Source organism: Dipodomys merriami, unplaced genomic scaffold (assembly GCF_024711535.1).
Source record: "Dipodomys merriami isolate MVZ:Mamm:240054 unplaced genomic scaffold, mDipMer1.0.p SCAF_4, whole genome shotgun sequence".
Classification (NCBI taxonomy): domain Eukaryota; kingdom Metazoa; phylum Chordata; class Mammalia; order Rodentia; family Heteromyidae; genus Dipodomys; species Dipodomys merriami.
The window spans coordinates 30298492-30409703 of NW_027205603.1; the positions used below are offsets into that span (position 1 = coordinate 30298492).

The 111212-nt window shown below is 38.1% G+C and overlaps 2 protein-coding genes across 9 annotated transcripts; one reads left to right on the plus strand and one right to left on the minus strand.

Annotated features, from left to right (window-relative positions):
- Window positions 1-15950: 15950 nt before the first annotated feature.
- Window positions 15951-58270, minus strand: Tmem68 (transmembrane protein 68). 8 transcript variants are annotated; one of them, XM_069990742.1, is made up of 9 exons: window positions 58101-58227; window positions 49806-49950; window positions 48444-48486; window positions 46880-47273; window positions 38323-38487; window positions 35139-35332; window positions 29132-29192; window positions 26991-27130; window positions 15951-17522 (listed from the first exon to the last, which is right to left on the minus strand). In XM_069990742.1, the coding sequence occupies exons 4-9, from the start codon at window positions 47202-47204 to the stop codon at window positions 17418-17420; spliced, it is 990 nt and encodes a 329-aa protein (XP_069846843.1). In that variant the 5' UTR covers window positions 47205-47273; window positions 48444-48486; window positions 49806-49950; window positions 58101-58227; the 3' UTR covers window positions 15951-17417. The 8 variants fall into 8 exon arrangements, with proteins under 8 accessions (XP_069846843.1, XP_069846848.1, XP_069846842.1 ...); XM_069990743.1 differs by lacking the exon at window positions 49806-49950 and adding an exon at window positions 19273-19391 and having other exon boundaries at window positions 17438-17522; window positions 58101-58270; XM_069990744.1 differs by lacking the exon at window positions 49806-49950 and adding an exon at window positions 26304-26383 and having other exon boundaries at window positions 17441-17522; window positions 58101-58270.
- Window positions 58271-58306: 36 nt separating this feature from the next.
- Window positions 58307-92738, plus strand: Tgs1 (trimethylguanosine synthase 1). The gene is made up of 13 exons (XM_069990740.1): window positions 58307-58500; window positions 61694-61758; window positions 63019-63191; window positions 63503-64301; window positions 67571-67688; window positions 69046-69132; window positions 72529-72703; window positions 74330-74636; window positions 76784-76939; window positions 79612-79755; window positions 83537-83753; window positions 84449-84527; window positions 91294-92738. Exons 1-13 carry the CDS (start codon window positions 58397-58399, stop codon window positions 91414-91416), a joined length of 2547 nt encoding a protein of 848 aa, XP_069846841.1. The 5' UTR covers window positions 58307-58396; the 3' UTR covers window positions 91417-92738.
- Window positions 92739-111212: the final 18474 nt, after the last annotated feature.

Sequence of the window (111212 nt, forward strand, 5' to 3'; positions counted from 1 at the left end):
TCAGTCTTCCTGTGGGTGTAAGCAAAAGGTTCATTAAAATGTAACAAGTGCTAGTTTGTTTCAAATGTTAGCTTCACCATTGTTAGCTAGGCACTGGTGGCTTTCATCTATAATCCTAGCTACTTGAGAGGCAAGGAACAGAAGGATCATGGTTAAAGGTTGCAGTGCTTATGAGATCCCATAAAAATCCATGGCTGGGTGCAGTGATGCAAGCAATGTGGGAGACCTGCAGACTCACAGTGGTAGGTATTTTCACTGAAGGAAGCTAGATGTGCTGGTATACACCTGTGATCCCAGGGATGACAATCTTTAAAAGTGTATGGGTTGGTGGATTGCAGTCCATGTGGTCCCTCAGGCAGGAAGAGAAACTTTTCCAAAAAAAAAAAAAAAAAAGACACTGTTGTGATAGCATGTGTGTGTTGTTAGTGGAACAGAAGAATAAAAAGCCATGCAAAGGCAATAGCTCCAGGATAAAGAATAAAAGAACACATTTAAAAACTACTATTCATGTAATCTATAATCTATAACTACCTAACAAGCCATGACACGTTGCTCTTTGTCATTGATAGCCTATAGCTGTGCTGGGGCTGCAGGCAAGTCAGTTTCTGCTAATGATATCCGTTCATAACTGTTTCCCTTTGGTTCAGTGAGTGCCATATTCATCAGTAGCTAGAACATACCATAGAATGCTAAGCCCCTTCCCAAGGCCTGGGGAATCTTCATTAGGAGCCTCACCATGTGATAAGGCACCATGATTAAACATTAAATAATAACAGGCTATTCTTATTGAGTATATATCATGTGTCAAATGTTGTTTCAAAGCTTTAAAAATCAAGTCTTACAATTTTCTTAGTCTCTTCTCAGCTACTATAATAGAGTGAGTAATTGATCAAAAACAGAGCATTATCTGACCCACAGTTCTGGAAGCTGAAAAGCTGAAGGGCAAGTCACCAACATCTAGAGAGAGACTTTGCATCCCTTCATTCTGTGGTGGAACATGGAAGGGCAATCACACATGCACATGGGAAAGAGACCCACCCAAAGTCTCTAGAGAGAGACTTTGCATCCCTTCATTCTGTGGTGGAACATGGAAGGGCAATCACACATGCACATGGGAAAGAGACCCACCCAATAATCATCCCTTCATAAGGAGCCTGCCTCTGTGACAAGAATACTCACCACTCACTCATGACCTAATCAGCACCTATATGTCCCACATCTTAATACCATCACAAAGGAATTCAATTTCAACATGAGTTGGGGAATGGATATGCAAGCCACGTGACAACTCTAGAAAGCAGTCATCAAGCATTGTGTGCCTAAACGTTGCTATATGCTTTGGTGTACAGGAAGAAAGTATAGTCACGACTGTAAAGAGATTCTTTTCTTTTTCCTTTTTTATTTATAGTAATCTCACCACTCTGGCCTTGAGAAAGTATTACCCTTTAATCCTTACCTCAGGCTCTGTCTGCATTCTAGAAGATTTGGATGAAGACAAATTCTGATATACTGCTTTACATACAGTGGGTTTTATTTTTTTGTTAACTTTTTTTTATTGTGAAAATACTGTACAGAGGGGTTGCAATTACATGGGCAAGATAGTGAGTACATTTCTTATCAATCATTGTAGCCTCCTCCTTTCTTTACCCTTCCCATCCCTTCCCAGCCTCCTCCCCCCACCCCCTCCCCCTACCCACTCCCCCCACCACCACCACCAAAGTTGTAAAGTTCGTTTTTGACATGACAACTTGTACTTCTCATTGTTGCAATGGGTCCACCTGTATCCTTATTTAAACGACTTGTTTTTCCCCATCTCCTCCACAAATTATACTGACATCAAATACAGTGAAAGCAGGGGTTATACTGTGGGGGAGGGACATACAAAGCAACAAAGAAATAATCTTATAAATGCGTTAGAAACAAATGCATGAAAGAAAAAAAAAACATTTAAATACATATCTTAGTGTTCATTTCCCTAACATCACCTTATCTGACCTTTTCTGCTTGACTCATACTTTAATGGGCAAATGCATACACATTCATTTTCTGAATGAATCTTCTCAAATATCTTAAAATCTGGACTATTGTATAAAACTAAGATCAAAATATCTTTAAAATCTGAGACTACATCAAGATATTATAAAATCTGGACTACTTTAGAAAGCTAAGATCAATATAAGAAAGCAAAGATAGCGGGGCACATTAACACAAGATTTAATAAAATTATGTGACGTGGCTATAAGGGCAAGAGGGCTTTAGAGAAGTGGAAGCTCTGAAAGAATTAGAATTGTCTTCATTTTGTAAAAATGGATAAATCTTCCATTTGAAATGTTGATGGAGTTAAACAATTTCCCCAGATATCCGTTACTGCTCAATGAATGCTTCTGTTTAGCTATTTAAGCAAGAATATCTGGAACAATGAAATAATTAAGAATGTCTAAACACTGTACAGATGACTCAAGATACCTCTCATTAGCCTGTGTAAATCTGCTTTAATTTTCTAGGAAGAACATAATGATGGCTGAACAGCTCAATCTTTCTATGCTTCCTAGATGCTAGAATGCTCCATTGGTCCTTTTGCCTCTATTCCCTATTCTAACCAGTTATTCCTTTCTTGATACTCGTGTGTGTGTGTGTGTGTGTGTGTGTGTGTGTGTGTGTGTGTGTGTGTTTGTGTGTGTGTGTGTATGTGTGTGTGTGTGTGTGTGTGTATACATGAGTGCATATGTGTGCTGGTTCTAGACCTTGAAATCGGGGCTTGGGTACTGTCCCTGAGCTTTTTTGCTCAAGATTAGATTTATACCACTTGAGCCACAGCTCCGCTTCCAGCTTTGGGGTAGTTAATTGGAGATAAGAGTCTCACAGACTTTCCTGCTGACTTCAAACCATGATTATCAGATTTTCAGCCTCCTGAGTAACAAGGACTGCAGTTGAGAGACACCAGTTCCCAACTCTTTAATACTTTTTAAAATTTTTTCTTATTTTTTATTAAATATATTTTTATTGTAAAGATACTGTACAGAGGGGTTACAGTTACATGAGCAAGGTCGAGCATTGTTACCACTCCTTTGTTTTTATCCTATCATCCCTTTCCTCCCCTCCCCCTGCAAGGCTGTAAAGTTCATTTTCAACATAGTGTATTGTACATCTCATTTTTGCAATGGGTCATCCTGTATCGTTATTTCAGCATATTGTTCTCTTTGATACTTTTAATATGACTGAAATGCAAATTTTCTCCCTGCCTCTGAACTTAGTTCCAGAGACATTGCTTTACAAATCATTGCTGCATAGGTTCAAAACCATGTATACTAGAAGGTTGGATTTATTTGAAGTATCTGCTAAGAGTTTGAGACTAGTGGATTTCCAGAAGGAGATAGATATGAAAGTGAGTCTTCATTAAATCAATGGAGTAGGAGTTGACCATAGTAAGTTCACTGGGAGTTGGAGGCTTAAACTTCATCTCATCTACATATTATTTATGAAGACAAGTGCTAACAATGATCATATGAGTTCATTTTTGGACAAGTTATTTTCTTCACTACTTTAAAATGAGATCATGATCTCTTCTAACAAAGAAAATGTCCAGAATTTTGAGATATTTGGGGAGATACGTTCAGAAAATTAATGGCCATGAATTTATTTGCCATTTAAAAAATAAAATCCACTGTATGTTAAGCAGTATATCAGAATTTGTCTTCATCTAGATCCTCTAGAATGCAGAGCTTGAGTAAGAATTAAAGGGCAATACTTTCTCAGGCCCAGAGTGGTGAGATTGCTGTGAAAAAAGAAACAAGTGAAGATGTAATGCAATTAAATGGGATGGATTATGGGGCTGGGAAGGTGGCTCAGTGGTAGAGCGCTTGCCTTGCATGCATGAGGCCCTGAGTTTGATTCCTCAGCACCACATACAAAAAAACAAAAAAGCCGGAAGTGGCACTGTGGCTCAAGTGGTAGAGCACTAGCCTTGAGCTGAAGAGCTGAGGGACAGCGCCCAGGTCCAGAGTTCAGGCCCCACAACCGTACCCCCCCCCAAAAAAATGGGATGGATTAGCTGTATTTCAGAAGCTACTATTTTTCATCATGTGACAAAGAAAAATAAACAAGTTTCTCATAGTATATTTACTCATCATGTGAAATTCTGCTAGGATTGCAAAGAGGAACTGCATCTTCAAAGAGCCTTATGGTTATGAGTCCAGCTTCTATTCACCTCTCCTTTTCCTATTGTCAACATATATCTCAAGGGGACTTAGGTACCTATTGTGACAATACAGCATCATCTTGTCTACTGACAGCCATTCTGAATGGGAAATACCTCATCTTTCCACATAAAGTTTTGACAAGGTCAAAAGTGGAAATCCAATGGGGCAACCAAACTATGATCCTTTGAATCTCACCCTCCTGCGTAGCTATAATTATGGACGTGAGCCACCAGTACCCAGCCATAGTAATTTTTAAGAGCTCGGAAGTGACACACTAGATAATAAAAGAAATCTCACACAACAGGAAATTTGCAGTAAAGCATAAGAAGAGAGGGGAAAAAGCAACCCTCCCCAAATGAACAGGAAGGGGCCCATGAAATATAAACACTACAAAGAAAGAACAACAAAATACATAGTAAACAAATCATTGTGTACCTTGAAGTCAATTATATCCTGCAGTCAGGAGGGAAAGAATAGGAAGTATTGTATTCTAACTCAGTTGTGATGAAGCCCTGAGCAGAAAGCTGAGCAAGGGGACACTGAGCAAAAATACTCTTGACCTTAGAGAAAAGTAGACACAGTTCTGTATCTGGAGCTCTACAAAAGAAAATGGCTTAAAAGGAATGACTTACTTACAAAATAAGTCCTCACAATATCAACCAAAGAGTATGAAGGAATGAGTCAGATATCAGTGGTTCATACCTGTGATCCTGGTTACTTAGAAGGCTGAGAATGGGAGGATCACTGTTTGAGGCCACCTCTGACAGAGAAGTTCATGAGACCCCTCTAGCTGGATACAGTGGTACACTCCTGTCACTCTAAGCTACAAGGAAGGCCGAGATTGGGAGGATTATGGGTGCCAGGACAGCCTAGGAAAGAAGTCCACAAAATGTGGAAGGGAATCTAAATGCAGTAGCACTCACTAGTAATCTTGGATATAATAAGAAGCCTAAAGGTAGGTGGATAATGGCTCAGGTGTACACCTAGATGGGATTATCTAAAGATAACCAATCAGTGAAAAATAGGGCCCTGGCTCAGGGTCATTATGCCAGCAGTCATGCAAGCAAAGCAGCAAACCAAGGCCTGGAGTCAGAGTTCAAACAGCTAGTGCTGACAACAACAAAAAATGTATGAAGAAATGGACAAACATACAACTGAATCTACATAGTCACAAATTGCTCTCTGATAAAGTTTATTAAGTCAAAGAGAACACATGAAGCTCCAGGGCAAAGCATCAAACAAAACAATGATGCAAAGGAAGATGTGATCATGTGATCATGAGGGTTCTACAGAGAGGCAGAACTGAGAGAAGGTGTGGGTGTGAAGACACGTGGAGAGATAAAACTAGGTAGATATAAAGACCTTTATAATGGGCTATCATGCTATTAAGAGGACTGAAAAGTCTTGTCATCAGCTGTCAGTAAGCTGAATGACACACAGAAGTAGTTTCACTCCAAGCCCACATGAGAACCAGGAGAGCCAAAAGTAAGTTCTAGTTAGAATGCAAGAGAAAGCTGATGTCTTAACTTGACAGCAGTCAGGAAAAGCAAATTCTCCCATTCCTCACCTTTTCCTCTATCTAGGCTTCCAAGAATTGAATGGTTCTCACCCACATAGGAGAAATCAGTCTGCTTTCCTCAGTCTACCAACCCGATGTTGGTCTCATCCAGAAATGCATCCTTAGAGATACCTAGAACTGGTTGGACCCCATAGTCCAACCAATTCGCAGTATAGAATGAAACATATACAATGAGAGTGTCCTGGAGGGCAAGGCCTCCTGCTTTCAGTCAGCTTTTTTGGCTCATGGCTTTATCATTTGAGTTGTGTCTCCAGTCCAACCTTTTTGCTGATTAATTGAGCATGGAGTCTTGCAGACTTTCTGCCCTGATGAAGTTTAAATGGCATTCCTCCAGATTTCAGCCCTTTGAGTAGCTAGGAGTATAGGTATGAGCCACTGGTGCATGGCTGGAAGGGTCTCTTAAACAGCCAGAGAGGAGAGGATAGACCCGTTGTTAGGCTGGTGCATCACCCATGAACAGTGTATGGCAGTACAGTGGAAGCAAGCCCTAAGCAGAAAGAGAAAACTGGACTGGACTCATTTTTCTCTTCTTGACTGATGACATGACCCCGGGAAGTTCCCCTAGGAGCCTAAATCTTTGCTTCTTTACAGAAACATGGCCATATTGTATATTCTGTGTGAGATAATCATTTCCACCTGATAGAATTATTGAAATTAAGCCACGTCTATGAAGATCTTAGCATATGAAGTAAGTATGTGAATGATAAATAACAGAGTACTAAAGAACAAATTTTTAAAACATAATAGCAAAGCTGAACACTAAAGAACAGGGCAAAACTACTTACTTTTAACTTAAATTTTATCTTTTTCGCTAGAAAATGTGCTAAAAATTTGAGAGTGGTTAGGCAGGATGGCACATGCCTATAATCCCAGCACTGAGGAGGGTAGAGGCAGGATGATAGTGAATTGGAGACCAGCTTGCATTGCACAGTGTGTTCACAACAGCCTGGAATACACAACAAGACCCTGTTTCAAGACAAAGATTCAGGAAATGTTCAATTTGGATGTATTGGCCAAAGGCCTTATGGGAGGTCTGGAAAAAAGTAACCCTCCTCTCCAAGGACATCGGAATCAAGGCAGAAGCCAAGCTTCTCTTCTGCCCCCTAGAGGCCAGTAGTTGGACTTGCATTGCGTCCCTGGAAAGCTACCCCTAGGTCAGAACCATAAATAGAGATCTGCCCAGCTCAGAGCCTGGAGTAGATAGGGAAAGAAGGTCCATCTCCCTGACACTGGCTCTGCACAGTACCCTGGAGCATCCAGGAGTATCCTCACATCCCTTCCCAGACCCCTAGCATGACTGGAATCAGAGAAAGCGCTAGGAGTGAAGGAGGCATCGTTGACTTGTGCAGAGAGATGAGCTCTTTGCTAACAAGTTATTTAACTTCTGTGTGCTTCAAGTTCCTCTGTGTTTACACAATATATTGGGGAAAGGATTAAAAGCCATAAAACATAATGCATCTAGCACTAAGCCTAATAGATAGATAGTGAATATAATAGATAGTGAATAAATATTAGTTTTCTTGTATCTTTCTGTGTATTCCCTCAGGAAGGGCCTATGGTGGAAATTGAGTGACTTGTACAATGAGGGGAAGTAGGGTATGGGACTTGAAAGCAGGTGGGAACAAAACAGCACCCAGAGGTAGATTCCTGAGCCAACAATGTGCATTACTAACCAATTAGATTAAGCTCAAGAGATTTGTATACCTAATCTATAGATAATCAAAGTTTGCAGAATGATCATGTAGCCCAAACAGTTACATAAATACGTAAGTAAAATTATATTGACCAAAAAAGAAAACATCAGCTTGTTGGATAAGACTAAGAGATCATTTACACACACAACCAGAAAAGTTAATAATGGTGGGCAAAATTTACTGTGCGCGCTGTTAATGAGTCTCAGATGCAGAAAGTTTTAAACCCTTTACAAGGATGACTTCATTAATCTCCTCCGCAAGCCGATGAGATTTTCTACCTTTGCTTTTCTGAGAGGTGATTGATGGCTTGGAGGGAAAGGAATTCTGCCCGAGGCCACACAGCTGGGGGCAGCTGGAGCCAAGATACCCGAATCTGAGAACTTTGAAATGGGAAGCTATGGATACTACCTTCTCCTATGAAGAGAGGAAACTAATAGAACAAATATATGCGGTATAATTTGATCTCTAGATCTGTCCTCACTTAGGTATATTGCAAATAATAAAAAGTAATTTGGACAGATTTCTGAGAGGGATTTAATTGGCATGTGCAAGTCCAGTCATAGAATGGTGTTGAAGGTTGGCTGGATGAATCTAGTAGCCTGGTCTCCAGGTCTCTATTTCTCTGCAAGTCTCTCCCTTAGCCTCTCCTGACACAGGTTTCACCTGCCTGGGAATGACATGCCCACAGCTGTTTCAAGGCTCACATGCATTGGCAATAAGTCAAGCCAAAGGATTGTTTCCAGGACGTGTCCCTAGGAACATGAAGAAAAACTTTCCCAAAAGGCACAGTCCTTCTTCCATCTCCTGGCCAAATACTCACTAATGAGACAAGGTCATAAGATTGTCCTCAGACTCATAATGAGGCCAACCCTGGAACCAGCAATGGGGTAGTGGGAATGAAGTAAGGAGGTCAGGTCAGGCCGGCGCCATATTGGTCACATGGTGGATTGAAGGGTCTGACACCTTGAGTTCATGCTGGGGGAAGGAAACGCCCCCGCGGCTCACCCTGCCCGGAACTCTGGAGGCAGGGGCCCCCACTTGGCTAATAGGTTACTGACTCTGTCACTCCAATGCTTGGGACTCGGAATTTCCTGTGGACCCACCCCTTGCTCAGACCCTATTTAGGCCCGGACCAGCCTAGACGCCATTAGGCAATGCCGCATGTATGTCCATGATCGTGTTGTTTCCTGTCTCATCTCTGGTTATCATGGCCCCAATTTAGTTCTCCCCTGGAGTTGAATTGGCCTGTTGGTATTGTTTTTGTTCTTTCTCTCTCTCTAGTCTGTTTCCTAGCTGTTATGTGTATTTGGGGGCTGCAGGCCTTCCTGCTGACTGCATAACAAAGACTCCAATCTTCCAATCTTCCAAAATGTGTTTTCTGGGTTGATTCACCCTACAACAGATGAGCATTGCTGGAGACACCTGGCTTCTTGAAGGAGGAGTGGGTAAGTAAACTGAAATAGGATTCATCAGGGAGAGGAAAAGAGGGATAAGAATTGCTATAATCTTCAGCAAAATTTTTAGGGGAGTGAATTTTCATTATTCTTCTGTAGATGACCGGGATCTTTAAGCCAGTTCTTGTGATTTAACTTGACTCCATATGAACTCCACAGGATGCCCTGAGTTTGTTAAGAGAGGTTGGCAATAGAAGGCATAGTATAGTATTCTATGCCAGGCTATGCCAGTCCTATATCAGGATCAGGTTGTCCACTCCAGATGTGAACGTTAGGAGGAATATTAACCAGAAGCTATTGAAAATGTAGAAATAATGCAAAGTCAGTGTGGAGACTTAACAGATTCCAGTCCCAAGTGGGTTTCTTCTCTCTCTTCACCAATTTGTATAGGAGCCAAGCTTCTGCTTCTGGAGTTCAGCTCAATGGTGCAGTGTGCAGTGTGCTTAGCATGTGCAAAACTCTGGGTTCGGTCCTCAGCACCCCATCCCAACGTGACAAGAAGATCTATGGCATGTACTTAAAGCTTAAAGAGAAATTTACAGTTCTTATATGAGTCCATATAAGAAAAGAAATGCTGCCCAGCATTGGTGGCTCTCCTCTGTAATCCTAGCTATACAGAAGGCTGAGATCTGAGGATCACCACTGCCAGCCCAGGCAGGAAAGTCTATGAGACTCTCATCTCCAGTGAATCACCTAAAACCAGAAGTGGAGCTGTGGCTCCACTAGCCTTGAGCACAAAAGCTCAGGGACAGTGCCCAGGCTTCAAGCCTTCTCATCAACCAAAAACAAAAACAAAAAGTCTAAGCCATCAACAATCCAAGTATGCAACTCTTATTGGAAGATAATAACTTAAAACAAAAAGAAAAACTGGGAAAAGGAAATAAACACAAGAAACTGTCCAAGACAAAACTAAATAAAAAAGGAGAACAGTAGAGGAGGAAAAGACCAATGACACTGAATTTTTATCTAGAAGGGATGAACAAACTATAACTCATAGGCCAAATTTAACCTATCAGCTGTTATGAACATCCATTATTCTATGGAAGAATAAATGAAAATAATCACAAGAACAATGTTTTGCAACATAAATCTAAATTTCAGTCCATATTGAAATAGACACAGTCATTTACTTACATGTTGTCTATGGCTGTTTTCACAATACAGCCAGAAGAACTGGATGGCTTGCAAAGTCTAAAATACATTCTATTTGATTCTTTCTTGCTTTTGTGTGTGTGTGTGGGGGGGGGGGAGTACTAAGGTTTGAACTCAACTATGTACTTGCTAGTTGGGCAATCTACCACTTGAGCCACACCTCAGCACTTTTTGCTTTTTGCTACCTTTTAAATAGAAAAGCAAGACTATTTTGCTTTGCCCAGCCTGAACAACAATCCTAGTTAAGTTTCCCACATAGCTAGGATGATAGCACGTGCCACTATGCCCAACTTTTTTCCAATTGACATATAATCTCACAAATTTTCTGCCCAGGAGATTGGCCTCTAGCTTAGATCTTCCAGCCTCAGCCTCTTGTATAACTAACAGGCTTGATGGCTTATGCATCTAGCCTGGCTACTTTTTATCTACCTCTTTATAGAAGTTTTTAATCCTTCACATATCACAGTGTTTGCACACACAATATACAATTTAAATGTATTTTAATGTTTTCGTTTCTTTCATGCATGTGTTTCTAACGCATGTATAAGATTATTTCTTTGTTGCTTTGTATGTCCCTCCCCCACAGTGTAACCCCCGCTTTCACTATATTTGATGTCAGTATAACATGTGGAGGAGATGGGGACAAAAAGTCGTTTAAGGATTCAGGTGGACCTGTTGCAACAATGAGAAGTACAAAATGTCATGTCAAAACCAGCTTTACAATGTCGGTGTGGGGGGGGGGGGAGGGGGGTATAATTGGGTGGGGGGAGGGGGGTAAAATTGGGTGGGGGGAGGGGGGAGGCGGGGAAGGGAAGTGAAGGGTAAACAAAGGAGGAGGCTGCAATGCTTGGTAAGAAATGTATGCATTATCCTGCCCATGTAATTGTAGCCCCCCTGTACAGTATGTTCTCAAATAAAATAAAATACAATTAAAAAAAAACAATATACAATTTAAAATTACTGCCTAATTAAAAATCTGAAAAATGATGGGGCTGGGAAGGTGGCTCAGTGGTAGAGCACTTGCATTGCATGCCTGAGGCCCTGGGTTCGATTCCTCAGCACCACATAAGCAAAAAGAAAAAAGCCGAAAGTGGCGCTGTGGCTCAAGTGGTAGAGCACTAGCATTGAGCTGAAGAGCTGAGGGACAGTGCCCAGGCCCAGAGTTCAGGCCCCACTACCGGACCAAAAAAAAAAAAATCTGAAAAATGAGTAAACAACCATTCTATTCATAGACTTTGAAATTTATGACATCTGCTAGGATTAGCTTCAAGTCCACAACATCTAAACAGTCACTAGGCAGGGCCACACCCACAGAACCTTGAGAACACCTGTCCTGTGGTATCAAGGCAGAGAGAAGAGAGTCAGACAATGAGACAGAAGGAAAAGCCACAAATAACTAGTAACAACTACAAAGGGAAAATCCTACAATATATTATGAGTAACTGAACAGTAATATATTTGAAATTTTAGGGGAATTGACATATTTCTATACAAACATCAAACTTTATCAGGAAGAAATAGTAACTCACATCTGTAATCCTAGTACTCAGTAGGAGACTGATGCCTGGAGGAAGATTACCAGTCAAAGCCAGCCTTGGCAGAAAAGTATGTGAGAGTCCATTTCTAATTAATCAGCAAAAATCAGGGCTGGAAGTATGGCTCAACTAGTAAAGTACCAGGTGAAGGAGAAAGCCAAGTCAGTGTAAAGCCCTGAGTTCAAGCTCCAGTATCTACTTGAGAAAAATTTTAGGTAGAGTACCTACCAAGAAAAAACAAGCCCCAAGTTCAATCCCTAATTCTGCCACCAAAAAACAAAAAAAAAAAAAAAAAAAGAAAGAAAGAAAAGCAGAAAATCTTACCAAGAAGAGAAACTGAATCTGTTAGAGAAAACAAACTTGTAAGTAAAAACCTTTCACAAAGAAAACTCTAATATCAGATAGCCCTATTTTCACATTTTATTAAAGGAAGAAATAATAATATAGAAACTGTTCCAAAGTAGAGAAAAATTCATTTTATGAGTTTTAGGAAGCCAAAATAACCTTGAGGTTAAAACCTGACAAAAATGTTATAAGAAAAAAATTAAAGCCAAATGTATATGTGCATAATAGTCATTTTTAGATGAATTATATCCCATAATTTAAAATCTGTATTTAAGACTAAAAACAAACCAGAAAGAAATTCACTTAGCAATAAATATCCAGGTCTAATGAATCCTTGAAAGACCCAACTCATCACAGAATGCCTATAGGGCAAGTGAACAACTGCTACAGAGATGACCAAGACTAGAGAAATGTTCCACCAATGTTGAGTTATAATCTAAAATAATGCCATTAAGACACCCAGGATGCCAAAATGATTCCAATGTCACAAGCCAGCATGATGCATACAAGTGAATTCACAGAAGAGACTTTATGGGATCCTATTGTGTCACTCTGATATCTAAGAGAGACTCTCCCAAATATAACATTAATTTAGAAGTAGAAGAAAATTACAATGGGAATATATATCATCATAAACTATTAGTTTATTTCAAGGAAGTAAAGGCAAGGGGAACTTTTTAAGTATAAAAAATGATGATATTTATATTAGATATTTTGAATCATCTTTGGCTAAAAAATTAACAAGGGTAGTGAAAGTAAAAGGGTGAACAGATAAGATGGGCGGATACCTTGTATGTGGAGCGGGGGTAGAGAAAGATGGCACTAGAACTTAGCTTTTACACTCAAGGCTGGTGCTTTACCATTTGAGCCCCAGCTCCACTTCTTGTTTTTGGTGATTAATTGGAGATGAGTCTCACAGACAGAATTGGAGAATTAGTGTTGTAATGATGTTCTTGGTATCAGAAAAGCATTAATAATAAGAAAAATAAAACAAATAATAAGTAAATGAATAAATAAGTGAGCTGTATATGATAAACCTACAGCCACCATTATACTTAATGATAAAAAATTAAAGCTATTTCCTTTAAAATCAGGAATGAGAAAAGGATGTCCACTCCTCCTCAATATAGTACTGGAATTCCTAGCCAGAGCAATAAGGCAAAAAACAAACATAAAGGGGACCTAAATACGGAAAGAAGCAAAACTCTCCCTCTTTGCAGATGACATGATCTTATATTTAATGAACCCCATAGACTCCTCTCCCAAGCTACTTGAACTGATCCAAAACTTTGACAAAGTAGCAGGGTATCAAATTAATCCACAGAAATCAGTAGCTTTCTGTATGCCAAAAACGAGAAGAGTGATGCTGAAATCCTAAAAGTAAATACTTTTGTAATAGCCTCAAAAAAATTAAAATACCTAGAAAGGAACTTAACCAAAGAGATGAAGGACCTCTATGATGAAAACTTTAAAAACCTGAAAAAGGACATTAAAGCAGAACTAAGGAAGTGGGAAAATCTCCCATGCTCCTGTATTGAGGATTAACATCATGAAAATGGCAATACTGCCCAAAGCTATCTACAAATTCAATGCAATATCCATCAATATCCCAACAACAATCTTTAATGAAATAGAACAAGTAACCCAAAAATTCATATGGAATAACAGAAGACCTCAAATAGCAAAAACCAATCCTTAGCAGGACAGAGTGCTGGAGGAATATCAATACCAAACTTCAAACCCTATTGTACAGCCATAGTTATAAAAACAGCTTGGTACTGGCACATGAATAGGCCCAAGGACAAATGGAATAGAATCGAAGATCCAGAAATGATCCCATAGACCTATGGCCACCTGATCTTTGATAAGGAAGCCAAAATCAGCAGATGAAAGACAGCTTCAACAAATGGTGCTGCAGAATTGGCAGTACACTTGTAGAGAAGTGGACCCTTATGTATCACCCTGCACCAGAATCAAAGAACTTGAGGTAAGAGCACATTTACCCTGAAAATATTACTGGAAGGGATAGGGTATACAGTAGGGCTCTTTGGCACAGGTTGAAAATTCCTAAAGACCCAAAAACACAACAAATCAAAGAAAGTCTGGATATACAGGATTGCATTAAACTGCAGAGCTTCTGCATGGCAAAGGACATAGCCAGCAAGATAAACAGAAAGCCTACAGATTGGGAAATCTTCACTAGCTATATATCTAAAATATACTCAAGAGCTCAAAAATTAAACTCCCCAAAAACAAATCCTCAAAGAAACACCACCAAGGGGGAGAAATAATTAAATAATCATTTATAATTAATAATTAAAAAGAGACTTCTCTGAAGAGGAAATAAGAATGGACAATCAACACATTGTTCAACATCTCTGGACATAAAAGTCAATGCAAGTCAAAACTACATGAGATTCCACTTCACTCCAGTTAGAATGGTCATTATCAAGAAAACAAACAATAACATGCTGGCAGGGATGTGAACAAAAGGGAATGCTACTGCACTGTTGAAGGGAATGTAAATTGGTTCAACCACTCTGGAAAGCAGTATGGAATTTCCTTAAAAAGACTTAAACATAGAGCTTCCCTATAATCCAGCAGTTCCACTCCTGAGCATATTCCCAAATGATCACAAACAAGGCTACACTAAAGCTATCAACACAACTATATTCACTGTAGCATTTTTACCATAGCTAAGATATGGAACCAACCCAGATGCTTCTCAGTAGATTAACAGATCAAAAAAATGTAATATGTATACACAATGGAATTCTGCTTCCATCACAAAGAATAACATTGCCCATAAGGAAATGGAAAGACTTGGGGGGGGGGAGGGAGGTGAGGGAATCGAAGTGAAGTAAGCCAGACCCAAAGAAATATAGGCTCCATGGTTTCCCTTATTTTTAATAGAATATAATGATGTTAATCGAAATGAACCCCAAGATATGGAAACAAGAGGGGCTTTTTGTTTTTGTTTTTAATGTACTATGTGAAGTTATTTCTCCCCCCCCCCTTTGGTTTATCCCATTGTCACTGTTTCTGATTTGGTACCCTGTGTCTTATATATACACGTTTATCTGATTTGGGGGAGGGAAGGAGAATCACAAAATGGTGTGACAAAGGACAAAGGATGAACCAATGCAACAGCAATACTCAGAGGACAATATGTTGGAAATGAACTCTACACTTGGGGGAGAGGGGGAGGAAAAACAGGAAAAAATGAGGGAGAGGTAATACTGCTCAAAAAGAAATGAACTAATTACCTTACTTACATAACTGTAACCCCTGTGTACATTACCTTTACAACAGAATTTTTAAAAAGTAAACAGCTAGATACAGAAGAACAGAAAATAAATAATAATAATAGCTTTTCCTATTTTACCAGCAAATAAGGTGTTTTATTTTTCTCTTGAGTCTTTAAAAACCCAACTGTTCCCAAAAGGCAGTATTTTTCTTCTTCCTTTTTTTTTTTTCTTTTCTTTTTTTGGTGCCAGTACTGGGTCCTGCACTTAAGAGCCTTGGTACCATTCCTTAGTTTTTTCGCTCAAAGCTGGCACTCTACCACTTGAGACACAACTCAACTTTCAACTTTTTGCTTGTTACTTAGAATCTCACAGACCTTTCTGCCAGGACTGGCTTCAAATCACAATCCTCAAATCTCAGCCTCCTGAGTAGCTAGGATTACAGGCATGAGCTATTGGACCTGGCTAAGAACAGTAGCTTTTTGATGTTCTCTATGATAGTAAATATTCACTCTGTAAACATCTGTCAGCATTAATCCCAACAATGTTCACTACTGCAGGGCTTAACCCCAAATGCTGTAAACTCACTCATTGAGATGGAGAATCAAATGCATTTGATATGAAATGTATTTATTACATTAGAATATCAGGTTTATTTATAATTATTGTTGATGAGAAAAAAACAGAGTAAAACAAAAATATCAATTTAAAGTAAGAAAATGTCACACAGGCAATTTCACAAGAAAATGTTCAGATATGCTTTTTATTTTTACATTGTTTTAACTTTATATACATATACATATCATAAATATACGCTTGTAATACAAAAATCTATATAAAACCCAAACACTTAACACCTAGAAAAGGGAGAGGAAGATGCTGCATTTGATTTCAGATACTTTTCTGTTTAAATACTTATTAAAATCAGTTTTCAAGAAGGCAACAAATCAAAAGCCATTCATTATCGGAGCACTCTGTGTTCACGTAAATTCATCATTCAAGTACATTTTTACTGCAATAATACACCATCAAACAAGCTGCAAAGTCAAACTAAATAAGCCTTAACAGTGAGCACAGCAGAGCTCTCCTCGGTTTGCTCTCCAGAGCCTAGAATGAGCCTCTAACATAAACCACAATTTCCAAGTTACACTATTAAATGTCATGTTATAGAGCTGACAGTGCATTCTAGACTGTTTTACAGACTCTTGTTAAAATATAATAAATACCAAGCCAGGTGTCGGTAGCTCACATCTATAATCCTTGCTACTTAGTAGGCTGAGATCTAAGGATATCAATTCAAAGCCAGCCCATGCAGGAAAGTCCATGAGAGTCTCATCTCCAATTAACCACAAAAAAGCCAGAAATGGAAGCACCAGCTTTGAGCATAAAAGCTAAGGATAAGGGACAGCACCCAGGCCCTGACTTCAAGCCCCAGTACTGGCACACACACACAAAAAAAGGAAAAAATAATAAGTGGAAGTTATGCTATTCTTAATTTCTTTTTTACTTTACAGAATAAACACAGTACACCTTTTCATTGTGCTTGGCAACCAGACATATTTGAAAATGGACAAATATATGTACCAACTCCTGAAGAGTTTGATATTGTTTAACCAAATCAGTTATAATTTTGGTTCAACAGTTATCCATCACAGTCAAGATATACAACTTAAAATAATGCTTCTTACCATGTTATTATCATGTTTTAAAAATTAAATTCTTGAGGCACAAAAGCTTCGCATGATTTGCTCAAAATTACAAAAGGACTGAAGCACAAATAAAAGCATTTCTTATTTAACCTAATCAAGCAACTAGTGAAACGTTAACATATACCCTCTCTCCAAATTAGTCAGTCTAACAAACACAGAAATTAAATGCATTATTCAGTAATACTGCTTAGCTAAACTGTTACACCTAAACTGCTTTTATTAAAAACGTTTAACTTCAAAAACCTGTATTTTTATCATTCATCACTAAGAATTTACAAATAAAATATGATCATTTTCTGAATTATTATGTATGTAATGAGTTGCTAATTAAATTTAACATAATTGATTACAAAAACACAATTGACAATATAAATTTAAATAAACAAGATCTAAGAAAGATGCTTATTAATATGATCTTTTAAAAGTACCAAGTGTAGGACTTATAAAATGTAGAAGACAGTACTATAGTTGCAAACATATTAATATAGATGTATTAAATTATCTTCTAGTCGACCTTCTGTTTCTTGTGAAAACGTTCTAACAATGCACGCATAATATTTCCTGGTATTCTTTGGTGCTCATCAATCAAAGCTTGAACAGCATTCTTGGTCTATGAAGAAAACAGAAGAAAAGCCATTATCTCTTTGGAGCCCAGTATAGATTGGACATCTTGTAAAGGCTGCAGTATTCTACTACTTTCAACAAATCTCCTCTCAGGATGAATTGTTTCCCTCTCAGTATACCACAGCATATTTTTTTTATTAAAGTTGTATTTTATTTTATTACAGTTGTCTACTTGGTTATGTCTACACTGAGCGTTGTTAGATACATCTTAGTATTTTACCACCAGTGAGCACAACACTGTCTTGCAGACCATAAACATTAAAATGAACTGTAGGGGGTAAAAAAAACTCAGAAAAAAAGTAGAAAATGTTGTAGCAGTTGATTGAAAAGATTCAATCCTTCCTGGCAGTTCATAGACTATAGAGCATGTTCTCCATTATCGTCTTCACTCTGCAGTTACATCAAGTAAGACAACAGGAAGAAGTAAGGAGACAAGAATGAGCTGGCACACTTCAGTCACCACCTCGATTTCCACACAGCTCAACAGGAAAGGTAAAAATTCATACCAAAGGAAAAGTCATACAGGATACATCAAGTAATAGGGGCCCCCTCCTTTATCTCTTTAAGACAAAGAATTGCTATGTAGACCAGCTTCAAAAGGGCTAGGATTACAGGTATATGCCATCTCTCTTCACTAAGAAATTTTGTTTTGTTTCCCACTATGTTAATGTCAAAATTCAGCAATATTTTTTACTTTCAGATCACTTTATAGTTTTCAAAATTGTTTTATATGTGTGCATAAGACATGTATACACATATACATTTAATTTATAAAATTTAATCTTTGAGTAAATAAAGCCTAGCCCAAACATGTTTTTTAAAATATGCCCCTCCAAACCAGCTTTCTTATCTGTAAAATGAGAAGTGCTTCATACAGTTACTAGAAGGATTAAATGAACTTGAAATGACATCTTCGGTGTTTAGCACAGTGATTGATATACAGCTTGCATTTTGTGAAGCGTATTTCTAAAATTTCATTCATTTATTCTATGCTATAAAAGCTATCGTGAGTAAAACAAATTTGTCATCTCAAGGCACTCACAGGAACAATTAAGTACAAAATATTTGCAGTCTGAGATCATTTGTGATAGATATGTGACATCTCAAAGAAATTCAGACTTGAGAGTGCACTGGGTGGGTGGCCATTGTACTGTTTGGTCAGGGTCTTGAAGGACAAGTGAGATTTTAATAGTGACACAAAAAGAGTATGAAGAACAAAGACCACAGAGAAACAAATGGGTAAGGAAGGGGAAATTAGTCTTTTGGGCTGGACTTTCAAGTCTGATTTCAAAAGGTAGATGATATAAGGCTTTAAAATAAAGCTTCAGTAGATGATATAAGGCTTTAAAATAAAGCTTCAGGAGCTGGGAAGGTGGTTCAGTGGTAGAGTGCTTGCCTCCTATGCATAAGACCCTGGGTTCGCTTCCTCGGCACCACATGAGCAGAAAAAGCCGGAAGTGGCACTGTGGCTCTAGTAGGGCACTAGCCTTGAGCTGAAGAGCTGAGGGACAGTGCCCAGGCCCAGAGTTCAGACCCCACGACCAACAACAACAACAACAAAAGCTTCAATTAAATATCCAGCATGACATAGATGATTTAGTATAAATTGAGGAATGAAAGAAGGATTCATGGGTAAAGTACCAGGGTTATGTATTAAGAAAATGCAGTTTACGAAAATATCACCAGTGACTCCTGTCACTAAATTAAAAAAACCAGGCTTCCAGGTTTTGCCTTACCAGTCCTCTCAAGTCACCACTGGTTACCCCTTTCTTGTAATGCTATTCGCTTCTGGACCCTGGTGTTCTCTTGATTTTCTGGTGGCTCTCAGGCTATTTTCCTTCCAAGGACCCATTCTCTAAAAAGCATGCATGGAGTTACTCCCCAAAGACTCAGGAATCTCATCCATTGTCACAGCTTCAATCACCATTCATTTGCTGAAGATCTCCAATTTTTCATCTTCAGTGCCCTCAAGCCTCACAAGTATGTTAAATATGATTTCCCTTGGATATTTTTTTATTGTGAAAATACTGTACAGAGGGGTTATAATTACATGGGCAAGATAATGAGTACATTTCTTATCAAGCATTGTAGCCTCCACCTTTGTTTCCCCTTCCCATCCCTTCCCATCCTCCCCCTGCACCCCCCCAATCTTCCCCGCTCCCCCCCGCCACCAAAGTTGTAAAGGTCGTTTTTGACATAACGACTTGTACATCTCATTGGTGCAATGGGTCCACCTGTATCCCTATTTAAACGATTTGTTTTTCCCCTTCCCCTCCACAAATTATACTGACATCAAATACAGTGAAAGCAGGGGTTATACTGTGGGGGAGGGACATACAAAACAACAAAGAAATTATCTTATAAATGTGTTAGAAACAATCACATGAAAGAAAAAAAACATTTGAATACATATCTTAGGGTTCATTTCCCTAACATCACCTTATCAGACCTTTTCTGCTGAACTCAAACATATACTAGATATTGCAAATAAGGGAAACCATGGGACCTATGTTTCTTTGGGTCTGGCTTACTTCACTTAATATAGTTTTTTCCAAGTCTTTCCATTTCCTAACAAATGGGGCAATGTCATTCTTTCTGATGGAGGCACAGAATTCCATTGTGTATATATACCACGTTTTCTTGATCTATTCATCTACCGAGGGTCATCTGGGTTGGTTCCATATCTGAGCTATAGTAAATAATGCTGCAATAAACATAGTTGTGCTGGTAGCTTTAGTGTGGTCTTGTTTGCAAACATTTGGATAAATGTCCAAAAATGGGATTGCTGGGTCACAGAGGAGCTCTATGTGGAGTCTTTTGAGGAACCTCCATACTACTTTCCAAAGTGGTTGAACAAGTTTACACTCCCACCAACAATGCAGTAAGGTTCCCTTCTGTCCACATCCCCTCCAGCATCTGTTATTAGAGTTCTTGATTTTAGCCATTCTAACTGGGTGAGGTGGTATCTCAATGATGTTTTGATTTGCATCTTTTATGGCTAGGGAGGTTGAGCATTTCTTCATGTGTCTATTGGCCATCCTTCTTTCCTCTTCAGAGAAGTTTCTCTTTAAGTCTTTAGCCCACTTATTTATTGGGCAGTTGCTTCTTTGAGGATTTGTTATTGGGGGATTTAATTTTTTGAGTTCCAAGTATATTTTAGATATGAGACCCTTGTCCATTGTATGGCTAGTGAAGATCTTCTCCCAATCCGTAGGCTTTCTATTGATCTTGCTAGCAATGTCCTTTGCCATGCAGAAGCTCTGCAACTTCATGCAATCCCATTTGTCCAACCTTTCTTTGATTTGTTGTGTTTCTGGGTCTCTATTAAGAAAATTTCGGCCTGTGCCAAGGAGACCTAGGGATTCTCCTATTCCATCCTGTAATGTTTTCAGAGTGTCAGCTTTGACTCCAGGGTCTTTGATCCATTTGGAGTTGATTCTAGTGCAGGGTGATATAGAAGGATCTAGCTTTAGTTTTCTACAAGTAGTTAACCAATTTTGTCAGCACCATTTACTGAAGAGGCTGTCTTTCTTCCATTCTATGTTTTTAGCTCCCTTATCGAAGATTAGATAGCTATAGGTCTGTAGGTTCATTTCTGGGTTTTCAATTCTATTCCATTGGTCCTGAGGTCTGCTTTTGTGCCGGTACCAAGCTGTTTTGATTACTGTGGTTTTATAGTAGAGTTTGAAATTTGGTATTGATATTCCTCCAGCAGTGTTCTTTCTGTTGAGGATTGTTTTTGCTATTTGGGGTCTTTCATTGTTCCATATGAATTCCCTCAATATGCTTCATTTAAGACTAAGTTAACATTCACCTTCTCCTGAGTTCCCCCTCTGTCTTCATATGGTCCTCTCATGAATCTTATAAGTCAAAGCCTGACATTTTCTGTCTCTTGCTCATACCAGTCTATCACTGGCAGTACTCTTAGCTCTCCAATCTTTCCCTTTCTTTCCATCCTCTCTCCACCTTAACAATACAGGCATAAACAAATCATCTATCTTGCATGTAGGTGAGAATACGGATGAAAACACAGAAAGAGACAAAGAGAAAGAAAGATAAAGAAAACATGAGAGCAGAACAGAGTCTGAGAGATCTTCAAAGAAAATCCTGTCATCTTTCCCTTACTACAGCATAGTTGAATTTACATTAGGTGTTTAGAAAATGACTTTTTTCCACAATCAGATACTTGAACTACCTATGACCCACTTTTACTTAAGTTTTAATTTCTATATTTAAATATTAATTTGCATGATAATGTGTTTGGATTCGTGATAATCCAGGGATCATTATGCTATGGTTTATGCTCCTGTTATTAATAAGGAAGATTAGCAAATTATGAAAATGCATTCAGAAAAGGAGAATTTCAAGTACTCTTGATTTTAAGCATACTTTACTGCAATAATATCAACTTAGACATTCATTTATCCAGAGTGACACTCCTAACTAGTGGCAGAGCAGGATTGTGGCCACATCCATAAGCTTCTAGGCCATGGTTGCTTTGGAGTTTTTCCCTCCATTACTTAAAAAAATAAGACAATATCTGAAAAAAAAAGTTCCGAACTGGTTCTGACCTACTTAAATCTTAATAGGTACACAGGGAAAAAAAACTAGTAGAAAAAAATAGAATTCAACTAAACATGGATTTTTTAGGAAGCAGATACTAAAAATGATAGGAGCACAGGTAACATGAAAGTGTTAGTGCCAGGTCTCAGCTATGTTGTATCTCAGTGCACGAAGCTCTCAGTAAAGAATCTGGCCCTAAAAAGCCACTGTCAAGGGTTTTACTCCCAGCACACAGGACAGAAATAATGTGTGAACCATCAGAATAATTGGACAAAAGAAGTAATATATCATGTCATCAACATTGCCTTTTGAAAGTTCTTCCATGTCACCTTCTTTACATGAACAGTCTCCTTCAACAACGTGTTAGAAATGCTGAATGTTGGGCTGGGAAGGTGGCTCAGTGATGGAGTGCTTGCCTTGCATGCATGAGGCTCTGGGTTCAATTCCTCAGCACCACATAAACAGAAAATGCTGGAAGTGGTACTGTGGCTCAAGAGGTAGAGTGCTAGCCTTGAGCTGAAGACCTCAGGGATAGTGCCCAGGCCCAGAGTTCAAGCACCATGACTGACCAAAGAAAAAAAAAGAAGAAAGAAATGCTGAATTTTTTTCTTTTATTTTTTAAATTTGTGCTACTATGGGGCCTTGAATTCAGGGTCACCCACTGTCACTAAGCTTTTTTTTTTTGGGGGGGGGTCTGGTTGTGGACCCTGAACTGTGGGCCTGGGCGCTGTCCCTCAGCTCTTCAGCTCAAGGCTAGCGCTCTACCACTTGAGCCACAGTACCACTTCTGGCTTTTTTCTTTTTGCTTATGTGGTGCTGAGGAATCAAACCCAGGGCCTCATGCATGCAAGGCAAGCGCTCTACCATTGAGCCACCTTCCCAGCCCATGTCACTAAGCTTTCTTGCTCATGGATAGGGCTCTACTACTTGAGCCACACCTCCAGTCTGGCATTTTACTAGTTAATTGGAGATGTAGTCTGGCAGACTTTTCTGTATGGGCCAGCTTCAAACTGCAATCGGCAGGTCTCAGCCTCCTGAGAGAGGATTACAGTGCCCAGTTTGCATATTCTACATATATAATATATATATATATATATTATATATATATATATATATCTTAAGTAGTTGTACAGAGGTTTTAACATATCAGCTTATGAGTACAATGCATCTTGCATATACTCTTCTAAGATACTGTACTTGCTAAGCCATGGTATGGCAGGATGTTTCACTCTTTCATTCCCCTACTAGGCTATCTCCATGGGAGGATTTCAGATCCTACCTTAAAGTAGTCTAGTGTGGCCATATTGACTGCTTTGACCAATAAAACACCACTGGGCCTAAGTGGGCCACTTCAAATAGAAGCTTCAAGAGCCACTCTATGGCTGTATCCCTGACCAGCAACATGCCATATGGTATTATCTTTACAGCCTGAGTCTCAAAGCAATGAAGGCATGGGGGGACAAAGCTGCAGCGGAGTTTCAAGGAAACATAACATGACAAAGTTTACTGTCAAAAGCCTCTGAGATATTGTTGTTTATTACTACAGTATAATCTAGTAATGCTGACTGAATACTTAGTTTTTTCTTGTGTAAACTAGTAAGGTCTACACTATAGGGATGATAGAGGATAAAGCCAGATAATGGAAAGAAAAGAAATAAGATTATCTTCTATGGAAAAAAAATCCTAGCTGACACAAGTGATGCTACTATGATCCCTAATTTCATGTCTTGGAGTTCATTTCCCTTAGCATCATCTTTATGGTCATATGTACATAGCTATTGAACTAGTCTGCTCATCTGCTAAAATTACCCTAGACATATACTAATTCTTACAAATAAGGGAAACCATGGGACCTATGTTTCTTTGGGTCTGGCTTACTTCACTTAATATGATTTTTTCCAAGTCTCCAATTCCTTACAAATGTAGTAATGTATTTCCATTTCTGATGGAAGCATAGAATTTCATTATATTTTACATTTTCTTGATCCATTCATCTACTGAGGGGTATCTGGGTTGGTTTGTTGTTGTCGATTTTTCATGTGCTATGTGATTTTTTTTGTTTCTTTTGTATGTTCTTCCCCCTATGGTATATCCTCTGTTGTTATTGTATTTGATTTTGGTACCCTGGTGTTGTATATACATTTATTGGAATTAGGAAAGGGAAGGGGAACAACAGAATGGTGAGACAAAGGACAAGGGGGGAACCAATGCAACAGCGATATACATAAGACAATGTGTTGGAAACAATCTGTACAACTTGGGGAGGGGTTGGAAGGAAAGAAAATAGGAGAAAATTGAAGGAAGAGGTAGCAAAGTTGACTAGAAATGTACTCCTTACCTTACTTATACAACTGAAACCCCTTGTACATCACCTTGACAATAAAAAATGGAAAAAAAACTAATTTCAAATATTAAAGCTACAATAATCAAAACAGTTCTATCTGGGGACAAAGACAAATAAATGAAAGGAATACAGCTCAGAGATAAACCTTCATGTCATATGGCTAAATGATCTTCAATATGAGTTCTATCCATGATCACAGAATGGGAAAAGTACAAGCTCTTTGGCAATGGCACTGGGAAAACTCAATAGATAGCAAAAGAATTTGGACATTACATGGCATGCAAAAATTAAAACATATCAAAGAGGTAAATATAAGAATCTAAAACCACAAAACATTAAGGTCTAAAACCACTAAAGATAGAAACAAACAGAAAAGATAGAGGGAAAGTATCATCATCTGGAATTTGGTAATGAGTTTTTAGGTAGCACTTCCTCAAACTCAAGACTTCTGAGCAGCATAGAAAACGATCAGAAAAGTGAAAAGGAGCCTACAGAATGAAACATATATTTAACAGAAGGTTAACATATGGAATAAAATTCTGTAACTCAACAACTGACTGACAACTAGGCAAACCAAGTTATGGAAACAGCCCAGATGTCCTACAACAGACAAATGGTTAAAAAAAAATTGTCTCATACACACTCACACATATACTCTCAATGAGGTTTTATTCAGCCACTAAGAGGAATGAAATTATGTCATTTGCAAGGAAATAGATGGATTTGGAAAAAAAAAGTTCTACAGAGTGAAGTTAAGCCAGACCCCAAAAGATAAAAGTGCATGTTTTCTCTCATACATGGATCTTAGACCCAAAATACAACCTCTTGTGTAAACACACACAGGAACATATGTCTATATATACAATCAAGTTGACTAATGTACAGTTCATGCAGGAGTGAAAACCAATGTAGTAAATACTTTGAACAATTAAGAGAGCATAACAAAATGAGGATCAGGAAGCTGAAATTGGTAGGAAGGGCTGGATGAATAAAAAAGAAAATGAGAGACAAATATAGTCACAGTACTCAATGTACATGTATGAAAAAGTGAGAAATGACAGGCCTCAAAGGAGGGCAGTGTAGAGAGGATGAAGAATGATGAAAGGGTGATTCAGAGCAAGATGCATTGGACTCATACATGTGACCCCCACTGGAAGATTAAATTTAAAAAATAAAACTTTCAAATAACTTGAAATGTGAATCAAAACCACAATAAGATTTCATCTCACTTTTTAGAAGTGTTGAGAAAAGTGTTGGGTCTAAGGATACATTCTCCATACTGTGAGAACATAAAGACAAGTCACCATGGAAAACAAAATGGAGGTTCCTGAAATAGTCACATGGGATCACCATAAAACCAACAATCCTGTTCTGCACATCCATCCAAATAGGATCTCCAAGAGCCATTTGCACTCCTATTCTTTGTGGTATTCTGTACGATCTAGCCAAGTAGAAACAACCAAGGTGTCCATCAGCCAATGTGAATGGGTACTGAAAATGTGATAAACACAGGGAATAGTATTCAGCCTTAGAGAAGAATGAAATCCTGTCACATGCTACAAGATAGATGAAATCTGAGGACATTGTGATATATGAGAAAGGCTAATTATAAAGAGATAAAATCTGTATGATTTTACTCTGAATTATCTAAAGTACTAAGAAACAGAGTATAAAAAGGAATGCCCAGGGCTTGGAGGAGGGAAAAATGTATGTAGTATCTTTCTTGGTTTAATTGTTTTTCCAGTAGAGTCTCATATTTTTGTCTAGGGCTAGCCTCACACAATGAGCCTCCTAACTCCTAGCCTCACACTATGATTCTCCCTCCCAGCTGGGATTACAGACATGCACCACCACACCCACCTTATTAAGGTATGGTCTTGCTAACTTTTTGTTTGGCTGGTCTTCAACTGGGGTCTTTCCAATCGCTGCCTTCTGATCACCTGGGATTACAGATATAAACCATTGTGCCTGGTTTCTGCATGACATTTTTAAAATTTTCATTTTCTTTGATCTCTTTGCAAGAACTCTATTACTGATCACCCCACCTGAAAAAATCTCCACACTGACTTCTGTCACACAAATTTACTTGCTGTCTTACTTTAGCAAATATCCTTCTTTCACCTCCTGCAGTCTGTCCTTGGTCCTTCTTTCTGTCTTTCTAAACTGCCTGGGAAAGCAGGCTTCAGCAGTCACTGCAGAGCAAATGACTTATAGATCCTCAGCAGCAATCAGACTTCTCTCCCTAATTTAAGTTCCTATTTCCAGACATTTCAGAACAGTATGTCCCTCCATGTCCCAAGAGACTATCAACTCCATCACTGATCTCCAGCCACTAAAGGTCTATGGCACCAGAGTCCTCCAACTCCTTTCATCACAACAAAAAAATGTCACAACCCAAGACCTTCTGTAGGACAAAAACCCCAGTAGTGGAGAAGCCCGACACAGAACACACTTGTAGGACACACAGATGAGTAATGCCATTTTATATCTGGTAATCTCAAGAGAAAAATCTATCCTAAGACTAAGAAAGAAAAAAAAATGGTTTACCTTTTCGGCTAATTCTTCTGCTGTGACCTTTGGATCATATGGAATGGGATCCCCTAAATAGGTCCGTAACTTCACTGGAAAACCCCCATACATTGGTGCAAATGGATAGCGGAATTTTTCATAAAGCCACCTAAATAATCCTGTTTTAAGGTAAGCATAATCATTTTTGTTGATCAAATACTCTAAACATGTAATTTAAACTTTCTTTGCAATTAATATAATTTTTTCAAAAAAGATCAACTTTTCATCCATTGTAACACTGAGATCACACACAGGCCCCTACTATCAATTGAGGACCTGAAGAAGATTGAGGGGTGTATGTCACAACTCCCTGTGTACTTCATACTCTATTTTTGTAGTAAATCTAAAAATGAAAAAAAACTAAGTCTACTAACAGGAAAAGAAAATTTGAAAAAAAAAAAATTTGAAAAGACTAACCAGTTACAAGTGCTGCAGATCAAAGATTAAAGCCTGCAACCAAGAGCAGGCAGCTCAAGTATAGACAGGAAATAGGTGACTCATGGGTACAAAAAACCCAAGAGAGCGGAAAACAGACTTGTGTACACATGAGACTACAGGGCATTTACAGATTGTATGCAGACTACAAACTACTACTGTAAATTAGGAAAAACAACCAACATATCAAAGCAAAGAATTACTAAAGCTAAAGATCAAGTTTGAAACATAGCAGGATTGAAAAAGTGGTAAAAATATAAAATAAGCAGATGGGCTAAGTTTAAAACACAAAAACAGCATCAAATGAACCCCAAAAGGCCATCTCCATAGGCTACACAGCTTTGTATGGTGTTCAAAATTGAATACCTCATATACGGAAACAAAAACTACACCGAAGTAATACTCCTGAAATTAAATAAAAAGAAATCCCTACATACTATCTTTGAGATTCTGAGCTTTAAAGTAAAAAAATTAATACATTAATTAATTAAAGAAATATATTTTCTGGAACAATTTTTGGTTTGCCAATATGAACAAACAGATTTGGAAAAAATGAGAAACAATTCTTAAATATAACTAAATATTACATCATAAATATAAATAAAAAATATAACATATATAACATATAAATATATATAAATAAACTAGAAAGGCAACTTGCCTTTCTAGTTTACATCTGGGAAAAAGCAGAAAAATTAAAATTTAAAACAATAGGAGGCCAGGCACCAGTGGCTCACACCTGTAATTCTAGCTACTCAGGAGGCTGAGATCTGAGGATCCTGGTTCAAAGCCAGCCCAGGCAGGAAAGTCCATGATTCTTATCTCCAATAAATCACTCAGAAAACCAGAAGTGGTGCTGTGGCTCAAGTAGGTAGAGTGCTTGCCTTGAGCTGAAGAGCTGAGGGATAGCACCCAGCCCAGAGTTAAAGCCTCATGACCAGAAAAAGAAAAAAAAAAAAAAAGGAATTTCAAGCTCTTTAAAAAAGGGCCTTATATTTGGATACAAATCCTAGCAATGCAGTGGTAAGGATATAAAATATAACTGACTGAATACAATGCAAAAACAATGGGGTACAACAAATAAGCTAAACTCTTAAAATAAGAAAACAGATGTGGCAAAGAAAAATCACATCCAAGTGTTGTCAATCTAATAACTGGATTACAAGTTTAATCTGCAATAAAGTTAAATGTAAAGAACTTTTCCAAGTAAATATATTACAGTTCAAAACACTGAAGGAAAACAAAAGATGTAACAGAAATAAACCTAAGTGAACAAACAATATCTCCTGAGATTGTTAACCTTAGTTCAATATGTAGGTCATCTATTTTTCAGAGCTGAGTTAAAAGGATAGTGTGCACATCTTTTTCTAACCCTCATCAAAATAGCCTGATACTATAAATTAAATCATTTTTATAAACATAATGAAGTTTTGTACTTTTGTAATTACATTTTTAAGTTCATTACAAGTAAGTTTCCATATGCATGATATTCTTAATGAAAATACAACATTCAAGAACTGCCATTGCTTACAACTAGTTATCATTTAAATTTGATAAAAAATAACATCTAAATAATATGTCTATTATCTAAAGTTATTAACTAAAAAGCTTTCTTTATAAGGCTCAAAATTTCAAACACTTTAAATACTACACAGTAGTTAAAAACCATATGAATCAGAACTTACTTGTTCCTCCAAGTGATCTAAATCCTTCTCGAATATTTTGTGTAAACATAGGAATAATGGGCTAAAGAAAAGAATTTGAGTTAAAAAGTAAATAAATAACTCCAAATAAAATCTCCATGAGTCACTAAAGCAAACTTTTGAGGGCATTGATTGAAATTATAAGAATAATATTTTTAATAAAGGCATTCTTAAAATAGTATAATTTGTCATATTAAATTTAAGTGGATTATTTATAAAAATGTGATTCTTTAGGAAATACTACCCTCCAGTGGCAATATATAATATTTCATTTACCAGTTTTCTTAGTATTCCATATAAAACCTTGAAATTCAATAAGAGATAATCATTAATTTATTTTTAAAATGAATGTGGTAAATTGGCTTTAGTGGGCTCCTGTTTAGTAGATTACTGAATAAAAGTTAGATGGTAAAACTTTTTAAGACGGTAAAACTTCTAAGGGGAAATTTATATAAATTTAAATGATAGGTTTGGGCAAGATGTCATTTTTGTGAGCCCATTGAAACTAAAATGGTCAACATCAACAAAAAGTATAAGATTCATATTTTTAAAAGGGGAAAGGAAAAGTACATGTACTAAGGAATTCTTTGTATCACAAGTTCATGATTTTTTATTTTTCCATGAATATCAATGATTGTGATTTTAATAATTAAAAGCATTATATACAATAATGTAATATAACAAGGTATAAGTAGATTATACCACTGAATGCTGAAGCAAATTTTAAAGTTGGGTAAATATTTTACTATATTAACAAATATACTGAATTAAATGTTTTAAAATAGATTAAATTGCATATGTGTATATGTTTGTGTGACTTGTTAATATATGCCTAATATAAAACTACCTGCCTAAACAAGCAAGGTTTAAGCTATTTAAGTAAGCTGGTATTTTTAAAGTGCTTCTTGTTCAGCCTTGGACAATACTGTAGACTAAAATGAAGAAAACAGAGCATAGCTTTTTGTTTTGACAGTTATGAGACGTGAACTCAGGGCCTGGGCACTGTCCCTGAGCTTTTTTGCTCAAGGCTAGTGCTCCACCACTTTGAGCCACAGCTCCACTTCCAGTTTTTAGGTGGTTAATTGGAGATAAAAGTCTCTTGGGGACTTTTCTGCACTGGCTGGCTTTGAACCGCAATCCTTAGATCTCAGCCTCCTGAGTAGCTAGGATTACAGGCATGAGCCACAAGTGCCCAGCTAGGCATGGCTTTTTCCATACAAGTAACTAATCTCTCATCCTATGTCTCCTCTCCACAGCAAGACATATATGTGGCAAGGACATTGGCTTAGTGTGGTAATCCTAATAAGTAGGGCAGTACCTGGAACAGAGGAAGGGTAATGGAAGCTTTTGGATTAATTAAAGAGCGGGACAATGCTTCCCATGGGTTTATATTTTCTGAGTACAGAGGTCCAAAATTGACAATAGCAGTTTCATAACTAGTTTAAAAGAAAAGTCAGTTAATCTAAGATGCTAGAAAAAGAATTCAAAGTTTAATTTATTTGTAAAGCTAACACATAAAAGATAAAGCACACTGAATACTTCTGTTTAAAAAAAAACTCAAGTCTAGGAAATGGTCACTAATTTTGTAAAATAAAATGATATCCAACATCCTAATGTTTTAAATTGTTAGAAAATGTCTTCAGAGAGCTGGGAAGGTGGCTCAGTGACACAGTGCTTGCCTTGCATGTATGAGGCCCTGGGTTCGATTCCTCAGCACCACAGAAAAAGCAGAAAAAGCTAGAAGTAGCACTTGTGGCTCAAGTGGTAGAGTGCAAACCTTGAGCTGAAGAGCTGAGGCACAGTGTCTAGGCACAGAGTTCAGGTCCACAACCAGAAAAGAAAAAGAAAAGAAAAGAAAATGTCTTCAGATTGAGGACTTAGAATAATGTCCAAGAAGAAACACAAACCTTTCAGTTCACAGATGCATCATTCTACTCCTGACCAGTACTGCTGGACGATGTCACTATGGCATGATCCCAGAAGTCTGTATAGGAGCATGTACCTTTCTAGAGCCCACTAAATAGGAGAAGGCTTATGCTAGCTGGTTCAGTATTCCATGCCATACTCTTGGGCCTAAGGTTTCTAAATTTGCATTCAAGCTGGTATCCAAAAAGCCACCAGCACTACCATGTTATAAATTTAAATAATTACATTTAACCTTGTTTATACTGTGCATATGAGGTTGTTGCATTAGTAACTCTAGAATTCAACTGTTTAAAAATATACATATTCAAGCCCCACTATCAACAAAAAATAAATAAAATGTGTATTTCTGCATGCATACATGTGCACAGGACATTTTAAAAACTGTTCTGGGGAACTGGGTGTGTTGGTACATGCCTGTGATACTAGTATTTGGGAAGCTCAGGCAGGATAATGACAAGTTCTAGGCCAGCCTGGGCTATATAGTAAGTCTTGATTTCAAATAAGACTAATAATAATTGTCAGAGAATGGGGTTAGCATAGTCCTAAAATCTTATTAATGTTATTGAAAACGTGGGAACCACAGGACAGCTGCTTATCTCATCTTGACAACATGTTCTCACACACACAAAAGGATAATTAACAATAATTACTTCTAGTCCAAAGGTTTTTCATGGATCAAGTGAGATTTTACTAATAATTTTATTTAAGATGTCATTTTAAATATTTTATTCATTCAATGTTATTTTCCTTTATAAGTTGTTTTATTTTTCAATTAAATGGGCTAATTTTCCTCAACCTATTTAGATATGAAGTTACCTCAAAACTCTTATCATAGTCTCAACTCTCAATATTTCTCAACACAGTATCAACTCTCTACTCTCAGGAATTCACAAGGGTCATTTATGTTATATCAGAGAATCTGTCCCTTTTAAATGAACAGTTTTCTACCACTATTTTGTAAACTGCATTAATAATCTCAATTTCTCCCTCTTGCTTTCTTGTATGTCACAATTTGGATGTTATTATTTGCTTATTTATTTGCAATGCTGGGGGTGGACTCCAGGGCCTATCCCATGCTACAAAAGTACTCTGGCTGGGTTACATTCTCAGACCAGTAGTAATCATTTAAATGTAGTTAACTTTTTTATTTATAGCTTATGATAAATGTGTTAGGCTTATGATGAGATTTTCCAGGTGATGCGTACTTTTCTGGGGACATGTGTGTCATATATTACTGAAAGATTTCCTTCACATATCTCGAAGTCCACTCAACCTCAGATGTCAGCAGACTCACTATGGAAGGTAGTCAGAGCTGGCAACAGCACCACTGCCTTGAGTCCTGTACTATGCTGTCTGTGGCTGCCTTGTGTGTGACCAAATCCCTTCCATCCTTCCTGCTCTATGCCTCACTCTCCTCATCTGTAACATTTCAATATAACATATATCACCTGTGGGAAAGTCTTCAGAACTGCTACAAAATGTTGGGCTGACAACAGATATCTAACTTATGTCATTTTGTAAATCTACAGCATTAAAGGCTTTTGTTTGTTATAAGCTTATAAAAAGCCAATTTTCTGAAATTTTATATAAAAACCTTCATGAAATTATCTAAACTGTCTTAAAGGATTAAAAAAAGTATTCTTTATGTCATTTCTTTCAGTCTTCTAAGCAATGCTGCTTAAAACTACTGTTTAAAAAAGATGAGTTAGAATGATAAATTTATTTGATTTTAAATCTATTTTGTCTTTTTTCCTGAAATTTATGAGGAAATAATCTTCAAAATATAAAGACACCTTTAGATTTTAGTTTAATTGTTTTTAATTTTTATTATTGCTTTTGTATATATTATTATTACCACTTATTTTTATAAAACTGCATATAACCTTTTCTAGTCCACATTATTTGTACAGTCTAAGTTTTTGCTTTCTAAATCAGTTTATGATTTTTGGAAAAATAAGTAAAATACATTGTATCTCAGCTGTCTGTATAACATTAATAATATAAAATTAATTTTCCACTAGTGTTAATATTCTGTGTCTAAAAATTTCAAATGAACAAATACCTAAAGCCTAGTCAAAGGTAGTCACTGTACTAAAGATTTAAATATAAGATCCTTGTCCGCAAGGACTTTATAATCTACTGTAGGACACTACTATTTAAATATTTATGTTATTTAGGCAGACAAGTATCTTCACTTGTACTAGAATTACATTATAAAAACCACTAGAGCAACAAATGATTTCTAGGAGTTATATTTACACAGAACAGAGCACTATGTATTTTACTTTATTATAAATTTTGCAATTAAGACATAAAATCATCCATCCTCCAGGTATTATTATTCAGTTAGAAGTCATCACTAATCTTTCTTTTTGAATCACAAGTCCTCATTTGCAAGACAGGCAGTCAAGTTAAGGGTGCAGATTGGTCTTTATGGAGCAGCAATGGAGACATAAAACACCTGTTTTCACTATATTTGATGTTGGTATAATTTGGGGAGGAGAAGGGAAAAAAACAAATTGTTTAAATAGGGATACAGGTGGACCCATTGCAACAATGAGACGTACAAGACGTCATGTCGAAAATTAACTTTATAATTTTGGTGCCGGGAGGGGGAGGGGAGGGTAGATGGGAAGGGATGGGAAGGGGAAACAAAGGAGGAGGCAACAATGCTTGATAAGAAATGTACTCATTACCTTGCTCATGTAATTGTAACCCCTCTGTACGGTATTTTCACAATTAAAAAAAAAAAAACCACCTGAAAGATGAAGGTTACTGGCAGTAGTCTTTATCAGGCTTGGAAAAGCAACTATATATCATGGAAAAACTACAATTTATTTTCCTAACACTCTAAAATGAAATTTAACAGCAACAAGGAGAAAATTTTCCTAAGGAGAAGATAAGTACTTCTTAGAATAAAGTATAATACAGGGACCAAAAAGCTAAGAATTTTTTTTTTCCAAAGGCAAAGGAACAAAATGACATTCAAATTATTCAGTCTACTAAAGTAAAACAATTACAGGAGTTACCAGGGACACATTTAGTTTTATTGACAAATTCATTTGGGAAATGTTTTTAACTATCTAAATTGTACCAGTCTTTCTTATCTTTATACTAGAAGATTAGCTGATGAAAAAAATGATACAAATCAATACTACTTCTGGCTTCTTTAAAACAAAGACTGGTCACAGACAAAAGAACTATTAAGAAACACAACAGGGGAAGGGAAGGGATAGTAGGGAAAAAAAGGAGAGAGTAACAATGTTCGACAAGAAATGTACTCATTACCTTAACTCATGTAACTGTAACCACTCTGTACAGCATCTTTACAATAAAATAAAACAAAGAAAGAAACACAACACGCAGCCAATCATGAATTCCAGCACTCAGGAGGTGGGAGCAGAAGGATCATGAATTTGAGGCCAGTCTGAGCTCCACAGCAAGACCATGTCTCAAAACTGGAGGGAGGGGAGGGGGGAGGAAAAAGAAACCAATATCCACCATGGATATATACAAATTTGTTCAAATATAAAATTTAAGTATATAAAACTAGAATAATTATGCTTTCACTTGTATAAAATTATAAACCTGGTTGAAAGAAGCAGGAATTTGAATTATAAACCATGATTCTCCAATTTCCACATTAACTTTTTCAGATTTAGCTGAGTGCTGGTGGCTCACACCTGTAATCCTAGCTACTTAAGAGGTTAAGATCTGGAAGGTCTCAGTTCAAAACCAGGCTGGGCAGAAAAGTCCATGAGATTCCATCTCCCATTAACCAGAAAAACAATGGAGGGGGAGGTACAGCTCAAGTAATAAAGTATCAGCCAAGCAAGCAAGAATCAAACACCAGTACTACCAAAAAAAAAAATCAAACTAAGATTGCTTATCATGCATTAAGAATATTTTCTTTTACAATGCCTTATTGTATCACATAATAATCTTTAAAGTCTTATAACAAAATTACCTAAGCTCTTATAGTACCTTGGCTCACTATACAATATAAGCATTTATTTTAAATCTAGCTCAGCTTTACTTGAGCAACTTCTGTGACACAACTTACCACTTGTGCATCAATTGCAACCTGAGCAAAGCCTTTCCGGCTGCCCCATATGATGTTGTAGGTTTCATCACTAAGGAGGGCCTCCCGAACTCCACCTGGTGAGATAGCTAACAAGTGACCACTTCTCAGAATTTCAACACATTTTTCTCTTGGTCCATGTAGAGCACAAAATACATCAAGTAATAAACTAAACCCTGTAAGAAACATGAGCACAAAGATAGACCTAAATACTCCTTGTCCAATCCTGTAAGAGCAAAAGTCTTTACAACCTGTATGATTTACTCTCTGTACTTATCCAGTAGACTTTGAGTTCATAAAATCAACAACTCAGAGGATTAACATAAGATTAATATTGCTTACAAAGAAATATCTTCATTGTACTGACCTGTTACTATTAATTTACTCCTTGCTGATCAACTACAACCCTTGCTATTGTACATACTTGAACTCTTTAATCAAAGATCACAACAATCATAGAAAACAGAATCCATTTTATGGATGAGGAACTCAAGTTCAGCAATTAGGTAACAGGTTCAACGTCACACAGCTAAAAGTGTGTAGGCAGAAATTCCCAGTTAGTTATGTCCAGTCCAAAGCTCCTTCTACTGCATCTCATGCCAAATTCATTCTAAAGTGGTTTTTTAGGATAACAGCAAGCCTACCTTACATTAACCCTAAAAGAAAAAAAAAATCACTTGAGACAATAAGAATCCATGTTTTGTCCTACAAAAACTGGAAAGACTATAATCAAATATATTAAAATTGAAAGTTATGATGCTAATGCCACATTAATTTTTAAATTAGTAACAGTAGCAAACATCATTAAGAGTTTTTAATAAAGTGAGGATATTTAAATTCAAGATCAGCTCATTCTAACTCTAAACATCAAACAGCTTTTCAAATTACAACTACTTATGAATAAAAGACATAATCCTGTCAGTAATTACTTTAATAAAAGCTGACACTAGAAAATTAGATACACATTACTCCCTCAGTTTGAGAAATATAGGAATAGGAGCTAAAACTCTTAGGACTAACCACGCTTCTCATTTATTTAAAGACATAAAGTTAGATGATTAAAATTAGGATTTAAATAACATTTACCTTGTATTATACTAAAAGTTCACAGATTTAACTAGATGAACAAAAATCAACACTTTATAAGTCATAAGAAAAAATATAAAATCTTCCATTCTGAACTAAGATTTATGATTTCTACCTTTAGAAAGCAATGCCAGTATTATAAGGATCATAAAAGAGAACTTTTTTAAACAAGACAAAAATATAGACATTTTTGTTAGTAATGAAAAGTAGAAAAATGGGAGCAACCTAATGTTCCATAAGAGAAAAATAGTTAAGTAAACCTTTTACTTATACCTTAAAACTTGTTCCAGGCTGGCAATATACCTCAGTGGTAGAACATTTTGCTAACAGAAGCAAGGCCCTAGGTTCAAACCCTACCATTATTTAAAAAAAAAAAAAAAAAAAAAAAAAAGGCTTTCCCATGTAAAACATAGTAAGATGCTAATGCTTATATTAAATCTTTTTAAATTGTTTGCAAAATATGTGGAGGGATGCAATTTAAAAATAAGTGAAATAGGGGCTTGGAAGTGGCTCAGTGGTAGAGTGCTTGCCTTGCATGCATGAGCCCCTGGGTTCGATTCTTCAACACCACATAAGCAGAAAAGGCCAGAAGTGGCCCTGTGGCTCAAGTGGTAGAGCGCTAGCCTTGAGCTGAAGAGCTGAGGGACAGTGCCCCGGCCCAGAGTTCAGGCCCCACGACCAAAAAAAAGAAAAAGAAATAAAAATAATATTAGGATGGTAAATAAAACATGTTCTGATGTTCTTCTGTTGTTTCATTTCTAAATCCATTATAAAGTGATCATGATAATTTTTAAAGGAAAATCTTACAGCCAATTTAATGTATAATGAAGAACAAATGGGAGTTTCATAGAACAACAATATCCAAAGCACTAACCATGATTATGCAAAGCACTGATGTAGGTCATAACTTAATTCACTGCTTGGTTTGAGTCTGTCTGGTTGATGGGTCAGCTTTGCTTTTATTATTCCACGGAACATACTACCAACTTTCTTGACTTGTTTCTAGTAATTTGGTGACAGAAAAAAAATAAGATTTAATCTCAAGGAGTTTCATTCAAGGACTAAAAAAAACTTCATTCTGTCTGAAACCATTTTGCTAATTAATCTTTTTTAAAGGTACAAAATCGGAATGACAGATTTACAAAAAAAGTTAAGGCCTACAAGGCAAGTTATATATGCTAGGAAACAAAGTATATATTATCTTACGTATAGTATGTTAAAATATAACCTTACTATCCCTTTCTCTAATTTTGTTTTATTGAACTCTTGCAACAGTAAAATTAAACTTTAAAACTCAGTATCTCAGAAAAAAATTATTACACAAAATAATTTAATGACCTTCCATACCAAAATATACATTGTTGTACAAAAATTGTAACTTATTTTTAAAGTTAGAGATATGGGTGGAGAATGTTTTCCATTAGTAGAGGACTTGCCTAGCAAGAGAAAAAAACTGGGTTTTAATCCTAAACAGGAGAAAAAGCAAGGAAAGTTCAAGATTTACATGAGCTGTGATGGCAATCCTAGCTATTTGGAAGACTGAGGCTAGGAGTCCTCTTGAAACCGGAAGTTGGAGCCAGCCTGGGCAACACGGACAGACCTTGTCTCAAAAACAGTTTTCTTTGGGCCATTTTCCCCCTAGTTAGATATACCGCATAAATAGGATTATTAGATATCCTCAAGTTAGAATTCTAACTTTGTACCTTAAAAAGGCAAACTGCTTTTCCAAATGATACTAAAGTGCTCCAAGACAGACTACCATGTAACTTGGCCCAAATAACATTTTTACATCACCATCTATAGTGAAGTTTACCTGTGTGTGTGTTTATTTTTGTTTTGTTTTTGTTTTTGTCAGCTGTGGGGCTTAAACTTTGGGCCTGGATGCTGACCCTGAGCTCTTCAGCTCAAGGTGAGCATGCTACCACTTGAGCCACAGTGCCACTTCCGGTTTTCTAGTGGTTAATTGGAAATAAGAGTCTGACAGACTTTCCTGCCCAGGCTGGCTTTAAACTGTGATCCTCAGATCTCAGCCTCCTGAGTAGCTAAGATTACAGGTGTGAGCAACTGGCAGCCAGCTTACCTGGAATTTTAAAGACAAAGTGATCAGCTACTACTCGGCACGTTCTGCCTTTATGGATAAAGATTTTAGCCATGAAGTAGTAAAAATCTATGGGAATTGCTCCATGATAAAAAATTATAAGTGCTGGTCCTTCTGGTATTTTTTCCATCCCATGAACTTCATAACCTGCTCAAAAGACAAAAATGCAGACACTTAGGACTTTTTTTTATCTATACTAAAAGATAGTAACTCAAAAGCTGTCTTTTCTCACAAAGAACATAAACCTTCCTAATATCCATTCCCTTTCCCTTTTCCTTCCCTCTCCTTTCCTTGAATGAGTCAGTACTTTAACCATAAAGATGACAGGGTGAAGAAGCCATTTGGATGGAGAGGTGGCTCAGAGTAAATGCTGTAAAACTGAACACCTGAAGCAACTCAGAATGGGGAGTCCAAGGTAGACATCCACAGAGGAAAGAACCCTAAAGCACAGGGTTGTGGAATCAGTAGGAAAAAGAAGGCACTCAAGAGTGGGCCAGGCATGGGGATCAGAGACTGAGTAAACAAGGAGGACATTGACACAACAGTGGTCTGGCAAAGAGGAGAGCCTAATGATGTTAACAGATGTCTGTGTGAGGCTGGTGGTCTATTTTAAGGCCTTGCAGCCTGAGCAGATGAGGATACCATGCAAGGCAATGGCCTGGTCTGGGATGGTAGACCCCAAGCAGGGTAAGAGAGTGCCCATGAGTGCTAAGGGACAGAGGCAAGGAATGGAAACTGATTGCATAGAGAGGATTGATTACTATGAGCCTAGAGTTTCCCAAAGACCCAGTAATTCCACTCCAATAGACCACAAACCAGGCCACACTAAAGCTATGTACCAGCACAACCATGTTCACTGCAGCAATCTTTACCGTAGCCAAGATAGGGAATCAGCCCAGATGCCCTCAGACAAACGGATCAAGAAAATGTGATATATATACACACATCAGAAACTATGATATTGTCCCATTCGTAAGGAAATAGAAAGACTTGAAAAAATTATAGTAAGTGAAGTAAGCCATACCTAAAGAAACATAAGTTGCATGGTTTCCCTCATCTGCAGTCATTAGAATATATCTGTAAATCTACAAGTAAACACGATGGATAGTAAAGACAACAAAAATATACTCGGACATGATAAATTAAACAGGACTCTAAACACTCACAGTTTCTAATGACAAAAGGAGAATATTCTTAGGAGAGGATCACAATACCTCAATAGCTATGTGCATATGATCATATAAAATGCTTATCGAAATGAACTCCAAGAAATGAAAACAAGGAGTTTTTTATTGTACTTTTATGGGGTTTTCGGTTTTTTTTGGGGGGGGGGTCTGGTCATGGAGCCTGAACTCTGGGCTTGGGTGCTGTCCCTCAGCTCTTCAGCTCAAGGCTAGCACGCTACCAGTTGAGCCACAGCGCCACTTCCAGCTTTTTTCTTTTTGCTTATATGGTGCTGAGGAATCAAACCCAGGCCCTCATGCATGCAAGGCAAGCGCTCTACCACTGAGCCGCCTTCCCAGCCCTTTTTATTATTATTATTTTTTGTTTTTCCCCTTTTTGTCACTGTTTTTTATTTCTGTTCCTATTGTAGGTAAGTTTATATGATTTGGGGAGAAGAAGGGGAAGCACAGAAATGGTGGAACAAAGGGTGAACTAATGCAGCAGTGATACTCATTAGACACTATGTTGAAAATGAACTATACAAGTTGGGGAGAAGGGAAGAGAGAGGGAAAAACTGGGAGTAACCGAGAGAAGTGGTGATATAGTTTATAAACAAATGTACTCATTACCTGACTTACATAACTGTAACCCTGCTATATATCACCTTAACAATCAAATTTTTTTAAAGGGTAACTTGAGCTAAGTTCTCACTGTTGGAGGAGGGGTTGCAAACACAGACAAGGAGAGAACTAGGTTTAACTCTAGCCACAAGAAAATATCATTTCATCTGAGAAAGGGCCAGACAGTTTATAAATGCATAACTCTCTTAAGCAGATCAGAGAGCCAAAGATGCTAGTGGTTTGCAGAAAGTTCATCTGATGGTTCACAGTTGTGTGGGTCCTTGGGTAGTGATTAACAATTAAGATTGTGTTAAGCTCTAATATCACTTAATATAACTTATTAAAACTTTTAGATTTTATGATTTTTGATCTTACATGATTTTTTTCACAGAGCAGTATGATTGTCTTTTTGTTAGTTTTGAGACTATGTAATCTGGGCTGGCCTTGAATTTAAGATCCTCCTCTTTGGGGCTGAGAAGGTGGCTCAATGGTAGAGTGCTGATTCGATTCTTCAGCACCACATAAGCAGAAAAAGCCGGAAGTGGGACTGAGGCTCAAGTGCTAGAGCGATAGTCGACAGCTGAAGAGCTGATGGACAGTGCCCAGGCCCAGAGTTCAGGCCCCATGACCAGGGAGGGGGTGGGGGAGGTGGGAATCCTCCTCTTTTAGCCTTCTAAGTACTGGGATTACAGATGTGCAAAACCATACCTGACTTAAATGTTGTTTTTATTTGTACATTATTTTCCAGACAGGCATAATGGCTCACACCTGTAATTCAGTTATTCAGGAAGCAAAGATCAGGAGATAAAGGCCAATCTGGGGGGGGAAAAATTAGGAAAACCTCATCTCAATCAATAAGCTGTATGCCCTGGGAAGCCTTAAGTAGTAAGATTTTGATCTAAAGCCAGCCCTGGGCAAAAAAATTAAAATAACTAAAGCAATAAAAAGGCTGGTGTGGCTTGAGTTAATACAAGTCCCTGAATTCAAACCCTAGTAATGCAAAAAAAAAAAAAAAAAAGTTTAAACATACTATTTTTCAAATATTATGAGGATCAATTTTCTTCCCAATTACTTAATTCTAATTCAAGCAACTAAATTTAAGTACACAGAATAATCACTGAAATTGTATGTGGTTACCAAACAGATCAATTGTTCCACTGGATAAATTTTCTAAAAACTATTCCTTTAAATGATATTATACACAGAATATTCCTAAAGGTTACTCTGGTATACAAAATGCTTTTTTAAGTTATGAAATCCTTAAATTGTTTACATAACTATCTTCCAAATCCCCAGTTGAAAACTGGAAAAGGAGAAACTAAGAACTAAAAAATAATAATAGTAATAATAGTTTGACATGATTTCACTAAGGATAAAGCCTAGGAGTATTTAATTGTCAGTCTAGAAATGTAGATTATATCACACCTCATGAAACCCAGAAAGTCTGAATAGATTTCCCTACTCCAACATTCTCAAGACCTTTCCGGTCCCAAGTACCTATCAAGTGATACTGATTACTTCCTATCAAATAAATGTACTTTCCCACTTTTGAGCTTCTGCTCATGTGGTTACCTTTAATTGAGGCATTTTCTTTTTTTTTTTTTTTTGGGTCCCGTCGTGGGGCCTGAACTCTGGGCCTGGGCGCTGTCCCTCAGCTCTTCAGCTCAAGGCTAGCGCTCTACCACTTGAGCCACAGCGCCACTTCCGGCTTTTTTCTTTTTTTTGCTTATATGGTGCTGAGGAATCGAACCCAGGGCCTCAGGCTTACAAGGCAAGCGCTCTACCACTGAGCCACCTTCCCAGCCCTAATTGAGGCATTTTCTGTACTCATGTTTCCCTAATAGTAGAAACTGTCTTACTTAAGTCCACTTTCAGACTCTACATTCCATCACTATTGCATTTTGCTTCAAAACCTCCCAATCTACCACCCTTTTGCCTGTGTAATTACAGTTTCAAAGTGCAGCTTGATGAGCAATGGAAACTCAAGAGGAAAGCACAACCTACAGGCAATTATTGTCACTGTCTATCTAACCACTCTGCAGGGAAAGGGCATCCCAGCTTGCAGTTTGAGTTGTCTGAGCCCCATTAATAAAAACAGGCCTTTTCTGTAGTAAATAAATGACACTTTTATTTGATGTCATTAAATACAGATTTTTTATTCTGCTCCGATTCATGTTCATTAAGCACCAGACTGAGCCTCTTGGAGCTTAGCCTCAAGGGAGAGGATCTGGAGATCAGATACATGAAACTCCATTAAGTCCCTTTGTGGCAAAGAATTATCATGCAGACGAATGTCCCCATCTGGTAGTGGAAACTGTACTAAACTGCTCCTCTGTCAGACTCTGCACTCAGTCACAATAGTTCATGTCACATGAATGCACTTCTAGCTTTGAATACCAGTATCCTGAATTCAGGTAATGACAATTTGAATACTAGATAGATCCCTTTTAAATTTGTCATCAAAATTCTATTTTTAAAACCTATACACCTACACATTATGGTAAATTACCTAACAACATCATCATTTTAGATTGTCCTCAGAAAAACAACTAAAATTAACCTACAAAATAAAGAACACTCAAGATGCTCCATAACCTGGCTTCCATTCTGTTTCTTCATCCCTCAACATATTTCTCACCCACAAATGATTAAACACACCATACAAGGCACCTGCTGTTATGTTTAACATAAATGACATCCTACTATTAGTAGAGTTATTAATCTTTTATGTTCAGCAGTGTATTTTGGGGATTAATCCAAGGTACTTAAACTGATCTTATTGTTTTTAGTGCTATGAAGTATCCCTTAATAAACCCATATAGGTTCATTTTGACATTCCAAGATTCAGAGAGAACTAGATTGTTTCCAAGTTTTCACAAATATTGCTACAATGAGCATATACAATACATCTTTGTAAACTGAACATGTGACTATATTACTAGAAGAGATAATAAGAAGGGCAACTGTTGGTCAGAGGAAATTTCCATCTTAAAGCATAATAGAAACTAGAAATAAATTGTCCTTCTGAACTGGTTCTACATTACTTCCCAACTAGCACTAAATGGGGGATTCTAGTTCTCTACATTCTTGTTCTCTGATGTTATTAGTTTATGACAATCTTCGGGTTAAAAAAAAAAAACAAAAAACAGGGCTGGGAAGGTGGCTCAGTGGTAGAGTGCTTGCCTTGCATGCCTGAGGCCCTGGGTTCCATTCCTCAGCACCACATAAGCAAAAAGAAAAAAGCCGGAAGTGGCGCTGTGGCTCAGGTGGTAGAGCGCTAGCCTTGAGCTGAAGAGCTGAGGGACAGCACCCAAGCCCAGAGTTCAGGCCCCATGACAGGACCCAAAAAACAACAACAACAACAACAACAACAACAACAAATCTCACTAGCATTTTAATTTGCATTTTCCTAATTTTCTAAAGAGTAGTCTGTGTACTTGTAATAATTATTGGCCATTACATTGCCTTGCCATTTTCCTGTGGTTTTCTTGCTATATTTTTTTCTCAGATACATTATAAATAAGTTATAATGACTTGTCCTATCATTTTTTTTTTTTCTTTTTTGGCCAGTCTTGGGGCTTGAACTCAGGATCTGGGCACTGTCTCTTAGCTTCTTTTGCTCCAGGCTAGCATTCTACCACTTGAGCCACCCACCACCACTTCTGGCTTTTTCTGTCTATGTGTCTGAGGAATCAAACCCAGGTCTGCATGCATGCAAGGCAAGTACTCTACCACTAAGCCATATCTCCAGCACATGTTATATTTTTTTAAGTAGCTTTTGCTTTTCTGTCTTAAGACCATCTCTACTTGAAGATCCTCAATTAATTGTTCCCTGCTTAGGTCAGTGACAATTTTACACTTATTGAATTCATGTGTTTTTGTACACCAGTCTTTTTAATCTACATGTGACAATTCTCATCTTGTCCCAAGGCCACAATTTTAGTCCATATAATGTTAATAAAATGTTTTTGAGATAATACTGGAAATAACTTATTTTTTTCAAATTGTTTTTTATTGTTATTGACTCTCCAATATAAATTTTTGAAGTTTCATGAAAAATCAGTTGGCACTGCACTGAATTAATGAAATAACTTGGAGAATAAACTATAGTAGTAACAGTATATTTGTACATTCTTCATTATTGGAGTTGCCTTCATATTTCCTAGCTCTATTATATTATGTCCACTCAAGATTTCTGGTATATTACTCTCAAAAGTTAAAGAAGTAATATCTGAAGTTCAATTAATAGATTGCCTTGGGGTGCACTGACCACGACACCTTATCCTTACATACTGATCTGTTAAAATGAAGTCCCTTTGTATAACTATTTAAGGATAATAAAAAATTATTTGACAGGGAATTAAGTAAATTACTTGCAGGATTTATAGTATTCTATATACTCACTAAGTCTTAAGTCATTGGAAGGGTTAATAGCATGACAAACATTACTCAGCACACATACAGGAATAATAAACATTACCAAAACTTTAAGAGAACTCATTTGGATGGTAAATTTTAGGTAGCTATTTTTTAGTGATTTTTTTTTTTCAGTACTAGGTTTGAACTCAGGGTCTCCTGCTTCCCAGGTAGGAGCTCTACCTCTTCCAGCCCCTTTGTGCCTTGTTTATTTTGAGGTAGGGCCTTCCTTTATGTCGAAGAAAGCCTAGGCTTCAATATTCCAGCTTCAATATTCCATGATACTGGGGATAACAAGCATGTGCCACTGTGCCCAGCCATTATGTAGCTGGGATAACAGGCACATACCGGTGCACACTGGATGAGATGAAGTTGCCAGGAGTTCTTTTTACCTATAATGGCTTCAAATTGTGATCCTCTGAACTCTGCCTCTGAAGAAGCTAGGATTACATGTTCACACCACAAAACCTGGCTATCCCATTTTTCAGTGAACATTTTTACTACTAAAAAACTTTGCTGAACATTCTTGAAAAAGTACACATTAAAACTTATTATCTTAAGAAAACAGACTAAAAAAGTAAGTATTCTATTTCCTATGAGCTCTAAGTACATAAAAGTTTTAGTGTTTTAATTTACCTGAACTGAATTATGTCTCCTGAAATATAAACACATTCAAATGCCCTAACATATATTACCTTGAAATACAGAAGGTGCATGTATAGAAGGGGGACATAAATTCCCAAGAAGTATTATGCCACTGAATTTCTATTCAAGGGCTTAAAGACAATGAATAGTAGTCTATATACATACAGTATTTCCACACGTGCAAAGTGGAACACTGAAATATCATCTTGCTGCATGCAAAACAATATAGGGCCATAAGACATATCACCTGACAGGACCTTTAATAGTTGTCAGTACATATTAAGATTTAAACCATCAAAGGCATATGACTTCTGTTTGTGAGCATGTAATACCATGTTGAGTACCACAGCTCTAAGTCCTGAGTAGCAACCATGGGGCAGATTTACTATCAGTACAGAGCACAGAGCCAGAAGTGCTGTATTCAAAGTCTTATGAAATCATTTCAATATTCAACAACATAATACAGAAAGCCATATCTTTTTCACATGTTGCTATGGTCTGAATGCAGTTTGGTACCCACCAAAATACATGATGAGGTTTCTCAATTTCTCAGTGCTAGCAAGAGGGCCTAATGGAAGATGCCTGGGTGATAAGGAGAGAGTCCTTATGAGCAGCTTAATGTCATCTTCAGTTTTCATGCTTCAGGAACTATGCAAGTTACTTGAAGAACACAATGTTTGATATTTTAGATAGGACCAGGAAAGCATGGACAACAAAAGTAAAAATAGACCAATGGGACCACATCAAACTAAGAATCGCTCCACAACAAAGGAACAATCAACAGGACTGAGAGAAAACTCTGAAAGTAAAAATATGTGCAAATGGTACATCTGAAAAGGGCCCGAAATTTAGTATAAGGAATTTTTTTAAATGAACAGCAGAAAAACAAGCAACCTAATTTGAAAATGACCTAAATTACTAAACAGATACTTTTCAAAGCACATCTTTAAAACAACCAATAAAAACATGAAAAAAATGCTCAATTTCACTGATCAGAGAAACACAAATCAAAGCCATGATGAAATACCATCTCACCCTGGGGAGACTAGCCTTCATCAAAAAGACAAGAAAAATCAAATGCTGATAAGGATGTGGAGAGAGGGAGACTTTTTGCACACTTCTGGTGGGAATATAAATTAGTGAAGCCCTTAGACCCTCCAGCAGAAAATATTTACACAATGGAATACTACTTGCCATAAAAGAAAAAAGTTTGTTGCCTTTTTTAAAAGCAATATGGATACAACTAGAGAACATGACACTGAGTGACCCAACGACACAGAGAGACAAAAACTACATGCTCTTACTCATTTAAGGAAACTAACAAGTCAACCCTAGAAAAGTAGGAAATGGAATGTGGTCACTACAGATAGGGGAGAGGAAATAGAAAAATTAAGAGGGACTTTCAGAGATTTTTAGAGACCAGGAGAGGACCAAGAGCAGAAGAGTGGGAGGACGTGATTAATACACAATCTGTGCACACATGGAAATACCACAGTGAATCTCAATTTGCACAATGAACACGTGGTAATTATATGTTGTAAGGGGGGAGAAACCACCTTAGACATACACTAGATAAGGAGAAGCTGTATCGCTTCTGGTGTGCCTTTCATTAACTTTTTGACAGGTGTACAGTACAGCTGACGCGGCTTTAGAGCTCCCCACCAGAGGGCGACAGAACTCCCACCCTCGCTCACCATGCCAAACGGCGGCGTGTCCATCCCACAGGGTGGCCACCGTGTTCCTGGCACCGTCCCATAAATTATGAGAGTAGGCTTCTTTTAACATATTCTTCCTCTTATAAATGTGCAGGAAAATAATAGTAAGGTAGAGAAGAAAGATGGTAAAGTACGGAAGTATTAAAAGTAGGAGCGGGGTAAAAACCCACAAGAGATGGTTTGCAAAATTCACGTAGTCCTCCAACTGCTCCACGCCAAGCCATGCTTCAAGGATGTGAATCAGACAAGTCATATAAGGCAGGGAATCTTGTCCTGCAATACAGGTTTGATTTTTGTCTATCATTTTTCTTCAGGTGAAAATAGCAAAGTCAGTCTCTTTCTTCATTGCCATATCAAGTCTTTAATTTAGATCCTAAAAGGTAAAAAAGTCATCCAGAGTTATTCTCTTCATATTTACAAACTTAAACATTTCAGTTTACATGAATCCTACATATGATCTTCTTTTTTTAAATTAAGTAGCTGCACAAGTTACAATTCCCTAAGTCAGATTATGAGCACAATGCTTTCGGTCAATGTTACCCCTTCCATCATTCTCCTTCAATTTTCTCTCCCTCATCCCTAGCCTCAAGTCACAAGTTCCTTTTTCACATAGTACACACTGGCTTTAATGGCTCCCTCCATTCTCCTGCCCCTCATGCTCCCAGCCCTCCAAATAACACGTTTCCACTCCCTAGCATTGATTCTGGTAAACAGTTATTTCTTCAGAGGAGTCAGTCATACCACTGAACTCAGCTATCATTTCTTAATACAGAAATAAGTTGTTTTTAATGTTTTACTTTGTTGCAGAATCAAAGGCTACAATAATAAGGTTTAATTTATGCTTGCATGAAATGTGTTGGGCTTAGCTTTTGAAATAATTTGCAGGCTGGTGCTGAGAGGAAAAATCTTAAAAGGAAAGAAAAGTTCAAACTCATCTTAATATTTTGATTCCTCTTCAGTGGAAGATGTCGAACATTTGGATCTAAACCTAGGCCAAGTTGAGACTGTGTTGTTTACAGAAGAAAAAATCATTATCTGACTCAATAAAAGTAACCAAATCTTTTAGAAAATGATGGTGCATAGATTTGGACATTATCATTTATAGAGAAGGAGGTTTACAAAAAGTCTATTTATTCTTTTGTTATTAAAAAATTATAGGCTGGGCGCTGGTGGCTCACACCTGTCATCCTAGCTACTCAGGAGGCTGAGATCTGAGGATCGTAGTTCAAAGCCAGCCCAGGCAGGAAAAGTCCACGAGATTCTGATCTCTAATAAACCATCGAAAACTGGAAGTGGCCCAGTAGCTCAAGTGGTAGAGCACTTGCATTGAGCTGAAAACCTGAGGGACAGCACCCAGGCCCAGAGATCAAGCCCCATGGCCAACAACAACAACAACAACAACAAATATATATATATTTATATATATAATAAAAAATTATCAGGATGTCTATCCTATAATTACCCAAATTTCCTTTAAAACATAAATGGCTGAAAATACAGTTGTTACTTTATAAATTTACTTTCTAAAAGTGACTTGACTTACCAGAAATTGGGTAAGTTTTGTCTCAAGCTTCAGTGTATATATTCTGAAAAGCACAATAAATAAATGCAATATATGGTTAAAGAAGAAAAGATCATCATTAATAACTAGATTTAAAATTTCCATAAAATCAATTGCAACAGACATTCACAAATATTTGACAAATGTAATTACAGCATCTGGCTGTATCAAAATTAAAAGTTATACTCAAGCTACAACTGCTTTACCAAGGACAACTGTTCAGTACCTCCATGTAAAGCCCCACCCAGAAGTTTGTTTTAGAGGGATTATAAGAAGCCTTGATTCCTTTTTTTGCGGGAGTGGGGGAGTGGGAGGAAGGGTGGCACGCAGTTTAGATTTGCAATTGATTATGTCTCTTTTTACTAACTTTTCCAGATATGTTGATAGTCACATGTGATACTTAATGATCCTATTATATTATCCCTATGATCATAATTTTTATGTAAAATTTCCTTCTCATATTTCCACTGATTCTCAGTCTTTCCTTAGAGAAACTTTATAAAAACTAAATGCAATCATCTCAAATGAGGAGAATCATCTCAATTCTTTGTGACTGAGTCAGAAAAGAAAAAGAGAAAAATAAAGTCAAATATGTAAGAGCATACATACTATCTTTATGCCAGGATTATCTTTCTTTTTTGTTTGTTTGCTTCGTTGTTTTTAAATGAAGCATGCATTTTGACTTCTCACAGAGAAAGGATTTAGTTTAATTTCCTCATAACCAACAGCATATACTTACGAGAAATAGGGACCTATTCTAGTAACTAAAAATAAACATCACACATTAAGCATCTTAGAATGGGCTTTATTTATATCCTGTTCTTGCCACTGCATATGAAGAGCTACAGCTGAAATGTACCGTGTTTGATCATCTAAAATCCAATACTACAAAATTTAAAACTTTTAAAATTGAGAGCTTATTGTAGTAGGGTAGTCATATTGTTAAAAAAATAGAAAGAAAAAAATAATAACAAGTATTGATAATAAAGTAGATGGGCTGGGAAGGTGGCTCAGTGGCAGAGTGCTTGCCTTGCATGCATGAGGCCCTGGGTTCGATTCCTGAACACCACATAAGCAAAAAGAAAAAAGCCGGAAATGGCGCTGTGGCTCAAGTGGTAGAGTACTAGCCTTGAGCTGAAGAGCTGAGGGACAGTGCCCAGGCCCAGATTCAGGCCCCATGACCGGACCCGAAAGAAAGAAAGAAAGAAAGAGAGAGAGAGAGAGAGAGAGAGAGAGAGAGAGAGAAAGAGAGAGAGAGAGAGAGAAAGAAGAGGAATTAGAATCTTTAAACATAGTTGATAGGGCTGGGTAGTTAATAGGTGGCTCAAATGGTAGATTGCTTGCCTCATGCATGAGGCCCTGGGTTCGATTCCTCAACACCACATATGCAGAAAAGCCGGAAGTGGCACTGTGGCTCAAATGGTAGAGTGCTGGCCTTGAGCTGAAGAGCTGAGGGACAGCACCCAGGCCCAGAGTTCAGGCCCCACGACTGGAAAACAAACAAACAAACAAACAAACATAGTTGGTAGGAAAGTAGTTGTGGCCACTATGCTAAAAATAAATAAATAAATAAACATGGTGTTATTCCCTTGAATCAACAATTCCAGTCCTAGGTAAATGCCCAAGAAGACTGAAAATGTATTCACACATAAGTCTATATACAAACATTCCCAGAAGCATTATTCATAATAGCTAAATCATAGAAACAGTTCAAATTCCATCAACTGATGAGCAGATAAATAAGATATTGTATAGTCATAACAGAGTATCACTCAGCTAAAAACAAAAAAAAAAAAAAAAAAAAGAATGAAGTACCTATAGTTCATAAAATGGGAAAACCATGGAAATAGTATATGGTAAGTGAAAAAAGCCAGACTTAAATTGCCACATACTGTACAATTCTACTTCTATGACATACACAAACTAATCCATACAGACATAAAGGTTAATGGTTTCCATGTGCTGAGAGAAGAAATGGAGAAATTACTGCTAATGAAAAGACAAAATACTTCTAGAACTTCTAGAACAAGCTTCTAAAGCTGATAAATTTCCAAAAATAACCAACATTATAAGATGATGAATTCTTGTGATGAATTTTATCGTAAATTTTAAGTGTGTAAACATTTTTAATTAAGTTATATCCTCTCAAAACAGTTTATCATGAACTCTTCCTAGGCCCAATCCATACTTCAATTATGTACTCTCTCTGTTTAATACAATTATGTAGCCCACAATTATTTAGCCTTGAGTCTAGTTTTTAATAGGACTGCAAAATACTAAGGATAGAGCCAAGCTCTAGTTAGAACATCTCTTACCCAAAACTCAAAATGCCACCAAATGAGGAACTTTTTGAGTATTACCAAGTTGGGTGTTTCCCCACATGACCTCATGTCATGGGACATAGTGAAATTGCAAGAAATATCATACACAACTATCTTTAGGCTACATGAATAATGTGAAACTTACGTAAAAAAAGAAGAAAACTTAGGCATAAATTTAACGTAATCATTACAATAAAAACTAAAAGTTATAAAAGAAATTGAAAGAATGCTAAAAATGGAAAGACTAGAAAAATTAAAACTATTAAAATATTCATTCTGCTCAAAATAATCTATATATTCAAAGTAATTCCAATCAAAATATCAATGGCATTCTTCAGAATGAGAAAAAATATTTCTAAAGAACTACTCGTCAAAGTAAATATACACAAATATTTTTCACAGTAATCTTCTAAAAAATATTCTTCAAATAAAAAAAAAGAAAAAGAAAAACCCTTATATGGAACCTCAGAAAAACTCTTGCTAACACAATCTTGAACAAAAGGAACAGAGCTGAAAGCATTATAAGACTTAACTTGAAAGTGTACTACACAAGGTATAAAATTAACCCTCAAAAAATCAATGGGAAGAGCACTGCTGAAATCAGGAAAGCAACTCCTTTTGTAATAACCCCCCCCAAAATAAAATACTAGGAGTTAACTAAAGAAGTGAAGGACCTCTACAATGAAAACTTTAAAAACCTAAAAAAGGAAATCAAAGCAGAACTTAGGAAGTGAAAAAAACTCCCATCCTCCTGGATTGGGAGGATTAACATCATGAAAATGGCAGTATTTCTAAAAGCTATCTAAAAATTCACGCAATACCTATCAATATCCCAAACATATTCTTCAATGAAATAGAAGAAGCAATCCAAAAATTCATATGGAACAATAAAAGACCCCAAATAGCAAAAACGATCCTTAGCAGAAAGGACAGTACTGGAAGAATATCAATACCAAATCTCTAACTCTACTACAAAGCCATAGTAATCAAAACAGCTTGGTACTGGCACAAGAACAGACCTCAGGAACAATGGAATAGAATTGAAAACCCAGAAATGAACCTACAGACCTACAGCCATATAATATTCGATAAGGGAGCTAAAAAAAAATAGAATGGAAGAAAGACAGCCTCTTCAGTAAATGGTGCTGGCAAAATTGGTTAACTACTTGTAGAAAACTAAAGCTAGATCCTTATATATTACCCTGCACCAGAATCAACTCCAAATGGATCAAAGACCTCAGAGTCAAAGCAGACACTCTCAAAACATTACAGGATGGAATAGGAGAATCCCTAGGTCTCCTTGGCACAGGCCGAAATTTTCTTAATAGAGACCCAGAAACACAACAAATCAAAGAAAAGTTGGACAAATGGGATTGCATGAAACTGCAGTTTCTGCATGACAAAGGACATAGCTAGCAAGATCAAGAGAAGCCCACAGATTGGGAGAAGATCTTCACTAGCCATACAATGGACAAGGGTCTTATAGCTAAAATATACTTAGAACTCAAAAAACTAAATCCCCCTACAACAAATCCTCAAATAAACAACTGCCCATTAAATAAGTGGGCTAAAGTTAGAAAGGCTAAAATCAAGAACTCTAATAACAACAGATGCTGGAGGGGATGTGCATTGCTGGTGGGAGTGTAAACTTGTTCAACCACTTTGGAAAGCAGTATGGAGGTTCCTCAAAAGACTCCACATAGAGCTCCCCTATGACCCAGAAATCCCACTTTTGGGCATTTACCCAAATGTTTACAAACAAGACCACACTAAAGCTACCAGCACAACTATGTTTATTGCAGCATTATTGCTATAGCTAAGATATGGAACCAACCCAGATGCCCCTCAGTAGATGAATGGATCAAGAAAATGTGGTATATATACACAATGGAATTCTATGCCTCCATCAGAAAGAATGGCATTGCCACATTTGTTAGGAAATGGAAAGGCTTGGAAAAAACTATATTAAGTGAAGTAAGCCAGGCCCAAAGAAACATAGGTCCCATGGTTTCCCTTATTTGCAATATCTAGTGTACGTCTGAGTCAAGCAGAAAAGGTCAGATAAGATGATGTTAGGGAAATGAACCCTAAGATATGTATTCAAATGTTTTTTTTTCTTTCATGCGATTGTTTCTAACACATTTATAAGATTATTTCTTTGTTGCTTTGTATGTCCCTCCCCCACAGTATAACCCCTGCTTTCACTGTATTTGATGTCGGTATAATTTGTGGAGGGGAAGGGGAAAAACATCGTTTAAATAGGGATACAAGTGGACCCACTGCACCAATGAGATGTACAAGTTGTTATGTCGAAAACGAACTTTACAACTTTGGTTGGGGGGGGGGGGATTGGGTGCCTTTCATTTAGTTTTGGGATACTTTTAGAAGGAAACTTTCTGTTTGCAATAATCTTTGAAGAAATTGAAAATAAAATTTCTGCTTAATTCATTTAAAAAAAAACAATGAAAAAGAAAACTGGATGTTAATATGAAGAAAGAAACTAGACCTGACTCTCTTGACTAATATCAACTAAAAGTACAGAAAAGGTCTGTAAGACTATTACAAAAGAAGAGGGAAAAAGGTAGAATTTATTCACAAAAGCAGGAGTTTCCTGAATAGAACTCTAGTAGCTCAGCAAATAGGAATAAGTACTCACAAATGGAATTGCATCAAGCTAAAAAACTTCTGCAGTCACTAGCTGAAAAGACTGCATACAGAATGGGAGAGCGTTGAGTGATATACATCTGACAAGCGACTGACAACCTAAACATACTGGGTGTTAAAAAAAAACTCTCAAAGATGCAATAACCCAACAAATAAATGGACAAATAAATTGTACACTTCAAAAAATACTAAAAATGGCAAATAAATACATAAAGAAATACTCAACATCCTTGGCCATAAAGAAAATGCAAATCAAAACAACACTGAAATTCCATCTCACCCAAGTTAAAATGACCATCATCAAGACTACAACTAACTGATGTGGGGAAAAAATAACCCTAATACACTCTTGGTGGGAATGTAAATTTATGCAGCCACTGCAAAAAGCAGTTCGGAGATTTATCAATTAAAAAAAACACCGAACAAAACTATGATCCAGTGATACCACTGTTGGCCATTTGTCCCAAAGATTACAAGTCAGGATAAAATAAAGCACAATCATGTTCTTTGCTGTACTATTCACCATAACCAAGTTATAAAAGCAGCCCAGATGCCCTTCAATGGACAAACAGATCAAGAAATGAGATAACACACACACACACACACACACACACACACACACACACACACACACACACACACACACACACACACACACACACACACACACACACACACAGAATGGAATTTTACTCATCCATTAGGAAGAATATTATATCATTTGTAGAAAAATGAATAGACCTGAAAAAAATTATGTTAGTGAAATAAGTTAAGACCTGGAGAGATAAAGGACATGTGTTTTCTCTCATGTGGAAATTAGATTTCATTTATAAATACAATGTATGTATATGTATGTAAACATATGCAGGCCCTATATATGTTTACATAGATGCATAGATACACAAATGTATTAGCTAAAGTATGGTACATGCCAGGGAGAATTCAAATAGTGTAACTCCTTTGAACAACTAACCTACATTCTAAGAAAATGAACTTGAGGAATGGAGGGGGGATAGTGAGGGGCTAAGATCAAGAGGAGAGGAGTAGACAAATGAAGAGAAGAAAGATAAAAGAATGCAATCATAAAATTCAGTGTATATACATGAAAACATAACTAAGAAGACTGAGAGTATGAAGTGGGAGACATGGGGACGAATTGATAAAAGGGACAACATAGATCACCTTCACACAACCACTCAAAAGATCCGAAAGCAAATTAAACTAGAGGTGTGACTCAACGACCAAGGCCTTTAGTTCAAACCCCAGTACAAGGGGAAAAAGGTCAAAAGAAAACAAGCCAGACAAGGAGATGTATGTCTGTGATCCCATTTCCTTGGAAGAATAGGCAAATGATCACAAGTTTGAGGCCAACCTGCCAGTTAATAAATAATTGAGTCCAGGCAAACTTACCTACCTCAAAAACAAAATAAAGACAAAAAGCTAGGGGCATAGCACAAGTGGCAGAATGCTCGCTTAGCAAGAACAAGGACCTGGATATAATCTCCAGAAATGGGAAGAGGGAGAAAGAAGAAGAGAAAGGGAGAGGGAGAAAGAGGAGAGAAAGGGAGAGAGAGGGAGAAAAAGGAGAGAAAGGGAGAGAGAGGGAGAAAGAGGAGAGAAAGGGAGAGAGAGGGAGAAAGAGGAGAAAGGATTAATTGAAAAGCCACCTCCACACCAATGTTTACTATAGCACTTAGGATAATAAGGCATAATATGGAATCCACTAAAGTGTCCACTGAGGGATGAACAGGAAGACTGGTATTATTTACACACTACGGAATACTATTCAGCCACAAAAAGAATGCAATTCTCTGAAGCAATATGAAAGAAACTGGAAGGCATTGAACTAAGTGATATCTCAGTATAGGAAGACAAATACAGCATGTTCTCACTTACATGTGGAAGTTAAAGTTTATAAAAAAAAAAAAAAAAGAAAGAAATCGGGCTGGGAAGTTGGCTCAGTGGTAGAGTGTTTGCTTTGCATGCATGAATGAGGCCCTGGGTTCGATTCCTCAGCACCACATAAGAAAAAAAGCTGGAAGTGGCGCTGTGTCTCAAGTGGTAGGGTGCTAGCCTTAAGCTGAAGATCTGAAGGACAGAGTACAGGCCCAGAGTTCAGGCCCCATGCCCGGAAAAAAAATGAAAGAAAGGAAGAACGAAGGAAGGAAGGAAGGAAGGAAGGAAGGGAGGAAGGGAGGGAGGGAGGGAGGGAGGGAGGGAGGGAGGGAGAGAAAGAAAAGAAAGAAAGAAAGAAAGAAAGAAAGAAAGAAAGAAAGAAAGAAAGAAAGAAAGAAAGAAAGGAAGGAAGGAAGGAAGGAAGGAAGGAAGGAAGGAAGAAAGCAATCAAATAGTGGTTATTAGATCTTGGGAAGGGTGTAGGGAAGGAAGGGATGGAAAGAGCATGGTAATGGGTACAAGGATGCTGAAAAGGAGGAATAATTTCCAATGTTCTAAAGTACAATAGGGTAACTATGGCTGACTGCAAGTGAGTTTTTCAAATTAGCCAGTAGAGATGACTTTGAATGTTCTCAACACAAAGAAATGATACATATGTCAATTATCCTGACTTGATCATTATATCACACTGTATATGCATTTGTATATATGCATTAAAATGCCCCACTGTACCTTCTGAATATGTAAAATTACTGTATCAATTTAAAATATAAATAAAAAATGGACATGCTGGCACATGCCTTTAATTCCAACACTCAAGAAGGTAAGGTAAGAAGATTGTGAGTTTGAGGTTCAGCCTCCATTACATAGTCAATCTTTTCTCAAAAAGGCAAAACAAATTTTAGATAGAAAAGTTTAAAACCATTTGAATTCCAAGCTTCAAACTCAAGGTTCCGATATGAATAATCTTTCGATATTAAACAAAGAAAAAAGAGGAAGAAATCCTGGAATATCCTTCAACGCTTTGCTAACACATTCCTCTCTCTTTGATGCTTCGGTTGTGTCCTTAATGTAGCCACCCATCCCTATGATGTTACACTGCATATCTAACATGGTGCATGTGGAACTGTACAGTACTTGTGCCTTCTTAAACCCCTAAGGTCAGCCTATCTCTGACTTCAAAATAAAGCAGAAAGGATATGGGGTTAAATAACTTCTTTTAAAACTTAGTATTTCTATCCACTCATAAATGTGGCTTGAATACTAACAATCCCTCTAGGTTTTAACTCACTTCTCTCTTTATTTCTTTTGTTTTTTGAAAGACAGATCATTATGTGGCCCAGAACTGGCCCTGAAATTCTCCCATGTGCTAGACTCACAGATACCGGGCTTAACTCAGTCTTTACCTCGTCCTAGAGAAATAGAAATACTAATGCAATTTCAGCATGAATAACACAAACCAACTCCTCAACTCCAACAACTTTCAGGTCTCAACTTGCTTCTGGGAGGGAAGCTGTCTGGCCAGTCTCAGGGAAAATCACACAACAAATTCTCACAGCGGTGCTGTGACAGTTCTCTCCATCTCACTGGGACATATGCATATTTCTTATTAGATATTTAACAGCTTGAAGGCAGAGACCTGTTTTACAGGTTGTACACTTCATCCAAAGATAGGGTGCCTTACCAGGTGCGTAACTATTAATAGCACAAATGAAAGGTTTGATACACATCCTTCTATTTAATCCTTTCAGCAGCCCCGACAGGTACTGTTGTTGCTACTGTAACAACCTCAGTAGTTATATAAAAGCCAATTTTAAAAAGATGCTTTTGTGGGGCCCAGAAAATTAACTTTGGATCTGTGCCCTTTGATCCGAACTATTATTCTCCACTGCAGTCCCTTTGCAATCATGACTTCTTTCCAGGAGAAAAGATTCAGGTACCCATCTTGTGTGGAATGCACACTGCCCCTCAAACAAGCCATGCCTTCTTATATTTATCTTAAAACAGACAAAACCTCAGAAAACCACTTTGTTCCTGTTCTGTCTCCGTAATAAAGTAATAACTTCTCCAGGGCTGTTCCAGACAAAGACTAAGCTAATGGTCAGCCAGGCCATCCCTTCAACTTGGGACTGTTTAAAGTACGCCTATCTTTCTCATCCCTTACCCTCAATTCTATGTAACCTGAAGCCAATGTCTGTACCTACCCCCGGCCCCCCAGAAGACTGCCGAAGATGTTAAGTTGGTATGTGATTGATCTTTGCCTGCCCTTCACCATGTCTGTTTATTTGGCATATGGGGCGAGTGCTCCCACCTATAAACCCAATTTCGATTACAGATGATGCGCGAGGGATGAAGCCGAGAAAGCTTCGGTCGCCTGCCGGGCCCCACAGGTAGCAAGCAGCCCGGGGGTGGGGGTGGGGGATGGAGGGTCCACGCCCGTCCGTCCGCGGGCGGTGCCGCCGGCCCTGCCCACAGGCTGGGCGCTGCGTCGAGCGGGCTCCGGGTCGTCACCGGGCCAGCCAAGGCCTCGGGGAGCCCGCGGCTGAGTTCCAACGAAGCGTGCCGAGAACCGGCCAGCCCCTGTGAACTAGGCGCGACCTCCTTCCGTCCCAGCCGAACTCCGAAGCCGGACCCCCGCGGGGAGCGCAGCCCACCAGCCCGCCCGCGTGGGGGACTCCGGAGGCCGGAGGGAGACCGGCCGGGTCAGACCGACACGACGCCCACCCAGCGACGGGAAATCACGGCGGGATCGACGTACCTCGGACAGAAAGGAGCGGAGATGCTCGGCTCCACCCCGGTGGCGGGAGATGCGGAATGACTTGTGGGGCGCCCCGTGAGGAAGAAGCCCGGGCTGCCTAGAGTGTGACACCGCGCGTCGCCCCGCCCCTTCCTGTAGTCACCCGGAACCACTTCCTGTGGCGGCTTCCCCGGCCGGCTCCTGGCTCGAGCGGCCCCGGGCCCATTCCTGAGCTTCTCCGTGCCAGGCCCACCGCGGACGGCTCTTGTCTGTCTCCAGTGCCGAGCAGAGGCTTGGCTTGGGCCGCTGTGGTTGAAATGTGCTGTGAGAATTGGAGCCGCGTGGCCGAGATGCTTCTGTTCATTGAAGGCCGGGAAGAGGACTGTCGGGTCCTCTGCCTGTGCTCCAGGGCGTTCGTGAAGTGAGTAGGCCGCGTTTCCCCTCCTCGCGCGTTCGAGGCCGGCCGGAACGCCGGTGTGCTCGACGTCGTGGAGGTGTAGCCCGAGTGCCTGGGGGCTGCGGAGCGGGGTAATGCCTCTAACGCCCGACCCCTCGGGGGTCCCGGAATGGCCGCCCCCCTCTGCTGCTATTGCTATTAGGGAGAGACTACGATTTTGAAGGGGTTTTGTGATGCGAAAACGTGGCAATTCATAGATATCATTTAGTGTTTACAATGAGGGCATTGAAAAATGGAGGGAGGGTGGATGAAAGGTATGATGTCTTATAGATGTGACATCATAAGGTCAAAGTTTTGAACTTTGTAAAACATCCGTTCAAGACTTTTTCCGGACCTTACATCCCTTTTCAAACCAAATCTACTCAAGCCCAAATACACACTATTACGACTTAAAATTATTTGAGATAAAAGGCCTAATGATTTTTTTATTTCCATTTTTTAGATCTGTATTTTAAGAAAACTTTTTTGGTAAAAAATTATCTGGCATAGATAATAAATAATGGGGGTGGGGGAGAGTTGGAATTTAGATTTTTTTTTTAAATCGGGTAAATCAGCCACTTAACTCATTCCTTACCCTCTAAATCGTGTGATTTAATCTCACATGCTTCACATTCATATCTTTGTGGAAGTGAATTGTATGTAATAAACTTTAAGTGTAGCTTAATGTGGTACAATTTTAAATTTGAAGGACTCTTTTCATTACATGTTTTTGTGGAGTAATCTGAAAATCCAAAAAGAAATAAAATACTGTAAAGTTTAATGTAAAAAGAAATTGTCTCAGCCAAGGGCAGTGACATAGGCCTACATTCACAGCCATTGGGGATGCCAAGCAAAAAGATCCTGAGTTCTAGCCTATCTTCCCTCCAAAGCTAAGAGAAAACATCTCCAAGCAAAATGCAAAGGGATGGGCTGGAAGCTAAAGTGATGTGAGATCCTGGTTCAATCCCCAGTATGCATTAAATCTTCAGTCTTAAATAAGTATTCATTTAATCTGTGGGTGCTTTTCATGCTCCTGTGTCTCAGGTATGCTTGTAAGGCCCTGGGATAATGCAGAGATTCTGTCCCTAAATGTGTTGTGTTTATTATCTAGCTCTAGAAATAGATCGCTCATTAAAATATCTGGTTAGGGAATTACAGTGGTTAATCACAGTTGTCATAGTTATGAAGGAGAATAACGTGATGCTTCGAGTAACCTGAGCTTTCTCCAAGCATCACAGATGTCTTCAGAAAGTAGCCTTTGGAACGGGGCCAAAGGAAATAAACTGAGGTACATTTGAGTAGATGCAAGCATTCCACAGGCTAGATACTGTAAAATAGCTTTAAAGAGCAAAGGAGGCCTGTGAAATGAAACAGTGCCTAGGAAGAAAAAAATCAGAGACAAGATTGGTAAGTAATCATAACATGTAAAACTTGCAAGATATTGTAAGAAGACTACATGCATCCCAGATTATTTTGAGGTTCAATGTTAATGATGATATGAAAGTCATATATATTGGATAGATATACAGCACCTAGCTGTTGTAAGATTGGATTGTGATAGATGGGCAGTAGAAGCAGAAAAGGTGGAAAAAGAGATTTAGGGGTTGTGAATTGACTTGCAGTTGGGGGAGTAAAGGAAAGGCAAAGCATAGTTATGAAGGAGATTAGGTGAAAAGTAACTCCTTGGTTAAGTTTTATTTTTAGAACAGTGGTGAGGATCATAGGATTAATTTTTTTTTACATTTTGATTTTGAGAGTCAATGAATTATATTAAGAATAGATGGTACAAGTAGTTGGTTGTATTGCTTTGGAGCTTTAGAGAAATTTAAGCTGATCTTTGAAACTTGAGTCATTCACATGTCGATAGTAATTGAAACCATTAATTAGAAAGGCAAGTGTCCATCTTTGAGGAATTATGTAGGAAGACTGAGTTTGAGGCTAGCCTAGGCGACAGAGCAAGAACTTTTAAAAATAATAAAAACAAAAAATAACCCAACATTAAGTGTTCTACATTTTTACTGACAAGTGATAGCATCACCAAATTTTAAAGGCTCTTTTGATCCCACTTTGAATTTAGGTCTCATTTTCAGCTTTCCTGGTCCAGTTTTTGCAATAATCCTCATAAGAATTGCTGCTGAAGCCAGGCACTGGTGGCTCATGCCTGTAATCTTAGCTACTTAGGAGGCTGAGGTCTGAAGATCGCAGTTCAAAGCCAGCCCAGGCAGGAAAGTCTGTGAGATTCTTTAACTCCAGTTAGCCACCAGAAAACCAGAAGTAGAGCTGTGGCTTGAAGTGTTAGAACTATAGTCTTGATGGCCTGAGTTCAAGCCCCACAGCCAACCAAAAAGAATTTGAAGAGGAAAAAGGGGGAGAATACAGTCAGGAATTCATTATATAACCTACAGAGAAAAGTGAGGGAATGAAAGGGATTTGAGGGATGGGTGAGAATATTGAAAGGGATGACATTGATCAAGATGCGTTATAGTCAGAAACTGCTTTGTTTAATGGCATCTCCTTTGTACACTACTTCAAGATAATAATAATTGGCCTGGCGCCAGTGGCTCACGCCTGTAATCCTACTTACTCAGGAGGCTGAGATCTGAGGATTGCAGTTCAAAGCCAGCCCGGGCAGTAAAGACCATGAGACTCTTATCTCCAATAAACCACTCAGAAAACCGGAAGTGGTACTATGGCTCAAGGGGTAGAGTGCTAGCCTTAAGCTGAAGAGCTGAGGAACAGTGCCCAGGCCCAGAGTTCAAGCCCTACGACCAACAAAAAAAAAAAAAAAAAAAAAAAAGATAATAGGGATAGTTCAGTCTGCAAATAAAACTAGTCTTACATGTAAGCTAAATCTTTACGTTATGTTACACTCAACTCAATAGGAAAATTTTACATATCATAAAGCAAAATGTTTATATGTCATAAAGAAGATCAGATTCTTTCCTCAGTAGTACCTATAATTGTAAATGCTACTCTGTATCAGAAAATGTTACTGTTTTACATATACTATCAGTTTTTGACTCCATGGGAAATACATTACATCTGTGTTATATGGGAGGAAAATGTATTGGCAAATTATTTTTCTATTCCTTAACTTTTTTATTTGTTAAATGTGTTGCCTTCAACTTCTTTCTCAGTTTTCACTTACTTCAATATGGCTCTTTAATTTTCTTCACAGGGATCGAAAATTGTGCAAATTGGGATTAAAAGGCTACTATGTCAAAGGCAATGACAATAATACAGGTAATATAACACTATATAGGTAGAAAGCACTGTTAATTTATGTATAGCTTATCACAATGTTATATTAACTAGCATAAAATATGATAAGTAGCAAGTAATCTTGTAATCATAGACACTCCTTTGTATTCTATATGAACATAAATATGTATAAACATGTTTCTAAAATCTCATCCAATCTCATGTTTTATTTCTACATAGCTACTATATGGACTTGATGTAGAGTCTCTTGTCCTGTGTAGCATCCATCCTGAGTTGTCAAATCAGTAAAAAATAATAATATAAAATAAAAAAAATCCCATCAGTTCTCAAGATGGAGCATATCACTAATGCTTCAGTCACACATTGGATGAAACATTCGGTTGGATTTGTGCACTGCCACAAGTAAGGTTTCTGTAAACACTGGGCTTCTGAGCAAAGGAAAATAGGTGTATGCCAAACTTAACTCCTGCTCTTCTGAGCTACATGTAGTTCATTGAATGATGAGTGGAATCACCTTTGTTTATAGATAGTGCAGGTTCCCCTCTTTGCCAGTCTTTCACTTTGCTGTGTAAGATTCCCTTCCTGTTGTGTGAGATCATGAACCTAAAGGGCATCTCAGCTTAGAGTGTACAAAGTGTGTGAAGTGATTTTTATTACCTCACAGTTTAGATAGTTAATAGAGCACTTAAATGGTGTTTTTCTAGATAGTTGTATGATATATTTAGTTTAAGACAAGATAAATTTTATTTATAACGATTGCTTTTCTATAAGGTCTAGAATTAAGGAGCTTCAACAGATTACAGTTTTGTAGATTTCAAACTTTTAATAGCAGGACCTTTCATTAATCAACTCTTCCACAGAATGTAGGGACCTAAATTCCTGTTGTGTTGAAGGATCTGTGAAGGGCTTGAGGGGGTACCTCTCATCTCTCTGGTTAACAGGTTCTAACATAATTCCACCAGTCATGATTTACAATCCCCTGATCTTGTCGGTGGTGTTCTGTATAGGCCTGGAACATATAAATACTCCCCTGTTAAATTGCCTCCCTAAGTAAGAGATCCTCTCTGAGTAAGACATTGACATTTGTAGACAATGACAGACAAAATGTTGTTGGCTGGTTTTTAATGTTTGTTCATATCACATTTCCTAAAAAAAAAACTTTCACATGTCTTTGTCAGGTCATGTAATCATTCTAGATCTCAGGTTGTTTGTTATAATGGGGATGAGAAAACTTGTCACTAAAATATTCACTATAATGAAACTAATGAGTGTTGGATGTAGGAGACCAAACTACAGAAGAGGAGGAAGATGATCATTCCCATGACACTATGAAATCATGCAACAATGAAGACATAGGTCCAGATGAAAGTGAACTTGATTCTGAGGCCGAACTCATGAGAAGTATGGGATTGCCACTTCAGTTTGGTGGAGTATCTGCACATAAGAATTTTGAGGTAAATATTAATGTACTTATTTCTATTTCTTGGTTTCCTTCCTAAAGTATTATAAGGAATGATTTATCCAAAAAGTAAATACATTCACTTTGCTATTTTCAAGTGTACAGATTTATAAGTTAACTAAGATTAAAAGCTGAGATATATCTCATTTTGACTTTTCCTCCTTAGAGGAAGGATCATATTTTTATGTAATAAAAAGCCCAGGTCGGAGGTTGGGTTTAGTTTAATACCAAACTAGACTTAGATTCTACTTTCTTTTCTAGCTTATGAAGTAAATTTTACATTCACTTCTCATTTGTCTGATGTAGGTGTCTATGAATAGTAGAAATAAGGTTAAAGTAAAAAAGAAAAAGCGAAAACATCAAAAGAGGTACTTGGATCAAATTATGCAAGAATCTTGGAGAGAAAACTGTGAAAGTGATCTTTTAGTCTCAGATGATCCATCTTCAGTTGAACAGTTTGAGGACACCATAGCATGTGAATCTCAAAGCGAAAAAGACATTGCACCTGAAAATCTTGTTGAAAAGACATCTCCAAAGCTAGAGGTTACAGAAAAATGGGAAAAGTATTGGAATGAATATGGAGGAGGACTGTTATGGCAAGGCTGGCAAGAAAAACATCCAGATCAGACACTCACTTCTGAACCTTGGAACTTTCCTGACACAAAGGAGGAATGGGAGCAACATTACAGTCAGCTTTATTGGTATTATTTGGAACAATTTCAATATTGGGAAGCTCAGGGCTGGACTTTTGATGCCTCACCAAGCTATGATACAGATACTTGTGTGTCTCAAACAGAAGTAGGAAAGAATGATGAAAATCACATGAAAATGGACTTGATAACTTCATCTTCACCTAACATGATTGATAAAGAAAGCTCAAGTGATAAAGATCACAATGAAATACTTGATGGCATAAGTAATATAACTTTGAGTTCAGAAGCTATAGACCAGAGGCAGTTAGGAACCTCTGTAAGGTGTGGGGGACAGCTGAATGAAGTTAGCAGCAGGAGAGAATGCCCTGCTTCTGGCCAGAGTGAACCATGTAATGGAGCAAGCAAGGAAAGCAGCTCATCTGGGAATAGCAGCCCAGACCAACCAGTTCCAGGTAAGATTAGCAAGGTTTATTCTGCCAAGTTATAGTTCGCACAGTGAATTTACTTAGCACAATAATTTCTACTTATCCTTTCGGGTAGAGTTAAATACCAACTATGCTTCATAGTATAGTAATGAAAGTTTTGGATCTTGTTTTTATATTTATATTTTGTATTAGTATAAATACCTACATACGGTCCTCAAAATGTTATTCCTTACTCTGTGTCTAGGTGGCCAGTGAGGAAAAATTCTTAAGAAATCTAATTTAAAATGAACTTAGACCTTGCAGTTTTCCAGATCAAATGAGTTAGAGAGTGGTTAAGAGCAAGCATTTGACATTAGGCAAATGTGAGTCATATTTGGAATTCATTTAGGATCAGTGAAGTCTTACTTTCTAGAGAATATCAATAGGATATCATTCAAGCTTGTAACAAAAGATTGATTTCAGAATTCTTATCAATAAAATAATACTGAATTTGAGACTTTTGAATAAGATTTAAAAATAAAATCCTTATTGTACAAACTGCTACCATTGTCTGTGAAAACTAAAACTAAAGAAAGCTAATGAAAGACATTCAGAGTAGGGTGAAGATACTCTTTTTTAAAAAAAAAAAATTTAAAAAGCTAATGAGTACATATCTTATCAAGCATTTTTGCCTCCTCCTTTGTTTCCCCTTCTCATCTCCCCTCCCCTCCTGCTGCCCCCCCCCCCAAGATACTGTTAACAAAAAGAAGTCTCTAAACATCACATCAGAAAATTGGAGAGGAGGAAATAGTTTTTAGTTGTATTATTCTTACTGTTTGGTGCTAGAGAAATCTGGTAAAGACTGATTTTGTTCTCAGCCTTATTCCAGTGTGAACCAAATCTTTTTTTAAGTGGTTATACAAAGGAGTTTTAATTTAGCATGTCAGTTTGTGAATATAGCACATCTTGATCAAAGTCACCGTTTATCATTCTCCTCCATTTCTCCAAACTCCAACTCAATTTTTCTAGTTCCATTTTTTACATATATAAAATTAAATATTGTGACTTATTCTTTCACTCTTCCACTCTTCATTAATCTACCACCCTCCCTTTGACATCACTTCACCTCAAGTTCTATCTTCCTGGAATTTATTTTGTTAGGACTACAGGTTAATTATTCAAAGGAGTTACACCACTAGAATTCTTCCCCGCATATACCATACTTAATACATTTGTGGATATGCATGTCACCTGTATATGTTTAGATATATACAAATTTGGGCTGGGAAGGTGGTTCAGTGATAGAGTGCTTGCCTTGCAGGCATGAGGCCCTGGGTTCGATTCCTCAGCACCACATAAGCAGAAAAAGCCAGAAATGGTGCCATAGTTCAAGTGGTAGAGCAGTAGCCTTGAGCTGAAGAGCTGAGGGACAGCGCCCAGACCCAGAGTTCAGGCCTCACAACCAAAAAATAAAAATTAGATCTAACTACTACATATGAGAGAAAACATAATTTTTTCCAGGTTCATCCATTTCTCTCCAAATGATGTAATAACATTCTTCCTAATGGATGAGGAAAACTACATATAAATACATATACATATATATACACACATACATGTATATATGTATATGTACACTCAGATAGATAGCATGTACATAGAGAGAGACACTTTTCTCTTTTTTTTTTTCTGCCAGTCCTGTGGCTTGAACTCTGTACCTGGGCACTGTTCATGAGCTTCTTTTGTTCAAGGCTAGCATTCTACCACTTCAGCCACAATACCAGTTCCAGCTTTTTCTGTGTATGTGATACTGAGAAATGGAACCCAGTACATGCAAGCAAAGCACTCTACCACTAAGCCACATTCCCAGCCCTACATAGACATTTTTCTTTTTGCCCACTAAAGGGCATTTCCATTTGCCCATTAAAGGACATCTGGGCTGTTTTCTTAACGTGGCTATGGTGAGAAAATAGTGCAGCAATGAGTATGGTTGTGCAAGTAGTTATCCTGACTTGTAATCTTTTGGATAAATACCCAAGAATGGTATCACTTGATCACAAGGTAGTTCTGTGTTCAGTTTTTTGAAGATTCTTTAAACTGTGAAGAAATGTTTTGACCTTTCACTTAACATATGGATTTACCCTGCTCATCTTAGGTTGCTGATCTTTCTAGCTGAAAGTTTTCGAGCTCTGTCATCTTCTCTTTTTGCTGAACTGTTAAAAAGAACCTTGCATTATGTAGCATTTTCATTGTTTTCTGTCAGTGTTTTCATCCATCTAGTGATTTTATTTTAGTCTTCTGATACTCTTCTTTGCACTCCCTATATATTCCTTATTTAATTTTGGCACTAAAGTTACAATGGACATACTGGAAGAGAATCAGAAATTAACATGAAGTAGTAACACAGGGGCCAGTATATTGGCCATTATGTTCATTGTCATGCTCAAAACTAAAGGTAGCAAATGCCCTGGCTGTTTCCATAAGAACTGTATTAAAGACATACTGGCTTTGTAATGGAGAGAAGTTATTTGTAATCATATGTCTTTATTATAATCATATGTCTTTAGAATTACATAGATTAAAGTTCCTTAAGAATATGATTACATGGGATTGGAGGCTTATGGCTCAGTTGGTAGAGTGTTAGCCAATGAATGAAAGCATCAAGTACCAAGTGTAAGTTCCACTCTTGGACTTGAAAGAAAAGAAAGTGATTACAAGAATGGAGAGAGGAAGTGTGAGCAAGTGCAGTCATTATACTCAATTTATGTAACCTAGAGTAGAAATGGAAGGGGGGAAATGGGAGAGAATGATGGAAGGGGTGACTCTGACCAAGAAGCATTGTACTCATGGAATTGTAACCTCCTCATACAACTACTTAATAAATAAGAATATGATTACCTACAGCTATCACACACATAAGTTGGTAGGTTAATTTTTATAGCTCTATACAGCTAATAAGTACTTTCTGTTTGCTTTTATAAAATGATAGCGGTATGTTCTGAGAAGTTCATCATTAGGCAAATTTTATTGCTTTGCAAATATCAAGAATACTTAAAGCAGATGAGGTAGTATATATCTATAATCTCAGCACTCAGGCTGAGGCAAGAGGATTGTTCAAGACCATATAGATAGAGCTACAGTTCTTACGTTATACTCAGACTGCAACTAGACATACAAGTAGCTAGAACATGATATTTTCTGGTGTACTACATAGTTCATCGCAGGAAAGGCACAGAAATATTTTGATTGCCTTTGCAATTGGCAGAAAAGTTGTCAAACCAAGGAGGAAATCCACTGTACTACCTTTGCCCCTTCAGAGCCACAGGAGTCTTTGGGGGCAAATACATGCAAAGACAGACCACACACCAATGGGACTGATGGAGATGAGAGTGAGGAAGATCCACCTGAGCATAAGCCCAGCAAACTTAAGAGGAGGTAAGTTGCTGGTTTCCTCTATATTCGAAATAAATGAGTGTGAGCATTGTGTCCATGAGTGAAGGACCATTCCTTACTTGATACTCATTCAACATATAACAATAACGGGATATCAGATATCTGGTAACACTGAACTTTTGGACTTGAGTCATTTCCCAACTCTGATGCTCACACGCTCTAACTATTTTTCTTAATTTCTCATCTGTAATATTGGACTGATCATTTGGTGGACTTAAGTTGGCATGTGATATATGTCAGGTGCTATGAGTGGATGATAACTTATAACTAATAAGTATCCCATCTCTCCCTCCAGTTCTTTTTTTTTTTTCTCAAAATCTGGGTATATGTTATTCCAGATTTTTAGTACTGACATAGCACTGATTCTAATGCTTTCATTGAATGGATAGGAATACTGATACAAGTTAAACTGTAACAGTGGGTAACCTAAAACTAGAGAGCAATCTAACTCTACTATAACCAGTGTTCCATTTATCACCTATAGGTATAATTAGACAACAGAATAATGAAGTTATAATGTAAAGTAGGATATAGTCAGCTGCTGATACTGTAGATAACAAAGATTGGATCATTGCAGAATTTCAACATTAGAGAAATTTCATTAGTAGGATGGGAGGTGCTCCATGTCTTTACTCTCTATGTAGCCACTAGAAAAACAAACAGTAAGCCCTGAAGGCTTTAGTTAGTTAGTACGGAGAAGCATGCCTCTTCAATATTATTCCTTCTTTGTGGTAGACCCATTTCATTTCTGCAAGTTCCTAGAGAGAGTTCATGAACTTAACATTTCTGGAACCAAGAAGATACTGAAAACATTTAGTGACCTTAACTGAATTGGAAAAACTAACTTTGTGAAAAATATTTTTTTCCATGTTTGTTTACTTGATGCCATCCAGGTAGACAGGATTTGTAAAATGTATCTATTAGTTGGACTCCCCTGGTCTACCTATTTGTATTACAACTTATTTTTCTTAACATTTTTTTTAATTTTTTTGATCAACTGTTAAATGTTTCTTTGTTTTCCAGAGAACCCCTAGAGAAATCACTCTAGGAGATTAATTTTAGGCTACAGCTTTTACTGGTTTTTCCAAAGTAAAATGGAAAAATCAGTATTGGTATCATGTTCAGAAGAAGGTAATTAACTGAAGTGTGTTGAACATCAGAGTGCTTATTACTATGTTCCAAACTCTTCTGAGTACTTTAAGTCATTTGGGAAAATCCTGATTGAAGTAATATTTCTCCTGGCTTCCGGGATCTGCTAGCTGTTGTTGACTATTGATACTTGATTGAATGAGTAGACTGGAGGTAATGGCTTATTGTTGTTTACCCTTTCTTTGTTTAGCCATGAACTGGACATCGATGAAAACCCAGCTTCAGACCTTGATGACAGTGGTTCCCTCCTAGGATTCAAACATGGCTCAGGACAAAAGTAATTATCGATAAAAGTTATTATCCACTAAAAAGCCTAATGACTTAAGTTGGGCTTTCTGAGTTTAAAGCTGTCCTTAAACTCACTGGTATTTGTGTAGATAATAAATAATTCTTTTTTTGAAAGTGTTTGATACATTACAATTAAATAAGTGCAAACTTGTTAGTAAGCATTATTATAGAGATATCAAATAAATTTCATGTATCACTGTATTACTAACTTGCACTTCTAGCAGTTCGGTGTTACTCTGTTTCACAGATAAAGCAATTGCATCTCACAGAGGTTTTCACTTAATGGAAATTATATCATTCCTTAGGAAGGAGATTTAAGCCCAGCCATAAACATAGTTTTCACCTAGCATGTAACCTATTTACTCCTGTGTACAAATATAGAACATGAAAGATACACCATGAACTGTTCAAATGTGCAATAACCGTTTTGCTTTTTTCATTACAAAAATAATAAAACTGAAACACTGAAGAAGTAGAAAGTGAAAATCTTGTTCTTAAATCACTCTTAAAGGTAGACCGTGTTTAAAGAGTTTGGCATATATCCTTCCAGATTTACTTGTCTGTTTTAAAACCTAGTACTGAAAGAAAAAAATGGGGTCATATTATGCATATTCTAGCTTTTTGTTCATGTGTTGCTAGTGTTTGAAGGGCCTTGATCTTAAGCTGGTTTGCTAGACAGGTGCTCTGCCACTTGAGCCACACCTACAACCTTGCTTTTTTGCTATATTTTTTGGAGATGACTTCTGCCTTGGCTGGCTTTGACCTGCTGTTCTTATCTCAGCCTCCTGATGAGCTAGTATTAAAGGCATGAGCCATCAGTGCCTAGCTTATAGCTGTAGCAATATATCCTGAATACCTTGTATATACATTTATGTAATCCTTTTATGGGGGCTTTATGTTTAATTGACTATCCTAACAACATTATTACCTAACAGCTAAGTATATTGCCCTCCAGCTTACTGTTTATCATTCATTGTGTGAATGCATCAAAACGTGTTCACAAAAGGCACTTTGCTATTGCAAATAAAGCCATTCTGAAATTTGAGTATACAAATCTAAGTGTTCTCTGGGATTAAGTGACCAGACCCTGGTTATAAGAAGGAAAGTATGAATAAGTAGATGATTGCACAAGAATAATGGGAAATTTCTTCTATGAAAGGAAGACTAAACTAAGTAGATAAGTCATATTAAATAAAGTACTATTTATGTAACCTTTCATTCTTTTAGTTTTATGTTTCTAGATATTGAGACTTCATGTCCAACTTTACCTATTTTAGGAATTTTCAATATATACCTATACATTCTGAAGTCAGAAAGAAAAGACCATGAAGAATTTCTCAAAAATTGACATCAAAATTGATACCATGTTGGTTTAAAAGATATGCTGATAGTTTTATACCATGAAAGTTTCTGAAGTTAATTCCTGATACTTCCAGAGAGTCCTCATTTGCATAATTGTTTAAAGCTAAATACCATACAGGTAGTGCCAAAGATTTTAAAATCTCTGGCATGGTCAGGTACAGTTGCTTGAGCCTATAAATCCTAGCTATTCAGGAGGCTAAAATCTGAGGATCATGGAACAAAGCCAACCCAGGCAGGAAAGTTCATAAAACTCTTTGGTGGTTTATCTCTAATTAACCACCAAAAAAAGCCAGAAGCCAGCTGTGGCTCAAGTGGTAGAACTAGCCTTGAACAAATAACCTCAGGGACAGTGTCCAGGTCTTCAGTTCAAGCCTCCATACCATCACACACACAAAATTCCTGGCAGTATTTATTGCTATGCACTTAGGATAGCATTTGACAAACTATTGTATAGTTCTTCATAGTATGCATTTGTAGAAATCTATTTTGTTACTTGGAATTTACTTTAAAAGAGAAGGATAAACCTGGCACCGGTGGCTCACGCCTGTAATCCTAGCTATTAAGGAGGCTGAGATCTGAGGATCACAGTTTAAAGCCAGCCCGGGCAAGAAAGCCCATGAGACTCTTATCTCCAATTAATCACCAGAAAACCAGAAGTGGCACTGTGGCCCAAGTGGTAGTGCACTCACCTTGAGCTAAAAAGCTGAGGAGCAGCACCCAGGCCCAGAGTTCAAGCTCCACAACCAACAAAATAGAGAGAGAAGGATAAGACTGATTTTCAATATAAAGAACTTCCTGAGCAATACATCTTTTTTAGAGTTGGAAAAATTCCAATAGTTAACATCAAATACCCTGTAATTATTTTGGTAGTAGAAGTTTTTGGGGGGTTGTGTTTTGTTTTTGGTCAGTCCTGGGGCTTGAACTCAGGGCCTGGGCACTGTCCCTGAGCTTCTTGCTCAAGGCTAGCACTCTACCACTTGAGCTACAGCACCACTTCTGGGTTTTTTTGTTTGTTTTACAAACTCAGATTGCTCTAGTTTAAGAATTTAATGACTACTTGGAGTGTAATTTGAATACGTTCAAGTACGTGTTAAGAACTTTGTCATCACCCCGCTTTTGGGATAATTTTCCCTAACAAAGGAATATAGTTTTTTGCTATTGTGATGTGCCGTATGTACTCAAATTCCTGTTGTACATACATTAGGAATGTCGTATACTGGGCATAGTATTGCCTATCTGTAGTTCCAACAATGGGGAGGCTAAGTCAATAGGATCAAGAATTAGAGGCAAGAGGGGCTAGGAAGATGGCTCAGTGGTAGAGTGCTTGCCTTATATGCATGAGGCCTTGGGTTTGATTCCTCAGTACCACATAAGCAGAAAAAAAGTGGCGCTGTGGCTCAAGTGGTAGAGCACTAGTCTTGAGCTGTAGAGCTGAGAGACAGCACCCAGGCCCAGAATTTGGCCCCATGACCAACAACAACAAAATAAAAAAAGAATTAGAGACAAGACTCAGCTATAGTGAGACCCTACATCAACAAAGGAAAATTTAAAAAAAAAAATTGCCTATCTTTGACAGTTCACATTTGTTTTAAGAACACTTCTGTAATTTATACTTGATTTCATTTTCCTTTTTTTTTTCTTTTTTTGTCAGTCATGGTGCTTGAACTCTGGGCCTGGATATTGTCCCTGAGCCCTTCAGCTCAAGGCTAGCACTCTACCATCTACCACCTGAGCCACAGCACCTCTTCTGGTTTTCTGGTAGTTAATTGGAGATAAGAGTCTCATGGACTTTCCTGCCCAGGCTGGCTTTGAACCCCAGTCCTCAGATCTCAGCCTCCTCCTGAATAGCTAGGATTACAGGTGTGAGCCACTGGCTCCCAGCAATTTCTTCATTTTCATAATTCAATAAAATTGAAGTAGGGGATACTAATAACAAACTAGTGGAAATTGTTCATTTTTCTCTTTTCCTTTAAAGAAGCATTCTCCTTAAAGTGTTAGGTCCTTTCTTTTGATCTGTTCACAGATACGGTGAAATTCCTAACTTCAGTCATCGGCGGGTCAGGTATCTAGAGAAGAATATGAAACACACATCAAAGTACCTGGACATGCGCAAACAAATAAAGATGAAAAACAAACACATCTTCTTTACTGAAGAATCAGAAAAACCATTTTTTAAGAAAAGCAAAACTCTGAGTAAGGTATGTATACGTTTTGTTTTATACTTAGAAGGAATTGCATTTTGTGAACTTTACTCCTTAAAATCATTGTATTCAAATGGCCAGCCTGTTTCTGTATGGAGGGTCCTAAAATTCTTCCCAGCCTACTTCCTCAATTTGTATGTGTGTAAACTAGACCTGACAGAAAGGAAGTGACATGATACAGAAAGGGTGTGATAGAAAGCTAGCATGTGGTAGTGTTTAAGAAGATAAATAAGTCAAATGGTGCTGTCTGTGCCATAACAGACAAGGTCAAGGGGAATTTCTGATCTGTTTCACATAAGTCATGCAGTCCATATTCTGATATAGCATATGCCATCAGCCTTAATTCTGAGCTCCTCCACAGGTAGTTAGTGGATTACACTTTGAAATAACAAGCTTACCTCTATAGTGTGAAATATAAACCCAGTTTTGTGATTCACATTGTAATTTGAGAAAGTCACATATCCTGTTTTCCATTTTGTTATACCTGCCATTCAAGCACCTGGGAAGCAAACATAGAGGATTGCTTGGTTTGATGAGCTGTCTTTTACCTTCTAAGAAACAGGCTTTGTGCCATTGCCTGAAGCTGGTTACAGTACAACCTAATCTCAAACTCTCCAGCTTACCCTCAGGTTTCAGTATCTTTCCTAACTCCAGCATATTTGGAAAGCATGCTACAAGTTTATAGCTGATATTTCAGATTGATTGGATGTTGGTGATATTTAATGAATGTTTTAGTGGCCCTGGCTGTATCTGAAGTGGGCTCACTAGTGTTAGTCCTGTAGGACTTTTCTGAGTCAGTAGTAAGTAGAAAGGTTCTAAGTGTTAATTTACTGACTTATGACAAGGTTGTAAAGACTTGCTATGAAGAATTTTCGTACTACAGAGGATTTAAGTATATTTCCTGACCTGGGCCTTGATACCATTTCAACAAATAAACCTACTTCATTGGGACTTAATCTTACTGGCACTGCTGTGTCATTAAAAGGCAGAGCTCATTCTTTCCAAAGTAGTACCACTTAGTTAAAAAAACAACTAAGCACTCTCTTTTAAAAAGAGTTCACCTTTGATGCCAGGAGACATTTAACATACTATAAGTTGACCATAACAGGAATAACATGAGAAACTAAAATGAATAACAAATAAGGACATTGGTCATAGTAAATCATAGCCCAGCTCTTTGTGCCAGCATTTATGTAAAGCTACTGAGATTTATGGCGGGAAATATTTAATCTTTTTTTTTTCTTTTTGTCAGTCATGGGGCCTGAACTCTCGGCCTGGGTGCTGTCCCTCAGCCCTTCAGCTCAAGGCTAGTGCTCTACTACTTGAGCCACAGCACCACTTCCAACTTTTTCTGCTTATGTGGTGCTGAGGAATCAAACCCAGGGCCTCATGCATACAAGGCAAGCACTCTACCACTGAGCCACCTTCCATTTTATATTTTCTTCCTTTTAAAGAAGTATTTAATAAGGTCATGGGATGCTCTCAATTACTTTTATAAGCTTGGGTGATGAACAGTATATCCGTGTGAGCTAATGACAGTTTGTCAGTCAAGTCAGAAGAGAGAAAAGGTAGAAAAAGATTGTGTTTGCTATTCATGCTCATAATGGCATCTTCAAATTTCAGGTAGAGAAATTCCTGAAATGGGTTAATGAACCAGCAGATGAGGAAACATCACAAGCATCATTTTCACAAGACCACGTGCAAGATACCTGCACAAGCAGTGAATCAGAACAAGACATACCTGCTAATAAAGCTGATGATCCAATGAAAACAGGAAGTCCAGAACCTGGAAAATGTCAAGTCAACACTTTTGTTGGGGAACTGGAAATGGAAGAAAAGAAAGAAGGAGACAGTTTTGTAGCTGCTGTCTTGGAGGAGCAGGATTGTGTAACTAAAGAAATACCAGACTGTTCTCAGCTAGAAACTGACAGTAAGATTACATATACTTTAGTTTGCTGGTTGGTTTCCATGAGTACATTTTGTCTTTCATTTGTATTTCCTTAGTTTCACTCTGTGTCATCTGTGCTTCCAGCTTCATCGTATTTCATTTGAAATGAGAGAAAGCATTTTGGGTGTGAGTGCACTAGGTAGCTATGACATACAACCCCAAGCCCTCTTCACTGTCAGCTAAGCCATCATGATAAAATCAAGGAGAAAGTGTAGGGAATACTACATGTAAAGACCACATCTGCCATCAAGCTTGTGCTGGACACTGTTATGCTTCAGTTGGTCCATCCCTCTTGAAATTTGCTGTAGCTCTGATTTTCTTTTTCATAATTCTTTTTGTTTTTGTAGTTGGTTGTGGTAGCGTATTTTTTTCTAATGGTACATTGATATAAAGTTTTCATAGTACTTGGCTCTAATGAATAGGGAAATGTCACATTTCTTACTTTATACCCTTTTGTACTATTTGAATTTTTCTTTGTGCCACTGGGGCTTGAACTTACGGCCTGGGCACTGTCCATGAGCTTCTTTCACACGAAGCAAGAGCTATACCACTTGAGTCACAGTGTCACTTCTAGCTTTTCCTGAGTAGTTTATTGGAGGTAAAGAGTCCCATGGACTTTCTTACCCAGTCTGGCTTTGAACCATGATCCTCAATCTCAGCCTTCTGAGTAGCTAGGATTATAGGCATGAGCCACCAGCTCCCAGCTTAACAAGTTCATTTTGTTGTTTTTATGTTTTGTTTTGTTATGAAGTACTGAGGCTTCAGCTCATACTTGATAAGCAAGTGGTCTACCACTTGAGCCACTCCACCAGCAAAATGTAATTTTTAAAATTTATTTATTGTTATTATTAAGATGATGTACAGAGGGGTTATGTAAGTCAGATTGAGTATATTTCTTTTTTAACAATATCATCCCTTCCCTCACTCTCCCAGTCTTTCCTTCCCATTCTCAACCACACATTGTATAGTTCATTTTCAACATAGAGTCAAGTGAGTATCACTGCTGCATTTGTTCACCCTTTGTCCCACCATTTCTTTGCCCCCACCTGCCCTCACCAAGACAGATAAACAAGACAAAAAGAAATGAAAACAAAAAGAAGAAGGAAAAAAAGCCTCTTGTTTCTTCTTCCTGGTCTTGGAGTTCATTTCATGAAATAAATATTATTTTGTATAGTCAACCACACATAGCTATTGTACCTATATGATCCTCCTAAGAATATCCTCCCTTGGTCTCACTCTATGTGAATGCCTAGGGACCTATATAATTTATCATGTTCCCAGTGTTGTTGTTGTTGTTGTTGTTGTTGTTATTGTTATTGTTGTTGTTGTACCACCAGTATGTTACTTGTAGATTTATAGGCATATTTTAGTTACCACAAATGAGGGAAACCATGCAACCTGTGTTTGAGTCTGACTTATTTCGCTCAATATAATTTCTTCCAAGTCTTTCCATTTCCTATGGATGGTACAATAGCATTCTTTCTGGTGGGAGAGAATAGTTCCATTATGTATATAAAATGTGATCATTTTTATATCTACCTATAATGTTTGTGGCCCTTCTCCCCCCCCCCCCCCCCCAAAAAAAAAAGCTTAGAACTAGATTGTTCCATTTTGGAATATTTGCAAAGAGAAAGAAAGAGAAGTATCTTTAAGAAAAAGAGAAGTTCTATCACAAATTCATTTATGTTCTTGTGCACTTGAACAGAGAACCTAAAGGAATTTTATACACAGTTTTTAATACACTCAAATATTGATTGCAGGTAGATATGTCAGCTCAGAAAGTTTCAGATTTTGGAAGATTTTATAATTTCATTTGGGGATAATCAGATCATCAGTGCTACAAAGAATGCTAATAAAATGTTATATGTTCATTCATTTTATAGGTATAAAAAATTGAATCTTGGAAAGCCTTGGTTACTTTTCCAAGCTCTCAGATTAAAAACACAACAGCTATAATGTGAAGCCAGTGGCATGTCCTTCCTGCTACTCTGGATGTGTCTTTACATGTGTTCTGAAACAATGCAAAACTGTAACTATTTGGTGTAACTACCCCTTTAGACTTCGAGTTCTCTTTTTTTTTTTTTTTTTTTTCCATAGTGAACACCTGTGTTCTTTGCGTTTTATTTTAGCTGAAATGAAGAAGAAAAAGAAGAAGAAAAAAAATAAGAACAAAAAGGTAAATGTGCTGCCTCATGAGATAGCTTCTGTTCCTGAGCTGGCAAAATACTGGGCCCAGAGATACAGGCTTTTTTCCCGTTTTGATGATGGCATTAAGCTGGACAAAGGTAAAGTGTGTATTTTTTAAGTTTATTTTAAAACCAGTAAAGCTGTAATATAGCAGAATTTTCATATCCTCTTTACTTGGGTTCTGTTACTTCCACACTCACCATATTTATCATTCTCTGTTTATATGTATGTGTATTTCTTTTTTTTATTGTGAAAATACCATACAGAGGGGTTATGTATGTGTATTTCTGATAAATGCATACATACTACTACCCTTTAATACTTTAGTCTGCATTTCCAAGAACAAGTATAGTTTAATGTAGTAATAATAATAATGTAGTAATAATAATAATTATGTCATGAATTGTCCTACTTGTGTTCCTTATACAATCTTTTTTTCTTTTCAGTATAGGATCAGGTATTACATTTATTTATCACGTTTCTCTAGTTTCCTTTAATCTGTAAGAGTTTGTCAAGTTCTCCCCATACCCAGCCCTAATTGGGGATTAAACCCAGGGCCTTACACATGGTAGATCTTGGCTTTGCCAATGACCTACACCCCAACCCACTTTTGACAGTTGCCATAGCAGTGATGTTCTGTACAGTAGGCTTCAATTTGGGTATTTATGTATTTTTAAAACCTTAGATTGAGGTTTAATCTGTAGTTGTAGTATCTTCCAAAAGTAATGAATAAATTATTAAAAGGAATGGCCACTGAAGATTTAACAAATGCCAAACATTATAATTTAATTAATTGACATTGGGAACTTGAATTTTTTAACCTTTGCTATTCTGATCATGAGCAATTTACTTGCATACTGACGCTCATTTTCATATTAAGGTTTCCTAAATTCTAATTCCCCCCCCCCAGTTCTGGGGCTTGAGCTTAGTGCTTGGAACACTGTCCCTGAGCTTCTTTTGCTCAAAGCCAGCACTCTACCACTTGAGCCACAGCACAGTTTCCAGCTTTTTCTGGATAGTTTATTAAAGATAAGAGTCTCATGGATTTTTCTGCCCAGGCTGGCTTCCAACCACAGTGCTCAGATCTCAGCCTCCTGAGTAGGTAGGATTACAAGTGTGAGCCACTGGCACCCAGCTTAAGTACGAAGCAGAATGTCTTGATCCATAATAGATTTTTTGGAACTCATTATAGTTTTCTATCATAATTTGCAAAATATTTATGGCAGTTTATAACCATTCTCTTTTTTTTTTTTTTTTTTTTTTGGTCAGTCCTGGGGCTTGAACTCTGGGCTGGGCGCTCGCTGTCCCTCAGCTCTTCAGCTCAAGGCTAGCACTCTACCACTTGAGCTACAGCGCCACTTCCGGTTTTCTGGTGGTTTATTGGAGATAGGAGTCTCACGGTCTCTCCTGCTCGGGCTGGCTTTGAACCGCGATCCTCAGACCTCAGCCTCCTGAGTAGCTAGGATTACAGGCGTGAGCCACCAGCGCCCGGCTAACCATTCTCTTTTTTAAGGCTGGTTTGTTTGTGCTGGTACTAGGGCTTGAATTCAGGGCCTTTGCTAGAATTTTTCACTCAAGCCTGATGCTCTGCTACTTGCGCCTCACCTCTACTTCTTCATTAGAACTAGGAAAAACTTGAAGTTCTGTAAGGAGTTTATATGGGCACCAGTAACTCACACCTGTAATCCTAGCTACTTGGGTGGCTGAGATCTCTGTTCCCAGCAAGCCCAAACAGGAAGTTGGTGAGACTTTTACCTTCAATTAACCAGCAAAAAGCTGGAAATGGAGCTGTGATTCACAGTAGCCTTGAACAACACATCTCAAGGGCAGTGCCTAAGCCCTGTGTTCAAGCCCCAGGACTGGTACCAAAAGGGGCAGTTTATACTTTTAATATTCCAGTAATAAGGAGCCATTTAAATTTTTATTCATGGGGAGGGAGGACAGGAAATTTGGCATATTGTTTTGTTCAGAGAAATGCCTCTGAAAAATGCATATTTCTACTGGGGGAAGAGAGTGTATCTCCTTCCCTCCAGAATAAACACAGGACCACATTTCTGAAAGTGATGAGGGCTACTGTTCACACGGTACTTAGGTTACTAGCTCTTTCTTTTTCAATCCTTGAAAACATGCAGATTTCCCCCAACATAAACTGGGACATTGTTTTTCCATTAGGAGTTGAATTACTTCGGAAACTCACTGGTGTTTTGGGGAGCTAATGTTAGAACTGCTAACTTATAAGCGGTTCTTAGTACTTCAAACAGAAATAGTGATGTTGTATACAGTTACTGGAGAAATGGGAGTTAGATGAATCTGGCTAAGAATTGGAATGTTAACTTGTATAAAAATTAGGCATAGACAAGCATCGGTGGCTCACACCTATATTCCTAGCTACTCAGGAGGCTGAGATCTGAGGATCACAGTTCAAAGCCAGCCTTGGCAGGAAACTGTGAGACTCTGATCTCCAATAAACCACTCAAAACCGGAAGTGGCATTGTAACTCAAGTGCTAGAGCACTTGCCTTGATCTGAATTGCTGAGGTATAACACCCAGGCCCAGAGTTCAAGCCCCACAACGACAAAAAAACAAAAATAGGAATAGTACTGCTTTTTGTAACAAGCTTTGTTGAATTTTCCTTTAAAAGTAGTTAACTTTAATTTTTTGGAAAAGAGAAAGTAAGCCTTTTTTAAATATGTAATAATTTTTTTAAATGTTTGTTTTGTTTTTACTTGGCTTGAAACTGAATGTCTTAACAGATCCCCTTCATTTGCAGAAGGTTGGTTTTCAGTTACACCTGAGAAGATTGCTGAGCACATCGCTGGTCGGGTCAGTCAGTCCTTCAGGTGTGACATTATCGTAGATGCATTCTGTGGAGTTGGAGGAAATACCATTCAGTTTGCCCTAACAGGAAAAAGAGGTAATTAGTCAGTGATAGAAAAGAACTATTTTATTTGCAGTTTATTCAGTGAATGTTTTCATTTTTCTTTAGTCTTTCTAGAGATTCAGTAATTGACAGTTTTGTTAAATCATCTTCATAGTTGTTTGACTTTGGAATCAAGAGAAAGAAAATTTTCTTTATATCTGTCAGTGAAACCTTTAAGGAATAGGCCATGCATGGTGGTTCACACTTATATTTCCACTTTGCAGGAGTCAGAGGAAGGAGGATTATTGCTTGAGTCAAGCCTGGGCAAAAAAAAAAAGTGAGATCCTTTCTCAAAAGACAAACCAGGTGATATGGTTCACTATGGTAAATCAAACTATTCAGGAAGCAGATGCAGCAGGATTACATTTTCAAGACTAGCCTGGGCAAAATTAACAACCCTCTTTTCTTAGAAACAAAAGGGCTCAGACATAGCTTAAGTACGTGGGTCTGGGTTTGATCCCAGTACCTTTAAAAAAAAAAAAGCCATACCCTGAAGATCCTTTTTTCCCCAATAACTTCTTAATATACATATTATTTGATGATAATTTCCATTTTAGTAGATTTCAGAAGAATCCTATAACAATTTGTGTGGCATTCTTAATGTTAGCTGGGAAAATGTAATGTGATTCTGGAAAACAGTGGGGAGTTTAGATAAAAATTCAGTGATCTTACTGTACCATTGGTTTTAGGATCATTCACTAACTTCACAGTCTTTTAACAGCCTAGATAAAAGCTATTTTCACATTTGCCCAGAAATAACTATGAGCCATTCCTATAAGGTCAATTGTCTGAAAAACAGTTTTTCTTAAAAAATTGTAAAATTCATCTTTATTTTAACATTGTATGTTAAAATTAAAGGTAAATATCTGGTCCTGATGAAGCCAGTGAGTCTGGAAATTTTCTTTAAATATGTGAAACAGTTTTTATTGTATATTTTTATTTTATTAATTTTACTTTTTTTTCCCTAGTACTAGAGTTTTAACCTAGGACCTTGCACTTATCAGCTTTGGTGCTTTAACTGCAGACATACTTGCAGCCTTACTTCTGCTCCTTATTTTGAAGATGGAGTCTCACAGACTTTTCTCTCTGGGCTGGCTTCAAATTGTAAGCCTCCATATCTCAACCTTCTGAGTAACAGATATAGATAGATGGAAGATAGATAGATAGATAGATAGATAGATAGATAGATAGATAGATAGATAGATAGATAGATTTTAGATAGATAGATTTTAGATAGATAGATTTTTATTTTTTTTATTTTTTTGTCAGTCTTGGGGCTTGAACTCTGGGCCTGGGTGCTGTCTCTTCAGATCAAGGCCAGCACTCTACCACTTGAGTCACAGTGCCTCTTCTGGCTTTTTCTGCTTATGTGGTGCTGAGGAATTGAACCCAGAGCCTCATACATTCAAGGCAAGCACTCTACCACTGAGCCACCTTCCCAGCCCCCTGTAGATTTATTTTTAACAAGTAAAGACCCATTGCCAAGGCTTTTGTAGTTTTAGTATAATTGGGTAAAGGAAGATAACTACTACCCAAGCCAAAGGGAGAATGCTTCTTCTGTGTTCTCACAGTCCAGCTCCTTCATGGCCCCTCAGTTTCATTTAACCTCACTCACTTAGCCAACACTGGGCCTTCTTTGTACTATCACAACCTAGCCTCTGCTCCAGCAGCACGTAGGACCAGAAGTGGACTCAGGTTATTCTGTGACGTGATGTCCTGTGCCCTGCTTCCCAGGCCAGAAGTGATTGTTGAGGTACTCTGAATGCTGCTTGCAGATGTTCTTCCTAAAATTCTACTAGGTGGGTGAGCTGACTACAATATGCAAAGAATTCAGAATAATTACAGATTGTATGTGTGTACTCACCCATATGGACACATTTACAATTGTACTTAATTCTTGAACTCTAGTGCAGGCATGTGTTTGTATGTATACATATAAAAATATGATTTGGATGTGGTTTATAGTATCCCTTTGTACAAGGAATACCGTTATTGTCCGTAAATATAAATATACTAGGTGATTAGGGAATCTGCAAAGCTATTAGGGATATTATATATTCCAGTAGTTCAGCCTTGAGACTTCCTGATAGAAGTTTGCATGATAATAGAAATGTCCAGTGTCTGTACGGTCTAACAAGGTAACTAATAGCCACATAAGGTTTTTTTGGTAGGGGGGGAGGGGCCGTTTTTTGGTTCTTTAGGGGATTTTGTTTGTTTATTTGTTGAGAAAAGGGGCTTGCTTAGTACTCCTGTCTAGTCTTGAACTTAGTCTGCTTGCCTCCACCTCCTATATGCTGCACATTTTTCTTAGTATTATTAATTTTAATTAATCAAAAGGTAAAAGTTACTGGTGGCTACCATTATTGAACAGCACAGATTTGTCATCGTTTCATTTATGCAGTAGTGTTTAATGTTGTGCCTGAAAATAACATTTGCCCATAAAAACAGTATAGATGAAACCAAGATTAACTAAGTAAATGTGACACTGAAAGTTAGTTTTTGTTTGATTTTTAGTATTTTTAATGAATTTAAAGAATAACAAATATATAAAGTATATCTTTTAAGTTAGAATATTTGTTTATTTAAAACAGGAAAGACCTCATTAGAATTAGCCTGCTTTTGCAATACATTGTAATCAATAACATTATTGGGCTGCCAATTCTATAATAGTATTTACATTCGTTATACATCATGTACATTTAGAAAATAGGATATTCATTGTTCCAGTGATATAAGGAATTACCTCTCAAAGGTGTTAATAAATCTTGAAAGTAGCATTTTTCCAAAAAACAATTCCATTCCAGTGATAACATGCTGTCTGTATCAAGGTTCCCTGTTGTCCTTGTATGTATAGAAAACTGCCCTAACACACATATTGCACATTCACACCCATGGGTGCAATTAACTATAAGATGTGAATGAGCTAACTTAACTTTTATTTGTGTTGCTTGCTATGAAATTGCAATAAGTTAAGTGAAGGAAAATAAAAGCCATCAGGGCTCCTCTACCTAAAGGGTCACTAATATCTTTTCATCTCTTATTCCTGACTTGGCTATATAGGTTTATAAAAATGCTTTGATTTGGGTTTTCTATAGAAGTTGTCAAATTCGTCTTCACTTGGGCATTTTCATTCTAAGGAAATTTGTCTTATGAAAGCAGGCATTTGCAAGTGCTTCTTGGCTGTTCATAGCATGGCAAGGGCTGACCACATATTTGATATTTGGTATACACTTTATGCAGCTATCACCTGTAGCTTAGGATTCTGGCTGAGAGAAGCACCTGAAACCTGCTCTTTCTTAACCACAAGTGAGTCTAATATAAATAAAAACATTATGACTTTTAATCTTGACAAAAAGGTTGTTTGGAGGTTTGGAGAGGGGTGGAGGTAGACTCCCCCCCCCCTCCCCCCAGTCCTGGAGCTTGAACTCAAGACCTGAGCACTGTCCGTAACATTCTTTTTACTCAAGGTTAGCACTCTACCACTTGAGCCACAGTACCACTTCTGGCTTTTTCTGCATAGTTTATAGGATAAGAGATATAAGATGAGAGTCCAATGGACTTTCCTGCCCCAGCTGGCTTCAAACCATGACCTTCAGATCTCAGCCTCCTGAATAACTAGGATTTATAGGAGTGAGCCACCGGCACCTGGCTTGTGTAAAACAGGTGGTTTTTTTTTTTTTTTAATAGAATATCAGCATACTGTTGGACAAAAGCACTCTCCTATGTAACTAAAATCTGTGTCAACTCACTCATTTTTTTCTTTTCTGATTCTTAGTGATTGCCATTGATATCGACCCTGTGAAGATTGATCTTGCTCGTAATAATGCTGAAGTTTATGGGATAGCAGATAAGATAGAGTTCATCTGTGGAGATTTCCTGCTCCTGGCACCTTGTTTAAGGGCTGATGTTGTATTCCTGAGCCCACCATGGGGAGGACCAGATTATGCCACTGCAGAGACCTTTGACATCAGGACAATGATGTCTCCTGATGGATATCCTTTGAAATCCTAAGAGTTTCCAAATTACTTGTGGAGAAGAGTGTGTTTGTGTGAGAGAAACTGGTGAAGGAGGGAGATACTAGCTAAAAACATTTGGTATATTTCAGTTTATTTGCAAAAGAAGGAAAAACCCAGATAATATAAAAAAAAAATCTCTGGTTGACCTTTAAAAGGAATAGCAAATGTGAAGTCACATACTACTTGACTTACTATTATAAAATAAGAACTTGGATATATTGTTTGGAATTACCTCAAAGCCATTCTTAAGAGTCTTGAGTGCCAGGCACTGGTAACTCACTCCTGTAATCCTAGCCACTCAGGAAGCTGAGATCTAAGGATTCCAGCTCAAAGCCAGCCTAGGCAGGAAACTCCGTGAGACTCTTATATCCAATTAACCACCAGAAAAACGGAAGTGGTGCTGTGGCTCAAGTGATAGAGCAGTAGCCTTGAGCTGAAGAGCTGAGAGACGGGGCCCAGGCCCAGAGTTCAAGCCCCATGACCGACTCAAAAAAAAAAGGCTTGAGTGACTGATTTATAGACTCTTGTATTTAATTTTCATGTAGCCTCCCTCGAAGGATTTGAATTTGTGCCTTTTCTATATATACTAAAATACATATGGCTTATTATTAATAAATAATATGTTTTTTCTGGTCAAAGACCAGCTGCTTTTTCCCTTAACTGCTCTCTACCTTTGAAATTTTCAGGCTTTCTCAGAAGATCACTAATAATGTTGTTTATTTTCTTCCAAGAAATGCTGATATTGACCAGGTAAGCCTTGCTGCAGAATTTCTATGGGCCACTGATTTGTTACAAAGAATGGGCAGAAAAAGGATGCAGGTCATTTCCTCACGAGAGTGCCAGTTTGTGAGAATTGCCTATGTTGTGGACTGTAATTAGCTACTGGAAGTATCCAGCAGATAGATACATGTCTGTTACACTATCCTTCCTTCCTCTCCTCAGTTCTAGGAAACAAGGACACAAATCTAGCACTCTGGACTTTGAGGATGTATTTTCAGTGCATCCTTTTAACATGATTGAGTGTGTTGTTTTAGATACTATAAAACTAAACCAGCCACAGTCTGCTTTGACTGATACCTGCCTGGAGAATGAAGCCTAGCTAGAATTAAAGAGATAAGACCTTTCATTTGGCCAAGAACAATTTTAACTATATCTCCTATTTGTCCCTCAACCACATTCTCAGCATCTTTTTTAGGGGCATTTCTTACCAGTTGATCTTCCATATCTATGCTGCTTCATGACTCAGAGCTAATATCTAGAGTTTTAGATAAGGCTGGGCTTTCTGATTCCATACTTCTTTCTCTTCTCATGTAATTATTTGCTCTATAGCTGTCTTATCAGAGACTGTCGTTTACTGGGCTATTGTATTGTGATCCTTATCAATCCATCGATTGATCACTGTGTCTCTCTCTCTCTCTCTCTCTCTCTGGATAAATAGTTGGAAAGTGGTTGTTCAGTGTAAATTTTTAAGTAAGTAAATTTTTTTCTAGTTAAATTAACATTTTCCCAACAAGAACGTTAACTTCCTTAATTTCTGCTTTTTGGCTCTGGAAACCTGCCAAAATTAGGGCTGATAGTTCATTCATGTTTTCTGCCTGTAGAGGGAGTAATAATACTAGAAAATAATACAAGTCAAAAGGAAACTGGGAAGACTTCAAGTTATTTTTTGTGGTATTAAATTTAGGTCAAATTACAGTAGGAAGTCAATTTTTTCTTCTTAAAAGAGAAAATGTATCTATATTTGATGAGAAGAGACAGTAATAAAAGACTGAGAGAAACCAGAGGTACCAAGAAACTGACTTTCTGTTCAGGAACACTGAGAATGTCACAACTTTGGGCTACGTTCCCGAAGTTCATGAGTCTGCTGCTTAAAACTCTAGCTGCATTTCTTCCTATAGAGGTGTCTATAAAGAGCAATTAGTTTCCCATCTGGGTAAATTGTATGCTATACTGTTTATATTATCCTAAACTAAATATGATGCATCACAAAAACAGGTTGTCTCAAAAATCATTCTGTGTAAAAGATTATGCCAGTTGTTCTCTGTATCCAGTGACATATTTTGTTGTGTTCCTTTTGGGGATACTAGGATTTGAACTCAGGTTCACACTCACTTGGCTTCACTTACTCAGCTTAGCTTGCTCAGGTGGCACTATACCACTTGAACCCTTCATTTGAACTCACTTCAGCCCTTCATTTTGGTGGTCGTTGCCAGATGGAGTCAACTGGACTTTTTCACCTCAGCTAGCTTCAAATCACATTCCACTAAATCTCAGCTTACTTTGAGTAGCTAGGATTATAAGGGTGAATACCCAGTTGGTAAAATTTTTCTAATTGTTCCCTTACTCTGATCTCTTGATTCTCTTTTTCTTTTGGAGCATTATTCTGGGACATGAATCCCTTGCTATTCAAACTCTCACTTTTAACCTGAGAACTGAATAATTTTAAAACTCTTGTTTTGTGAGAAACTGTGAAAATAATCTCTCTAAAATTGCCATTGAACCTCAAAGACATGTCTTAGATTAGATTTAATTCAGAGAGCCACAGTGACTATCTTATCTACTTGATGCCTGTATTTTCTAGGTTTCCCTTCATTTCTTTCTTTGACCATCATTTATATCCAGCTTGAAATGAGAATCACCTCCTCTTTTAAGTAGTAAACCTAAGCAGAATGATTCATCTTCCCATAGAAGCTGCGTAGTAGTTACCAACCACCACTGCTGTGTGAAATCTGTAGTGGGCTAGACCTCTAGACATGAAGAGTATTGTCTCTTAGCCAGACATCAGAAAAATGAAAACAAGTTCTGATCCATTTTGAACACTAACTCTTATCTTTGTTTGATTTTTATAAATAGACATAGAATGGTACAGCTCAAAAAGTAATAACATATTCATTCCAAATGAATGCCTTAACCATGTTCATACCAATACAGACAACAAGTAACACTGGATGTAAAAAATAAACTGGGGGCATTCCATCAGGTAATTCCTGGCCCTTATCTAGCATACTATACCTGCCATAGCCTCTTCAGCTGTACATCCTGGCTGCAGTTAGACCAACTTCCCTCCCCTCCCCACCCGATGTATTTCATTTCCTCAAAAAAGTGAAAATATATACAAATTAACATCATGCTTGAACAAAACGCCCTATGATTGTATTGTGTCTGTAAGTATAGAGATTAATCAAGGAATGTATCCCTTTCTAGAAGGCAGAACTCCAGGATCCCATTGGCTTTTTAAATTCCATTCCATAGGGGTCTGAATGTGTAGCCCAGTGGTAAGTTATGTGGTTAATATGACCTTGGATTCAATCCCCAACATAAAAAAGAAAAATTTTAGCAAAATTCCACTCTGTAATGTCAAGTGAGGGAAACATTCCTAATCATAGCAGTCACCACATTTCATAGGTTTTTTTCCTGGATTTTTTGTTTTTGTTATTTTTTTCAGTTTAGGGAAATGAACACAGGGCCTCTTGCATACTAAGCAAGCACTGTATCATTAAACTACATCCCCAGCCCCCAGTGGATTATTTCATTGGTGTGAAGGTAAGTAGATAGGAATGAGGTGCTTCTTTATGCAATTTATAAAATTTGCCATGAGAAAAATAAGAGTAGTATACATTTGAATAAATAGAACTGTCTGCAAGTGAGAGAATTCATTAGATGACACTTTCACTTGGAAAATATTTTAATATAACTAATTTCAACTCATTGGCATTGTTAATGATTTTGGTTAATGAACAAAAATTTATAGTTGGTTTCTTTATAAATAGTAGCTCTGGGGGCTAGGAAGGTGGCTCAGTGGTAGAGTGCTTGCCTTGCATGCATGAGGCCCTGGGTTCGATTCCTCAGCACCACATAAGCAGAAAAAGCCGGAAGTGGCGCTGTGGCTCAAGTGGTACAGCGCTAGCCTTGAACTGAAATGCTGAGGGGCAGATCCCAGGCCCAGAGTTCAGGCCTCATTACCAGGAAAAAAAAAAAAAATAGTAGTTCTGAGTAATTCTATTATTTGCTTATTTAATAAATGGAAAATTCAGGCTTTAATGATTGCTAAATATTAGAATTAATTTAAAACTTCATGACAAAATGTTCTAAATTCAACTGGATGGTAGGTGGCTCATGACTGTAATCCTCTCTATTCAGGAAGCTGAGATCTGAGGATCACAGTTCAAAGCCAACCCAGGCAGGAAACTCCATGAGACTCTTATCTCCAGTTAACCACCAAAAAGCCAGGAATGGAGATGTGGCTCAAATGGTAGAGTTCCAGCCTTAAGCAAAAAAGCTAAGGGATGGGCTGGGAAGGTGGCTGAGTGGTAGAGTGCTTGCCTCGCATGCATGATTCCTCAGCATCACGTAAGCAGAACAAGCTGGAAGTGGCACTGTGGCTCGAGTGGTAGAGCTCTAGCCTTGAGCTGAATTGCTGAGGGACAGAGCCCAGGCCCAGATTTCAGACCCCACAACCAACAAAAAAGAAAAAAAGCTAAGGGAGAACAGCCAAGCCATAGGTTCAAGTCCCAATACCAGCATCAAAAAAAAAAAAAAGGTTCTGAATTAAATATATTTGTAATGGGAATCTACCCTACTGATAGCATTCTCATATAGTAAATCTGTATGCATGTGGTACTATGAAGTCATTCCAATGGATAGAGGACTTTAATCTTGGTTAGGGAACGAGAAACATGAGAGACTAGTCCTAAGGACTGGATTAGGTTTCTGATACTTTCAAGAATTGTAGGCTTTAAAACAACTGAATCTGAAAATAGTCTTTACAACCCAGAGTATCTCAAAAGCATTCATCCTACCAACAATACTCTGCAAGTATACATGTATACTATACATGAATTTAATAAACATTTTCTGTAATATAGATACTTAGTATTCTGTACATTTCGTTGGGTTATTATAAATTATAAAACCTGTAGGATATCTGTTAATTGATTTTATTACTGGTTTTATTTTCGCGTAAGCTAGGGAAGTTAAGTAATTTGCCTAGCTATTCTGCCATGACCACCATAATACCTTGCTGCCTCCCACTGTTGCCAAGAAGGAATAGATTTCATCTGTTACCACCTTGAGATTAGAAGCAGTGATTAGAAGATGAGGTGACAAGAAAAGCAAAGGGAATTTCTGATGTATTCAGAAAAATTCCTCATGAATCAGTTTCAGTTTGTACCTTTTTATGCAAAAGATAACAGATCTAAAATATTGTGGTGAAGTAGAAAGTCCTCATTGCCCTTGAATTTGACCTGCTGCAGGTATTCCTTCATTGCTCCATCCTCAACTCTCTTGTCCAAATTCTTCACCACTCTGGTCTCACAGTCTTTAAGGAAGATAGGAGGAATAGGAAAAATACTAATACTGCACTGAAGTGATAACTGAAAAACATTAGAGAGAGCTGGGTACCCATGGCTCAGGTCTAAGCTACTCAGAGGCTGAGATAGGAGGATTGCTGTCTGGAGCCAGCCTGGGCAGAAAAGACTGTTAGACTCTATATCTCCAGTAAACTATTATTTTAAAAAAAAGCTGGTAGTGGAGCTGTAGCTCAAGTTTAGAGCACTAGCCTTGAGCAAAAGAAGCTCAAGGACAGCACTCCAGCCCTAAGTTCAAGCCCCCAAGAGTGGTGCATGCATTTACACACACAAACTGAGAAACTGTTAGATTTAGATGAGCTGGTCAGAATTCCTCATTTTGCCCTTTCTTGTAAAACATCAGCCTTAAATAAAGATAAACAAATAGAATGTAAAACACATTTCTAATAATTGCCACTGTGAGACCACTTGACTATTTTTAAATTTCTACTTTCAAGTGTTCCTTACAAAAAAACAGTATCCATGTGTTCTTTGAATCATTATAAGGTATTTGATGTCGGACTTGTTTTCATGTACCTCTGTTTATAAAATGATAATAAGCACAGCCAACTTGGGTTGTTTTGTTGTTTAAATCCTTTGGCATTGGTGTTGGTCAGTGATATTACTGCATTGGTGGAACAAATTTTTTTTGAAGAGTGTATCATAGAATAGCGTGGTTCTTCCCTATTTCTTTATCTTCAACCTTGTTTCTAACAGGAAGTTGAAATAATTTTAAATACACGCTCATTAGTAATGCACAGTAAATCTGACCCTACCAGATGTATGTGTGGTTTCTATTATACCTCTAATTCTCTCAGCCCTTGAAACCAAACTAGACTGAACACCTTTTTTTGCAAAATATCTAACTGCAGTTTTACCAATGACAGTGCACAGGCTTCCTCTGCTTGTACCTAATACTTGAGATACCCCTTTCTCTATCCCTGCATGACTTCTGCCCTGCCTACCCAGGGTTCTCCACCATATTCTCCCTTCTGGCAATCTTTCCTGTTGCCACTCTAGTCATCTGATCTCTGTTGCCATGATCCTGGGTTAGAATTTACCATGTCTGTTAGCTAATAGATCTCTGAGATGGGGTGAGGGGATGCATCAAAACACAAGGCTTATCTGTGTAAGAACTTGGTGTGAAATATAGCTGTTTTGAAGCCTTAACAAAAACAAACAAACAAAAATCAAGAGCCGGGTGCAAATGGCTCATCCCTGTAATCCTGGAGGCTAAGATCTAGGGATCATGGTTGGAAGCCAGCCCAGCAGGAAAGTCTGTGAAACACTTTATCTCCAATAAAAAAAGAAGTGGCACTGTTGTTGCTCAAGTGGTAGGGTGGTATCCTTGAACAAAAGAAGCTCAGAGACAGTGCCCAGGCCCAGAATTCAAGAATATTATATTATCCAAACAAAAGAATCTTTAGCAGCTAATTGCACCTATTGTCCAGCATTAGCATGACATCATTTTGTTGTTATCTTTACAAAGGAGTTGGAAGAATCTTTAGCTCTCTGATAAAGAGAGTTGCTTATTATGTTGTAATACAGCTCAAAATAAGCTATAAATATAAAATATATTTTAGCACAATAATAAAATATATTTTAGCACAAAATAAAATATATTTTAGCACAATAATAAGCTTTAAAGGGTTTTAAGTAACTAAAAAAGAGCAACAGGTAGAAAATGTGGTTCATGTTAGGAGAACAAGAGCCTGGCTAGAAGAAAAAAAAAAGTATAGAGACTTGGCTCCTCATGAGACTAGGAATCCTGTCTGGGTCAAAGCTATCTTACTCTGCTATGATCATAGTTTATGTAACAGGTACTCCATAAATATTGTTCACTAATCCAGAGGGTGATATGAGGAGTGAACAAGACATAGGCCTTTGGAAAGTGGCTTCTCCAAATGTCTGTGTAAATAAATAAGCCTGACATTTGAAGAAGGGTTTGTCCATTTTCTCTTCCTCAGAGATTTTTAGCTTATGACATTACAGAGAGCAAGACCTTTTTGCTTCATTAATACCTACCTGAGAAGTGATGTTTGAAATGGTTTTTTATTTGAAGGACTTAAAAAGCTAATCTTCCTGATACTTGATTAAGCAAAGTGAATGAAAGAATTATTCTAGAGATAATATTTGTGTATATGTGGCTTTCTCTCTGTTAATCTTTTTAGGTGGCATCCTTGGCTGGGCCTGGAGGGCAAGTAGAAATAGAACAGAACTTTCTTAACAATAAATTGAAGACAATCACTGCTTATTTTGGTGACCTGATTCGAAGACCAGCTTCTGAAGCCTAAATAAGAAGCCATATAAGGACAAAAAGATCATGTGGTAATCCACATTACCTAAATGAGACTGAGGAGTGTCCACCTGTGCTCATTAACACTTTGTTACTCATATCTTGTGTTACCACATGATGTGGAGACCTTAGTGAGTTGTAATCAATATCAGTGAAGTGTTTTGAGATCTTTGGAGAACATTAACTATGAACCATATATTATACAGCAGAAGAGCCAAGTATCTGATATGGAAAGAAGTGTGCCTTTGTGTTTAATTTCAGTGTGTATCTATGTAAATGTATGTGTGTTTTTATTTTTTATATTTTGTCTTAACATCTTTGTGTATGTACATATATATGTTTACAAAAATTCTGTAGTTTTTTATTCGGGTTCTTTTGTGTCTGTGCGTGGTGGTGTTTATGTTGTGGTTTTTTGGTTTGGTTTTTTTACTCAGAGCCTCACACTTGTACACAGCTTGCTTCCTTAGCTGGCCCTTTACCATTTGAGCCATACCTCTAGCCTTACTTTTTGCTGATTAATTGGAGATGGAATCTTAAGGTCTTTTCAAAGCCTAGTTGCTTTGAAATATGATCTTCTAGATCATATCCTAATTAGCAGGGTTGGCATGAGGCACCTGGCTAATAAGTATTCTGGTTTTAATGTAGACAAATAGAAAATAATGGATGAGTTGTATTCTGTCCACCCATTTAACTCCTGTAATAATGTTAAAAATTAATGCTAGAAAAGTAAATAATGCAAAACAGTTCAAAAAGGAACGTCTCCCCAAAAATCCCCACACTTTATTCATTTATCTAAAGATAATCACAACTAACAATATTTATAATTTTTTGGAGAACAGAAAAGAAATATAGTATACCCTAATACAAGTGTAATTTTTCCCCTTTATTCAACCTGCTTTTCCCCTTTCATATGCATTTTACATTCGTGTATCATGAGGACCTTTCCATATCAGTAGATACATGTCTTCTACCTCATTCCTTTAAATTGCTATCTTATGTTCCATCTTCCACTCGTACTATCATGACCCAATATCCTATTGATGAACCCAGACTGTTTTCACGTTTTTGCATTACTGACTCTTCTGTGCCATCCTTACTTACATATTGCTGAGCAGGTGTCCCCTTTGGTCATTTCCAGCAGTTAGTTTGCAGGGAGGCAGAGGGTCTACATAATAGTTTTGATGGTATGGTTGAAACATGCTTTTATCTTACAGAGTTTGATGTTTTTAAGATTCCTGTTGCAAAAATCAATGTGAAATATATTTTGTAATATACCAGTTTATATTCCTTTTTATTAAAATTGCAATGAAAGGAAAAGTAATATGTGTGGTTTAATTATTCAGCCAAAAAGTGTGTGCCATCATTTTTGCATGTAGGAAAGAGTGATACACAACTTTGCAGCTGTCGGGTTTTTTCTGGAGCCTTAATCTCTTAATAATGTGAACATGTGAGTGGAACATTAAGCAAAACATGATTTGAGCTGCATGATAGTGCATGGAAAAATGAGATGAATTATAGAAATTTTCAATAAGCACTGGAAAAATCACACAAGGAAAATAAGGGAGGGGCTGGGAAGGTGGCTCAGTGGTAGAGCGCTTGCCTTGAATGCATGAGGCCCTGGGTTCTATTCCTCAGCACCACATAAGCAAAAAGAAAAAAGCCAGAAGTGGCGCTGTGGCTCAAGTGGTAGAGTGCTAGCTGAAGAGCTGAAGAGCTGAAGGACAGTGCCCAGGCCCAGAGTTCAGGCCCCATGACTGGACCAAAAAAAAAAAAAAAAAAAAGAAAACAACTGAGTATATATACCTCACTGGTAGAGTGTGTACTTAGCATTCATGAGACCCCAGATTTAGTCTCCAGAACCAAATAATAAAAAAGTTGTTGAGTATGCTAAATTAATCTCTTGAAATTTTACATGTATACTCAATTGCCCTGCAGTACAAACAGTTGAAGTAGTCATGAAGAAACTTTTATTAATTTGAAGCATCACAGTCTGTCCAAATGAGAAAAGGAGTTTTACTGGGGATTAACTTCAGGCTCAGTAGGCAAGTGCTCTACTAGACCCTGAGCCACAGTCAGCTTATACTTTATTATGTACCATTACTGGATGTCTCAAATTTGTCCATATTTTGAATCAAGCCAGCATTGGTCATCAGCAGTTGTGTACATGCATACATTTTCCACAGCACATCCTATTTGGATATTACTAAAATTGACGTCTTTCTAAATACATTTAACCTTATATGCATAGAATAAGAAGCCTAGCCAAAGCTAAAGTATTCCTGTCCCACTGATCACTCTGATCTAATCATAGACCTTTTTTGTTTTTCTGCTGGTACTGTGGATTGAACTCAGGGCCTGTGTTTGCTCAGCTTGCTTGCTCACCTGACACTCATCCTTTGAGCCACACCTCCAGCCCAGCATTTGCTGGTTACTTTGGAGATGGAGTCTAGCAAATTTCCGTTGGGCTGGCCTCAGACTGTGAACCTCCTCTGTATCTCAGCTTCCTAAGTGGCTGAAATTACACATCTGAACCACTTGAGTAAAGCACTTTATTCAGATTTTTAAATGGGCATCTGGGAAGGTTCCAGTGGCTCACACCTATAATCTTAGCTACTCAGGAGGCCAAGATCTGTGATTCTAAGCCAGCCTGGGCAGAAAAGTCCCCATGAGACTCTTTTCTCCAATTAATCACTCAAAAACCAGAAGTGGTGTTATGGCTCAAAGTGGTAGAGCACCAGCCTTGAGCAAAAGAGCTCAAGGACAGCACCCAGGCCCTGAGTTCAAGCCCCAGGCCGGACAATAAATAAATCCTGTCTGATACCATTCTAGTTTTGCCATGTCATGTTAATATGAACTAGTTTGGAGGGCAGGCAATTTGGAGATTTCTGGAGATGGAAGCCAGGTCTCCATGCATGCTAGGCAGAAGCTCTACCACTGAGCTATATATTACATAAAGGTATTAACATATTTAAACAGCAGTTATTGAAGGGGGAAAAAGTAACTGGGTATAGTGGTATGCGTCTGTGATCCTAGCATTTGGGACTGACGCAGGATTGTAAATATATATCATCAGTTTTTTAACATAAAATTGTTTTGCAAAGGAAATTTGGATATTACTATTAAAAGTCTTAGTATTGTTTTAATGTTTGTATAATGTGCGAAATGTCCAGTCCTTCACTTTGGGAAGCTGGGATAGGCAGTGTGTGAAAGACACACTGTCCATCTTAGGAGTTGTATAGTATGAACTTCTGACTGGTATCTTATCAGAGTTGGAGACATCTAAGCTAAGTAGAATTTTCAGGTTACCAAACTAGGACAAGACATTCCTGGAAAGGAAAGCAGCCTCTAGAATGTACAAAGGAAACCCCAGAGTATTTAGGTATCTGAATGCTAATCTCATGTAGGAATTGCTGAAGTAGTGGCTGGAGAGAGAGTGGGTTTCCTATGCTGGACTGAGGCCAGCTAGCTACATTCCAAATACAGAGGAAGTTGTTAAGCCCAGGGCTTGGTGAAGCCCACGGGCCCCTTGTCAGAAAAAAATGCTATAAAAAGCACAGAATAAAAGTTTAAGGTTACAAAACAATACCAACATACCAAGATATTTTAGTATATAGTTATTAAAAGAGCAAATGTGGCAAAGTAAATATTTTTATTAACACTTTAAGCAACAAAAATTACTGGGGTGTCCACTAGCTATTAAAATTTCAGAATAGTATACAAGTAAATGGTATTTTAAGGAAATTACAGCTGGTACTAGTGGTTCATCCTGTAATCTAGCTACTGAGGAGTCTGAGATCTGAGATTCACAGTTTGAAGCTAGCCTAGGCAGAAAAGTCTAAGAAATTTTTGTCTCCAATTAACCAACCTAAAAAAACAATGGATCAAGTTATAGAGTGATAGCTGATGAAGAACACAAGGCCTTGAGTTAAAACCCCATTATTGGCACCCAAAAAAAGACAAGGAAAATTAAAACAGCTAAAATATTACATAAAGGTATTAACATATTTAAACAGCAGTTATTGAAGGGGGAAAAAGTAACTGTGTATAGTGGTATGCGTCTGTGATCCTAGCATTTGGGACTGAGGCAGGATTGTAAATATATATCATCAGTATATTTAGTTGCAAAGCACATGTGCTGTTAGAAGTTTGTTTTCTGTTCAGTGATTTCTGTATTCACAGATGGCCTAAGTTCTATCCAGGAGCCTACAAACTTCAGATGAGCTTTTAAGTCATCTAACAAATGAATTGGGTCAGTTCAGAAGCTGAGCGGCAAAGAGAGGCACTGCTCACAGTCTGACTAAGGGGAGGGCTGCTGTGAGAGAGGCAAAGGAGGCAGAGCTCCTAAGAGGGGGCAAGGTAACATCACTCCCTGCCCACTTCTTGTGGCCTTGTGAAACAAGGTAATCTCAGCAAGAGAAAGAGTTAATGCTCCAGTGGTGAGTGGGGAATGCATTCCCTATGTAAGTGAAGTACCAGTGGAGATTCTCAGGAATAGTACACATGAGAATCAACTAGATTAGCATTTCCCAATAGAATATACTGTATAAACTACTAATGTAACAACTTTCTGAAAACTTTAGAAATTAATTTTAGTAAAATACTGAACTATCCAAAATACCATTTTAACATGTAATCTATATAAACAATTGTTAATAAGATTTTGTTTTTTGAGATAGGATCTTATTGTACATAGTAAGCCCAGGCTTACCTGGAATTCATGATCAATCCTACCTCAGTCCCAATGCTAGGATCACAGACCTCTACCACTATCCCCAGCTACGTTTTTTCTTCTTCAATAACTACTGTGTTTTAAACTTACAGTTTGTACTACATACATTTTGAGTTTTTAGTCTCCACATGTGGCCAGAACTAATGGCTCCCCATTCAATGGTCACATCTAGATATCTAGAGAGGGAAAAAAAAAAAGAATACTATTTTGTACTTCATTTGCTACTTACAGTTAAATATAAAGTGATAAGGACAGTAGAATTCATTCGCAGTTAATAGGGAACCACACACAGGACCATAATGGAGAAAGTAAACTTCTAGATTTGCATTCTATAAAGAGAATAAAATACTTAAAGTTTTCCTTCCACCTAGGGAGATGGAGATCAGTATTTGAGAGTATTTCAGGTGGAGTTTAGGAAGTCCTATGTCAAAGTTCAGTTAATTCCAGTTTGACTGTCTTGATTGAAGTAAACTCAGAATTGTTTAATTATGAATACTTCTAGCCTAGATGCTTGAGACAAATATAACTGATATATGAAATAGTGTGTATGCTAAAGGTTTGGCTAAATAGTTCCTGAACCTAGAATGATTGATTTTTATTGTATTTCTTTTGTCTGTGCCAATCTTGGGACTTTAACCCAGGATCTGGGCACTGTTCCTGACTTTATATGCTGAAGGCTAGCACTCTACCATTTGAGCCACAGCTCACTTTCAGCTAATTTGGTAGTTAATCAACATCTCATGGGCTTTCCTGCCTGAGCTCATTTCAAACTGTGATCCTCAGACGTTGGTGTCCTAAATAGCTAGGGCTACAGGTGTGATCCACCAGCACTCAACTGGGTGAACTTGTTTTGCTCTTTGAGGTCTCAGATTTCCTGGGAACTTGAGGCATCAGAACCAATGAACAGCTCAGGCCTGGGCCACACTCCACTCTGGGAGAGAGGGGACCTTTCTCACTTGTACCCACAGTAAAGTATATTCTAAGACACACTCCTTTCACTCAAATCCACTTTCTTTAAGTTATTTTTTCAGTAAATAAACTGAAAAATACCCAAATACTAGTATTTATTAGGAAATGCAAATAATATGAAAGCTATATATTTCTTCTTAATTATTTGTTGAACAATAAGTATGCCAGACATGGGTATGCCTTGATTCACTAAGCTAATGAAAACACCTGCTTATATTCATCAGTTTGCAATTTAATCATCTGTTGGCCACATTGCCTTTTGTAAAAGCAAAACAATAGAAGGGTTGATGACTTAGAGCTCCTATGGCTCACTTCCAACCTAAGCCTATGGCCATGACTCAAAAAGCAAGGTGGAGCCCTGTCGTGCGCAGGTATAGCTTCTTAGTAACACCATCCCTGGCCTCTGTGTGCCATCTGTCTCTCCAGGGCTCTCCACATTGATGCACTGAGATGGCACTAGCTGCCCCACTGTCTATTTTCATTGTGTGGTCTGGACACTGATTCATCCCGGCCCACCTTAGTCCAATCCAGACTTACCCACTTGATGTCACTAATCTGTCTCTTAAAAAGAGACAGATCTGTCCTGAGGAATTACTTGAGGATAAAAAAAAAAAAAAGGCATGACACCAGAACATGATAAATTATACAGGACTCTAGACATTCACGCACAGTAAGATCAAAAGAGAATAACTTAGGGGAGGAACCCAAAGATGCACTGCCTCAGTGCCTCTGATCATATAATATTTATTGAAGTAAGTTCTGGGAAGTGAAAACAAGAAGAAAAAAAGGCATGAAGATGTTCAAGGCATATAAGCAAAAAATTTAACACAGCTTAAATGTTTCATGAAGAGGAATAGCTGAAGTATATTTCCTCCACTTTGTGTAGTAGTGTACAGCATTGTGACTAGTAACATTATGGAAATGCCTTTGTTCAAAATCTGTACAGTTCCAAAGAATCTGATATTCCCTAGCACAAAGCAGGGTACTCTAGACCCCTGTTTTAGGTCTAACTTCCCGAGAGGTTGACCAGAGTGGGTCTTGTGAGTACTGTCTGCTCTCCTTGCAGGGACCCCCACATCTATACTGTTCTGCTGTGTCCTTGCTTAATCTCAGCACAGATACCAGAGGGCCTAGGAAAACATGCGTTGAAACACATCGATACAAGTTCTGCCCTGGAACCATCGCTCATGTAGATAATTTCCTCTTCTCTATGCCCACCATATAAACAGAACAAAAGTAGATACTTTTGTTATGAATGCTTTGCCTACAATGAGAATCTTTAATTTCTAATTTCTTACCAGAAGGTTAATGAGAATCACACCACTTGGTATCACAATTCACTTTAGAGAAATGTTTCTACTTACATTCCATCAGAGAATTAGAACAGATGGGAAAACACTTATACTACATTATAAGAAAACCAATAAGCAGCATTTCATTGAAAGGCAGGAAAATGAGAGCTGAGGTTATAGCTCAGTGGTAAGAGCACTTGCTTAGCATGTATGAAATGCTAGGCTTGATTCCCCAGCACAGTAATTTGAAAACGACAGAAAATACATAGAATAAGAAGTAGATCTTTGCATTAGCATCAGATAGTCATCTGTTCTTCTCAACATATTTATGAATTTGCAAAAAGTGGTTTACATTTTCATAATTATTTGTCTTAGGAATTTGGTCTTATGTGACAAAATGTTCTCCTCTACTTTCCTAATGGATATCCTAAGAAGAGGGAAGTCTTTATAGTTACTAACGTGAGCAGCCTGAGCTAGCCTTGATGGTTCTGCCTTCCAGTATATACATCCTGTATAAATCCTCTCCCCTTTGTTGTGTCAGCCTGACGACCCACTGACTTTCTTCTAACCAATGGACTGGTGAAACTGATAGCAAGGTTGCAAAGGGCCATAGCTTCCATGTATGCAATCACTTGCACTCTAGATAGCTCACCCTGAGAGAAGCCAGATTTCACACACAGAAGTCCTCTCTGGCAAGCAACAGGCCAACAATACATAACAGCTCTTGAAAAAGGATCTCTCCCCAGGCAAGTCTCCTTAAGAACATAGCCTCATCTACCAGCTTAACTACATTCTCACAAGAGACCTCAAGCCAGCCTCTAGGTTCTCTACCACAGAGGATGAGGTAACATTTGAATGTTGTTTTAACCTGATCAGTTTGAAATTGATAGATACCATTAACAGATACCCCAAGCAAGATCAGATATGTTATTAAGATCAGATATGTTATTAAAAGCTGGAGCTACAGGCTGGGAGGTGTTGCTAAGTCGTAAAAAGCATGCTTAGCAGGTACAAGTTTCATCCACCAGAAAAGCTAAACAACTTTTGCTTGGGTCTTTTATTTATTTTCACAATGCTAGAGCTCACACTCAAAGTCTTAGACATACTAGGTAAGAGCTCTACCACTGAATCATATCTCCATCCAAGTTCAGAGGTTTATTCTGTGTAGCCTGGGCAGGCTTTAAACTTGCCTCAGTCTCCTGAGTACAAACTTTGTAGGCATGAACCACTATATTCATTCACCTCCAAGTTCAGTGTTTTGGGTTTGAGTATTTTGTTTTGGCGGTATGGAGGTTTGAACTCAGAGCCTCCAGTTTATAAGGAAGTTCTCTACCAGTTGAGCCATACCTCCCATCCTCAAGTTCAAATTTTTTATTTCCAATTCCTTCCCATACTCAGTTCTTAAATCTGAGTCCTTGGAAGAAGAGGGAAGACTCTTGAAACTCTAACTCTCTCTCTCTCTCTCCAGAACCCCTCAACACCCCAAATCAGTGAATGACAAAGGCAAAATTGACTTGGATGTATTTAATTAATTTCTGACTTGACATTCATGAAGCACACTATGGAGAACAGTATTATGTAGTTTCATGTTAATAGTATCAGCATGGAAGACCATTATTAGTGATTGCCAACTTTCCAGTCATTCTTGAAGGAACGTGAACTTCCTTGCCATAGATTTGAGTAGGTGGGCCCTGGTAACTGTTCTAAGGATGAGCTTCAAATGGCTGCATCTGCACTGGATAATCCCATCTCCTTTTAGTCTAAATCATAGCTATACACAAGCCATACACAAGTCCTGTCTTGTGTATGTAAGTGTGTGTGTGTGTGTGTGTGTGTGTGTGTGTGTGTGTGTGTGTGTGTGTGTGTGTATGTGTGTGTGTGCATGCACATGCACGTGCACTGCTACTGGGGCTTGAACCTGGGGCCTGGATGTTGTCCCTTAGCTTTTTTCACTCAAGGCTAGCACTCTACCACATGAGCCACACCTCCACTTTTGTCTTTTTGCTGGTTACTTGGAGTTAAGAATCCCATGGGCTTTCCTGCCCAGGCTGATTTTGAACCATGATTCACAGATCTCAGCCTGCTGAGTAGCTAGGATTACACATGTGAGCCACCTGCTCCTGGCCATAGTCTGTCTTAAACAGAAGAAGGGCAGGACTTGTGTATGGTTGGGAAGCAGCCATCTTGACACCAAGAGTGGCCACAAACGGACCTGTGGATCTAATCACTTAAAACTCTACTACTGGTAATAAACTCCTTTTATTATTGAGTCAGTTGGGTCATATTATTTATTTCCTGTAAGTGAAGGCATCTTAACCAAATACGTAGCTGGCCATCAACTTCCTATGCATAAAATTCCTATTAACAGTTCAAAAATCTATAAACAGCTCCCAGGAATGGCTCTAATTAATTACACTATCATATGAATAAAACTCCCCAAAACATTGATTTGAAAATAATCATGTTGGGAAATGGAGGAGCCTACCAAGAGGGAAACAATTCTATTTCCTTCACCTTACTACTTTTCATGGGGTAATATCCCGTACATGTTCATGTATTGAAAGCCCAGTAGTCAGCTGGTGGTGCTATTGGGATATGATAGGACCATGGGAGTTCTGCTTTAGTCCTTTGATGGATGGATGGTGGCATTATTAGAAGGTGGTGGAAAGCAGGAGGTGGGGCCCAGTTGGAGACAGTAGGTCACTGGAGGTGTGCTCTGGGAATTAGTATCATAGTCCTGCCCTTTCCTAACTCTAACTCTCTCTCTCTCTCTCTCCAGAACCCCTCAACTATGACATTCTGCTTCATCCAGGCCCACAGTGATGGAGCTAACTATCCATGGTCTGAAATCATGAGCCAAAATAAATCATTTCTCCTTCAAAACTCTTTCTCCTCACAGCAACAACAACAACAACAACAATAATAATAATAACAACAAAAAATATTTAACACTGCATTGGAAGCTAATGGCTCATGCCTGTAATCCTAGCTACTCAGGAGGCTGAGATATCTGAGGAGCTCAGATCAAAAACAATCTAGACAGGAAAGTTTGTGAGATTTGTATCTCCACTTTTAGCAAAAAGTAGAGCTATAGCTCAAGTGGTAGAGTGCCAGGTGAATGAGTGAATGAATGAATGAATGAATGAAAAAGCCAGGTAAGAGCAAAAAGCCCTGAATTTAAGCTCCAGTACTGGCACATACACACACAAAACTACCAAAACCCTAACACTATTCTGTTTTTTTACCAAGAGCCATATCATAATGATTTCCTCTTCTTCCTCTCTTTTCCACTGCCCCTGCCTTGAAATTGATATTTTTCCCTACCAATTTTGGAGACCTTTACCCCACAAGAAAAAATTAAGAAAAATGCTCTATTTAAAAATGAGTAACAGGATAGTGGGAGAACAACAAAGCAGAGGGTAACAATGCTCGACAAGAAATGTACTCATTGCCTTACTCACGTAACTAAAACCCTCTATACAGCATCTTTACAATAAAATAAGATAAAATGAATAACAAAAAGGAAAAGCACTTCTTCATAATCCTACGTGTGACCTGATTCGTAAGCTTAATAATTCAAATGAAACATCCCATTTCATTAATTCATTTAAATGCTTTTACTTTAAATTGGCTTTTGATCTCCAACATTATTCCAATAAACACCCCCCAATTTTACCACTAGACTCTGTAATTATCTTAGGAGTTATCTTTATTGGGAAAGGGGAAGAGAGGAGAAGGGACTGGAGCTTGAACTCAGGGTCTTGTACTTTTGCTCACTCAAGGCTGGCTCTCTACCACTTGAGCTACAGCTCCATTTACAGCTTTTTGCTGGTTAACTGAAAATGAGAGTCTCACAGATTCTTAAAAGTCTTTCAGGATTTGTCTGCCTGGACTGGCTTCAAATCAGGATCTTCAGATCTCAACCTTCTGAGTAGCTGGGACAGAGGCATGAGCCACCAGTGCCCAGCCTAGGAGTCATCTTAGCAATTGAGTGTGGATAATTTTTTAACAGTAACTTTCATCACACCCCTTTAATTTCTCTAGTTTTTTTTTTTAGATTTGTTTTTACAATCATCAGCCATCATCACTCACCACTCACTCATCAAATACACCATTAACCTGACTGGAGAAGCAGCTCCCCAAGCATCTCTAACATTCAAATATCAAATCAAGAAAGAATTATATTGTTTTTTTCTTTCTTTATTTCACTTTTATCATTATTCTGATCATTTCATTTCCTTGAGTAATCTCAATTACAATAAGAATACTAACAAAGATCAATGAGCTACTGCCATTAATCAATTCCCATTAGTACAGTGCAGCCACACCCACAGAATCTCAGGAAGAACACCCCTCAAAAATTACCCAGTCCCCTTAGCTATGCACTGATGGCTCACACCTATAATCCTAGCTATTCAGGAGACTGAGATCTGAGGATCCTGGTTCAAAGCCAGCCCTGGCAGGAAAGTCCATGAGACTCTTATCTCCAATAAACTAATCAGAAAACGCTTGAAGTGGTGCTGTAGCTCAAGTGATAGAGTGCTAGCCTTGAGCACAAACAGGCTCAGGGACAATGCCCAGGCCCAAAGTTCAAGCCCCAAGACTAGCCAAAAAAAAAAAAAATTACCCAGTCCCTTAGATTATAAAAATCTGGGGTGGGGGGGAAGGTGGGGGAAGTATGGGAAGGGATGGAAAGGGGAAACAAAGAGTAGGCAACAATGCTCGATAAGAAATGTACTCGTGGGCTGGGAAGGTGGCTCAGTGGTAGAGCACTTGCCTTGCATGCATGAGGCCCTGGGTTTGATTCCTCAGCACCACATAAGCAAAAAAGAAAAAAAACGGAAGTGGCACTGTGGCTCAAGTGGTAGAGCGCTAGCCTTGAGCTGAAGAGCTAAGGGACAGCGCCCAGGCCCCAGAGTTCAGGCCCCATGACCAAACCAAAAAAAAAAAAGAAATGTACTCATTATCTTGCCCATGTAATTGTAACTCCTCTGTATGGTATTCTCACAATAAAATTTAAAAAATAAAAAAATCTGTACAGCATCCTAATTTATTATTTACACAACTATAATTAACTCTATTGATAAACTCCAACATTACTACAGCCCAAATTATTATACTTATATCTCATAGAAATCTATGAGGTCAATCGTATTTTGCTTGTTTTTGCTGAACAGGAAACTGAAGAATTAGAAGTTGAACTAATGTAAGTGTGGTAGCTAGGGCCCTCTTGTTCCAGAATCTACACTTTTGTCCACATGATATTTAATACATGGGGACCCTGCCCTATGATGGAAATCTGGGGAGACAGAGATGAGTCCAGAAACAAACCCTTCCTGTCTATACCCAATGTTCCCCATCTGAACATGAAAATACTTATGACACCTGTCTCATTCAATAATCATGAAGATTGTTATATACTCAGAGGAAAATGTAGGGCTAAAGACAGCTTTCAAAGTGCTAATAAAACCACATCTCATATGTGTTACATAAGAACTACCTCAAATATATATATATATATATATTATATACATGTATATACATATATATATATATGTATAACTTTTAGCCCGATGCTGGTGGTTCACACTTGTAATCCTAACTATTTAGGAGGCCAAAATCTGAAGATCTAGATTCAAAGCCAGCTTGAGCAAAAGTAGTTTGTGGAACTTTTATCCAATTAACCACCAAAAACCTGAAATGGAGATATGGCTCAAATGGTAGAGCACCAGCCTTGAACAAAAATGTCAAGTAAGAATATGAGGCCCTGGGGCTGGGAAGGTGGTTCAGTGGTAGAGTGCTTGCCCTGCATGCATGAGGCCCTGGGTTCAATTCTTCAGCACCACATAAATAGAAAAAGCCGGAAGTGGCGCTGTAGTTCAAGTGGTAGAGTGCTAGCCTTGAGCTGAAGAGCTGAGGGACAGCTCCCATGCCCAGAGTTCAGGCCCCACGACCTACAAAAAAAAAAAAAAAAGCCCTGAATTCAAGCCCAAGGACAAGTATACACACACACACACACACACACACACACACACAAATTTATTTTAGAGTTTCTGTGTGTGTGTGTGTGTGTGTGTGTGTGTGTGTGTGTGTGTGTGTGTGTGTGTGTGTGTGTGTGTGTGTGTGTGTGTGTGTGTGTGTGTGTGTGTGTGTGTGTGTAATGCCAGTCCTGAGACTTGAACTCAAGGGCTGGGTGTTATCACTGAGGTTTGTTTGCTCAAGGATAGTACTCTACAAATTGAATAATATGAATAATAGTTCCACTTCTGACTTTTTTTGCTGACTAATTGGACCTAAGAGTCTCTCAGACTTTTTCTGCCTGGGCTAGCTTTAAATTTTGATCCTTAGATCTCAGCCTCCTCCCTAGGATTTAGGCATGAGCGACCAGCACACCATTGTCTTCTCCTTTTTCACCTTCCTGATCACATTGTTTTAAGCATACAGAAGTGTCAATGTTGAGACTGGGGACATTAAAAGGCGGATTTTTGTGTTTTGTTGCTGTTGTTGTTTTGTAGTACTGGAAATCAAACCCAGGACTTCTCATATTCTGGACATATACCCTACCTCTGCACTCCCCACTCCACCAGGCCAATTTGATTCAATTCCATCACTTATTCTGTAATTGTGGGCAACTCACTCCATGTCTCTGACAGTCTTATTAAAATGGAAACAATTCCTGCTCTATAAAATAATCAGCATGACAAATAAGGAGACATTACAGCATAGAGGTTAGAAATACTAATTCTAGAGTCATTCAAGCTGTGTTTAAAACCCAGCATCTCCCTGAACTTCTTTTGTAAAACTGAAATTAAGGTGAACAGACAGACTCACAGGGTTGCTGTAAGGCCGAACATAGTGATCACTGTTCCAGATCCTGTAATTGCCTTAAAACATAAGAATTAAGCTGGGCACTGGTGGCTCCCACCTGTAATCCTAGCTACTCAGAAGGCAAGATCATGGTTTGAAGCCACACACACACACACACACACACACACACACACACACACACACACACACACACACACACAAAATCAGAAAAAAAACAGGGTTGGGAATGTGGCTTCGACCCTAATAAACAAGAGTTCCTGAATTTAGATCCCAGTAACTGAAAAAAGACTGGCACAGGAAGGAAAGGAAAGGAGAAGAAACAAGAGGAAAGGGGAGGAAAGGGGAGGGGAGGAGAGAAAAGGAAAGGGGAGGGACAAAGGGAAAAGAAGGGAAGGAAAGGGAGGATTGGAAGTTCAAGGATGGTCTGTGACTATATAACTCAATAAATAAACAAGAGAACAAGGAATCTTGCCACCTTAGTTTCACAAATTCTGGATTCCTGAACAGCACTGTAAGTTTAATTCCAGAATTTAATCTGTCATTATATAGAGACTGCTTCAAAAAGAGGAGAGAACCATGAGGAAATGTTCTTTTTAGTCTATCAACCAAGCAATGTTCATTCTATCTCTTGTATCGAGACTATCCAAAAGGAAAGAAGTCATAGTTTTCTGAGTAAGCATAAAGCTGAAGCTGGTACTTCAGAGATGAAATGGGACATGTCAGTTACTATTGTATTGTCCAGAAATCAATAGACAGTAGGACCCCCAAACCACTGATGAGTTGTGGTTTAAACAAATTTTATTTGAAACTTGGGAAGGTGGCTCAGTGGTAGAGCGCTTGCCTTGCATGCATAAGGCATGCAGAAAAAGCCGGAAGTGGTGCTGTGGCTCAACTGGTATAGCACTAGCCTTGAGCTGAAGAGCTGAGAGACAGCGCCCAGAGTTCAAGCCCCATGACCAACAAATTTTTTTTTGAGTGAAAGAACAAAGGGCTGAAGCGTCAGGACCATGCCCAAGGTCAGGATCTTAGCGTACGGCCTTGAGTGCCAGCCTGAACCAGTTTTTAAACATTTTTGATCAGAAGGGGGGAGTAGGGAAGGAGTTCAGCCTGTGCAGTTGGGCTCTGGGTCCATTTTGGCCAGTGGTCACTCCAGAAGTTTTTACAATTTGTGCCAGCGCCTTCTGAGTAGGGACTGTTGAGGGGAAGCTTGGGGAATAGAACACAAGCTGGGAGCAACACATTTAGTTAGTAGCAGAAACAGAGTTACAGTTTAATTTTACAACCACAAAAACAAAGTTACAAAATCACCCATTATTGATAAGCAGAGGATTCTAATTCTTACATGACCTAAGTACCCAAATCAAACGTTATATCTTTAATTTTCATACCACACTACGACAAGACTCAAGCTTTAACAGAAGCATCTGGAACATGCCTTGCACTCTCTACTTGGGTAGCAAGGGACGCTTATTGGTTATATTGAATACTAGCTACAATTCCAAAGGCTTTCCTCACAAACATCAATGAGTCTGTCCTCACCAGTGCTCCTCACAGGCCTCCTGAACTGCATGGGCGGATGGGCGTGGCCTGTGCTCTCTTCTGCCCTGCATTCCACTCAGAGGAAGCCAGCCACTGGCATCCAGGCATAGGTATGACAAGGTGTGTGATGACCAGTCAGCAATGGAGTGATAACTAAGTGCCAGATGCAGCCTTGAATGTCACCTTGGGTTCAAAGTGCCTTGGCCTCTGAGACCCTTATTTGTACAGCAGGCCCCCATATCTGTAAGATGGGGGGGGGGGGGAAGGGGATTCTTTCTAACCATATGGAGACTTGTAGTGTAGCTGGGAGGAAGCGGGGGGAAACATGCTAAACATGCACAATGCTCTGGTTTTAACCCGCAGCACCAATAAATAGAAATTGTTTGAGTTGTTTAATGAGCACAAACTGGATACTTCTTCCCTTCTCATTCCCGAGATAATGCAGAAAGACACCTATTGGTACACCATTTATATTGAGTATAGGCATTATGAGATATCTAGAGATGATTTACAATATGTAGGAGGATCTGCCCACATTCAGCTCATGGAAGGACCTTGAGGGCCCTTGGATTTTCATATCTATTTTTTTTCTTTGTTGTCTTTTTATTCTATTTTTTGCTTGTGTGTGTGTGCATGTACACACCAGTATCGGTGCTTGACCTCAGGGCCTGGGTGCTGTCCCTTGGCTTTTTTCTTTATTAATTTATTTTGTTGTTATTATAGAGGTGATATACAGAGGAGTTACATTTACATATGTCTGGTAATAAGTACATTTTCTTTCGTACGGTGTCATCTGTTCTCTCATCCCTTAGCTTTTTCACTTAAGGCTTGTGTTCTATTACTTCAGGTGTTTTGATGGTGAATTGAAGATAAAAGTTTCATGGGCCTTTCCTGCCTAAAGTTGACTTTGAACTGAAATCCCCAAATCTCAGCCTTCTGAGTAGCTAAGATTACAGGCATGATCCACTAGAGCCCAACTTGGATTTTGATATTCAAGGAGGTCTGGCAGTCCAAGAGACAACTGTTCTCAGAAAAGTCAGATTTCAGCTGGGTGCAATGGTGAGCATCTGCAGTTCCACCTACTACAAAGGCTGAGGTAAGCGGAAAGATCCCTTTGAGCCAAGGAGTCCAGATCAACCTGGGCAGCAGCTAGGAAACACAGCAAGACCTCATCTCAACAAAAAAAACAAACAAACAAAACACTAACCTAAATGCATAATGAAAGTCTTACTCTTTTGACTAAGGAGTTGAACACATCATAGCTATTCAAAAACAATGAATTTCTAAATGGAGTATGATACATACATATGGAGAATACTACACAGAACTACGGTAGAAATACATGCTCAGTTCGAGATGTTTTATGCAGGCATTATGACAGTCTGAAACAATGATCTAGTGAATGTGAGCTCAAAGGCTCAAGTCCATAATCCTAATTACTCAAGAACTAGAGATCTGGTGATCACAGAGGTCAACCCTGGGCAAAAATGCAGTAAGGAGACTTCATCTCAATTAATGGCTGGGTACAGAGCCACATGCCTGTCATCCCAGCTATGAGGAAAACTCAATGGCTGGACAAAGTGGCACTAAGGATGGCACTAGGGATGCACTTGTCATCCCTAGAAGCATGAGTAACAACAAGTAGGAGGATTACAGTCCAGGTTGGTTAGCAAGACCCTACTTTGAATATAATCCTGGAAAAAGAGGCTAGTGGTTTATCTCAAGTAGTAGAGTGCCTGAGTTCAATCCCAAGTATACCAGGAAAAAGAAAAGAAAGAAAAAAACAATGAAATGATGTGTTGACCTACTCATCAGCAGTGTCAGGTCTACTTCCTGTCTGAAGCAGTCCTGACCCCTAGCTTCCCTCACTCTCCCGGCCCTTGGCTTAGTATCTGTTCTATATACCTGGTTGTCACAAGGGCCTACAGGGGCAGGATGGTGTAGCTCACAGATAGAGTACTAAACTAAATTTAATCCTCAGCATTGTAAGAAAAAGAATTAATTAAAATCTCCATAGCCTACATACTCTCCCCTTTCCAAAAGAATAAAAAAACAGAGAGTTGCAATATACAATTCTTTTTCATAAGACATCATCTACTCAGTTCTTTATTTGAGCTTTATTATTCACTTTGAGCATTTGATATTAATGCCCTATAGATATTTAAAACAAGAGTTTTATTGAACTAATGGTAAATTATGTAACTAGCGCCAATGTACTGGCATCCTACTACCACAAGAACCAAAGAAAGATTTGCACATTTCACCAAAGTCTTTCTGAGCCTACAAGAAGAGTCTTTGACTGGGCATCAGTGACACATGCTACCTAGTATCCTAGTAGCTATAGCTAGTAATCCTAGCTACTCAGAAGGCTGAGAGCTGATGATTGTGGTTTGAAACCAGCTCAAGTAGGAAAGTCTGTGAGATTTATTTCTAATTAGCTGGCAAAAAGCTGGAAGTGGAACATGGTAGAGTGCCAACTTTGAGCAAAAAAGCTAAGGTACAGTGCCCAGGCCCTGCGTTCAAGACCCAGTGGGCAGAAAAAAATGCCTTTGAAGAAGCCCATCAGGGAACCCAGATAGCACCAAACTCCCTAGTCTACACCATTATTTAGCAACTGTAATAGACCTCTTCCCAAATTCATATTGAAAACCTAGTTCTCAGCACCCAAGAATGTATTTGGAACTAGTAGTCTTTTCCTCCCTCTCCTCTCTGCTATCCTCTTCTCCTGGAAATGTGGTCTTTAAAGAGAAAAATAAAGTAGTATGGGCACATATCTAAAGTCTCAGCACTTAGGAGGCCAAAATAAGTTCTAGACCAATCTGGGCTACATATCAAGATATTGTATTTTAAGAAGGAAGAAGGAAAGAAAGAAAGAAGGAAAGGAAGGAAGGAAGGAAGGAAGGAAGGAAGGAAGGAAGGAAGGAAGGAAGGAAGGAAGGAAGGAAGGAAGGAAGGAAGGAAGGAAGGAAAGTGTAAGAGGATCGGACACATCTATCCCAGGGGACCAGGCAGAGGCAGGCAGGCACAGGAGAAAGATTATTATAAGGTTTATTAGAGGAGCCATATTTCGCCCAAGAGGGAGCACATGGCCTCTGTTACCATCCAGCTAGCAGGAGGGTCTGAGGGATAGGAAGTGAGGTAGCTGGGAGTTCAGGTGGGTCTGGGCAGAGAGAGGGAGGGGCCAGCTGTATGGTGGGAACTCCAGGAATGGGAGGAGGGCCCAGGTCTGGGGGTTGCTGAGGACCAAAGGTGAGCATAATAAGAAAGAAAGAAAGAAAGAAAGAAAGAAAGAAAGAAAGAAAGAAAGAAAGAAAGAAAGAAAGAAAGAAAGAAAGAAAGAAAGAAAGAAAGAAAGAAAGAAAGAAAGAAAGAGAGAAAGAAAGAGAGAAAGAAAGAGAGAAAGAAAGAGAGAAAGAAAGAGAGAAAGAAAGAGAGAAAGAGAGAAAGAAAGAGAGAAAGAAAGAGAAGAAAGAGAGAAAGAGAAGAGAGAAAGAGAGAAAGAGAAGAGAGAGAGAAGAAAGAGAGAAGAAAGGAAGAGAGAAAGAGAGAGAAAGAAAGAGAAGAGAGAAAGAGAGAAAGAGAAGAGAGAAAGAGAGAAAGAGAAGAGAGAGAGAAGAAAGAGAGAAGAAAGGAAGAGAGAAAGAGAGAGAAAGAAAGAGAGAAAGAGAGAAAGAAAGAGAGAAAGAGAGGGAGGGAAGCAAGGAAGGAAGGAAGCAAGGAAGGAAGGAAGGAAGGAAGGAAGGAAGAAAGGAAGGAAGGAAAGAAGGAAGGAAGGAGAGAAGGGAGGGAGGGAGGAAAGAAGGGAGGGAGGAAGGAAGGAAGGAAGAAAACAGGATAATTAAGGTAAGATGAGATCATGGAACCAGGCCCCAATCCACTCTAATTGGTGTCCTTATGTGACAAGATTAGGTCATAGATATTCAAGGAAGGCCGTGTGAAGACTCAGGGAGAAGATGACCAAGGACAGAACCTGTGGAGAAAGCATGTAAGCAGATTCCTTGGCCTTCTCCAGAATGGTAACATAGTAAAATTCTGATGTTAACCACCCAGTGGTGTCCATTGTGACAGCCCTGGCAAATAAATACTGTAATGAAATCGTGCTGTAGGGTGAGAGAGCCCTTCCCTATTTGTCATCTGACATGAGCACCCCAGGAAAAGTCCTGATGTGTTCATGTGTTCTTTCCAACTAGAAGGTGGAGTTCTTGAGGGCTGTATGGAGGGAACTCCAGGAATGAGAGGGGGCCCAGGTGTGGGTGGAGCTAAGGACCAAAGGTGAGCATAGTACTAACACTGAGTAGCTAGGATTGCAGGTATGAGCCACCAGTGCCCAGCTCTATGAGACTCTTATCTCTAATTAGCCAGCAAAAAAGCCAGAAGTGGAGGTGTGGTTCATGTGGTTCAAGTGGTAGAATGCCAGCTTTGAGCAAAAAAGCTAAT

What these genes read in the sequence shown, in the direction of transcription:
- Tmem68 (XM_069990741.1), bottom strand. Translation starts at nt 47,204, where the DNA reads ATGATAGACAAAAATCAAACCTGTATTGCAGGACAAGATTCCCTGCCT. An exon ending in CTTTGTCTTTAAAATTCCAG is followed by an intron (nt 35,333 to 38,322) that starts GTAAGCTGGCTG and finishes TGTTTCTTACAG; the next exon opens with GGTTTAGTTTATTACTTGAT. An exon ending in TTGCAATTGATGCACAAGTG is followed by an intron (nt 29,193 to 35,138) that starts GTAAGTTGTGTC and finishes TCTTTTCTTTAG; the next exon opens with CCCATTATTCCTATGTTTAC.
- Tgs1 (XM_069990740.1), top strand. Translation starts at nt 58,397, where the DNA reads ATGTGCTGTGAGAATTGGAGCCGCGTGGCCGAGATGCTTCTGTTCATT. An exon ending in CCCAGCAAACTTAAGAGGAG is followed by an intron (nt 67,689 to 69,045) that starts GTAAGTTGCTGG and finishes TTCTTTGTTTAG; the next exon opens with CCATGAACTGGACATCGATG. An exon ending in AAAGCAAAACTCTGAGTAAG is followed by an intron (nt 72,704 to 74,329) that starts GTATGTATACGT and finishes TTCAAATTTCAG; the next exon opens with GTAGAGAAATTCCTGAAATG.